The sequence below is a fragment of the Monopterus albus genome, unplaced genomic scaffold (assembly GCF_001952655.1).
Source record: "Monopterus albus unplaced genomic scaffold, M_albus_1.0 scaffold125.1, whole genome shotgun sequence".
In the NCBI taxonomy this organism is placed as follows: domain Eukaryota; kingdom Metazoa; phylum Chordata; class Actinopteri; order Synbranchiformes; family Synbranchidae; genus Monopterus; species Monopterus albus.
In genome coordinates, this window is record NW_018128005.1 from 967,930 (window position 1) to 1,070,720 (window position 102,791).

Sequence of the window (102,791 nt, forward strand, 5' to 3'; positions counted from 1 at the left end):
GTGGCAACACGTGACCAGAAGAGTGCTGCTGCTCTGAACTGGAAAGTATGCATTTACACTGGGGGGTTCCCCACTGAAATGAGCTGCTGGGTTGTCATTATCAGTTACATGTTCAAGAAAAATCTGACTGCATGACACCGAGTTGCACTTTCTTAGGAGGCTGCTCTTACAGTTTTGTAAACTGTACCACTTTTAAACATTGACAGTGATGCAAGCCATAAATAAATCTTTTATCACATAAAATGACATTTTTTATGCAGATAGAATTCATACAAAAAAAAACTTTAGAGCTTATAACCAAAAGATCTAATGTACTCTCGGTTTCAGCTCTTACATCAGCAAGAGACATTCATGGTGAACACCTGAGGGGTGTTCACCATGAATCCTGTCCAAATCCTGTCCAGGTTTGGACATGGTGAACACCTCAGGGGTGTTCACCAAACTCAGGCTTGGACATGATTAACAACCCAAGAACATGTGAGGAATCAAATGCTCCTTGGTGACTAAAATGCATCGTAGACAGAATTTTAGGCATGGTCACAAGACAGGAAACTTTTCATAAAGCATAGCCATTAGTTTTAGAAAAGACAAATTACCAAGACCGAATTTTAACCTGTACAAGTCCATCTCATGAGCCTGCTGGGTTGTTCTCTTGTAATGGTTTATCTTTATGCTTTTGTTTTATTGAAACCCAAAGAAGACTAAACAGTATCTTGGTGTTATTGAGCTGTCATGTGCCGGGTTAGAATGTTTGGTTGGCAACCTCAAACTGTGCGTTAAAGGTAGAGTTGCCGTTCCTGGAAAAACCAGCAAGAGGAAGCTTGATTTTGAAAGTTGCCAACTGAAGAAGTCCCGCCCTTTCTTTCAACCGAAAGCTGCTGTGGTAGCTTCTCTGCCACAGCTCTCTAGCTTTTGCTATAACAACAGAGCATAAACACGTCTGCCTGCATGGCCTTGTGAGGGCCTCTTGGCTCGTGCAGAGTGCAAGTGCAGAGTGGAAGTTAGGTTGACAGGCAGGTGGGCCAGACGTCTTTCAGCCCTGCTACTGCCACAGATGACAGGATTTTTTTTTATGTTGTCAGTGCATTTAATGTATTGCCATTAGGATGAAAAGAGAATTTCAAGATATGTAACAAGAAATGCCTCTGAAATGAATTTCCAACCCTACATTTAGCCGATTATAGTGGTACAAGGTCTCTGACTTAAACTATGAGAGGAACAAGAAGGTCTGAAAAGCAATAAGTATTCCAGATTATAATTAATACTGGAGTGAGTGTCGGACATCACACATTTGTGCACCAGATGGGATTAAAGTCACTGATAAATGCATGAAAAAGTCACCAGGAGAAATATGTCTTGTCTCAAAGAGGCTAAAAATTGTACTGTGTGGGCAATTTACAATTTTTTGCCTTTATCTCCTTGTGCTAAGTCCACAGGGGTGTTTTCTGATTCACTAAAAAAAATGTGAATCAAGCTGTGGTGCAAACAAGCTCTCAGAGGGAGCAGTCCATCAGCTATTAGTCTTCTTCCTCACCAACTACAAGCGCAAATTGCTTCAACTTTAAGAGCTGGCACCGTCATGCCCGGCCATTCTCGCATCTTTAGAACAAGCTAAATTCAACAGAGAGCTTGTGTGACAAAGTGTAAATGACTTAGGCAAATGGTTTGGATGGCTTCCACAGCAAATAGAAAATATGATATTGTAATGTGATTTACACATACTTTTAACATGCAAGCCTGTGATGGATATAAAGAAGATTTCTTTGTCCAATTTCTGCGTGAAATCTTTCCATAATCATTGTTACCATGACTACAAAGGTCTGGTAGAAGCAACATATTGTGGTTTTGGTTGGAAGATGTGTTGCTGTGGCTGAAACTGCAGAAAATAAAAGGATGCTTTTTTTTAGCACAGGGATCATATGTCATTTTTTTACTATGAAATACAGAGAAAAGAATCACTTCTGAAACATCAAATGTAGTTTTTTGTGGTTTTTCAGGTTATCTTACTTCTTCAACAAGCCCTGTTTCGTCTTTGTGTAGGAGTCAGGACAGGATGTGGAATACCACTGACTGGGTGGAGGATTCCCCTCGGACTGGGGAGGGGGAGGGGGCAAGATTCCAAGTCTGGGTTACAGTGGGAAGGAAGAGGTCATGTTCCTGTTTGCTCGCATTATGGAACAGCACGTATGGTCCAAGTAGCAGTGGAGATCTGGGTGGGAGTGGGTTGTGCAGGGTCCTCTGGGGTCGTTCACTCCTATCATCACATTCACAGCTGCAGGGGCTTGGCTGAGTGGGAGGATAAGGGATAAAAAACTCCCATGATGTACACTCCTCAAGCATGCTGGACTTGCAGTTGATGTTGAATGGTTACACTGAGGTGGATCCTGTTGAATATAGCTGAGTGAAGCACTGTAGTGCAGCTTCCCAGCATGAATGAGTATAAAAGAGGGAACTTCAATGCTCAGCCAAACTTTCCCTGAATAAACAAAGGTTAAAATAAAACTGCAGACCGAAGTGCTTCTCCATAACAACCAATAGAAACATAATAATAAGGGAAGTCTCTGTTGGTTGTTATAGAGAAGCAGTTCAGTCTATAACAACCAGTAGAGACAATAATAATAGAGGAAGTCTCTGTTCATACCAATGCCAAGTTTATTTTCTCTCATTTGACACAGTTTGTGAAGCTGCGGGGATTCCCAGTCTGGACTCGATAGATGTAGGGAATAAAATCTGATCTCATGGAATTTGACTGTATGCTCAAGTCAGAATTTGTCTCAGTGTTGTCTCAAAAGCAAATTCAGCTATGTTGTATCATAATTCAATAAAGACATTTATCATCATTTAAAAGAAGCCCTACAAGACAGACATAACAACACAAGAAAGGAGAGGAAAAATAACCAAGAAAAACAAGGTTCTACTGGAGAAAACAGTTTTACTATCTTGGCTGCAAGGACCTTTAAGTATTTTTCCACTCTCTCCAGCGTCTGTGCACCGCTGCCATATCCTCAGCTGCACTGTAGAATGTTTGTTTCCACTACCTGTTTTTCCTATCAATTCATGTGTGTCCTCTGCATTTCCAATTTGCAGAGATACGGCGGCTTCCTTCCTCTCATGAACAACAGGATGTGCGCTACTTGGACTTACGTGCAGGTTTTTGTAACCTACAAATCATTTTTAGCTCTCTAGTGCTGGTGACTCCATTTCCATTTGCTTCAGCCAGCTCAAGCAGATATTTGGAGCAAAGAATGATTAGCAACAACCTTCACATTTTAAATCCTGCTATGACTTTGACCCCCAGATTAACATGTTCTAATTGTAGATTTTATGGATAAGCTAAAGACTTAATACTGTAGAGACATTTACAACCTGATAATGATGAAGGTACAGTATTAAATGAAACAGATGCCTCACATGTCATTCATATAATTCTGTCATAAATGCCTGAGGTGCAGTTTAGTCCTTTGCAGTCCTGCTTTAATCTTTTTTTCTGCTTTGTCAGGTTGAGATTCTGATGATTCAACTCATTAATTCAATGCGCTGTCTAAGTGCAGCACTGATAGTGGAGATGAGGAAACAAAATTGACCCTGTCTTTGAAAACTGTGGCCCTGCACTGTGGAAATGATGTGTGCTTGGTTTCACTTGGAGACACTCACTTAGCTGGTGTTGTTAGAAGTGGCCACTGGTAGTAGAAAACAACTGAAATGACAATAGAGAGTTTTCGGCAGTGTGTGGGAGTGAAGAGAAAGCTACTAAACTGGCCACACACTGCAGACAGGCTGAGTTTTAAACCCATCCACCACCTTGATTGAGATGGAATATGTGATTTGTGTGTTTTCAGCATCAGTATAGGAAAAACATATAACTACTCCAGGTGTATTATTCAATAACAATCTGAAAAAGTGTTCACTTTTCCAACCACAAACTCAAGTTTCCCCTCAGTAATAATTGTTGATAAGTCGGTGTTTTCATTTTGTACAATAAATCACGTCTTGTGGCGTAAATGCATCAACTGATATCTCACATATATCTCACTTTGGAGCAAAGCTGCTTTCTTATTCCACCGAGGATTAGCATTCAATTTATCTCTCTCCCTCTCTGCGATTCAACAGAGGTGATAAATCTCCAGAGCTAAAGCAAAGTAAAGCAACTGACCTCAGCATTCACTGATGATAACAGTTGTGCGCCCCTAAACTGAAATCAATACTTTATCTTTTACATTTTTTACATCACACACATTTAGCTGATGCAATGGATGGTTCACTGTCTTGTTCAAAGATGTTGGATTGTTCAGTTTCACTTTGTTCCACTAGTAAACTCTTCAGTGCTCTGGGTATATTTCTGAAAAATCAACTGAATGCAAATGATAACAAAGAATATAATCAAAAATATATAAAACAATGATAAGATTCTGTCTAGCTGAATGTAACCAAACAGACTTTTACTGAAAGACTCTTTCTTGACAGTCACATTGCCTCCTCGCAGGCATCAGACTTGTGACTCTGCATTGTTTGGCACCTCCCTCTAACCCTTTGGTCATCCTGCTGCTGTGTTAGATTTTCAACAGGAGTGCGGTATTCAGAATGGGGATGTTTTCCCCTGTGGCCCAAACCAGAGAAATTCAACAGATTGGCACACTTCACAGTTTATTGGTCAAGGTAAAGTGGAGGCTCCTGTCTCCAGGGAGCAGCCGGTCATGAGACAAAGATGACTCATAGTCAGCTGTGACTGGCCTCTCCTAAACATGACTCACTCCAGCCGATCTTGGTTATGTCAGTAAATGACTCTTTGATTACAGGTATACACAGAGGTGGAGGTACACCCATGCGCAGACGAGCAGTTGTGTCTATTTATATAAAATGTATGTATGGTTGCATATAAAGTACACCTCTATTGAAATACTTTATGAGTAGCAGCCCCATCACAGATCTTCTAAAACACGTGAAACACAGGAGTATATGACATACACAGCTGAAGTTACATGCAATACAGTATAATCAATCGGTACTAGGTGCTTGGTGAATTTTGGAAAGTTTTGGGTGGCTCTGTAAAAATACTTTACTCATCATGCTTATGTACTAGTCAGCATAATCCAGATTATGAAATGCATTCACAGTTTTAAAAAGATTCTGTGATTATAAAACTTGATTTATGGTTCTGTGTTGAATTTATGCAGGCTACACAAGTGAGTCAAGCTGTTGTGAGCATTTAATACTTACTATACTAGATACTACATATACTAGTATGTCTGTGTCGCCCTGCAGTTACACCACCCAAACACTAGCGGGTGGTCTGGTGGCTCTGCCACTGTGTTGCATTTCTTCACCACTTACTAACAATGGTGACCAAAACTGAGCAGGTCATGTTGTGGTTTAATAGATTTTGAACAGCAGTTAGTTTTACTGAAATTACCACAGTGCAGATAAGAGAGGAGCTGCTGTGTATGACCACTGAACTGATTTTTTTGTGCTTGTCCCACCAATGAGGGACATGAACGAGGAAATGCAATGCAACACAGTTGTTGAGGTCTGCATTGCAATGATGTATTTCTGGAGAGGTGCATGTCAGGCTACGGCGTAGGCTACAAGGCTACGCATTACCTACATTGTACCTACAGCACAGATTCGACACAGAACCATAAATCAAGCTTCAGTCATTTTTTTGGCCTGAATGTCAACTGTCAAGCTTATCACTTTCTCTTAGACTACATACAAACACTGCTTCTCTCACTGAGAATGGCAAGCACCAAAAAATAAAAATAAAATACATTTTTAAAACCCCTGATCATTTGAGATAAATCATTATGCTGGTGTGGAGTCAGGGTGCTATCAGGCTGTGGGTTTTTGCAAAATGTGTGAGGTAATTCTGGTTTTTAATAAAAGTTCATCTTGGACCTTTTACTTAACCAACTCACTATATTGGTTAGTAAAGTGCTTGCGAGTACACATAACATGCAAAATGATCATCTTCCTTTGCTACTTTATGTAACAGCAGTTCACCTCCCACTGCCACTAGTATTAACAATGAATGTCAGTCCATTATATCAACTACACCATTAAATGTATTGGGTTTATGGTGTTGTGCTAAATTATTAAGTATCATAATGAAATTACACAACTAATCTGTATCATCATCTTGCTTCTGTTGCATGTTGTGTTATGTTAATGTTATATCATAAAGCATCTCACTTCAAAGTCAAATTATGCACAGACATCAGCCATCAGTAAGACACATTTGTGCTACTGCATTGCCAACACAGGATGGCTGCCAGGGGGCACATGCGACTCACCCTTTTGTTAAAAGTAGCTACTGGCTACTCAAAAAGTCAGAAGAGGTTGCCAGATGACATCACACATTAGCACATCAATACATTTTCTGCACCACTTCTGTTTTTCCCAAGCTTGTAGCAAGCACAGTGTGAAGCACTTCATCAGACAAGAAAGACATTCAGTTCAGGATCAGCTCTGCCAGGTGTTCAAATGTTCTGGGGCTCCACATGTAAGCATTTTCCCAATGGTTGGGAAAGTTTTTCATGTTGTCACTTGCTGCGTTTAAGAAATGATGTCATCAGCAACAAATGTACTAACACTGCATGGTGCGCCACTTAAAAGCTTCCTATATATGCCAAGTGAAACATACACTCAGTGTTCCCTTTCTCTTACCAGCTCTCATTTCCTCTCTCATTGCTTTAGTGCTCCAGGCGGACACTCAAACCCAGAAAGCAAAGTTCTAGCAAACGGTTAACATACTGTACTCAGTCAGGCCATGTGAACCTGCACCCCCATCAACACAACTAGAAAAGTGGGGAGTTTGTTCAGCTATCCAAGTCCATCCATGATCTATACCACTTATTCCTGAATAGGGTAGTGGGGGGCTGGAACCAATCCTGGCTGACACTGGGCGAGAGGCGGGGTCCACCCTGGACAGGCCGCCAGTCTATCACAGGGCTGACACCCACACTCACTCCTACGGGCAATTTAGAGTCACCAGTCAACCTAAGCTGCATGTCTTTGAACTGTGACAGGAAGCTAGAGTACCTGAAGAGAACCCACGCAGGGACATGGAGAACATGCAAACTCCACACAGAAATGCCCTGGGTCAGGCCTGGGCTTGAACCTGTAACCTTCTTCTGCTGTGCCGCCCCAACTATCAAAGTGTAACATAAAATTTTTCACTTCACATACAACTCACACTTATGTGTGTGAATTATGTAACACTGAACGTGATGCAATAGTGGCCAGAATATTAGTACTGTATCAATATTACTGGGAAAAAACATTCCACTGTATAATCTGCATGTTTTACTGCAGATACATGCACTATAAACAACATTAGGTAATCGTATGCATATCTCTAAAATGTAAACATTTATTTGACACTGTGTCTCTACATTGGCACTGAAAGCCACGGGCTCTATGGGCTCTATATTCCATATACGTTAGTTCTGGAGCTGGTTATTACTGCTGTGCTACCCGACTGCCACAACCGGTTCCAGCTGTCGTGACCTCATGTGACCTAGTTTCACAGACAGGGCAGGACGCGTAAAGAGGAGCAGAGGGAGAAGAGGAGGGGATAGAAAGATAGAGTTTGTTTTGGCTCTCACTTCACCCTTATCAGTCCAGAATTAGAGGAAGAAGTTAGTTAATGCAGCTTTAAACTGTTTTAAATGCACTTATGTGTTATAGCACACTGTGTAAGAATTTTATTAGGCATCATGATTGTATTTTTTTCTCCAAAAAATATTTGTATAAAAATGTTGTTCTATGCACATTCTGTTTACATTTATCCCTGTTCCCACATGGAAAGCCCTGTCACTGTGGGTCATTGTCTGTATTATTTATTATTTATTATATTGGGTATATTATAGATTATGAACTCTGTTGATTTGCACTGTAAAGGCTATTTGTGTGAATTTGCTCTGCCCTCAAAAATCTGTCACCATCCATCTTATAAACACAGATCCATCTCATAACCGCTATTTCCATCTCCCATCTTCCCTTTCTATAACCAGATTTATATACTTGTGTGTCATGGTATACAGAGATCCCACCATAGATAATGGCAAAATTGATTTAAAGCACAACACTAGAAAGATGCCTTATACTGTATATTGTCAGGCTGCACTTTTTATAGGTCTCAGAATACATGTAGTTTCTTCCAGTTAGTTTGTGATAGTGCAACAGTGGGAAAGTAGGCCTTCTATAGCAAAAGTTACTGAAAAGTGTGCAGTTGTTAACAGCCAAAGTCTTTATATGGTTTGTATTTGTGTTAGAGAGTGACAATCATGCAAAGCAGAAAGCTTACAGTGGAAAAAATTACTCAGCCTTTCATTAGCTTACTTTATGTTGTCTTTACTATCAACAATCACCCACAGTGGAAACTTCCAGGAGAAAACACAAGGAGTCTCACTGACCAATTACAGATCTTCACACACAGTGTTGACAGATTGGCAATAATTATTTGTTTGTGTGGGTACAAATGGCTCTGAGGTCAACTTCTGATCATTTTGACTACATTTTGGGGCATCTCTTTAAATAGCACTCTTACTGTATGGTCACGGGAGGAATTGCAACAATCCCTCAAAAATTAATGACAACGTGAATCATGCTACCAAGCTTTACAGACCTTTGTTGTCATGGAAATAGCATAAACACATGCTAGCTTACAGCAAGCTACTGGAACTTGGTCCCTAAATATGATGTTACAGTTATAAACCTCTCATGGTTTCATTATGTTTTGCCACACAAAACACTTGGTTATGTTTAGGAACAAACATTTATTGGTTCAGTTTAGGCACAAAAGCTCTTGACAACACAAGCCACACACTGGACTCGACACACTGAGGGAAAGTCCTGTGTTGTGTGTACCTAGCCATCCACCCCTTCCTAACATGGACTTTGTGCCTCTATATACATACTCCTTTCTGCATGTCATAATAGGGTCGCTATGTTGCCAAACTATAACATGTAACATTTGGTTGCAGTAACCTGCTGGCACACACTACGAGTACTGTCATGTTTTTTACAGGAGGGCAGTCTCTGCTGAAGTCCATTACAGTGGATAGTTAAGTTGATTTGAGCATCTGATTATAGGAACGCCAGTTTTGGTGTAGCCTACAGTGACAACATGACGTCATTGCTATGTATAAATAGAGAAGATCTTATTTTAGGACACGTAGTTTAACTTTAACTCGATAAAAATAGAAGTGGTAACTAGATGGTAAAAATCTTCTGTGTTTATTTGTATATGTTTTGAGTAATGCTGTAGTCACAGGCACCAAGGCTTTTATTTTCAGGCAACCATGTAAACATCACTTAGGAACGTTGCTGATTCCTCTAACAGATATTACTCATCCAGCAAAAGTGAACTGAGTCTGCTTCCTCATAATCAGCTCTCAGCTTCACATTCACTCAGGCCATCCACTATAACTGCCTTGTGCTGCTGGGACTTGAAAACCTTGTTCAAAAGCACTTTAAGAGCAACTGTTGAAGAAGAGGAGAATTTAAAGCAACATTCCTGTCTCATGTTTGCTCCTCTAAACACTGGTGGACAGGAATCTGTTACCTTCAGTGACTGAGGTCTTATGATTCATAATCAGTGCATAAAAACCCAAGATCACTTAGACATGTGATAAACCAGTAACATTACTCTGTTTGTTTCTGCTGCAGTGTCACTCCACAGACTCTTGCTGTACACTCTTACATACTGTACTTTACTTCACTCTGAATATCTTTGCATTTTGATTAAAGTCAGTGACAAACAGTTGAGGTGTCCTACACAGAATACGCTAGCATGTGAAATAGTCAATAAAAAACATAGACCCAGCAACATGCACAGCTTTGTCATTGTTGTTATCTGGCATTTCTATTGTAATGGTAAAAACAAAACTTTTTAGCCTGACTGCAACTGTGGGTTTCTAATCAGCTACCAGACACAGTTTGCAAATTAAGAACTGGCCATTATCTGCTGTGCAAAGAATTTTAGGACAGCTAATTAAAAGTGAGTGACTATTTTTTGGCAAGCTTTCCAAATGCGGGATTTTAAACTGTGTGTTGGATGAAAAGCAGCAATGGTGTGTTTTCTCTGCTTAATCCCTGACATTGTCTGTGCACCAAAAGAAATGACATTGTGGCCCATGTATGCAGTATAAATATATGCAAAATTTGAACCTAAAGATTCTTAATCTTAATCAGTAAAAGCATGCATATAAAATAATGTTTAGAAATATATGATCATCTATACTGTGTTGCTTCCACATGTTGTAAGATGCACATTTCTGCACCATGTGATCACACAAACAGTGTGCAGTGCATGTGTTAACAATTACGCACATACACAAGGCCTGACCGCTACAGAGAAATGCTGTTTATCTGTAGGCTGTTTATGCTCATTATTTTGTTGCTATGGATTCATCCTGTCACAGACCAGCATCTCACATGTATCACCACCAACACCAGTCACTGCTTCACAGCGACTGCACTGTCATATGACTCATGCTATGTTTGCATCAGTATCAGGATGACCTCAACTACCACGAACAAGAAATGTACAGTAATTAGATTTGATGACATTAGTGCAGAGATGCTAAATGCAGAAGGAAGCAGAAATGTTATTTATTAACAGCAGAACAAATCTGTGTTACTTTAAAAATATTAGCTGTGTTCTAGAGGTGACACTAGTGTAGAAAGGTTAACAGCCTGTGTTGATGTTTAGGCCATAGCATATGAATTGATATAGCAAATAAATATGAAGCAAAATAAAACCAGGCATTAATGTCCCTGAATTACAATATAGCTAACGTGATCTGAGTCCCACTTCCATGCTACATGTGAATTCTAAGCACTGCTAGAATTAAGTATACTAAAAAATAGTATATGTACAAAATCTAAAACATATAGTAGTAATGAAATCGGTCCCAGCTGCTTAAGTGATTGCTTCATGTCCACTATCACTCAACATACGGTAGCTAAAGGGTTGCCATTATGCCCTATGTAAACATTATGCCTCTATCTAATAATATATGCTAACATGTTAGCATTATGCCTACCAAATTAGGCTGTGTTCAGACTGAGTTTGAAAGTTGTAAGAAAATAAATAAAATAAAATAAAATGCAGCCCTCCCCATTCATTCCTATGGGGGACTGTGTTCACTGCAGCCAGCACCAGCACTGCAGGGGGCTCTGGCAAAATGACGCAGCCTCGTGCAGCAGCAAAAAAAGTTGGATCTTGTTGAACTTTTGCCACCTCAGACTGGGACATTATCTCTCAAAGGCATTGCATTGACCAGTAACGTATGTATGGGGGGATGATTGGAATGTGGATGCCCACAGGAATGAGCATTCATTACTATTCACTCTCAAATTTGGGCTACAGTTAAAAACGTACCATAACGGCATGCCATGCGTTTTTGTTAGTTAGCGTACTGGATATTAAACAGTGTTTTTTATTTATCAGTGCTGACACTGGTGGTAGAATTTGATGCAACATAGAGTTGGCTACATTAGCAGCATGGCTAACCAAAACACAACAAAAACCGGCAGGCTGAAAACATGAATGAAGCCACTCACTTTGACTCATCACAACATGGCCCTATCATGCCTGCAACACCACCCCCCAACCAGTGCAGCCCCTTGCGTTTTACTGCACTCAGTCTGAATGTCCACTTACACAGCACATGCTAATATGGAAGCCTACGAGTGTTAAATTTATGAGCTGCCAACATGCCAGGGGAGACTGAGGTTTTTGGCATATATTTTATCAACACTCAGTAGTTAAATTAATGCACAGACCAGTTCCCCACACCTGTTGCATATACAGAGAAGTATTTAATATTGAAGGTACATCGAGTATGCGCTTTGATGTAAATACTCTATTGTCCCTCTACACTGCCTAAAGGTCAACAATGAATCACTGATGCTGTAGAGAAGCATGACTCTTCCCTACCTATCCAGTGTGTCACGAGAGAGGTCCCGTCCATGTGCTCTCTGTCCCCGAACCCTGTACACTCATGATAAAATGTGATACTGCTGAGTGCTTCAAATGTGCCCACAGCAGAGATCTCAACAAAAGAGACTCCGTTGTGGAGGCGCTCGACCAGGCTGATGGGTCAAACAATGGCGCTCTGTTCCAAATATGTTGTTTGTCACATTGACTGCCTTTAACTCGTCAATGATGCTGTTGTTCCATTTAACTTTATCCCACATCTTATGCAACTAGTTATGTAGTTTTACTCACATCTACTGTGTCTGTGAGCTTAATAATGTGTTTAACAAATAAAAGCCTAATACCTTTACAGACTGGATCCTCTGTGTTTTAAAGTCATTGCATATTGAAATGAAATGTGAAATGAATGGACAGGACTTTTTACAAATGAAGTTTTTATTCTAACGTCATAATAAAGCACAAAGCAGATCACATAAATCTCTTCATATGATCAACATGTAGGCCTATTACCTCTGATTAATATGAATGCTTCTTTAATCCTACAGAGAAGGGAAGTGGAGAAGCACTGATCACAGCAGAGCACTGGCACTCTTCCAGAAATACATTTCTGGAGAAGTGCCAGTGTATATTTATAACATGTCATTCAAGAGCAGGGAGATATACTGGGGAACCTATACTAGAAACTCTCACTGTGCACCACTGGTGGCCCGCGCTTTTTTTTCTCGCCTCTCTTCATTCGTGCTTCAAGTGGAAACGAGTAAGCCAGCAATGTGGTTTCATGATGGTGATCGGAAATAGTAAACTGGCTTTGCTATGAGAGAACTAAGCTGTTTTTTGAGGAAGACAGCCACAGGTGATTGAGATTATATAACACACTCACCTCATACAAGCACACACACACACAAATATGCATCATCTTCAGCAGAAGAAAACCTGTCCCTCATGACATGCCTCAAGCTGCTGCCACTACAATAACCTGCACAATATTTTGTGAATAATCATCTTTATGCAACTCTATTATAGCTTGATAGCTTATTAAACTGTCTATATGGTCACTAGGAGACTCATAATAATCCTCATGGATCTCTGGACAGCTATGAAAACAAGAAGTCTATAAGTTTTATGTCATAGAGCAAAGAAATTGATCAGATCCTCGACAACCCCCCAGAGTTTGCAGGCAACTCGGAATATTGTCTCCAGAATTTGCGCATTACCAACAGGAGAAATGCTGAACCAGTCTGAGTCTTTCATTACAGCCACCCTGTCTTCATATTAAAGGCTTAAGCCACCAAAAGAAGGGATGTCAGCAGTGTAATTGATTGTGATTTAGAAACTGAAACATAGCTTCACAGTGGCTGCCAACAGCGAGCGCTTCTCCGGAGCAACGCAGGACAAGCTGAAACCCACATTTGAATCTGTACAAACTCAACTTCCTCGTTTTAGTAAGAGAGGAGTCTGGATTATATAGTGCTCTAAAAATAGCGCTGATTTAGCCCAATGGGAGATGGAGGCGCTTCGGACCACGGACCAATCACAGCAGACAGGATGAGTCGGCTCTGGCTCATCACTGGCCAGAAGTGGCCAGGTGGGCGGGTCCTATGCTCCCGTGAGCCCATTGGTAGACGAGCCGAAACGTAACGTAATCACATGGGGGTGGGTATGTGTGTAATTTTGAATCGGGGGGAAGTTTACAGTTCGCTGACGGACTTTTGGAGAGTTCAGTGTTTTGCGCTCTCTGTGCGTCACACGCTGAAAACCTCCACTGGAAGCGCACGACTCTCGACTATTATACATGCAAATACAGCCAGACTCCAGCTTCTGTCTGAACGCAGCGGGCTTAGTTTTCTCTACAAGCTTGAAATCGTTTCTACTTGTGGCTACATCTTAGGAGTGCAATGGATGTCATCCCTATGTGTAGCATCTTCCAGGAGCTCCAAATTGTGCACGACACGGGATACTTTTCAGCTTTACCATCTCTGGAGGAGTACTGGCAGCAGGTAACAATCTGACCACGCTATGCAAATACGCAGCCTGACAGATCACCTCACGTCTGTGTGGTTGTTTTACAGGAGCCTAAGGAATGTGCGTAACTCGCTCTCCATTGACAGCGGTGTATCGACGTACAAATGTCAAAGTTGTTTATGAAGCCCCGGGTCTTTTTTTAATGCAACAGTTAAGATCAATTTCCCTGTAAAACTCAGATTGCGAGCATTTATAGAGGAAGTGATGTAAGTTCCCTTAATGACAGATCTCTGTGACATCTCATTGAGCCCTAATAATGTTTCTGCTCCAAACGAGCTGCTTTTTAAGATACGCTGTTACACTCTATGGGTTTATTTTCATTTCCTAAAATATGACCATAATATTCTTATGAGAATTTAGAAGTAACTTGTAATTTTACTGCGTGTGTTTGGTGTCATAGTATATTTCTAGTTGCTTTTTCTCGTCAGCTGAAAATATCTTTGCAGGTTTTAGGCATGTGGGTTTGTGATTAAATAAAAAAATGTGTTGCAGATTTAGCGACTGAACCGTGCGTCTCTGCGCGTCTCTCTCTCTCTCTCTCACGAACACACACACACACCCTCCCTCTCTCTCTCTCTTCCCTGCTCTTGCTCTGTCACAAACACACACACGCGCGCGCGCGCGCGCGCGCGATAGAGTGACCGACTGACAGAAAGAGACTGATTTCTGTTCCAATTTGGCTCGACCAGGCAGTCTCTGGATGACAGAACAGTGTACAGCTAACGACGGGAGGGCGAAAGGCGCTTGTTGTTCGGGTTGGGAAATTAAATAAATTGGCAGCAGACTTCAGACTTCTTCTGTCTCTCCGTCTATCAGATCTCCTCGGGCTTCGGGCCAACTCGCCCTCCCAGGCATTTAAAGCTCGCCTGGGATTTATCCAGCTCTGCTGACGAGAAACATTTGCCTTGAATTCGTTCTCCCTCACTCCCAAGTTACTATGATGCTCCTGCAACATTCCTATTATAGAAATAATATGCATCTGTGACGTGGTAGTGCCCTTTTCATACCAAATAATCTAATATGATATTAATAAAGTCCAGCTCCATCTAATGTTTTATGGACATGATAGTCCATTGTGTTTTACTGTCAGATGTGAATAATATGCACACTTCTTCTGTTATTTAAATGTTGTTTGTATAAAAATAATCAGATTTGATTCTGCACATTTCTTTTTTTTCTAAGTCTCCAGTGATGTAGCTCTTTTGGGCACATGCTCTATGTTGCATATAACTCTGAGCAGTGAGCAGCCAAAAGGGATATCCCTTTCACTCATTTTGAATTCTTTCTAGAGACTCAAAGAGGTTCATAAACCCCTCTGGGATTTCACTAGAAAACAAGTTTAAGAAAAGTTAAAAGAAGAGTATTTATCTTGTGTTTCTTTAGACCCAGATCCCAAGCTGCTGATACTGTTGGTTTATTCGAGTCTGTTATATGGCTGTAAATTGGAATCTGCTTCATTAGGAAACTGCACAGACCTGTTAGCAGCCTTCATATCTGGCCTGTGCTCTGTGACTCAGTGACTGCAGCGGGTTGAGGAAGTGCTCTGTCACTTCCTTTTCTAAGAAAATAAACCCACAGTCCACATCGGCTCTTGCAGTATTCATGCCAGGCTTTTTATGGACCCCTGTGAACCAGACCTCCCTCCTCGCTGTCCCTGGTGTGCTATGTTATTTCTAGCGATGCCTCTGAATGCATTATTAAATCCACATTATGTTGAATAATTAAAGCATTTAAAAGATCTACAAGCACTTCCCTAACCCAATGGGGGACTCAGTAGCATATGTAAATTTCATGACCAGTCCTAACACACACGCACATAACACGCATGCATGCAAACAACTATGCATGCATTCCCGAGTAAGAGCACCTTGTTCTTGCATGCTCTCAGAAGGCAAAGTGGTGCTTGTAATCTTCCCTTGGAGGGCACCCTCAGGACGTACTTGACTGTCCTCTGCATAGGACATTGTGACTTGGCTGGTTCCTGCAGCCCATAAGGAAGCAGGGCTAGTGGCATTAGAGTGTCACAGCATTTCCCCCTCCTGCTACTAAGAAGAACTACAGTGTACAGAAGAATACCAGAGTTCACATTTTTCATAAAAATAAACCACTTCTTTGGTGTTTTAGGGCCTGTCCAGTGGAGAGAGGTTTTTAGTTACAGGCCTCAGGCTCTGTGCAACTCATTCACTCACAACTCAACTCACTGCTATCTCATCTTTCCTTCACACAGACATGCCTCGAGCTGGAGAGGTACCTCCAGAGCGAGCCCTATGTCTCAGCCACGGATCTCAAATTTGAGGGCCAGGAGGACCTGTGGAGCAAACTCATGCTTGCCTGCGGGGACAAGTCAAACGAGCCAGACCCAAAGATTCCCCACATCAAGGAGGAGGAAGACAATCAGGAGAACCAGCACCTGGACACCGGTGGCTTCAGCTCTGACGCCAGCAGCGAGGCCTCAGACAGCTCTGAGGAGCTCTCCCCTACCCTCGACTTCCCCTCCAGCTCTTTGACTGACATTCTGGGAGATGGTGGTGAAGACCTGGGTTCCACCATCATCAGCACACCGCCATCCTCACCAGAGCTGGGCAAGGAGGGCTCTGTGGCCCAGGTGTGGAGTGGGATACAAACTGTGCTGCACTCACCTGGGAAAATAAGGACTGGGGGCATGGAGAGGCTGGCCAGCGGGGAGGCGTCGCCTGATGGGAGAAGGCGGGTGCACAAGTGTGAGTTCAATGGCTGCAGGAAGGTGTACACCAAGAGCTCACACCTGAAAGCACACCAGCGCACACATACAGGTAAAGTCAGATGTTATTGATCGCTGCCATGTAAATGTCTGTTCACCAGTGCAGACTAACTGTAGCAGGAGAGGAATACTACACCGGTTATGACTTCATGTCTTTAAAACACTTTTTAAAGTAAATTTTAATCAACTAATCAAAAGAGTGAAAACCTCTCAAAAGTGTGATTGAAATGTATGTAGGTGTTGATTTCTAGCTCATAGTGCTGAGAACACTCCCACATACTTTGAATAGTTTGCTGGGAGGAATGCCCTCGACTGTGACCTAATTCACACAGAGGAATGTGACTTCATGCAGAGGGAAGGGAGACGGAGAGAGAGAGAGAGAGAGAGAGACGGGAGGGGGAGGGATGTTTTTAGTGGCTGAGTGTCACCCAGAGGATGTGGATCCTGAAAGCAAATCAACAGTTCTCAGATTTCACCATGGGAAAAGACTCAGAACCTCACCCGCCTGTATTCGCGGTAAAAAAAAAAAATTATGGGAATCTGACATTTGCAGTGCTTTGTCAGGGGTTCAGATGTGAGCAGTTTCCCCCATCACCTTTGACCTCTGCCAGGCTGTTTGCAGCTGAGCAGCCCATTAGCGGAGAAAGTCACATTCCTAGCATTCTTCACTGATCATGGCCACATGGTTAATGGCCTTTGTGATGATTAGACAGAGTCCGTTTTTTAAAGCTCTCCCCCATTACATAAGCTGTCTATCCATGCAGCTCCTGAAGCCTGTTACCACAGCTTCTGAGACCCACAAGGCACAGGGTTATTTAGCTTTGGAATGTACAGTAGTCTGCCCGGTCTGCTTAGGATCATACTCTCTATTAAATCAGCACTGTAATACACATCAAACAGTAAGAAACCAAATATTGTCTGAGAAGTTGCATTGCCAGATATTTTGATAGCTCAAAATGACTTCAATTATGGTGCTTGTCAGCGTGCACAAAGAGATGAGATTCAGTAGATATGAAGGGTTTCTTCATGCATATAGACCGGCTGCCATGCTGAAGAGTGAATTCTTCTCAAAGCCAACAAAAACATTTGTTATAGGACAAAAAATGGCTGAACATTTACAGAAATATCTGAAAAACAATACAGTGATCCTCTGATTTAAGTTAATCTTGTGATTCTTGGTTATTTTTGCAGGTGAGAAGCCGTACAGGTGTTCATGGGAGGGCTGCCAGTGGCGCTTTGCACGAAGTGATGAACTCACCAGACACTTCAGGAAGCACACTGGAGCAAAGCCATTCAAATGCAGCCACTGCGAAAGGTGAGAGCTCTGGAAAGTTAGTACATGTTCTTGATGGCTGGCACTGTCTGCATGGCAAGTACAAGTGGAAATGCATTTTTGGATTATCAACATCACACGCAGCCAAGGAGCTCAGGAGTCCCATGTCACAAACCTTACACACAGTCTTTTTTTTATTATGCTCTGAACTATTTGATTATTTGCCTCCTTTAAAGACTGTCCAGAATCCTACCTTTCAAACAGTGAAGGTATTACCCTCTTCTTTTTACCTTTGGTGCTAATCACTTGTTCATTAACAAAGACCATGAGACCTAAGAGTGCAAATGATTTTATCAAGTGACACATTAGGTGGAGTTATGAATTAGGGTCAAGGATGGACTGATGGAATGGGGTTGAGGTTGAGGGCTGAACAGAAAGACAGTTTGCACAGAAGGATGAGCAAAGGGTCAAACGGCTGAAGTGTGGGGACCCGGGGCGCAGGGTGTGAGATGGCAACATCTCATTGAGCCGAACACAAATGTAAAAGTATATCTGCATATATAAAACTGTTGTATTTAAATATCTTCAGTCCAACAGCTGAATCCTTTCTCTTCTTCCTCTCTCAGGTGTTTCTCCCGTTCTGACCACCTGGCGCTGCACATGAAGAGGCACATCTAAGATGGCCTCAGTGGCGACAGTTGTGAGGGATGATTCTGGTTGATTGTCCTGACCTGTGGGGGATCAGCGAGGCCGGTGTATCCTGGGAGTGTTAACAGGAGCGCCGCCATGTTCCAGGCAGTGGAAAAACATGAAGTAACGCAGGCTATTATTTGCACCATACTTAGTGCCTCCAATACCTCGCTGTGGAGATTGCTCTTGAAAGGCCTTTACAGAGGAGCGGGAGGGCGGGGACAGACTTTAGAAAATGGGAAAAATCTGGACTGGAGAAGATGGGAAGAGACTCTTCTGTATGGTGTTCAATGCTTTTATTCCCCGGAGGACTATGACACTCCTGCGGGTTGCCGTCCCTCCAGTGACAGTGTGTTTGCCTGTGCGCATGGGGACTGTGAGTGCCTGTGACTGGATGCCTGTGCTGGCTTTGTGGAGTGGATGGAGCTTGCGTTATGGAACTGCGAGTGAATGACATGAAGGGGGTGATGTTATGTGAGGGAGGTTTTTTTTTTCGGGGGGCGGGGGGTATGTGTTGTCTCACTGAGAATGAATGCAAGCGAAACATGGTTCTGTCTGTGCTGTTTGAGTCTGTTGGCTGTAGCGAGGAACAGGGCGTTGTTTGGTAGAGCTGATCTGCTGGTGAGTGCCCCCTTTGTCACCGGAGGTGGAACTACAGCTCCCGATTAAAAAGTGGGAGGTCGTTTTGTTTAGTGCAGCTACTAAATGTGCAATGTATTATGTAGCCTGTCTCAAAACATACACGCTATAAGGCTCATTTTGTCGTCCATTGTGTAAGCTCTGTATCTTTAGAGGAAAAAAAAAAATGCGGTTGTACACAAACAATTATTGTCATTATAACAGAAGTTGCATGGGATCTGGGGATGTGTTGCTCACCTGTTTGCTTATAGGACAACAAAATTCCATTTGAGAGCAGCTACCTTCATATTACTCAGTATCATAGTATTGTACAAAAACACATAAGGCACTCATTTTATTAGTTTTTTTTAATTTTCTTGATAAGTTGGGGATACCACTGTTGCTTGGACACTGTCTTGATTATGGGATTTTTGTTCCTTTTTCTTCATTTTCACTCTTCGGTTTTGTTCTATCTGTAAATGCACTGTTGACCTTACTGATGCCTTATGTAAGTGGCCTTGTCCTGTTAAATAGATCACTCTCTCACATACACACACACACACACACACACAACAAATGGGGGTTGCGAATGCAGTACTGCATTACTGAATAGCTTTATATAGGCTCTGATCCATGCAGTCGCACCTTTACCCTTTTGTTTTATGACAAGTTTCCTTGAAACTCTTGAATATTAACAAAAATATCTATTTCAGCTTCATATTAACTGCCATTTTTACATTTCTGCATTCTTAGTTAAATATATTAAAACTCTATCAGAAGTTTTCACCAGAGTGACACAGATGTGCGACCGAATTGTGGAGTCCTTGGAAAAGCAATTCAGTTTTGTAATGGTTTACTACTATGTAGTATAATATGGTGTGGATGCATTTCAAATGGACTGAAACTTGCCGACTAAGGTACAGAGTCTTGGAAATACATTCTCGTGAATTGTGGCATGTTTGGCCACCAAGGTGGTGACAAATTAGGACAGTGGGGACATTTATGCCAGATGATGTGCCAAAAGCATACACAGTCTTAACAGAAAATGGATGTGCCCTTCAGAGAAATGATAACATTCTCAATCATGAGCTTGTTTTGATGGTGTATGTTTAAGTAAGTATCGCCCTCAGATCTTTACTCAGTCCTGGTTTACATAACTCATGATCTGATTAAATGGTACCTGAACCGGTCTGACCAGTTTGACTGAGCTGTGCTGCAGGTAGAGCGGTTTCTGTCTGTTTCTGCAGGCGAAAGGGGATGCAACTCAAGTATGAGACAAGGACCAGATGTCTGTCTGTACCAACTTCATTATATGCATGTTTTAACTTCAGTTACATGACTTCAGCACACTCCTCTGTGGGTTGATATGATTCTCTGACCTCTTGGATTTATTGCAATCCCTTCTGTTCGTTAATGATTGAACTCCATCATCATTTTCCCTAATTCTGGAGCCACATTGTCAATGTTTTTTCTAAATGTAGGCAGGAGAGTTGAAACAGAGCTTGTTTGCTATGAAGGGTATGGCTGGTTTAAGCGGTCATAAAACCTGATGTCTGTCACTCAGTAGTCAACATCACAGGTAGCCTTGTTACAATTCAACTTTACAGGTGAACCTGGGCAACAATAAAGAAAGTCAGTAGGGTGATTTTTTTTTTTTTTTTTTTTTTTTTTTTTTTTTTAACCTTAAAAAAAAAAAAAAATAAAGATTATGTACATTGTAAACTAAAAGAATTTTGTAAGGAAGCTTATATTTTGAAAGGGTATGGGACCAAAAACAAGTGCAGTGTTGTTTGAGGATGAACCAATAAAGACGAGGATTGGGGAATTACTGTAAAATAGACACACTCCATTCTCCTTCATTTGCTTCTGTAACATCTTTGTTTTGGTTTGATTGGAGAAAGCTAGCGCAAATGTACATTTTAAAAAGGCATCAATAGCACCTATAACTGTGGCCTATCATTGAGAAAGGAAAAACAAAAAAATAAAGACCAAAAAAATCCCCCCAACTTTTCAGACGTGAATTGTTATGGACACTTGAATTGTCATGCATTTTGGTGCCCGCTAAGTATTGTTTCTTTTTTTTGTTTGTTTTGTTTTGTTTGTTTTTTTTGCCATGTGATTTTTTTGTTTATGTTCCAACTCTACAAAGACCTGCAAAGGCACCCTATCTTTAGCTATTGAATCTTTATTGGATAAACATGGAGATAAAATGAGGCTCTATTTTTGTTTGTTTTATGGCATAACAAGATTTTTTCATTTGAAATTGTTTTGTAAAATAGTTTCTGTATGAATGTATTTTTTATTGGAAAATCGATAAAAAGAATTTATTGGATCTACATGTGGTTTTTGTTTTTATTTCTCCTGTAGTCCTCTTATGAAATGGTCAACCAGGAAGAGGTTGTTTATGGGATAGTCAGTATTTCCAAAGGAGCAATCATCCTTGTCACCCCCTTTTCCCATAGAGGTCAAAGGTCAGGGTCTGCTATAGAACTGCACTGCACCAGCAGTTTAAACCTGTCACCTCTAGTCGTTTGTATTACATTTCATCATAGGGATGTCATCATGTTTCCAGGGCTTTGTTGAGTACAGTGCCATCATGACTGATAGAAATTATGTCAAAGCTGTGAAAATAAAGCCCAAAGTTCTGATAAACTGGAATTATCCTTTAAATACAAAACCCCTTATGGAAGAAGGTGGGATACATGTGCAAATTAATATGTAAAAATACAGCAAAAATGAGAATATTCCATTTATTCTTGGACACATTCATGGTTAGGTTGTTTATATGGAGAGCTTAGCTGAATTTCAACATGAAAACAATGTGAACCGTGCCCCCTGCTCCAGCCAAGAATGCAGTTTTCATCTTAGCCTCCAAGAAATGTATGCAAATTAAGTTGTGCCGCAAACAAATCCCAGATAAGGGTTCTGCACACTTCACATACAAATAGCCTCTTCATCTCCGATTGCAAGCACAAAGTGATTTAGCTTTAACACTGCTCCACCGAGCCAGCCACGCTTCGTGCCCCAAAGCCCCTAAATAATTGAACCACTCAATTTTTTTTCAAAGATATATTTATTAGTATTTTCACTCAAGTTACCAGAACTAAAAAAAGAACTGTGCAAAAATAGTAAAACAAAGAAAGAGAGGAAATAATACTGTGTAAAAGGAAACATAACATTAAATAAAGAACCCTCTTATGTTTTCAACCTGATATTCCTGATAGGGACAGGATGCCAACATTTGTATTATGTCTCTCAAAGGATCACATGCCCTGAAATAAGATGGTAGATACTGTAAGTATTTGGGTAATTGGGCATGATCTTGGTTTGCACTATCAATTGTTGTGTGGTATGTTAATTGAAGGCTAGAGTTAAAAACTGTGACTTGATTTTGGTAAACCATACCATCAGCACAACACAACTGACTTCATAACGCACGGTTCAAACATTAAACTTCGCTCACTTGCAATCCAATCAAATACACAGACGTCCCGCCCTCCTCTAACACCAAATGATTATTTGCCAGCCACCTGTCAATCAAATGAGTTTGGCTGCTGTCATGTTTGTTCAGGTCATATACGCCCTCCAGTGATGTTCTGATCTCTTTTGGATAACCTTGCGTTAAATGAACGGGTTTAAAGTAAACATTCACAAGTAATCGGCCATTCTTTAAGTTATGCTGTGGCTTTCAATAGGAGGACGCTTTGTGTAGAGAATGTGAAGGTACGTCAGGCCGTGTTGAATGATGGGACGGGAGCGCCATTTTGGGAGATACGTACTGTATTTACCTGCATAAAGTTACATTTTTAACCTTAGCTGACTGTAGCTAACTCGCAGCGGACCCGGAGATCCCATGGACGAGTGCGACAGATTGATAAATAACTGCGCCCTGATCTCAGTTCTCAGCTCGGGAGCTAACGGTAGCTAGCAAGCTGTCGGCAGGTGACACAAACACTGCAGATGAATCCAGAACAATGAAGTGGACGTTTAAACGTAGTTGGAACATCCGCTACAGTATGTATTACTACAGGATGGTAATTAGTTTTTAAATTAACTTATGGATGTATGTAATGTATATCTTTATGATGGGTAATGGGCGTGATCTTCCAAAAATGGCGCATTTACCCAAAATTCAACACAGCCTGACAACAATTTCACATTCTCTCTCTTATTTATTTATTTATTTATTTTTACAGTTTCTAAGCATCTTTGTGGCCGTGTATTTCCAGTGGACATTTGACATAATGACATTTCTGAAAGTGTAAGTAACACTGAATCAGAAATGTGCATCATTTCTGTGTGTTCTGATTTGAATGGGTTCAGATAGTGTGTAAACATTCTGCTTTCTGTGCAGGCTGTCTGATGAGTGGAGCACCTTGTGGTCCTTGCCTCTCCTTCCTGGTTGGTCTTTTGATGATGGGCTCTTTGGGTCTCTGGACTTGTAGCATGTGTACAGTAAGTTGTGCTGCTGCCATCATCAGCCCTTTGACTAAAACATCCACTTTTATTTAGTGTCACTTTTTGAACGTGAAACCAATTTGCTCATTTTGCACCTGTAGTTTATTTATTTGTCAATGTATGTGCGGTTTTTCTGTGAATGGCACTACTAGTTAAATATGCATGACCATGACCGTGATGCGTCAAATTGGCCTTATTTTCTTCCTCCAGAGCTATTAGGCTTCCCACTGGGTGTACAATTAGAGACGTGGTACTTTGGTTTGGTCAATTTAGTGCGGAGAGTGGATCCCTACAGAGAACTTTGAGTAGAGATGTTTACTGGGAAGGCTACATGACAAGTGTAAGTGAGGGAATACACCCCAACACACTTACTTATGTTTCTATACTTGTTAAAGTTTAATAAGAAGCTGTTGTATTGGGCAGCTTTGTCAGGATACACCTTTTAAATAGTCAATAGATACATTGTATTTTTATCAGATTAATAACTGTAGTCACGTAGGGCAGTACATTGCACAAATTGGAAAAGCCTTGCAGGTGTCAGAGTTAAATTTGTCGTCATTTCTGTCCATAAATTATATATTTGACCCCCCAAGTGTATTCACTAGAGATTTAAATTGTTAATGTATAACAGTGTTTATTGAAATAGTCAGTAGAGAAAGACTTGGATCAATAGACATGTAGCATTTTCATCAAATGTAAGTCCATGATGATCGGTGGTAGGATCGGTGGTGGGACAGGTTCCCCTGGCCAGCAGGTAGATGATGGAATAACTTGGCTGAATGACCCAGAAAAATCTGAATATCTTGGTAGCTGTGAAGAGGAGGTGGGATGTGCAATAATAGGCTTGAATGACATAATTGCAGAGTTATTTATAAAGCAAGATCCAGTAGCTGCTTGTTTCATGTAGCACGGACAGAAAGAGAATTTGCTGGATAAGATGATGTAACAATTTGAGCATGAGAATCTCTGACAACACAGGATAACAAAAGTGATTGAGGAGGTCAGAGAAAACAGCAGAAATTCACCAATAGGGAAACAACAAATCAGAACATACCGGATAGTTTTTTTTCCATAGAATATATTTAAGGGATGAGAACAGCAAAAACCTGAAATTCACTCACATGCTTCTGTCCAATAAACTTATTAAAACCTCTGAGATTGCCCATGACCAAGAACCTGGCTGCACTACATTACAAAGTTGTATATGCACCAGGCAGTAAAAGACTATTCAAACATTACTCAAGCATAAAAAATTGCTGTATTATACTGGGGCGCTTCTTCCAGGGCCACAGGCAGGATTTTTAATGCTGGTGATGTCAGGAGTGGAGCTTCTCCCAGTGCAACCCTAAAGAAATCCACTGGAATGATCACCAAAAATGTGTAAAATTATCTGGTTATTTATATTCTTTTTAAATATTAAGTGATGGTCCCCAGGCATTCTGCACACTGTTCTGTAGGAAAGGCACTCTGATGGAGAAATACTAAACCTTTTTATTTTAAGTCACTCTTCTTGTTTTCATCTATAAACAATCAAAATTAAAGATATTACATCTCAAATCTGAATTAGCCACAGATTCTTCTTGGTGCGTATTTGTAGATTGTAACTCCTCCCTAAGTCATTTAAAATCCTGCCTTCTCAAAAGCAACTCAGGATATGCCCTTGGTGTGGAACAGCCCTGACTAGTTACAGGAGAACATTGATTTCTTTCATTTGTAGGTGCAAATTCCCAAACATTTCCCCTCGATACCTTCTGGGGTTTCTATGGACAAGCAGTGCCTACAAGGTTCTCATCTAGCAGATTTTTTTTTCTCCAGTATCAAATGAAAGCACCTGAATTATATGTAGGTACAGTTCTAATGGATCAGGTGCAGCAGGTTATAAACCCCCAACCTTGACAGGGTTGCTGCTTTGTTCTTCCTGTTTTCCTCTTCCTTTCTTGTTGAAGGAGACTGTCTTCCCTGATAATACGACCCTACAGGTCATCTACACAATCAGCTTGTTATGCCCCATAATTACGTTTCATTGTTAGGCAAACTCTAGTGGCTGTAGTAGTTCTGACAGGAGCCGAGAATGACCAGATAGGGAGCATGTTGTGTTGACACAGATGACCGCTGTTTGTTTCCCATTTAAACCTGATTGTCATTGCTTCTCTTGTTTTTGTTTTTGTGCCTAAACCAATCCGAGACAATGAAAGTCCTATACGCTGTGTATACACCACATGTTATTGTAACCATAACAACAAAGGTCTGGTATGCCTGCTGTCTTAGGGGCACTACAGTATTTCATGGTTGTTTAGGTTGGAGGACTTGTTGGGTTGAAGCTTAGAGTATTCCGAGCTATCAGTTAGATAAGTGAGAACATTCAAGGTTGACTAGGAGAACAGGATCTTCCCCAGAGCAAGGTTTCATCACATGCACATATGCATACATAGACACACACACACCTCCCCCTCCTCAGAGCTCATATATCCTGTGGTCCCAAAGGGGGTTACTTGATAAACCAGAAGGCCAGTCGAGTTCAGCGACCCAACATGGGGTAGTTCGTCAACATCTTGTCGCTTTGAAACCTTCCGGCTGGTTTTGCTCATATCTGTATCATATACTGGAAATGTTACTGGTCTCCATTGGTCTCCATTCACATATGAGTTTTCATCTGATGCTCTGTCCAGAGTCATTTACATTAATGGCCTAAAACAATATAAGTAACCATGAATTTTCCATAAATCCATTCTATTAATGTACTTTACACCTTATCTGGTAGGTTTTACCCAGACAAAGTAAAATTGATTGAAGTGTTTGTCAGAGCATATGCATGCACACCACAGAAAGGAAAAGACCCAGGACTCACAAGGCCAGCAACTAAGTATGGCAAAAAAGTTTGGAAAAGAGAAAGATAAGTTCTCCAAAAATACATCAAGACATGAGGACATGTTTTTATTACCACCTCTTTTCCCTAATATTGTTTGGGGAAACATTTTTTTTAGGTAAAGCACAGAAAACCCGCAAGTAAACCCGTTTTGTTTTATGGACTCCTAAATTAAAGAGATGACATTGGCAAAAGGGCTGTGCTGTTCTGTGCTGCTCATTTAGTGACAACATCCATCCTATAGAAGTGTCCTTAAGCAACAGCTCTCCCAGCTGCAAGTGATGTGTAGGAGGAGGCCAGGCTCTATATGATTCAGCCCCATGACAGCTCCCAGTATGAAACTATTCTTAACTTAATGTATATTAGAAAAATAACTCCTACATTCCAGTTTCACAGAGTGATGCAGCTTTAACTTTTTCAGCGTTAATGTTTTTGTTCTACTTACACAGACTTGAAACCTTTGTGTAGACATCTGTAAAGCACTAATCATATGTGCTTGTGTGTCATTTTTATGACTCATACCAGTGTTTTCTGATCTGTCATCTCCATGATTAGCTGCATGGTTGGTTGGTGACGGCTGGGTGTGACCTGCTCTGTATTTTCTGTGGAAGAATTTACTGCATATGGTCTATGTTTATAGAAAATATTTTATGTGTTTTATCTAGCATTTTTATGGCTCTCAGGTTAGAATGGATTATTTATGCTTCTGAAGGCAGAAATGAACAAAGGTTGTTAATGTTTCACTTGGTCCTCAGGTAAATTACAGACGATGTTACAGTTGGACACCAACTGCAGGAATCAGTTGGTGTCCACCTGGAGTCAGGACACAATCTGTAGTGTTTGGTGTCAAAGTCTGATGCTTTCTAGACACAACAAAGCCCACATAGAGATTTTTAAAAAGATATTATTTTGGTTGGATGAAATCCTTCTGTGACTGCACTGGGGGCTTCATTCTTCTGCATATGTTATAGCTTTTCCAGCCCCGCTGTACGCAGACAATGATGAAGAGGTCTGGAGGTCTGAGGGGGCTGGGGCTCTGGACAGACTCTGGGTACAGCACCTGATGGATGGCCATTCCTCAGCCTTCCTCCCCCTCTGACCGCTCACTCATCCCTCCCTGTCCCCCTACTATCCCCTCCCCTGGGTGATGAACAAGCTCATTACCAAGGCACGGTAATAAAAGTAGGCCATTATCTTTTCAGAGTGCACTTTGAACTCTGACAAAAGAACCCGATCCTCTTCATCTCTGGCTTCTGGTTATGTAATGCCATAATGGAACAGTGAAATAGGTGGATCACTGCCAGTAATTTTACTGAAAAGCTGGACTCTTCTCCTACAAGCTTCCACAGACGCATACACAGAATTCTAGCTCGTCAATGAACCACACCTATTTTCCGTTTCTCTCCTGGATGAACACCAGATCACCGGTCATCATCAGTCATCAGGTCAGCCAGCAAGTTCACGCAGATGTACATTCCTATGCAGTTAGCTGTAAGGGCTACCCCACATGTTTATATCTTGTAGCTGCTTTCCTTCTGACTCAGAGATAAATATGTCATAACTGACATATATTATAGTTTTTGTCACCAAGTGTCAGTTCACTATCAAGAGCACTGTCTGGTGCTGCATTATCTGTGACTGATGTTCAGTAGTGTCATTTAAGGAGAATATTAAAGGGGGTTATTCCAGTGATTTAGTATTGCACTTCCAAAAAGCTGTGGGACTCATAAGAGGCACATTAAAATTGAAGCAGCAAAGGTCAGAATACCCTGAATTTTAGCTCCAGGAACATGAGATCCTGCAATTTTGTGATCTGTTAAAAATGTGAAGTCTCAAACCTAAGTAGGGGAATGCACACATATTATACATCTGTTTCTACAGACTGACTAGTACTCTCTGTGGTGAGTAAATGGAAAATCAGTGCAATGCCTGTTTTACAATCATTATCACCTGTAAATCAACAGTTGAATTTGTGGATTGTTTTTTTTTTCTTTTTCTTCAAACATACCAAGGAGGGCGCATTATTCAGCCCTCACTAGTGTCTGCACAACTTCCTGGCAGCCTGCATATGGATGCAGAAAGCTCCACATATGATTAAGGCAGGTGGTATCCACCCTGAGAGGCAAAGCCAAGGGTAAAAAAGTACGCTGCTGCTCATAATATTTCTGTTTGCGCAGTAACAACTGAAGACAACACAGGTCTACATGTATACTAACTTTGAGCTTAGCGATTGCTCCAACTTTAAAACTGTAAAAGTGGGGAACAATGGACGTTTTGACAATTAAGGACGATCTCAACACCTCAGCTGAAAATTCACTTTACATTTGACTGTAGCAAAATTGAAACACCCTGTAGGCCTTCATCAAGGTCACAGCAACTTTCTTCTCCTCTTTCACAAAAACATTCCCTAAACACCCCCTAAACTACCGTCACCACCTCCTCCCACACACACACACGAAGGAAAAACTCACTCGCACCTCTCTCCCTGAAGGTTTGCGAAGCCCTGTTTGAATTCACCTATCACCATGACAACTACTCTCTCTTTACCGACTGTGCCCGTGGGAGGTTTTCGCCCAGCCTTTTCTAATTTCACACTGTGTGGATATCTCCATTCTGTAATTACAATCCCATCCATTCTCATTTTCCCTGTCCAGACAATGTGCCCTGGATATACACAAAAAATATCTTGCCTTTGTACACACATACAGTATTCACAGACTAACCTCACACAAACACACAAGTGGAGACCCCCTGTGTTCACAGACACATGGAGAAACAGAGACAGTGTGCGAGTGTGAGACAGCTGTGAAGTGTCACAACTCCAACTTTACCAATGCACACAATCACAGACACGTCGACTTCAAAATCCAATTACTAGCTGAGCTCCACTTTGTAAAGTTGGGCTCGCTGTGAAAAAAGTTAATAACTGCAAAATAAAAGCACCTCAAATCACTAGGATTTGTCTTGCAAATAGGTAGCAACTAATAACCAGTAAGAGTAGATACATGAATAAGTAGAAATATGTCATTTGGATGCTTGACCTGAGGCAAGACAGTGTTTCCTCTGCTGAATATACGTACAGGAAGACCTTGGAGTTCTCCTAGAAAAGGTTGTTTTAATGTTCATCAGTTTTAAGTCCTATCATTAGGTTAGCTGTACCAGTGAAATTAACTGTGACTATACAGTGGTAGGAAGGGTGCGTATTCCTGTTGTTACCTGCATTTATCCACCTATCTGGAATTTGGTACTTTCACTCTTTCTTCTCTCTATATGACAGGTCTGGTGATGTCGCCTAATGCAAGTCAAATGACGTTATACTCTGCAACGTGGTCAGCATGTGTTGCACTTACAGTAGCTCTTGTATCTGGGGTTCAAAATCACAGTGGGATTTATTGTAGATGTGCATGGTTTTCAGTAAACAGCAGCCCATCGACTCTGTCAGAGTTATCAGCTTCGTTCCCTCTAGCCTCTATGGAACTATCACTAGCATGCTGCTTCAGTGTGTGTATGTGTGTGTGTGTACAGAGGAAATGTTCCTGCCTTGAACAAATACAAAAACATCCCAGAAAAGTAAAACAATAACCAGAAGCACTATCCAGCACAGCTGCCATTTCGTAGAAAGTCCTGTTTAAATTAACACAAATGATCAAGATCACTGCCAGTTGAAAATATAACCCACAATACATGTCCTGTAATGTGTATTGATATTTTCAAAATCATGCCTGAGCAGAACACCACTCAAATGCTGAACCTGTATTAAAAGCTTCATTGTCTAATACCAGGTAGATTCAACACATTGATGGCAATTTAAATGAAGACATTACTGCACATCTAAAGGGCCAGAAAACATTCTACATGAAAAGGAGATAACGAGAAAAGTTTGTAAAATCTTTTTTTTTCAAGTCCATCTTTTCATCATTTGCAAACATTAGAGCACATGAGACACTTGGTTGTATGATGGGATTAGAACATTGTAATGTCATTGTTTTTCACCAGTGGGTCTTGCAGGCCTAAACCCCTCTTCCCACCAACAACGGTTCTTAATAACAGTTTGTATCTTTTTTATTTTGTCCCTGTATCTGTTATGCTCTATATTCATGGTGATAAATACAGTCTACTCTTATATTTGGCATGGCTATCCCTCTTTTTATTTAAACAGTCATATTTAAATACTGACTCATTATTGGACCAACGAGCCATATTGCTCATTCTGAACAACAATAGGGAGACAAATGTGACTTTTTCAGCTTATTTTCTCAAGATCCTCTCACTTGTTGTTTACAGCTCAGCTTGCCTGTTCTCAGGACTCCCAGGGGAGTCGTGTTGCAACAGACCGCTGTGCTGCATGTAAACACTGGCCCGGCTCTTTTGGGTCATCGTTTGTTCCCCACGTCGGCTGCTTAAGCAGATATCAACAGTGATAGCAGGGATGGGCGATGAATTTCAAATATTTGAATAGTCATTAAATTAAAAAAATCAAACATGTCATGACACTATGGTTTTGTCTTTAAAATCAAAGAGCCACTATTTTCTGGTGCCTGGAAATAACGCGGTAACAAGGTCAGTCTATTTTATTACAGCGCCAAATACAAACAGCAGAAACATGCAGAGACTCCACCAACTGTTTTCTGATTAAGGGGCGTGTCACTTCATAAAAGACTTCCGCGAACGATGGTCTTGGGTATCCACGCTCATGGCTCCTCCAGTAGCCTCCTCAGTCTTCAATCCTCGGTTTAGAGACGATATAAGAGACCTGGAGACTGGGGGTACGTGGTACGATCCTATGGTGCTGTGGCGTAATGATTAGCTGAAGTTTGTCCCTTATTTCCTCCCTTTCACTTTTAAGAATGGAGGTTTTGAAAAAAGAACAATGAACAGCTGTCAGCTTATTGGCAAAAGGAGGGGGGCATTAAGGAGGAATATAAAAAACTACAAAGTGACTCCACAATTGAAATATATAAAGCTGCACTGTAAGCATATAGAATATAGAAAGGTTTTGAGGGCATCCCTCTGCTGAAGAACAGTCCCTTGTCGACTGCCTTTATGCTCTCATTGTTAATTTTTTTCCTCCTGCACAACACTGATAGAAACTGCGTTAATGCTGCAGTAAGTCTCCTTCTGAAAAGGTAACTTGAAACGAGGGCAGGTTGTAGCTGACAGCATCGAGCCAGACCTGACTCCAACAGCAGCTGCAAATCATTTTTATGGTTCTTTGTTTAAAATGCTGAACGAGAGGTGAGGTTGGTCATTCATATACTCTCGGGTAACTTGTCTGTCACAGCAATAACAAGTACTAATGCTGAGAAGCGCAATATTAGACAATACAATATGTCTATCTATATATCCAGATTGTACACTTGGTTGATGAAGCCTATAGTGGGTTGTTATCTCTGGTCCATCAGAGTTGGAAGGTGCCAGCCCAGCATAATGGGGAAAATGTAGTCACTTTGTCTCAGAGTGAAGTCAAGAGACATAAGTTTGTAATCAAAACTAATATCTAGGGTGTTTTTTTTTTTGGCAGTGATATCAGCAGAATGTTCTTCACACATTTGAGTGGTCACATTATATCTTTTGTATTGATTAGAGATTCAGTGGCAGTGTAAACCCTGAAATCGGAGTTCAGACCCATTAAACAGTTCAGTGAACGGTGGTGGTGCTGTTTTGAAAGAAATTCAAGCCATCACAACCATAGGCAGGCATGCCACTTCGCAAGCCCGAGAGTCAACTGTCACTGGAGGCTAGTGCTCACTTGTTTCAGTACAGTTCACCATTTTGTAGAGTCCTCTAGGATGAAATAAAATGGGACGGCTACTCAAAAAACTGTTGGATGTCAGGAGATTTTGCTTGAAACACAAATATCAAGATGTTAGAGAAATCGTGTCAGATGATACAGCTGTATTTACTGACAGGTGATCAGTATAAATCAGTCGGCATTTATGTGGCTTTTGAAAAAATTAAATTTTTTCATCCTATTCCCTGCACCCTAAAAGAGTATTAGTTTCTATCTCATGCTGGCTTTATGTGGTTGGAGTCTCATATTTGCAGACAAACCTACACACATGGGCCTACGCATTCGTGCACCAGCGTTCAAACGCATAAATTACACATCAGTAGAACATAAGGAAAAACAGGAAAAAAGCTCTTCCACATTGTTCCTTTCTTGCATCAAATGACACGAGCCATCACATTGTGGAGGACACATTTGCTCTCTTCCGCCGTGCTAATAATATGCTATCATTGGGCCGAGTCACAAATGCACCGTTCATGGCCATAATCTTGTTGTCAGCTGTCTCACACTGTGGATGACGTGCAGACACTCAAAGCCATTTGGCATGTAGGGCTGAGATCCCACAGCCCCAACTTAATTGGATTTTGAAATGTGGTGTGTTGTGTGTGTGTGTGTGTGTGTGTGTGTGTGTGTGTGTCTGTGGGTGTATGCACATATTGTATTGGTATTTAGCCTGTCTGAGTGTTTTCATATCTACATGTGTATGTGCACTTGTATCTGACACACAAAACAATAAACTATCAGGTCAAAACCTAAATTAAATTTTGTCAGGATTGGAGAAAAACAGCCTTGATCCTAAACAGCTTATGTTTTGAATACCTGGTTTCAAAGGGGGTTCATCAGCCAAGGCCTCTCACTACACTTCGTCCAAAGTGAAAGAAGCACCAGACCCTTTACTTGAATAAAAGAAGTAATTATTGAAAAATGGGGGCAGGGCATTCACTGAACTCTTTTACAAACTCTTCTACTGATACATGATACGAACTGAGTTTACATTGGTAAATAGTGCCTCCAGGAAATAGCCATATGCTGCATTCCAGAGTCTGACATGACAAAAGCTTTCACCTTCCTCCACCTACTCCGCTTTTATATGGTACCAATTGAATTGCCAGCTGTGTAAATGGAAGCACTGACAACCTAAAATAGTGTTGTACTGTGTGACAAACCTTAGCTTGCTTTAAGCAATGCAGGTGGGGACTGATGGAATCAGGTTTCCCCTCGGGGCTTTACCGCAGCCGTGTGCTGGACAAACTGTACAAACCTTTATACTCGACTCGGCTATACCGAATACCAGCGCTCGTTCAGATGCGCTGCCCTCGACACTTCCTGACACCGTTTGAACTGTAGCCCAGATGCCGAAGAGTGCAGGGGAGGCTGCTTGGGAGTCTTGAGGCTCAACAGTGTACCAGAGTCACAGTAGATCCACTGCTCGTTAGCCTGCTAGCCCGGGAATGTTACTCCTTCTTGCTGCTGCCTGCAGATTCTGATGAGACTCAAAGCTACAGTTTAGTTGACTTGCCCTTTATGCCTGTTAGTGATAACTGTCTTTAAAACTGTTTAAGTGCTTTTGTGTCATCTGTAGCTTCATATTTTGAGAGAATGTTTTAAAATGTAAAATTAAAAAAACCTAAACTGCAGTCAAGGGCAGTACTTTGGAGTAAAGACATTGAATCATCTAAAGTGAAAGAGGTTACCACAACACAGCAATGTGTGTTTTCACTTTTCCATTCGCTGCGTGCATGTGTTCACTCTTGCATGCATGTGAGTTCATAAACCCTAAAGTGAAAGCTATGAGATAGCTGGGTGGAGGCTTGCCAGTGTGTGAGATGGAATTGAACGCTCTGCTGCCTCTCGGAGAGACAAGGGAGCCGGCGTCTTGTCTGTATTCCCCCAAACAGCCGTGCCCAGCCTCTCTGGAATTCACCATCCCCTGTTGACTCCAGACAGAAAAGTGCACAAGGAAACCTGTGGCAGGAGCCAAATAGACGGCAGGTTTTCAAACGGTGATTATTTAAAATGTGAGGCAGATTCCTGGTGCTGTTTGAGGGAAGATTGAATAGCCTGTGAAAAATTGAGGCGTGACTAGACAAGAGAAGTCATCCACCGCTTATTAAGAGAAGGAAATGCATTTTTAAACTGAGGAGAACCATCAGACATCAGTAAATGTCAGAGAAAAGGGAAGCAGATCCATTGTGGCCTCTACAGTTTTTCAATATGCAAGCTCGCAGAAATAAAGATGGTGTATTTAAATTTAAAAATAACAATATGAAAAACAGAAGCGGTTGTTTCAATAGAACAGGCTGTGGGAGGTGTCAGAGTGGCTGGCGATGTGAAAATTAATTCACCACATAATTTCTCTCCAAACTAAAGAACAAATGGAGATGAACAAAACAGGAAATTCCCACAGACCTCGTAAGAGACTGACGTTTTACACAGTAGCAGAGACACAGCTGAAAAGTTTTATTTCAAGCTGGTGAATTTCACAACAAAAGCCAAAAATGTACATTTACTGTTGACAACACAGGGGTAATAGTGGTGACGGCAGTTGTTTGTTGAGTAATGCTGTGTCTATACCGAAAGTGTTTCAGGTGCCCAGTGCTGTAGTGCTCACAAGGTCCCCGCTGGCGAGGGGGCTCGGTATTTAGCTCACCAGCTTCAGTAGTTTACTAACTAGCCCTAACGGTAGTCTCTGAGTCACCAAGGTTCTTAAACCACATACTCTGAAAAGGCACAGAGGTGATTTTGTTGTGTCACTTTCTATTTTGGCCAGGCCTGTTTGAAGGCTGCCAAGTTGGGTTAGGGTGAATAAAGTGCTTGAGTTTGATAGACCACACTTGGAGCTCTCTCCCACCGTCGCTCATCGTTGGTTTCTTTTAACCATGAAACAGTTTTCATTAGTTTTAGCCACCCCGACTTAATCAGACCACACTTATATTTGTCCCATCCCCCCTCGAAGCACATAAATATATTGATAGATTTTTTTCTTCTACCATCTGAAGTTATCAAGATCTCTGAAAGCTTTATCCAAGACAGATCTTAAAAACCAGCACCCTCTTCCTGTGTTGTGCTTTAGAGTGATCCAGCAGACCCCCTGTGAAACAACTGATTGTAGTTAATAGAATAATACATTAGAAACTAATAAAGTTTAGAAGCTTTTTCCTCCAGATTCAATCTGCAGAGAAAGCACTGAAAGAGAGGAAGTGGCAGAGATGGGGCTGACAGACTTTTCCTGACTTTCTCGGAAGCCATCTGTCGTTTGTTTGAAAAGTATGACTGCTGTCAGGTTGCTGTGATAGAGACGTAAACAAACAGGAGGATCACAGCTCCTTATCTCTGCTCACTTCTTCTACCTAACAAGACAAACACCGGCAATCCTGTCATGTTGACTGTGAGCGCTTGTTGGGGCGGGGGCTGTGTATGTGGGCTCTGTCTGTGTTACTGTGGGCAGCCACAGGAAAGCTGGACCTGGGAGCCGCAAATCCAGAGAAATGCAGCTACAGTCGCAAGAAAAAGTAATGGCACAGTTTGCAATTTCCTGGTCTTCTGCATAAATTGCCCATGAAATGTGATCTGATCTTCACTGAAGTCACAAATATCAACAAACACAATAAATATCTTTAAGCTGATAAAACACACACAGTCTTTCATTCATTTATTGAACACACCCATTAAACATAGTGATGGTGGAAAAAGTAATGATAACACCAGGCTTCTGATGTCACTAAACGTCACACATCATGATGTGGGGCTGCTTTGCTGCCTCTGGACCTGTACCGCTTGCCACTGTGGAGGGGAAAATGAATTCCCAAGTTTATCAAGGTAAACAAGATAATGTCAGGGTGGCTGTTGGCAAGCTGAAGCTCAGAACAAGCTGGGTAATGCCTCGGGACAATGACCCTAAACATCGAAGTAAATCTATTACAGAATGGCTTCGGAGACACAAAATCTGCCTTTTGAAGTGGCCCAGTCAGGGCCCAGACCTGAAACCCAATAGAGATGCTGTGGAATGACCTCAAGATGTTTACACCAGATGTCCTAAGAGCTACAGGTTGTTGCTGCCAAAGGTGGTTTAGCCTGTTATTAAAACACTGTTGCCATGACTTTTTCCACCATCACTTTGTTGAACCCACCCATTAAACATACAAAGACATGAAAGATCATGTGTGTTTTATCAGCTTAGAGATATTGTTTTGTTGATATTTCGTGAAGATCAGATCACATTTCATGACCAATTTAGGCAGAAAACCAGGAAACTGCAAAAAGTGCCATTACTTTTTCTTGTGTACGAGTCCTGCAGGTGTAGGCACTGCTGGAAAGAAATGTTTTTCTGTGAAAACATCACTGTAGCATTGTGACCAGCTTAAGTGGTTTAGACAGACTAGAGGTCAACCAAGCATATTTTCTGGAACTGGCATTTCTTAAATGTGTCTTCCAGTAATTACAAATTCATATTTCTAAACAGAAAAGGAGAGTCCACATTTGTGATTAGGATGTGGCACAGTTTTTTTTTTTTTTTTTTTTTTTTTGGTAAAACAGTAGGAAATGTAGTTGTTGTGGCCAGTTAGGAAGCAGTTAGGCGATGGCTAGAAGTGAAAAAAAGATGTACTGTATATTACAGTTTGTTGTCCTCTAGTGGCCATAGTAATTATGACATAAGCAGAAGAGGAAGTCAGCTGACTTAGCATATAGAGCCATAATGTTTACATGTTCGGTGGCAGGTGGTTGGTACAGAGGTATGTGGGCTTCATCTCCTGTCTGTAATATGTCTACTTCACCTAACCAAGTAGATTTTGTTCCTGAACCTTTATAAGTTGTTTGTATAACTAAACATAATGAAGCTGAGAATTGTAACGGCATGTTTACGACTGTTTCCATGACTGCAATGGTTTGTAAAGCTTGCCAGCACCATGTACGTTATTGTTAATGTTGGTGGATCTTTTGCAGTTCCACCTGCCAATGTAGGAATGCTATTTCAACAGAGGGAAGGGACAAATGACCATATGTGTCCTATAGTTTGGAGGACTTGTTGCGAGATGTATTTTGGCATTGAGGTGTGTGCGAACATTATATTGATTCATACTAATACTGGTAGGTTATTACTTTGAATACCTTTGTCCTTGGCCCCTCAGCACTATTTTTACTACCCAGCAGTCGTGATGCTAGATTCCATGCTGTTACTGCAGTAACCCCAAGCGAAGCTGAGGTTCAACATAAGCACAGTGCTACTGTGCAGCATAGCAGAGTAACACACTGTCCATATCAAGCTTTATTACAGATGTGTGTATATGCATGTAAACGCCTGAGTTTACCGAGTCAAATATAATGAGACCTCACTCAGGCTCAGGTCTGCTCACTCACTGTAAAAGCACACTGAGAGATGCCTTCATCTGCAATTCAAATAAGCAATTCACCGATGAGTTATCAGAGGCACAAGGTCTTAATACAGTCAAGTAATGAATGAAATGCGATTTCCATTGAATCAATTTTTTGTAAAGCAAGGGACAGCTGGAACATTGTGAAACTACTCTCGTATGCAAACACACACATATGTTTTGCTCTGAATGTGAGATAATTGGTGAGATATGGAGGAAAAATGTCGTTGCTGCTGAGCCTAATTAGGGAGAGAACATTTTCCTTGCTGCCAAACAAGAGGCGACAAACCAAAGGTGCCCTATAAAGAATCTGCATTTTCATTACAATATGACAACACAGAGTTCATCTGTTGCTCTGGAAGAGGAGCAGCTGTGACGTCCCTGACAGTCAAAGATCAGGAACACTAATGGAAAAGATCTTTTACAGATGAAAACTTGTAAATGTGTACAAACGGTCTCTGTTGAAGGCAACTCAGAGGAGTTTTGATAAAGCACCTGAGGTCAGAGGTCACTGTTGGCATTGATCGCCAATAGCTGAAGATCATCCAGAAGCCTACCCTGCTAGATCAATGATAAATTTAAATAAAAATGAGTTATGGGTGACATTAGTCTTACAGCTACACCCCTCTTATTGCAAAATGACTGGTTGTGGTGGGAGCAGGCAGTCAGAACAGAGAAAGACAGAATGAAAATGCCAGAAATTTTCTTAAAGAACCACAATATCACGATTATCATCCTCTTGTCTAAAGTGGGAAAAAAAATATCAATAATAGATGAAGTTGCTGGAAACAGATTTTTAAAGTGCAACTTGACTTTGTGGCACCTGTTGTGCTTCTGATCTAGACAATCTTTCATGTCAAGTTGTGTCCACTCCAACAGAAAGAATAAAACAATTGGAGGTTTACTTAGCAACTGCATCCCTAGTTCCAATTGAGGGGAGATGTGGATCAAAAGAGACAAGCTCATTCCATAAGAGACAAATACCATCTTAGCTGTGAAGAAGAAATAAAACAACAAAACGTATCAGTTATTGGTGCATGATTAATTATGTAATTCTGTCACGGCATCAGATATATTTCTTTAAGGTTATTGATAGAAATAAACACCGATTGACATTTAATGTTGCTGAATTTTAAGAAAAGTGCTCCAAACCTGAAGTGTTGCACTTTGTAGACGGCCTTGAATTTAAAAGTGCCCTATGTCTGAATGACAGAAAACTGTCACTTTAACAGACTGATGAAGCAGCAATGTTGCGTATCTCATTTCTGAAAAGGGCTGTACTGTAGAAACACGTGTTGCAGCACGATCTCAGCTGAGAACTAAGTTGTAAGCTCCATTCAACCCGGTGAATATTCGCATATTCGCTGATTATTGCTACTTAAGCTCCGAAGCCCAAAGATTGTTTCCATTCAGGACAGCCCCAGTATGTTACTAGTTAAGTATAAGTTGGATGAATTTTTAGCAGTAGCCTATTTAAGGAGAAACTTAAACAAATTCAGGCAAATTAGGTTTTCAGCTAGGCCACAAACCAAGTAAAACATAAGACCGTGTATAGTTTTCTCTTTAAAGTAAAACTTCTTTTAGTCTTTTGAACATGCACAGTTATTTTCACATGAACAAGCGCACTAACTTCAATAAAGAAAAACTGGCACATTCATTGACCATACTGTGGCACAGATCTGGATCCAGGGGCGCATGATAAAAATCTACAATCTTTCTTTTAAAACAATAAATATGAGGTAATGTGTTTTCTGGATCTGTTTACAGGAGTCCTGTCAAAAATGTGATTAGACTGCAGCCAACATTTTACAGTATTTAAGAGGGTAATCCCACCGAGATCAGGCATGTGAAACATTTCCTTAGCAACAGCAGCAGATGTACTGGCAGACACAAGAAGCATCAATACGTTTTATAATGAGGAAAGACAATTAAAAAGTCAGAGCCGGAAGAGGTGCAGCTGCAGAGAAATTAGAACAGAACAACATGCATTATTCACTTTTCCACAGAACATGGAGCACTGCTTCAGGTGCAGCAACGAGCTTCACATTGAATGTTTTTTATACTTATAACAGTGAGCAATGATAAAAGTGCATTACTCAGATGGATCCCTCCTCAAAATGAAGATTAATTAGACAAAGAAATGCTGCTGGAGATGAACATGCTCTTGATGGAGTAGCTTTTGGTGTTTTTTCCCTCGGCCTACTTAAAATTCAACGTCAAACAGGGCTGCTATCGGCCTATAATTACAACATCAGTCATTATTGATCATTGTCACTTTAATAAACAGCTCTCAACATTTTGAAGAATTTGCCTAAGATAAAACACCAGGCAACAAAGCTGGTCTCAACACATTTATCTCGAGGACATGCGATGAACAGAACAGGCCAATACAAGGAAGTGTGCGATCCAGAAAGCCCCAGAATCAACATTCACATGATGTTTTTGGAAATAGGGAGAGCTCAGCCTCAAGGTGGTGCTTCAAGGATACACTGCTTTTGTTTGCATTATTTGGTTGATGTGTGTGTGTGTGTGAAATAGCTGGGGGAAATGTCAGTGTCATTCTATTATGTATCAAGGCAAAACACAGAAGGGTATGAATTCCAGTGTGTGTGTGTGCTGTTCTAAGTGCCTACACTCATGTTTTAAAACGCACAGAGCAGTGTGTGTTTCAAGGCAAAGGATTTTTCTTTACTTCTCTTTTTTGTCTGTCTGTAATTATTGTATCAGGACAGAAGAGCACACAGCAACAGCCAACAGCATGAGCATGCGTTAGCACATTTCTACAAAAACTGAATGCATTTGTTGAGAGATGTGTGCTGACAGTGGCGAGGTCCTGATGTCCCGGTGCTGTGGTTACCGTGAAACTGCTTGTAAAGAGTGGCCAATTGTTGCATTGGCTCACATCAGCTTTGTCTGGGCCCGTTGGGTTGGCAAGTGAACACAGTGCACAGATGACAGCCGACGGCCAACTAGCATGTACGTTCTGTGCCTGCGTAACTGATATAACTCCCCCTATTTGCAGTTGGCGGTATCTGTATTCACCTTCAGAAAAGGAGAGAATAAGAAATACAAGCTGTAAACAAAGTAACTCTTATTCAACATAGCTGCTGTTAAAGCCGCTCCTGATCAAGAATATGTGTGGTAAGAACTGGCACTGGCCTTCTGTGCCCTGTGTCATTTGGTTGTGGAGGTGAAAAACAAGAGAAACTGCACTAAATGTGTGAAATCATGGTTACTACAGCGACAGGCTGAATGGGGCTTTCCTGAACCGATTTAGGTTAGGTGACAATGTTTAAAGGAGCTCCTTGGCGTTCTTGACCACAAGTGATGCCGTCAAACATTTTGATGCACACATTTTTAATGTTATTGCTCTAGTAAATGCCCATTATCAGCTGTTATCAGTAGAGACAGACTGCTGTGGGTCAGAAGGTGCATTGATACATGTTATAATTGCACAACCTTTATTTCTGAGTGTAAACTTGCAATTTTATTACCTGGTAAACTGATATTTCCACGACATACAGTGTCAGCAGGTTGAAGATGATGCAGAAATGTGCAGACTCCAGTTTGTAGTCACTCTGAGTCCAGCCCTCTCCTACTGTATCTGTCCTCCAAGGCTCTGCTACGTAACAGGCTCCTTAGGACCTGATTAGAAAAACAGACTCGCTGCTGTGAGCAGAGAGTGGAGAGACATTGGCAAGAGGTTTCTCTTTACGGACGTAATTGGCAATAAGCCATCAATTAGACTAAGACATATATCCTGCGGTCTCTGGGCCAGTAGAGGAAGAGCAATGAGGCAGCATTGGAGACAGACACAGGAGGAGCAGATGGAGACTAACAAAACACAGGATGTCTGATTATGCAGCAGCTTTTTTAGAGAAAGGGCTGCTAGTGAAAAGCTGCTGCTGATTTTTGAGAAACATTTTGTGTTTTGACAATGCAGTTTCACATGGTTCAATAATTTCTTCAGACATCCATGTCTTAAAGTCTTAATTTATTCTGGTATTCTGAAGGTTAATCAAAAAGTACACATCATTTTTTGTTTACAAGACACTTTTAATTTTTAATTGTCAACAGTCTACTAACTAAACAAGATAATTGTGATTGAACTGTGCTATTTAGCTGTGATCTGTCAAAGCCTCTGTATTGCTGTCCATATTTCAGATTTAGTTGTGTGATTCAGAAGGGTGTCGTGTCAGACAGTAAGTGCCTGAGCAGTAAAGGAAGCGCTCATCCCAATCTGTATGACACCTTGAACATACAGTTCTCTAATACCTGCACTGTCACATCAATCAACAGTTCGGGCCTTTAATAATATCATTTTCAACAATTGCTAGCTGTGATTTATTTATTTTTTCTTGTTTTGCATGTTCTGGATCCCTAAGCCAGCCACCATCTCCAACAGTGATACATTCCTCTAAGCAATATGCACATTCAATGGAAAGTGATATTTTTAAGAGTTAATACATCACTGACTGACCCAGGCCGGCCCACCTGCGTGTCTATAAATCTTCCCTTGTGGTGCCTGTAGCTGAATTGAGTGGAATAATTTTGCACTTGAGGTAGCAGCTTGCTTGTGCTCGGGACTTTTTTATGGCCCAGCAAATGTTTATTACTTCAATTGATACTCTAAAAATATGGCATCGAGCTAACTGGGCAAATCCTGAACCTGTTTCAAGCAGAAAAATAATCCTACCCTTGAGACGTTTTATGTTTTATATCACCCTATGAATGATGTCACTCAGAGTACAGCAGGTGATTCTGCCTCTGACCAACAGGAGCACAGATGGCTCTTCTGTTCACCGCATTTTTGGCATATTGAATTGAACATATTCATTAGTTCTCGGCAGTTCTCGTTAGTATAGTGGTCAGTATCTCCTCCTGTCACGCGGAAGACCGGGTCTGATTCTCTGATTCTCTGACGGGAAGTCCTGTTGTTAATCCTTTACAGGAGTGACTGTGGTTCAGGGGGTCGAGTGGTCGTTTCCCGACCTGAAGGTTGTAGGTTCAAGTCACGGTGCCTGCAGTCTACACATTGAAGTGTCCTTGGGCAAGACACTGAACCCCCAAGTTGCCCCCGATGGTTAGAGCCATCAGTGTGAGTTGGCGCCACAGATGGCTGCCTCGGTTCTGTACCTGAAACAAATTCCTTGTGTGTGTAACATACTTGGCCAAATAAAGTGATCATCATACATATCATAGCTAACGTTAGCATAGAGACTTTCACAGTCAGCCTTGAGAAGTGGCTAGTTTTGGTTTTACTTAAAACACTTATTTTTAACTGCTACTTCAAGTTATCTGTGAAGGAGAGAGACCACATGCTGCTGTGCTCTTCGTGCAACCCACAGACAGGTTCGTGGTTGCCCCCACCCTTTTTAATGCTTTTCCAAACACAAGCAGCCAGTATGACACACACTTTCCTTCTGGTCCCTGACATGAACAACATCAGGCTGTGATCTGTCGGGTACCAATGTATAGTCTGTCATATCCCTCGTCCAAGAATTTATGACTATAACTGTGTAATCTGACATAGTGACCATCGCATCGGACAAAAAAAGTAGCGTGGTCTGAACCAGGCATTACACATGAAACAATATTCAGTGTTTTTCAAATGTGTGTTTTATTTTATCTCTGTCTCTCAAAAGTGAGATGAACTGAAATGTTGGGCTGAATCTTTGCTCCATTATTAGAGGACCCAGAAAACAAGTCAGTATTCATGTACTGGAAAAATCTGGACTGTGTGCAAATTCTTTCTATTAGTATTTCAAATTGTATTCTCATGAGTATTTTAACTAATCTTCCATAACTTGCAATATTTCTTTAGCTGTACTTGGTCATAATGTATAAATCATGATTGCTGTGTTTTTTTTCCCAAGTGTTTTCCTTCTTGTAGAAAGCAACATGAGATAGCAACAGCTATGCACAGAGTAAATGGAAATAGATTGTTACACAGTATGAGCAGGCCAATAACGGCATCATTATCCTCCACAACAAATATAGAAAACATCATTTGAGCTCGGGCTCGTTTGAATTCCTTCCAAGCAGCAAAGTGCTTTGAGGCCTGAGATGTGATCCCCCAGCACCATCCCTGCTCTTCAGTTTACAGAAATGCAAGCAGTCCCTTTGAAATTTACAGAGGCTGTGCACTGTGCTGCAAATACAAACACGCACTGTTGACAAAAGCGTTTCCTTTTTAGAATAAGATGGTGCTTCAGGTGAAAAAGCTCACAGGGAGTGTATGTGTGTGCTTGTGTCAGCTATGTAACAGAGTGTTTTTTTGCTGTGTGTGTTTGCTTCTAAGACTGACACTCAGGCCAACAGTACGTTCCAAACAAAATCAAATATCATGTGTTCTGAAAGACTGTCACATTGTTGCTGAATATACAGTACAGCGGTGAGCAAATGCCACTAGTGTCAGTGCAATGACGAGTGCCATAGTATCACAGTGGGAAACATGCATGTCAAAGAAAAGAAGTATGACATTGCTGTCTTACTGTAGGTGATGCAGTAGAAGTGGAGTGCATGGCAGCATGAGAGGTAGATTCATCTGGCCCACCTGGGCACACTGTGAGAATTAGTTGAATTTGTAAAAAAGATGCCGTCAGTCTGTGAGTGTGGTATGTTGCAGTTTGTTTTGTGATATACAGTGAGCTTCCTTGTAGTGGCAGCACTGCTTTGGACACACAAAGGGGGACATGTTCTATGGTGTTGTGGCTAATTTATTGGTGCTAAGCAGTAGAGATGTCCCAATCCTATACTAAGTATCTGTATCTGTGTCAGTCCCGGCATATTTCAGTATCGTCCACAATGAAGCTGATCCAGTTATGATCCACAGCCCTGTATTTGAGTGGTCGCATTTTTGAGAAGCGTCACACAACCACTAATCTGCTCTATTAATCAGTCCAACAGCCAAAACAATGAAAGCTCACTAGAACCAAACAGAACTCCACCAGAATGGAGAAATACTGTATATCAAATAAAAACTGTTAAAACACAAGATCTGTCATCTGTTAAGTCAGCCCTACTGAACATGGCAGTTCTGTGTGTTACCGGATGGATCCACCCTACTCTACATCAAGGTGTAGCCAGTACTTCCCTCACTGTCCACTGTTTTGGACCGTAGTTTTTCCTTTTCCAATGTGCTTCTATAGCCTCTTCTGTGTTTTTTGTACACCAAGTGCTTCTTATGCACGACACACTCCTGGTATAGACATGAGCGCGAGCCTCCTATGATGTGCACATCCATGCTGCTTTCAGTGTAGACACAGTAAGTTTTATGCTTTTGTCCAGTGGTGCTACGACAGTTGTCATCTAAACTGGACTGGTTACACAAACTGTGTTCACATATGGATACGGAGTAGTAGTTAGCATCTGCGCTGTACTACTAAATTAAATATTTTGGAACCGGGATCTGGTCTATTATTTGGATCAAAAAGCTCTTGACAAATATAGTCAGATGAATTACAATTTCAATATGTCATATATTTACTGTTTAAGGGCTCCTATGGACAGGGCAATTATTGGTATGCAACCACCTCACCTGAATTAGGGAGCAGGCCCCCCTCCTGGAGTCGGGCCTGGGAGGACTCAGCAGCTCTTGGTGGCCAGACCATGTGGTTGTAGTTTGAAGAGAGAGATGGATGGAGACAGGGCTATGTCATGCTGAATCCTGCCTTGACAGCAGACAGTAAATGCTAGTATGGATATTTTGAACTTATAAAGTCACCTGAGATGGATTAGCATTGATAAATTTCTGTTATCTCCATGTGCACTGTGTTTTAAAAAAATATGAGCTTGCCATTTCCACAAAATGAAAAACCTCCACTCATGACATTTATGCGCCTACAAAGCAGCTCCCTGGCCGTTATTTTATGGTGTTATTGTCTTTATCAGATAGACAGTGGAGAATGGTAGGAATTATGTGGTGAAAAACCTCAGTCTGTGACAGTCATGTGAATGTGTTGACAGTTAAGTCACTGTTCTCAGACCTGCTGCTGAACAAACACCTTGTGGCGACAGGTGAGTTGCACACAGATATTTGTTTTCACGTGGCAGCACTGTCAGTCCACAAAACATCGATTAGTTTGTCTTGTGACCTTTGTGATTTTACAGCCAAAAGACAGTCGAGTGTACACACTGTATTTACTCACGAATCTTGGACATTAGGGCTTTACCAGGTTGGTCGCCTCTCAGGGATTCACACATAAAAGACGGTGTCGAACTTGTTACTCTTTTTGTGATAAGAAAAAGAAAAATGTCAGTGGTTGCATAGCAGCTTCATGGTGAGCCAGATGCTCTTCAGAGTGTAATGTCTACTGTAATGACAGAAGGAAGTTGTTCTGTCTGTCTGGAGCAGTGGTTGTTTTCGGCCACATGCCAGTAAGGGGTTTTACACACATCTGGATAGGCAGCTGAATGACAAGGGATTTACTGAACTTCAAGTTGTGGAGAATTTTAAATCCAGTTTAAGGACTTTTATTTAGCAAAACCCTAGTGATCACTTTTCATCAAACAGCAAGTGAATGCCCATGAGTAATACTTTTATATTTTCAGTTATATTAGTATCTTAAACTTAACTTTCTTTTTTTTGCTAAAAATCATTAACATTAGAAAGATAAGAATTAGTTTTTGATTTGTTGTCTACAAGTATTACTGCTACCTCAAGCACTAATTGTACTAATCAGTAATGTGCACGCACACATTTTAATGTACAGTGATTATAGAACTTTGGTAAACATACATTTATTTACAATTAAATAAATTACAGATGGGACCTATAAAAAAAACTCCCATAATACATGTGACAGTGATTTAAAACTGCAATTATTACATCTTTGGCCACCTGAGGACAGTGCAGCAAACTGTAAACACAATATTAGCATGTTGTTTAGCAAAGACTTTAGCAAAAACTTGCCTATTTACACATTCAGTACATCACACACCTTTGGGTTTGTGAATATAAGTTCAATATTTGCTCTCCTTTTACTTCTATTTTGTTGTCTGCTAGCTCCGGTTCTTTGGCTGCTAAATGTTCTCACAGGTTTGCCGCCTATTTGCTAACTTTGTGTCTCTGTTGTTTGGTCCTGGATGGGTATCATGCACTGGGTATATCAGAGGTGTCAACAGCTGTCTTCTGCTGGAAACAGACACAAGATGTGCCATAGATCTCAAATGAACTGTACAGTTGGGTGAATACTCTCTGGGGGTTTATCACTATGAGCAGCCTCTTAACATTTCACATAGGAGTTTGACTTATTGCTAATGTGAAAAAAAAGTGATGAGCGCAGCTTTAAGAGAACACAGTGACTAGCTAGTCCTCAGTCTCGGTGCCATGTAGGCTAATTAATTAAGAATCAATTAAGAATAAAACTGACATAACCTTTCTGAAAAGATTTAAACAACAGTTTATATCCTAATTCCAGCATCACAAAGCAAAGAGTGACTTAACAAGTGCTCTTAACTCATTCACTGAAGTTAATTATGTATTTCGACTGGAGTGCGGCATAGATGGGATCAGCCACACAGTTGAATAAACTAATTACAAGTTGTTCAGGGAAGAATGAAAAACATCTTTTTATAAACATACATAGAAAGAAGAAGCTTCTACCTTCATCCTTAACTAAAAATATTACATTTTGTTAGGTCATTAAGAAAGTGACAGCAATATATTAAATTCAGTTCAAAGTGATGTCAACGTTTTCAGCTAGGTATCAGGCTGTTCTGCATTCCTCTTGCTTTCTCTTGGCTCCACTCTGCCCACAGCTCCACACCCCCCAGGTAGAACTCTCATAGCTTTCTGGCAGATATCACCCCTCGAGCCTTGCGCAACACCCGGCTCTGGCTCCGTTCCAGATACACTCCCTCACATTGCCGTGATTCATCACTGAGCCCTCCTTGATCCCTATCGCAAATAGGCCCTTATCAGTCAAGAACCCTCTGAGAAATCCATCCTTTTTCATACGCAGCACTCGGTCGTAAAGGAATTCCAATAAGACGGCGTAAATCAAGGCTAACGCGCCCCTGTTCTCAAGGCTCCGGCAGAGTCAACATGAGCCTGGCAGTGGGCATGAAAGCAGGACCATGTTGTGAAGCAGCGCTTGTAAAAGGAGTTATTTGATTTGGCTGGCTAAGCACAACCTGTATGGTTATGTTCAACATTCTTTAGCTAATGGTCCATGTTACAGCTACTCTGCACTCGGGGGAGATTAGGAGGGAGCGGATCAAAAAATGGCAACACTCTGAAACGGTGCTATTCTGCTGTATAAACCTGTGTGTTGACCTGTGAAAAATCTAGTACAATATGGACACAAGAACACTGAGTGAGTGCACTGAATGTGATGTCTCGCCACAGGGAGTGCGACTGTATAAGCACGGTGTTACTCAGCGCATCATTAAGTTTTAGATACAGATTTAATACACTCTCCAAAAGAGCCAAATCTGAAAATGTCTGAATAAAAACACACTGCTCCCTATTGAATGGGCTTTCTCTTTTAGTTGTTTCTGGTTTTCCCCATTATGCCATTTTCTGTTTTCATAAATGTAACTTTCAGAGCGGAGGTCGTTGGTTCAGTTGTCAGATGGATATATAAATCAGAGCTGCTCCACCTGCTGTGAACTGGGCAGCTTCCAGGTGTGAGAGAGTGCGACCAGGGCGTTCCTGAAAAACTCAACATTGGTCTTTTAGATAAAGGTTTAAATAAAGGTTAAAAATTGTTTGACTTTGACTTATTTGAAGATAATAAAAGTAAATAGAAGATTGCAAACACCCAGTCTCAATTTATAGCTCAGTTTGTCAAGGATAAACACGCAAACCAGAAAAAAGGAAACAGTAAGATGATAGATCTTCAAATCTGACACCACAGTTCCACCTTTTTCACCTTCCCCTTTTTGTTCCCTTATGTAACTTCAGTAACTTTTAAAAGCACTGTATTCCACTCTGCTGGTATAGGATTCTGTATCAGCTTGTTTTAGCTCTTTGAGTGAAACAGTCAAACCTGTGACTATGATTTTATGGCTTCTCCATTCCATCAAATCTAAACATTCAAGATCTTTTGTGCATTTTAGTTTCACCTCCACCAAAATACTCCACTCTGTGCTGTTTCTCCTTCTGTCAGATCATTGTTGACAACAGTCTATATAAACATACTTTTGCATACATTAGGAGAGTTTCCCTGGCTGCATCATTATGACGATCTCAGAAATAGTAATAACTGCATTTAGAGAGATTTAGATTAATTTGAATGCTTCTTAGAATTGTTTTCACATCAATCTGCAAGCATCTTCAGTGTTTTCATCTGGTCAAACATTAGCACAGCAGACATCTCTAATTGCTTCAGCAGCAGCTACAGAGGACTGTCTAGCCACTGAAGTCATCCACTGTTGATTCAGTTGACAACTTGCAGCCTCTGATGCTTTGATGGCCTCAAAAACAACCATCACTCCAGCCTGTTTCTTAATGCAGTACGTCTGCCAACAGCAATCTGACTTGTGTCGCTTTCAGACATCATCTGTTCCAGCTGCAGGACTTTGGCAGAGGCAGTGTTAGACAGATTCCCTGTATTCCACACTGACAGCCAGAATGCTAGTGTTGGTGGCTGGCCAGCATTGCTCACTGAAAGTAAAGGTTTGTGAAACACGCCCTTGCTTCTCTCACTTGTAGTTTGCTCACAGCTGTCGTCCATCACGCAGACAATTCTTTCAGCTCTGGCTGGTGCACCAGCAGGTCAGGCAGAAGTCAGAAAATGGGGCTCTCACTCGACTGGCTGATGCACTCTCAAACACACTGAGCTGATCTAATAACGGTATTTGAGCAACTCCCAAATAAAATGTCAAGTGCTTTCAGTAAGCACAGTGGAGGTTCCACTGAGCAAAGTCCTTACCCTGCTCTATTGACAATGCCCAGCGGCCACAGTGGATGACACTGGTGTTAATGGGCAAGCATGTTCATGTCAAAGATTGGCACTATCCTTAGATCAATAAAGTTAATTTAAATAAAACATAAAAACAAACTCAGTCCAGAAATAACTGGAAAGAAAAAGCTATTGTACTGTGGCCATAAATATTTTTCTTCAGCACAAAAGTACTAATTCAGGAACTCGGCAGATGTAAAGGGTTTAAGAGAAAAGGAGAGAAGTCAGTTTTACAATAGGTGCTTGTAGCAGGTGCTGACTTGCTGCTGCCCAGAACCCAGGGGTTGCTCTCAGTCTTGTTAAAGAGCCACATGAGTGATGTGATGTGTTATCAGTCAACGCCACGGCTGCAGTGGATCCTGCAAATGAAACCTGTAAAGAAACATAACAGCACCATAGTGCCAACAAAGTTTTGTTGTACCATCGGTATAACGCAAGTAATGCACGTTTGTTTACCCTAACCCTAACCCTAACCCCAACTTTATTTTTAGGCTACTGCAGTCTAGACTGTAGACAGAATTATTGTTGTTTTTATTGTTTTCCATATTTTAGTCCACTACATTTATTTGCTTTGTTCTGAAACAGTGACCCACAACCTCTTTGTCTTATGACCACTTTTAGAAGAAAGGTTGACTTGTCATATTTCAGATCTCACCAATAATTCATTTCTCCCATCTTTGATAGTTTTATTTAAATAACTGTTTAGAGACCTAATGGCCCAGTCATTCACACTAAAAAGAAAATACAACTTTGCAATGCAGAACCTTCATGCTTCTTTCCTGTTCAAGTATTTGTCAAAAACATATAAATAGCTACAAGTAAAATGCTATGTATCCATATAACCAATCCAGTCTCACAGCAAAATGTATGTATACAGTGGAACCTCGGTTTTCATGATTAATCTGTTCGAAAAAGTCCGATGAAAACCGAATGTATGAAAACTGAAGCAATGAGTGGCCTAGTCACACGGGCAGGCGGATGAGTTTGGTACGGACTAGTGATGCTGAATTGACCAATCAACTGTACGAAAACTGAGCGGATGTAGGAAAACTGGGACAAGATTTCGACAAAAGAAGTCGTCGAAAACCGAATCGTACGAAAGAAAGAAGTCGTCGAAAACCGAATCGTATGAAAAGTAGGGCATACGAAAACCGAGGTTCCACTGTAATTGCTACGTTGGTCCACAATGCAAAACATACTAGTCTCACAATAACAAAACAACACTGTAGCATCTTTCTGGATCACAATCTGTGACATGGCAACATTTTTCTGGGATCAGAAACAAAAGTTAATGACATTCTTTATCCCTGGTTTAGTTTAGGCACAGCAGCTACATAGTTAGGATTAAGGAATGCCCCTGGGTTTGGTTAAAATATTGTCAAACATCAAACAGGATCTCTGTTTGTCTGTGTGAAAGCCAGGTGGTTGCTGGATTCACCCATGTACCTCAGCCAAGGTTTTCCTATTGTTTTTAAGGCTCGTTAATTCATAACCATAGTGCACCTTCAATGGACACTAAATGTTAGCGTCCCAGGCCACACTCCAGTCCAGTTGGTGGCGGTAATGCACCACTTCACTGTTTGACAACCACCGTAAAACACCAAGGAGAGGAACATGAAGAAGGACCCTGGGATGCAGCGTAAAAAAATGCTGGCATGTCACAGTTTTACAGCTGTTATTGTGACACTACTGCATTTTACACCATGGGCCAGTTCTACATTTTCTTGTGAGGTGCCTGGTATAATACCTTTCAGTGTAAAGTTGGCTGGTCCACCAAATAAGTACTTTAAAAATTGAATTTGTAATGATCAGTCAAAGATGATAGTTATGTCAAACCTTTTTACTGACTTGTTAATGCTTTCAGACACTATACTGGTTCATAGTCAGCCTAGAGATAAAGACAGAGAGAGACTTGGCTTTGTTTCGTTGCAGATTAAAAGCACTATCGCATCACAGCCAGCTAGAAATTGAATGTGGCCTACTAATTTTAACACATGTATTTGCACCTTTCAGTGAGAGGAAGCAAGGGAGAGAGAGCTGGCTCTCAGCTGAATCAGTGTACACAGGTCACACATTAAAAAAATCACTGGTTCAGGAATTATGCAGACATACTTATCTTGTTGCCAGCACTCATGTATCTTTGAGATAGAAGAGGGTTTTAAATTTCTTTCACAAACTCAAGGGTCATGAAACTCACTCAGCACATTAACCAGCACATTTCCTTTCATTAACACAGAGGTTTGATTCAAATCTTGATAACAGCGAGCATCTGTCCTTCTCAAGTGTCCTTGAACACAGCAGTCACTAACCGCAAAGAGATTTCTCCCTCAGGTAAATGTGGAGTGTTATGAAGGAGAGAAAAACACTAATAAGAGCAGATAAGGAATGTTTTCAAACCAAAGACGACATATATATAGAATCTCAACTTGACATTTGGTTAATCCATGTGTACCCTAGTCCTGTGAAACTTAACAGTAAGGTTCGTAGCCTGTGGATTTTGTTTATCTTTTGAAATATAACTCAGGGAAATAGAGTTTAGCATTTTACTGTAAAGGTGAATGCAGCCATCTTAGATCTCCTTTCTCCCATTTTATCATGAAATCTCCACTGATTTCCTTCTTTCTCACACTCATTTTGTCAGCTTCTAAAACTAGTGATTCAGCTTGTTAGATTCTAAAGTGTTACATTTATTACTTTAGAATTATCTTCACTATTTAGAGTGTGTTCATATTTTTAATTAAAGCACAAAGTGTTTTTACTTCTGGTCACTTTCCAACAACTCTGTGTCTTTGTAGTCTCAAAATAATAAATCGTACAAACAGGGATAAGGGCACACTTTCAGACGGTCTGTCCTTGAAGGCGTGCATGGTGTTGCAATCACTGTCCATGCAAAAAGTGATGAAAGTAGCTGTGTGAAGAACAAAAAGATGATCTCAACAGAGAGTTTCAAACCCTGCCTTTTTGCCCCCCAACTTAAAATCATCACCTAAAATGGGAATGATTTGTCTGCCTCTAATTTACAAAAACCATTTTGTCACTGGGAAGAGGGTTCCAGATGCTCTCAGTCCAACAAGCAATTTCTTTTACTGAGACATTCACACCCTGTGGTGTCACTTTCCACATGCTTTGAATGCATCTTATAAATATGAAGGAGGCATATTCAAGCTACAATTACATATAAATTTATATGTATTCATATATATTTCTGGCATTATCTGTAAGGAACATCTCAATGTTAAAGAAGTTGAGTTCTTCCTACATATTTTCTGGCCTTTACCAAAGCAGTGTATTAGTGTAGCCATTGGCAACCACTGTCCAAATATTGCATGATGGCACTGAGTTGCTAAAACCGCCTTTGAGTGACTTGTGAAAGGGGTCGAGCTCAGTTCGAATGAATTTCCTCATGACACTTTGGATGTTGCTGTTTGACTGATGACATTTTTCAACTCTGTGAGGACCAGGAAATTGCAACACATAGTGTGTGAATGGAGTTGTCGTGACGACGGGTGTCTTATCTGTGCCTTCGGTGTGCCGTCTTTTGTTTGTGTGTGTGGGTGTGTGTAGGTGGGTTTGCAAGTGCACACTGCCACTCCAATGTACACGCTTGTCAATGTGTGTGAGCTCGACTTCAGTGTGCTTTTGTTAGCATGCATATGTGTCTTCGTGAATGTGTGTAGGATTGGATATGCCTGTGTGAATGCCCCTGATTATATGTTCCACTGTACTGTGCGTATGCTGGAAGGGGGTTTGGGTTAGAAATGGGTCATGCCTAATCAAGGGGGAAGACGTCTCTATCAACGTCTGCTCTCGACAGATGATAACCTAAGAAGTGAGCTCGCTTGACATCTTCTCATTCATTCACGATGCGGTTTGTTCACTGACTGAAGTGGGGGAATGTGGATCGGATCTAGAGATAAATCACACAGCAGATAGTTAATTTTGCAGTGTTTTCTCCTGGGTGAAGTTCCCACGTGTGTCATAAACACCCCAAAGGCGTTTTACATTAGCATTTCAGGGATTTAGCTGATGCGTTTATTAGCTGCCAGTGAGTGAGTACTTGGTTAGAATTAATGTAAATTTGCAGTCATTTGAAGGAGCAAATGGTCAGGTGAAAGGGTCAGAGACTCGGCATGCAGGGAACAGAGGCAACAGATGATTAGAGAATAATCTGGTGGGATAGAGGAGGAAATGAGAGCCAGGATGAAAATGTAAAGGATGTTTTGAACAATGCAGGAGCAAAATTAGTTGCAAGCAGTAGGAGATACCAGAGCAGAGGGTGTGATGAGGGAATCAAGTCTGAGATCTGCTCTCCGTCTCAGATACTATCAATCTGCAATGTTCGCTGTCATTATAGGTAAACAGTGTGATTTCTAGAGGAAGCCTCTGTGCATTTGTTGAGCTGTTGTTGTTATGTGTCAGTGATTGGCTCAGCGGTTTCAGAGAGATGACACCAATGTAACTGACTAAGAATGACGTTATTAATCAACGCACACACTAACTGATATTCCTCGTCACCTGACCCTTTTGCACTTTGTACTGCTGCACCTACATAAACCAGATTAGTAGCTAAGCCTGGGGACTGCACAGTCTGTGCACAAAGCAGTGCACTGCTTTGTGCGTCACTGCGCTTGCTTGGTAAAATTAAAGTCCTCAGTAGAGATGCAGCAAATGAGCAACGGAGATCGGAAATGATCTGTTGACCGTGACATTTTGTCACCGGTCAAGGCCAATTGTGGCCTTGACCGGTGACCGACCAATCACTCTAACATTTCCGATGCTGAGCTGATCAGATTTAGAGGCACAACAGTTCATGTTGGCTGATTCCTTTTTTAAAAGTCTTTTTCTTGTTGTCCCTGTGCCTGCATGGGTTCTCTGGCTTCCTCCCACAGTCCAGTAAATTGCTATCAGTGCATCTCTGGTCCTTAGTGTTTAACGTTGGAACCCTCCCACAGGGAAAAAAGCAAAACATGTTTAAAAAAAAAGTTTTCATTCAATCATCTTTAAGAGACCTTAAAGACACAGAGTCACATAGAGTATCAAGAGATGATAAACTAAAGTTCAGGACATATTGCTACTGTGGTCCTTTATGTAAAGCTGTGAATGTAGTTGACTGTTATACAGTCATCTATTTTATATATGAATCATACCATTTGGAGTGGCTATGTTTATCCTAGATCATTTTTTAAACCAACATACACAGTAAGCGACACAAAGGAGCGTGCCATCAGAATTCCTTTGCACTTAATCTATCAGGTGGACAGCGAATGTCCAGTCTTGCACCGAACAGATCAGCACTTTCCTCCCCAGTCCTGACATTCTGGGTGTCGTGTCAGCAAAACACTGCCAACTGTGTCAGGGATTAAACACTGCAGGTTGCTGCCCAACACCAAACACTTGAATGTCAACTATTAGACCGCCATTATAGTGGGCCTTGAACCCCTTCCCCATCTCATCTGAACCCCCCCCACACACACACAGCTCCCCAGGCAAGGCAGCAGCACTATTTTTGGCCTGTGGGCCCAAATGTTTGACATACTAATTATATAACAGCAATGCGAGCTCAGTTTTTGCTGCTCCATTTCTTTTCTGTGCCATAGTTTAGTGTTGCTCTCACTCTTTCTTCCTTGACACATGGCCCCGCAGAGCTCTGTGTGGAGATGGGAATGTACACATGCTGTCTGTTGCGTGCTGGATGGATGTAGAGCTCTGCGTTGTTTCACCCATAGAGACACACCTCCTGTATCAGAGACCCAGGTCGTTATATAAAACAATATACTCATTATAGGCTCATTGTTTTTGAAACTCAGTGACACCTTGTGCATTCAAAATGGCAACTTTCTCTTCTTATAACTAAAGAATCAGATTTAGGCTGGGGCGGCACAGTGGAACAGTGGTTAGTGCTGCCACCTTACAGCAAGAAGGTTCCAGGTTCAATCCCTGGCTGACCTGGGACCTGTCTGTGTGGAGACTGCATGTTCTCCCTGTGCCTGCATGGGTTCTCTTCAGCTACTCAGGCTTCCTCTCACAGTCCAAAGACATGCAGCTTAGGATGACTGGTGACTCTAAATTACCCGTAGGAGTGAGTGTGTGTGGTTGTCTACATGTCAGCCCTGCTTACTTACTGGCGACCTGTCCAGGGTGGACCCTGCCTCTCGCCCAGTGTCAGCTGGGATTGGCTCCAGCCCTCCCTCAACCCCGTTCAGGAATAAGTGTTATAGATGATGGATGGATCTTAAAGGCTGTTCCTTTAGGTGTTAATTTGACATCCAAATACAGATGCTGTGAATACATAAAACACCTGCAGATCAGCAGCTCATCACATAAAAATATGTAGCACCTTTGTATATTTATTAGACAAACACATTGTCTAGTAAAGCCAATGGACTGATGGGTTTCAGTAACAGCCATGATGTGATAAGTACAAAATTGGGCCATTTTGCTCTTGGAGGGAGATTTGGCAAGAAAATTGCAGCACTTCTATCACTTGAGGTAAATGTGTGCATGTGTTTCTGTGTCCAGAAGCTAGCAAGAGATGATGTATGTTTGCATGCTGTAGCGTTTTGTAAGAACGTGCCCTTGCTTTACATCCAGAATATGCATTGGATTGTGTGCCCATGCTTATCACTTTACAAAATACTGTATTTACTGACCACAGTTGATTTTGTCAGTTGCCCTGTTTCTCCTATTTACCAGCTATAAAATCAAAACACTTTTTCAGAGTTTTGTTAAAAGTAATTAATTTTCTGTTATTAGCAGTTTCTCCAAGACTGAACATTGGTGTGAATTGACAACAAAATATAATGTTAATTATTTGTTAGTGTGAAAAATCCACTCATCTGTCATAATACTCTTATGCCTAATCCATTTCCATTCCCAGATCACACTGGACTAACAGTACAACGTTTGTGCTTCAAGCCTTTAAATCTCACGAAGTACCATTTTTAAAGAACAATCTACATATATGGCAAATTTGTTTACACAGTCACACTGAGGGGACTCTGCCATTATAGGGACAAGTCCCCAAACTGTAAATCATTCCATTTTAGAGTGATGACTTGGTTTAGAGTTAGGATGAGGTTAGGTTAAATTGTGATTGTAATGGTATTATGTGGTTTTGTTATATTCAGCTGACTATTGGATCCATGTTTTGCTCACTTATTTTCCTTGCGTCTTAGTCCCGCCCATGTAAGATGCAAAGAGAAACTGCAAGGAGAGAGGAACCAAGGAAACACCTTTTAACTGACATGAGATGTCCTTTCCTCCGATTCATGTGAAGCATCCAATCACCAACTGATTTCTGATGAAGGGGTGTGTCAGTTTGTAACAGACATCTGTGAAGGATGCACTTGTGTATCCTCAGTTAGAGCTCCATCAGGCAGCCTCCTCGCTCCTCAGAGCACAAATAAGAGTTCTGGGAGGTCCTTCATCATGACGGACCAGAACGACTTCTGGGTTGAGCGAGGGCCGATAAAATAAGGGAATTGGGGTTCACCAACTGTGTTTGCTAATGCTGCCATTTTGGCCCAGTGTCCCTTGTAAAAGAGATTTGTAATCTCAATCGGACTTCCCTGTTAAATAAAGGTTAATTAAGGTTAGTAGCTGTAATGGTTATGTTAGGGTAAGTCACCAGGAAATGAATGTAAGTCAATGTAATGTCCCCTGAAGTGATGGAAACACAATATGCATGTGTGTGTGAGAAAATATGTGCAGCCAACAAGCGAGACAACAGCTGACAGAAAACATTATTCAAATCATGCTTATTACTCTCCGACTGCCAAAACCTGACATAAAGCTGCAACATGAGCTGTGGCTACACACAGCAACACACATGCTCCCACAGAGGGTTTAGGCCACTTTTTGCGTTTTCATTCCCACAAGCCCCTGTGGAATTCGATGCCAGGCCATTGCAAGATGTTGTTATTGTTCTTCTTATTAATCAAATATTTAATTTGAGCCAATGCCAGGTTATTGGCAGTGAGAATGAAAAGAGGCACATTTCTGTGGAGCTTCCTGTCAAGGAGTGTCCTCTGTCCTTCCTCTGTGTATTCTGTTTTTACTTCTGGGACAGCACTCAAGGATTTTGGAGTGTTTGCTGAGCACCCTCACACCCCCTCTACCCCATGTCCCTGCTTTCACCAGCAGAGCTACAAGGACAATGAATTCAAAATGAAGCAAAATTGAAGCAGTAGTTAAGATCAGTTCCGTGGGGATTATTCTGTGTGTGTGAGATGCCTGTTTACTGCTGGGTCCCTTGAAATTTTATAAAATGAGCGTGATGTTTTAGAATGTAAATACAGTCTCTGTGCATGAAAATTGAGATTTTCAACCGAACCGTAACCCTGGGATTCTACTGTGACACCAACGCCGAGTCAAATCACCGTGAAGCTACTTCACTTAAAAGATACAAAACACATTCTGCATGAGCGTGTCCCAGTGTTTTACTGAAGCTTCCTTATATCACACTTAAACACTGAACATCATTTTCAAAGCCAAGATGCCAATTTTATGACTGCACCATTATGACAAATGGAAACTGGAGACTGTTGTGTGCATCATTTTTTGCGCAATTTCCTACAAATCAGCCTGATATATTTGCAGTGTTTATAAACTTGGACAGTCTCATTAAAGTTTGCCTGTGAAACTTAAAGTGGGACAATAAATTAAAGGAAAACCCCTGAATAAAACATAAATGCAGATCTATACAGGGCAAGAGGGGTCACTGAGCGGTTTGATGAGTGTGAAAGGGACATCAATCATTTATCCTGTGTCGAATAACCTTATTCATTTTGCAGGAAAGTCATCTTTATTAATTTATGATCACAACATGGAATTCCAGAGTTTTACTTTTGTCACGAGGCTATATAAAGATTATATATGATATGGTGGAGTATGTTGAAATGCTGATACTGCACATGTATCGCTTTGTGCTGCCAGGCTGCAGAAACTGTGCGTCCTCTAATAATAGCTGTAGCAGCAATAGATGTTTTTTTAAAATAGTGATTAAATGTTTTAGTGTGGGTTTTTCTTGCAATGAATGAATGTGATGAATGTAGGCTAGATGGCAGATGATGACAGATGAAGCTGCGCAGAGGGGGCTGGACCGGGGTTGGACCAAACTGAAGAATGTACCTGATGACACAATTACAGCGTTTATATGAAGTATGATTTCCATTTCAGATTTATTTGATGTTGTGATGCTGCGCAGTGTTATCTGGCATCTCCTATTCACACTGGGAAAACTGGCTTTGTTCTGCAGCGGATTCAGAAATCGTGTCTATGACAAGACCACACGCGGCTGCTGATGTTGTGCTCACCGCTGTTCAATACCAGTGAAGAATGTTATCTGCTCTTATCTATTCATAACTGAAAAGGTGCCTGGTCAAGGTTGAGAGGACTCCCCCTCCCTTTTCATATGCACTGTGGAGCAGGCTAAAACAAAAGACTGTGGTTGTAAACAGACTGCAAGCAGCTGAGTGTGAGGAATGGTTTTGTGTATGTGTGCGTCCTTTTCAATGAATGAAAGTGAAAATAGACTGTGTTTTTCTATGTACTCATGCGAGAGGGCAAATAATTGATTTTTACAGAAATGGAGACAGCTTGACACTGTTTGAATGCAGATGGTGTATACAATACACTGTGTCCACAAGTCGCCTGCATCTATACTGTTTTTTAATTGGTTATACAGAGGAACCAGTTGGAAATGCTCCAAAACGTTCACTGATCAGCCATAACATTATGACCAATGACAGATGAAGTAAATAACTGATTATTTTGTTATGATGGCACCTGTCAGTGTGAGGAATATATTGGGCAGCAAGTGAACATTCAGTCCTCGAAGATGATATATTGGAAGCAGAAAAAACAGACAAGCATAAGGATCTCAGTGATTTCGACAAGGGCCAAACTGTGATGGTTGACGACTGGATCAGAGCGTCTCCCAGACTGCAGGTCCTGTTGGGTGTTCCTGGTCTGCAGTGGTTGGCACCAACCAACAGTGTCTAAGGAAGGACAAGCAGTGAACTGACGATAGGGTTATGGGCGCCACATTAATGTGCATGGGGAGTGACGGCTAGCCCATGTTGTCCGATCCCACAGAAGACCTACTGTAGCACAAATTGCTGGAAAACCTCATGCCGGTACTGACAAAATCACCTACAATGGGCACGTGAGCATCAGAAGGTGCAGGACCATGGTGTAGTGGAAGAAGGCGGCCTGGTCTGATGAATAATGTTTTCTTTTAATCATGTGACTGGGTGTGTGTGTGCGTCACTTGCCCGGGGAAGACATGGCACCAGGATGCACTATGGGAAGAAGGTGAGCCGGCGGAGGCAGTGTGATGCTTTTGGGCAATGTTCTGCTGGGAAACCTTGAGTCCTGCCATTCATGTGGATGTTTCTTTGACGTACCACCAACCTAAACATTGTTGCAGTCCAAATACACCCCTTCATCACAGCAGTATGCATTGGTGGTTCAGTGGTAGAATTCTCGCCTACCACACAAAAGGCCCACATTCAGTTCCCAGCCAATGGGATTTTTGGTGGTTCAGTTCCCCTTCTCCCCAGTGCACATGTTGAAGTGTCCTTGGTGCCAGACACTGAACCCCAAGTTGCTCCCAAGGGCCAAAATAATGGCTTGTGGGGACAGTGCCACCATTAGTGTGTGTGAATTGGCACCGCACACACACAGGGCCGGCGAAAGGAGGACCTATACAATATGAGGCAGGACGTCATAATGTTATGGCTAATCAGTGTATGTTTGTGCGGTGATAAGCTAAAAAAAATCTTTTTTGCCAAAAATTCTGTCACCTGGCAATATAGTAGATACATGTCTGCTGGTGTCAAATACTGATGCTTTGGCAGGTTCCTTCTGGCGTCTGTATGAGATGCCAAACTGGCTGAGCAGGTGCCAGGCGTATTTGCCAAAGCATCAATATTTGACAACCTGTGAATGAGAACAGGTTTCATGGTTATAATTATACACACAGGCCATATTTGCTTTACACACCAAAGCTGTGTGGTTATATTTAGGAACAAACTGTGGTCCAGGTTAAAGGGTTGTTCCTGCTCTGACGAGCAAGGAAGACATGTAGGAGCCATGAGTGAGGATACACAAGAGAGCAACCTTCACAGCCTTTTATGGGCTCCGATAAATTGGAAATCAGTTGGTGTTTGGATGTTTTCTATGAGGGATCAGAGAAAATGACATTTCATGTCTGTATAAACATGTTTCCTTGATTCTACTTGCATCTGACATAGGCAGGACTAAGAAACAAGGGAAAGACTAAGAAACAACGGAAAGATGCAAGTGAGGGAAACATGGGTGCAATTAAGGGAATTGGGATTCACCCTATGTCACCTCGGGTCATAATTACTGTGGCCACTAGAGGTCACCTCATATCACATCTATCGATACTGGGAGGTGCAGCCTGTTTAAAGGGTGTGATAATCACTGACAATAGCCATTGAATGGTGTGACAACATTCCAGTCAGCCGTAAATGACATACCTGTATGTTTGGGGCCATCCTTTGTACAACAACAGTACGCTGAAAAACACCTCAGGCTCTGAGAAATGATAATGGGCATTTTTCGCTATTTTTGGCTGTTTTGATTAAAAACTCAGCTAATTGAATAAATAGTGACTAGTTTTAAAACTTGATAGTTTGTTCAACTTCTATATAAAATTGGAATAGGGTACAAATAAATAAATTTATTTACAATTTGACAGTAATAGTAGGCACACACAGAGTACGTACATATGCCATAATGTCATGTATCTAGGTCATGTTTGCATGTGTGCACATGAGTCAGTGACCAAGAGAAACGGTGCACATGCAAATGGCAAAGAATGAGAGGATGCCAGTGTTTGGTGTGTGTGTGTGTGTGTGTGTGTGTGTGTGTGTGTCCGGGCTTGAATTAGAGAGCAGCAGCCACTCAGCAGATCTGCTCCTCCCTGGCTTTGTTCCACTGCCACACCATGTTCCATTCAGAAACCTCAAGGGTTTACAGTGTTCACAGTCAATATTGACATCTCAACGGAACCACAGGTTGACCTGAGCTGCAGAAAGTTTCCTCCCATTGTCACCGACACACTCCTTGTAAGGGAAGTTCAGACACTGGACCAGCCTCTGAAATCACCATTTCATTTTGAACACATCTGGAAAATATCAGCAGAAAATAATTAGCAAGATCTCAACTCGTAGCCTATAGTACGTAACAACAAACTGCAGTGTAGAAATGACAAAAAAAAAGGCTTGAGGTAGTGTAAATTCATTCATATTTATCCACTAAAGAGCATTGATAGGTTTATTTTTAACTGTAAAATCTGCACTTGACTTCGGTATGGGCCCGAAACCCTACTACTAATGGGGTGCTATTATTCCTTGAATGGTCAATGTTAAGTCCATTAGAACAAGTGGAAGCAAAAGTCTACCAGCTGAGTGAGTTCATTACACTTTAGATTAGGTTTTAACACCTTTGGAGCGATTCACTTGTAGCTACTCTTGGTTTAATAACTGTTGGAAAAATCTCAGAGTTGGCCAAAGTATAACGTTTTAATTGATGTTATTAAATGCTACAGTGTCTGTGAGAGTGCAACAGAGCAGAAACACAAGCAACACAAGAAATGAAATTAGAAGAGAATGCAAATGGCTCAGCTGGGCGTTTGTTTACAACATGTGATCTCAAATGTTCTTGTAATAATAATACATCTGTGCATGCTGTGTGTACAGTTTCTGAATTAAATCTTACACTGAACTTTCGAGCTGGGTCACAGACAGACTCAACAATACTGTAAATGCTGTTTGTCATTAATCAAACTGCGTCATATCCATCACAATCAGGGCTGACAACAAAGACTGAACTCAGTGTGATTTTTAATAAAAGGTCAGTAGTATCCTCCTGACCCTGTGTCAGGTGCACAAATGCCTCAGGGGCTCTTGATTTAAAGCCTGCAGGATGAGCCTAAGTGGACAAATGACTGCCAGATCAAGCAGCGCTCTGTCTTCTCACTTCACTGATACCTTTCTCCGTCTACTGGACTCCTGTCCGTCCTTATCTCCCTCTCCTCCTTCCACTCTGTCACTGTCCGTCTTCTTCCATCTCCCTTTCAGTTTCTTTTCTGTGTATGCTTGCTCTCTCTTTATTGCTCCCTCTTTCCACCCAGTCTTTTCTATTTATCTTCTCCTCACAGCCAGTTTCCATTCATCCTGATTCACCGCCTAAGTGCAGTGTAAAAGGACAACAAAATAAATGTTAAAAAAAAAATCAGAACAGCATGAAAACAAGTGGCATCACGCTGCCTCTCCAGATGATATCAGCTTTTATCTGTGAAGGGAAACATTAAGTCTACTAACTCCACTCCACTCGCCCCCACCCCAAGCCTTTGTCTCAAAAATTTCAGTTTCTATTATAAGACTTTCATTTTCACAATGAGCAAGAAGTAGTCACCTATCATATTTCCTGCTTGTATTCTTCACCCCCAGCGTATTTTAAGCTGCTTTGCCTGCTGCCGTCTCTGATCTCATTTATACTTTTCCATTACTTTGTTGACGTGACTGTTAAACTGAAACTGTCAAACCACTCTGTAAGATGTATGGTTTAAAACAAACAGGCAACAGCATCCAGGAAAATTATTTTAAATAGGTGATTAGTTGTTTGTTTCAAACGTCAAAAAACGAGCTTCAACAGAAAAGCCTGTGCTGCCCGTTGTTCTCCTAATGCTGTTACTGCTGATACTGTGTGCCTGTGAAAAGCCACACTCATTTATATAGACTGTACTGTATGCATCACAATTTAGCTTAAGATTTTTACAAATTTTTACAAATACAAGGATATGACAATGACAGTTCAGGCTGGCACTGCCTGAGACTTCACCAACAACAAAGTCCTTATCAGTTCAAGGTGGCAGAAAGTTTCAGCAAAGAACTGCAGTGATTGGTAAAAAATTGACAAGCAGAGCAATACATTGTGAAAGTAAGCAGAGTTGTAAACAAAGCAGCATGGAAGCTAGTGAAGATGGTCAGTGTTATTTCTTCGGATTTACTTTTGTTCATCCTCCAAAGTATAGAAATTTGGTGTAGACTGAACCATGTTAGAACACTGATTGAACGAAGACGGATAGAATTTATGGCTGAGACGGCTGATGACGTACGTCATTGCGTACGTTTGCGGGTTTAGCTGAGTTTGGCTTCTATTGGATCCAAGCTGAGGAAAACCGGATAATGACCTGTGTCGAATACAGCGACGTTTATCGGGGTTCATTTGTCCCAGTAATTGAATTCCCACATCCTTCAAAAGCAGAGGTGTGTCGAGTTTACACAGATGTTTTGGGCAGTGGGAAAGAGGCTTTAGATTTTATTTCAAACTGAGGAGCTTCCCCTCCTGTACATCGCCAACAATTCGCCAACATGGCAAGACAAAATCCACTCCTGGTCTTATATAAGACAGTGTGTTTATGTCAGGAGTGTGTGCTGTAGGTATTAGAGCCAGGGGAAGCACCTGCTCAGCTGGGGGCCTACAGATGTCCCAGGGGTGCAGAAACACTATAGCTTAACTTTATCAGTCCAGGAAATCTTTCGGCTTTAATGCCAGCAGTAAAATGCATCTATACTCAGCAGGCTGTTGATTTTGCTGGAACCATTCACGTATAATTATAGTAATGCGTGTCCTGAATGTCAGCACCACAGCTACAGCAGTGAGCTGTGTGACACTCCGCTCTGGCCTGTGTCACCTGAGCCTCAGATAGCAGCTACACCGGACAGCCGCCGGCCAGCAACTCAATAGAAAGTTCATGTTGCAGTGTTCATCAACACAGCTGCAACACTGAGCGCAAAAGCTGTGCTACCACTTATTTCTGTCTCGGAGGTACATTTGTTATATAGTTTGTATGGGCAGTCAGCAAACAGGTAACTCCTTTAAACAGTAAGTGGCAAGTTAATACTGCACATCCACGTATTCTGTGGTATGGTTAATATATTTTAGTTGATTAAATTCTTATTGATAATACAACAGGCAACACCACCAACAACCTAGACAATCACCGATCAAATCACTGTCTCGGTTTCTACCTGTCACCTATTCAATACATGATGAAGCTGTTGCTCCCTTGGAGGATGGACCAGTGACGAGCCCTTGGTTGACGAGGAGCCTCTTTGGCCTGTTGCTGCCTGCCATAACAGAATAGAAAATGGGGGTGGCACACAGTGCAGTAAACGATAAACTGGAGCCAATTACTATGTTTGTTTCTTCGCCCCAGGGTCCCCTTCAGGCCTGTCCAACCCAGGAGCCATGATGAGCAAGGGGTGGTGCATGTGGCTGTATGGTGATGTGTATGTGTTGGTCAAGGAAGGAGTTGTTGGGGTGCACAGAGCAGCAAATCAAACGCCACTGGGAGAAAGAAATCTGTGCAGTGCTCCAGTCACCATAAAAACATCATGAAGCAGGCTCTGCCTGCTCTTTTTCTGTGTTTTCCATAAGAGCAAGCTGGCTATTAACTATTAGGAGGCCAATTGGCAGAGCTGATTGTTGCCATAGAAACCAGTAATAAAGAAGTCTGGGAGAATGAGTCCTTTGGGGGCAAGTGCAAGTGAGGTTGCACTCAAGGTCATGTTTGTGCTGACCCTCTCGGCCTTGTTACAATATATATGATCAATTTATGTCTCCATCCACTGTTGTGTCTGACCTTGGTGTTTACGAGACCGCGGCGGCAGAAAAGACCATCATACAACTGGCCTGATTCATGTGACATGTCGGCTAAACAACAGGCTTGTTACCTCCACCTCACTCCCCTCGCTACCTCGTATTGGTTGCTATATATCTGCTCGCTAAGATATATTAGCTCTGAGCTCAAGGCGTTACTTTGACAGGTATAGATTTAGTTAGCTGTTAGGATCAATACGAGTAGCTGTACCAGCTAACAGATGCAGTGCGTCATATATGTGGGTGACATTTTCCAAAAGGACATTATAGATTTTATGGAGCTCAAGCTCCATTATCAAAGTTTTTCATATTAACGGGCTATTAAATCAACAGAAAATATGATAAATCATAACTCAGGTTTTATCTGTGGCCCTTTTTTGATGCCTTTTCCTTTTCCTCGGTGCCTTAGTGATATCAGAGGCATTTTGTTGCCTATAAACCATTTCCTGTGACCTGCAGTTCGCTGGCTGTGCAGCAAGCAAGCAGGAGATGAAAGGCCAAATGTTCAAAAACAGTAAACATCAGTGCTGCCTTTTGTCATGGCAGATCGTTGGGGTTCAGCATCTGCTTTCTCTACGCCTGTGGAGGCTCTACAGATGCCGGTTACCTCAGCCTCGGGCAGGATGACAGCTCATCAAGATGACTGACAAGTGTGCGAGAGTGTGGGACTTACGATAGATGCACTTCTTATCTGAAGCAGGAAAGTTGAATGTTGTAGTTTAAAAAGTAAGAGACTCTTCATGCTGCTGTGCAAGAGTGACTCTGCTAGATTTGTTATTTTTGTTTTAATTAAAAGTTTCATATTGTGTACAACCAACCTCTGCGCCCTTGAGAAGAAGGCGTCAGTGAGCAAACCTTCATTCCTCTCCTCATTCTAAAATGAATTTCATGAAGTTTTTATTTGTTCTGGAAAAGCAAGACTAACGTTGCACCTCATGAACTAGGAGTGTGGTTCTAGCTCATCTCATTTTCCATTCTAATCATTACCGAGCATGTTGTCCAGCACAGCTTGCACTGTTAAAAATGGTTTAGCTTCCTGCATAGCTTATATGAATAATGAGTGCAGAACTATAGTTTAGGCGCAAAATCATGTTGATTAAGTTCAGGAGGGAGTGTAACCATAAACAAAAACAAACTGATTTTGACTTAGTAGGAGACTGTGCTCTGCTTTCTAAGATATTATGATACCAATTTTAACTGTTGTGTGGAGCTGCATTACAATGACATGCAAAGTGGATGCGAAGGTATAGTTGTAGCTAATTCTTTGGTAGTTGTTTGTCAGTGGCACTATGTTCCTTAGTGTTAGTTGATCCATAAATGTCTGTGCATCAATCTAAATTGTTATCAAACAGTGTGGCTGTGTCCTACTTCCATACTGTGTAGTATTTCTAAGCAGAGAATTAGTAAAACAACCTACTGCAGTACTGTATGTACAAACAGCTTTTATTTTGCTATTGTGTGACACTGCAGTGAACAAAAGAACTGTACAGTAGTAGTCTGGACAACAGCACATAAAGTATTAGTTGTTGGAAATATTAGGAAAAATATTTAGCTTTCAATTTGTGAACATTAATTCAGTGTCAGTGCAAAGTTGGCTAAACTCACGATTGTGTTTTGTCAGTCTGCAAAACATAGATCCCATTACCCAGTTTAGATTAGTTGATTTCAGTCATTCCTCAATGGAACTGTAAACTTAAAGTCCTAGATATAAATGAAACCCTTCTCAGATGTAAATGTTTTTATCCTATAATCACAAAATTACACAAGTATTATTTTCCAAAGTGCTGCGAGTCCCATTTAAACACTATTTACTTTTGTCAGAAATTTGTGGGAATGTTTTAAGGTTCATACTAAGATTTTGAATGTCCTCATAAAACTGGTTTTAGGAGCAGAAATATTCCCTGCAATATGAGATGCTTGATATTGAAGGAATATTTCTGCCACTGATGGGGACACAGTAGTTTACTGCGCTCTGTCGGTGATAAAACTGGTGAAAACGGTTGCTTGAACATCGCAGGAAAGTAGTTTTGATTCAACGTTTGCTTGACAGGTTTTAGAACATCTTTCCTCAGTAGCTTGCCACATAAATTCTCGCTCTTCCCATTTTCATATGGCTCTGTCTTAGAACACACACAGACAAACGCATCCTCCCACACATTTTCTGACTTCAGTTTCTCCATCGTCCTTGCTTTTTCCCAAGTTTCTTAAATTTATTTCTTCATTTTGTCTATTTATCTATCTGTCTGTCTATCTACAAGGCTTCTTATTTTTTCTTTGTTGAAATTTACAGTTGCTTCTATGTATCTATGATTTTCCACCATTCAAATAAACTAATGAAAACCAGACCCATCATAAAAACCAACAAATAACAAAGCTGCGTCCTCATAAGTTCAGCCGTGGCAGTTGATTCAACACTATTATTCTCCCGTTCGCCTCCCTCTGCCCCTGACCCTCCGCTGCACTTTGCCAGCATCCCCCCCAAGCAGCATGGGTCCCAGCTGGATGGAAGCAAGCCTGAGTGCATCTCTCTGTTGCCATCACAACCTTATAAGCCACAGGCATCTCTGGGTGTTGAGCATGAGGATATATGTTGTGTTTACAAAGAGATAGTGCAATGTGGTGACTAAAAAAAAAACAAAACACATACACAGATAGATGGCGCAGAAGATGACAGAGCTTAATTTAGAAATTCAACATCAGCATTCAGAGCCAGGAGATGTCGGAGCCCGGTGTCATTTTGTATGAATAATTCCTTTTATTTGATTATGCACCTTCAAAAGTTGGCTCTTTTGATCAAAACAGTGTCAGGCTGTTCAACGGTGCAGCACACTATTTCATGAGATGCTGTGTTTGAAGAGTTCTGTTCCAAAATGCTTTAAATTCTCACCGAGGAAACATAAATAAAAGTTATCATGCAATATGTCTAAAACATGGGGAATCTGGTATGTAAAAGTTGTAGAACTGCCATGGTCACACACCTCTATAAACAAGTTAGTTTTTATCTTGCACCTTTAGTTGTAAAATCTCAATGACTGTCAAGTTCAGGATCAGAAAAATCATCACATATCAAGTGAAGGACAAACCCTAACTTATCAAGCTGTCAACGTGCAGGAGGTCCTCCAACCTAAACGACCATATGGGTTGTTTGTCCCCACCCTCTGATACAACCCATTCAAGCGTACAATGAAAACAATACAGCAGCACATTATTATCACCTTATCAATTGTATTTTTTGTTTAAAATAAACACTCATTTCAATTCTGATGCTGCAACACATTCCAAAAATAAGTTTAAAAGTACCTGAATTGCCTTGTGCCATAAAACCACTGCTGCAGCTTCAGTAACTGGTGTCCTATAGTTTTTTTTAAACTAACTGCATGAGAATATTTCTCTTAACGAATAAGACACTAATTGTATAAAACCAACATTAATTCCAGTTTAGACATCACTAACATTGACTTGACTGAGGTGTCATGTAATTCCTCCATTTCATTTGTAAAATGAATCGGCTGAAGAGACATTATCACTAAAATCTCATGCATCACAATATTAATATTCTCACCATGCTCTGTATTGAAAACAGCAGTTGGATCCAGATATTGTGCAGCTTTTTGTTTTTACCTTGTGCTTCAACATCCTGCTTAGCAAGTGATAAAGTCCTTATAGATGAGTAAATTCTAAACAGTTATGCACAGATGATTTAATAAGCAATAAAGCCACTGTAAAGACAAATATTATTCTTGGAGCTCATGGAAATCTTACGTATTCGTCCCACAGTCTCATTGGAGTCAGTGTATTCTTATCAGCACAAACTGAAGAAAGAAAGTGAACACACTGCAATTATCAGACGATGAGCATGTTGATGATAAGCTACTTAGCAATCAGGGCCTCTTAATAAGTATTTATTGGAGGCTAATAGGCTGTGGGCTCATGAATATGCAACCATTAGCAGGTAATTGCTAATTAATTAGCATTGCACACTCATCCAATTAGAGGAATATGAGGCCATTAAGGAATAACCGATCGGTCGTTAGTGTCAAATGTGCAAACAAATGTTTACTCATTAGGAGGACATCTATTCAAGGGAATCTCGGGGTAGTGTCAGGAGTTTTTGTCCAGCTTGGCAGGGGGAGTAAATGATTTGATTGCTTTCAAGCCAAAACAAAACTATAAGTATCTATTTTGAAGATATTTTTGCTTCTTGAAGGCATTAGTTAGCTTTATTATTTACTGCTCAGTAAAAATCTATTCCACAGCTAATTGTTAACTCCTGACTCCCAGTAATCATTAATCTTTTTTAATTGCATGACACTGCTTTTGTTTTCTTTTCTTTTCTTTCAGGCATGGATATCTCAATTTACAATGCAACTCTTCATCTGCACTCACAAGCAGCTTTGGTTGCCATGTAAGGTGCCAGTGAACATTTAACTAAACCTGAACAGGGATGGCTCCTTTATTCAGCATGAGCTGAGACAAAAATACTACTGAGCGCTGACTGCTGGAGGAGTCACAGTGAGAGAGGTAAAAGCAGAGCTTGGTTCAGTGGAAATGTGACAGGAGATGACAGACAGAGAAGTTTTGTTTCAGTGAACTACTTCCATACAGTCTTCAGACTCTGCAGCAGCAGACATTTTATGTGTCGTGTTGTCTGGATCTGAAAAATGGCACAAAGGTAACAATGTAATTCTCTTCTCATACTTTTCTAGATAATAGGTCCAATAACCCATATAAAGTAGGGGTGTAAGCGTACACAGAAATCACAGTTCAGTGCTGTGCGTACCACGGTTTAGAAGTCAAGGTTCAGTTCATTTTCCGTACAGTAAGGGAAAAATATACAAGTCATAAAATCGCTTGTCTTTTATTATGAAACTTTGTAAACATCGACAATTTATAAATGTTCTTAATTTTTAAGTAAAGCACAAGTAAAATATGTAAAAATAAAATAGAATACAGCTGCAAACTGTTGCTACTAAGTGCTCCATTTTCCAGGGAAAGGCAGTTTAAATGATGAAGGAAGCAGTGTTTGTACTATGCTTGTTTGTCTTTGCAGCCATGATATTCATGTTCAGGTGGTGCCATTTATAATAAGGTAGCCAGTTTGTCATGTTGCTAAAAACGTATCCGATTACCGCTGAACGAACAAATCAAATGTCTTGTATTTCCCTGGGAAGACCTCACCGCTAAGGCAGGGTCTTCTAGCTCTGGCTTCTCGTTTGCACTGGCTAAGATGTTTGCTAGCCAGAGGCTTGGCTAAGCTAAGCCTGCTGTTTGTTTTGTGTGCTCTGCTCTGCCACTTAATATGTTTTTGCTGAAATGTGGATTTGAAAATAATGTTCCACATGCAGAACTAGCCTATTCTAAACTACTACTAAGGATTGAATTCGGTACACGTCTACAACAAACCAGAAGTCTTGTACCAGAACAGTTCAGTTTCAAGATGTGTACCTTTACACCAGTAAAATAAAGTTTTATCACCAGGAAAATATAACTAAATAATCAATAATAATGCGATTTTAAAGAAAGAGCCCAAATTCTTCATAATTGGATGTTTGTATTATATCGATTTTTTTTTTTTGCACTAAAATCACATTATGAGTCCCAAACAACAGGCTAAAGGCAGCCGCATTTTACTGGTTATACTGGCCCCTTAGAGGTACTTAAACTGATACAAAGGTACTGGGTGGTTGATAATCGTTAATAAATAACCCACAAGAGTGAAATAAAGGTAATATGAGGCAGAAAACCCTTTTCAACATCAAAATATTAGCTTTAATCACTTTTTGGCAAAGAGAAGAGCCTGTTCTCTATGGAGGCAGTAAGAAGGCATGGAACATTAGTGTACCAGTAATTAAATAATTTAGTTTTGACATTTAATTATGTATTTATCACCAAATGTTTTGCTCTAATTAAGTAAATTACAGCATCTGCTTTATGTAGGATCTTTTCATTTCTTTATTATTTCTTGTCTGCTCTGAATAAAAGTCGTTCTTTACCACTGAGGTTTTCTTCCTGCTACAAGATGAAACCTTAATAAATGTGCGCACTTGAATGTCCCGAGCTCCCCCAGGTGTAGGTAACCTGGACTCTTTATATTTCTTTTATGTTTTATATTTCTGAGCCCCACTAGTAATATTAACTCTAGTCTGAATATAATTTGGTAGATTAATTCAGCGTTTAAAGACTAAATGAAAACTGTCTTATTCTTAACTGGCTTGACATCTTGTTTTGTTTCAGTCTTTCTATTATCAAGGTGGTTTTTACCAAGCGGTGGTTAGAACTGCTGATTCAGTAGCTTTGTCCGTGGTTAGGGTACCTATGGCAATGCACTGTGTATATAGTACAATGGTAGTATTCACTGTACCAGTTTGGTAAAGCTATTGGTTAGCTTTATGCAAGCGCTTAGATTTTCAGCTTTAGCAAGGTTTTGACTATGTTGGATAGAAATTGATTAAATGTTTAAACACAATCATTACACACTTAACCAAAACACTGGAAGTTAAAAAAAATGTTTCTTTGTGTATTTTAAAACAAATTCATTAAATGCAAAAGACCCGACTATTCAGCACAGCCAGTAAGGTGATTCAAACAATGTTCATTGATCAAGTTGACCTGTAACAAAGTCGCCTCCAGGTGTAGGTCAGTCACATGGTGCCTAATATAAATGCCAATGAAAGTTGTGGTCTCAAGGCGAAACTCAGCATACAGACACGGCTTTATAGCTGCTATTCATGTTTACACAGTTGAAAGACAAAAGGACAATGACAGACTTGTCTAAAGAATGCTGAGTGTGTGTGTGTGTGTGTGTGTGTGTGTGTGAGGGGGGGGCAATAGACAATAGAGACATTTTCATCACTTGTGAGCATGAGGAATTAAAATCATGGTACAGTAACATTTAGGCTGAGCTGTAAATTTATTTTAACAGATTTAATGACAACTCGTGATGATGACTGGAAAAGTAAATAAAATTAAATTCAACTGTTATGATTACAGTTGTGCAGCTGATCAGAATCAGACTCATATTGCTGACAGTGTGCAGCCTGTCATTGCTGTCATGTGTAAAAATAAAAGATGTGTCAGGTTTGAGGCCAGATGGCACCGCTGTGAGTTGGCAGGAACTCGACTGCATAAAAATTTTAAAAAATTTGGAACTGTCCTGTAAAAAAAAATGTCCATATGTCATTTTGCCAGCACGTTATTACAACTAACATATACATGATTTTGTTGCGCGACTTCTTTTGAGACCACTTTGTGAAACGTTATTTACCCATCTTAACCCTGTTTATTATTGTAACCATGATGATGAATGTTATCTTAAGCTAATCCATGATCTTTTTCCAAACCTAACCAAATAGTTTTTGTGCATAAATCTAATGAAACACAACCATATGTTTATGATCTGATATGAATGGAGGAGGAAAGGTCTTATGGAGTGTATGATTGTTACCATGATGACAAAGATCTGGTAAGCGCACTGCAGCAGGGGTCCTATGTGACGTATTCTGAAGTAGGGACGACATATATTGTTGTTTACGTCTTTCCCAAACTTTTCTCTTCTCATGCACTGATTTGCTAAGCTGAACAGCCAATCAGAGTGGTCTCTCTCACCAACAGGGTCCGCCGTTGACTCAGCATGGTGAATCAGCTGAAAAGCCACCAACAGCTGATCATCAGCTTGGTTTGTCACGGGCCTAAGACTTGGCTCCAGTCTGTAACATTAAGGCCGCGTGTGGGCCAAGCTGTCTGGAGGCTTCACTGTTTTCTGTCACAGTGAACTTGTCTATTACAGTTTTACATGCATGCATCCAAATTAAAACTATCATTCATGCCTTATCGCTGTCACATTTTTGCATTTTTCCTTTGTTTATTAGTTAATAATTAATTAAGATCAAAGATATAACAAACAAAGATGTGTCAGGTTTAGCCAGAAGGCTATTTTTAATCCTTAAGTCCCCAGGCAGGATGATGTTATACAATAAAAGCAAGTACAAAAATAGATTTATGTAAATTACTATAAGGCAAAGTACAAACAAATACATAAATACACAAGTTGATGTCCAAAATAATTTAGACAACAGTGACAAAAAGATTAAGATTTCATTAGAAACTAGATGATGCTTGTGAAACTTAGTGTGGTCTGTTGTAAGTGTTGCTTTCAGTTTATTTTTCCTACAGCCTAGTCAGGTGTTGGCATTGGAAATTTTAGCTAAACATATTGCACTCAAGCACCTCAATTAAAATCGAGAGAGAGCTTTCAAATCAGTGATGTTTTCACATAATCCATCCAGAACATGAAGCTGCTATTCATGTTAGGCTTTGCTGCTGAGCTCTGATTAGTGACTGCATTTGTCTGCACAGAGCGACAACAGGACACACCATTAGCCTCCACACACCAGCAAAGCTTCAAACCCGGCTCTAAATGAACCGCGGTGTTTCAATGTGACCTGAAAATAAAACAGTCATTTGGTATATTTTCTGCTTTTCCCAGTGTTTTCAGTTTTTGGGTAAGGAACAGAGGAAGGAGAAGGAGAAGAGAAGGAGAAATGAAGACGCTTTTGTCCCACTGATGCACATAAAAACCAAATAAATGTATTCTTTCATCAAAGCAATATGTAAATGACAGCACTCTCAGGATAGGGTTCCTTGAGGACTTACTACAGTAGCACAGCTGAGTCGCTGAGGGTTTGCAGTTTATTTCTTTTTTTCATCACTGCAGTCTTCATAGAGGCTCAGCTGAGGCAAACAAAACGAACGCCCCATACTTCTGTCGTGGAAAAAAAGCAGGAGGAGAAATTTATGCTCTTAATTAAGAAAGTTGCGTGGCCTTGGAGGGATGTTACTCTGTTCGAGTCACCCCGGGAGCCAGCAAGTTGTGCTCCGTGTGTGTGGGCTGATGTGTGTTGGTTGGTTCGAGTATGTTCATTGTGGTCTTGGGTGTTTTTCTAGGAAGAAGGAAATGACAGATAAAACAAAGGAAAATGCTGTAAACTGCCTTGGAAATGTTGTTTCTCATGAGTTGGGATGCCAATGCAGCAAGTGGGAGCAAGACCAGCAGAAGGAGAGAGATTTGGGGAAAAGAGTTACGTGAGAAAGAGATAAAAGTCACCCTGAGAAAGACAACGTAATAAGAAAGAGACGATAGTAAAAAAAATAGATGAGGAGAGGCGCGGACAAAGACAAATAAAAGTCAGACACAGGTGAAGGAGAGAACGAGCTCGACAAGAGAAACTCAAAATGAAAAAAATAAATTCCAGATTCACTGTAAGCTGCAACAGCAGAGTTGATGCTCAGTATTAAAGTAATAATCTGCAGTATTGACTCAAATATTTGCTACTCTCTCAATATAATCATGATTCAGCCTGCCGCTGGAATTTTTCTGTTTGCTGCTCTAAACAGAAAATAAAACCTTCTGCTGAAAAGGTAGCGTTTAAGATTTTGTCATATTCTTTTTAACCACTTCAGAGCAGAATAACCCCTGGAAAAGCGCACAGCTCTGACAAGTTACCTGCTAGTTGTTAGTAAGAATCTGCATTAATATTGGTTTTGGGTGATATTTGTGTCCAACTGATGAATGTATGTTCCATATTGTCTTCTTTTTGCTCTGGTTTGTACTCAACAAACATCTGGTTCTTTAGCTGCTAAGACTGGGCCCACACTAGAGGATTTTATAACTGGTTTTAAAAATGTGAGAGACCAAAGACATAACGACAGCTTTAACAGGTTTTTTTCACATTTTAATCTCACACACTAGGTGATTCAGTCAAGAGCCAGTACTGCACACTTGCCATTTTTACTGAATGATGCCGATTCTGGGGACCAGGGATCTTCACGACTTCAGAACAAAATAAACATGGAGGTGGACATTAATCGTCAAGCAGTAGTTTTCCGCAGGGAAAAAATAGTGGATGAAGACGAAATTGACACGGCTTACACAATTTGCAGAGTGAGCTGGAGATTAGTTGGAAATAAGGAAACAAGGAGGCTAGCGCAAGCTAATGCTACAAGCGGCCGTGATGTTTCCTGGCCAGTTTGCTTTCATTGGCTGTTGCGGGTGTCTGGTCAGGATTCATTCGGATTCCAACAGGATTCCAAGTCATAAATCTCAAACATGCTTGCTACTTCTGTCCTGTTAGAGGTGTAACAACTGGGTCATGTAACGCCTCACACTACAGGTCCAAGAATTGCTTCCTCAGCGTCAGTGAGCGGCCTCACATTGGGGAACACCCCCACGATTGGGAAGGAAAAATCAGGCCCCTTGTAGCGTGGGGCCGGCTTAACTTTGTCTGTCTGTTGTTTGGTGCAGGTATCAGTGGATTTCAAACCTTATTTGCTGGATACAGGTTTAAAAATCTCTGTAAAGCCATTTAGAACCTCTTGTTCTAGCAGTATGTGTAGCACAGCAGTATGTTTTTAGCTTTTGGTCAATGAATATTCAAGCTGAAAACTCACTCTGCTGCACTCTGAAAGAGAACTGCAAGAAATATTCAGATGTCTCCTTTATATTTGATTTCATGTCACGTTGTCTTTATTTTTTTGTGGTGTTTGTTCATTTTTGTTGTGTTTATGTATCTGACATCAGCAGAACTGCATTAAAGTAGATGTCAATAGAGGTGTTCAAACTGAAGCGACAGAGAGAACAAGACAAACAGGAGGGAGACTGCAAAGGTGTGTAAATGTATTTACTATTTTGTCTCTCATTGTGTCTAAAAGTTCTGTTTCAAAGGAAAAAAGATGTATATGTGAAATCATATGAATAATAATATGAAATAATTTGTTTGTACATTTTATTCTATGTATGTTTGCCACAGAAACAGGCACAGAGAGAGACAAAAACAGAGACATGATGATCTCATCAGGAATGAGCTCATCCATGAAGAGACTTGGTGCATGTGTGTGTCAGACTGACTGGGTGACTCCTGGGGGGAGTTAGGGAGGGTAAGCTGAACATGGTGCAGGGGTTTGCCCTCTTTCCTGTCTCTCCCTCTGCAGCTCAGCCCCCTCCACACTGAGCTTTTGTGTTTGACTTTGATCCGGCACTGTTGCCCACATCAAAAAGTCCTCTGTCACCGGGAGCGACACAGTGTAGGCTCAAAGAAAAGGTGTGTGTGGTAGCATTAGTGCTCACGGCAGGAATGGTGGGGGTAGCATGGGTATTTCACGGGGCAGAAATTAATTTGATCTTTGTGCAAGTAAGCAATTTATAGTGAAAAGAATGACATCGAATTTATAAGAAGAGGAACAGAGACGGAGAAGGCAAATCAAAGTAGCAGTTTATCATCTGAAGGATAACTCCATTTAATGTGTATCTTATCTTTGTAGTCTTGACCATTATTTCTTTCCAACAACTCCTCCAAATCACACAGAATAAGCTGTTGTCTACCTAGAACAACACATACAGGTAGAAGCACTTTCTGATCTGACGCCACTGTCGATATTTTTGCCTCCCAAAACTGTCACAAATCAGTGTTGGAACGTGAATGTTTTATATGACAGCAGTCTCCTGCATGAAACTCAGATGTGCTACACTGATTGCTGGTATCGGATATGATTATAGATGCAGTTTGTAGGCATGCAGGCCTGTTTTTGCTGCTCCCAATCGAGGGCATGATGGAAACCGTGTAGGAAAACCAAAGCTGGAAGGTGTTCCTGTTATTCTGTCCACTCCCTGTAGCTCTCCTCTCAGTGGATTGCAGAGTGCTTTGTATAAAGTCAGTAATTTGTTATATGGCTTTTTCACAGCATGGTGATGAAACACAAGAATGAAAATGTGTGGAGAGAGACATCAAATTTTGTTTAGGACCAAAAGAATGTTTTATTACCATGAATGATAGAAAAGGGAAAGGAGTTTGTTCCATGCTGCTGAAGGAGAGGAGGAGGGTAAACTCCTTAAACAATAGGCTTGTTTCAAGGCAGAAAACCCATAATTGCATGATTTTATTGATTCTGCTCAACATAATGAGCTATGATGAAACTAAGACTTAACACCGTGAGGTTTCATTTGACACAGCAGCCAAGGAATTCTGCTTCACAGAGATTGCTCGGCTGTTTCAAGCGAGAAGACAATTATGATTTTATTGCTTTTACATGATGTAATAGGACTAACAGTCTTCACAGAGTTGTTTTTGTGATGACAGCGGAGCCCAGGAATACCCAGAAACAATCTCCTTTCTGTCTCGAGCAGTGGCGTTTAGACATCGGCGCCCGCAACAGCGAGACGAGAGAGATTTTCTGTCCTGTTCTGTGCATCAGTGCAGAGAGAAAATCAAGGATGTTTCTCTGGATCCTTTTTCTGTCAGTTGTGTGAACAGTTGACGATGAGTCACATCAACACAAAGAGATAAGACTCTTTAAACATTCAGTCCTGATTAGACCAGTGAAATGCAGAGAAAATGAGGAGCCCCACTAACCTTTCATCTGGGAATTAGACGTAGGCCTACTCAAATATGTGTGACGGTGATCAATACATATGATAAAAAGTGAGATTAATTTCAGTATAGTGGACCACAGCATTTAGCTTCATGCTGGTCTGGATTAGTTTTTCTTCCCCAGCTGATCTGTCGTGTTTAGCTTGGAACAGATGTGAAGATTAATAAAACCTACAAAGCTGTGATTAAATAAAACATAATGACTGATTTCCACCCACATGCACAGATATTTTTAATCTTGACAGCTAGAAAGAAGCAATTACTGAACAAATGACTAAATTCAGTGTTTTCATTGAATGAAGGACCCTGATGAGTCTGGAGCGCCAAGAAAAATGGAAGTTGTGTGTCTAAACCATTAGTAATCATGAATAACCGGGACTGTCTCACAGTTAAAATGAGACTCCTCATCATGATGAAAAAATGTTGCCGAAACCAGCCAATTAATTACATCTGGCCGTTAATGCTTCTTAATAACTTAAGGTTAACAGGAGTCATTTACCAATATCTTCCTAAGATTTATCTTAAATTCGATCATAAAAGACAAGGTGCTGTGAAACGTCTACTGTACGCCTGAATCATGAACATGTTTTTAATCCGTAGAATTGTTGACGCCTGTGTTCTTACAGTGATGGATCCCATTGTCTTCCTAAGTTGACAGCGTGCACCATTTGTTCATATTTAGCTAAGGTTAATGCCTGTAAAAGGGCATGAGACTGCAGGGCCGTGTGCACACAGGAGTCTCACACAAAAATGGAAAAGAAAAGTTGGGGGCAAAAAAACAAAAACAGAAGAGAGAGGCTGACCAGCGGATGAGGACGGGCTGGGCCAGAGCTATCCGAGTTGGACCAGCATCGGGGCTGTACACGGCTCTCAGGTGTGCCATCAACTGAGCAAACGCTACCTCCATGTATGCAGCCAGTCCCAGCCCCATATCTGATCTGAGATGTGATGCTGGTGGCTAAAAAGGAGTTTGTTAGAGTAGCTGTAAGGAAACCGTGTTTCTCAGCAGTAAAACATCCTCATGTGAATTAAGTCGTCAAGTTAAAGGCAAATTTTTGAACTAATCCACCCCACATTTTCTACTTCTCTTGCAGATGTACCATTGCAGAGCATATCAGGACATTCAGACTGTATGTACTGTACAATAGGATCACAATTGAGGAATTACTGTGAAAGTATTTGACAGGCCATAAAATAAGATTGTGGCAACATGTTCACTTCTTGTCAGTGGCTCCTTGTAAATATTTGATCGTTTGATTCCTCGCACTGTGCCCAGGGTGAGAAATATAGTTCAGGAAATTGTGTGGGGCTCAAAGAAGGAAAACAGCCAGAAGGCAAGGGCAAGGCAGGACAAGTTGATTTGTGCAGCACCTTTCAACAACAAGTCAATTCAGAGTGCTGTACATAAGGCACAGAAGGCATAAAGACAAGATGTAAAAGAAACACAGGACATTTTGAAAATGCAACACATCCATGGGTTGAGGATAATGTCTTGACCAGCTTGTTGCCAGTTTCCACCAGTAGAAAGTAAGTTCTGTCTAATCTTTGTGGCACAATTTGATTTTTTCTGTATGTCATTATTCAATTATGTCTTTAGAGCCCGGTGCACTGGGGGCAAAATGCCCTTGAAAGTCATAAATATAAATGTAGAAGTGAGTGGAAAGAGGGTCAGTGCACACAGTCTACCTACTGCAGGCTGAGTCGACACAGCTGTGTGTGTGTGTGTGTTCGTGTGGTTAGAGTAGTGAATGAGATCAATAGCAGTGCACACCTTACCTCCCTACAGCTAAGCCTTGTGTCACAGTGCCCTGTGCTGTTACACAATGCCAAATGAGTGACTGCAGTTATTCCACTAGTCCACGAGGGATGTGCAGGACTGATGGCTTGTTTTTCTGAATATCCCAGTGCTTACAGTGTGTTTCTCCTTGATGTATGTTCATGCTGTGGGCGATATGACGGGGCAGTCACCAGAAACAAGGCAGTGTTATGGACCACAAAAAGTTATAGTGAATAAAAACAAAAATATATCCATGAAAAAGCAAAGGCCCGGTGAACAGTTCCTTTTGAGAAAGTTGTAGCTGCATCAACGGAGAAGTTTTGGTTCCAACTGTTTGGCAGGTGTCTATTACAGTTCTACAGCATAAAGTTCTACTAAACCTCTCATTGAAAGGATAATTGAATTTCACATTTTTCCTCCAAATGTGATCAGTCATAAAGATTTCCTATACACAGTTCAGCTTGAAGGTTTGATACTGAATGCCACCATATTTTAATTTGATTTAAAACATGAAAATGTGATTTTCACCAAACAGAATTTGTATCTGCTGTACCTTCTGGAAGCTATCCTCCCCAAATCATAATGTTGTTCATTTGTTTATAGTACGTGCTGACTGAAGTTACAGTAGTAACAGCATCTCACTTTAAGCTCAGTAAAAAAGTTAATTCCCTCCTGCTTTCACCAGTCCAAAGTCAGATATCTGCTGGACTGAAAACATCATTGACAAAGTATAAAGAAACCCCAATTTGAAGTGAAGAAAGTGGGGGAGGGCTGACAAACTTCAAGGCTGTCTTAGCTTCTCCATTGACTCCCCCTGGCAGCTAACAGCCTGGAGTAATTGGGATGTGGATAAGACAGTGATCAAACGAAGCCTTCACACCTCCATCACACTTAATGAAAGCTCAACAAGGAAATGCGGAACTGCCAAATGCTTTGTAGTTCTTTGCCTGCAAGAGTATGTGTTTGAATGTGTCTGTATTTGTCAGTATACATGTGTTTGTATGTGTATGTCTGAGTGTGTGCATGTGTGGCTGCACATCCGCTGCGATCGCTTGTGATATTTTTAAGGCAATTATTTTGGTTTTTGGCAGCATCAGTCAATCCGGCATTATCCAGACTGACATGGAGCGCATTCAGATAAATCGTCTAATGGCACAGATATAATAAGTCAACACTGAGACAAATTTTTAGATTTCTCCCTGTCTGTGTATTTGCTCATATGGCTTAGTGTTTTTTTTGATACAGTGTAATACCTCTGGGGTATTGAATTTAATTATCTACAAAATTATGGAGGAAAATAACGTTCACAATGTGTGGATTTCATGGAAAAGAAATTATTTTGTCTCTTGGGAGTTTAGATAAAGAACAGGTTCCTCAGCGGCGCTCTAACACTGCTGCTGTGTTTGCCGGTGTGTCTGAAGAATCTGGAAGTAGATGTAGGGAATGGGTTTGAAAACACTGTTGACAGTGGATTATCGTAGCCCCGGTTTATGCCTGTCTCATTGTTTTGTTTTTAGACTTGAGACACTTGAATTTATTAGTGCATTCGAGCTTTTTTTGTCTGTGAGAGTGAAAGAGAAAGGCAGCTGTCGCTCTCAGTTATATTGTATATGTCAGTTACGACATGAAAATCCTGACAACAGATTTTAAACACAGTTTGCGTTCCAGTTTTCATTTTTATGGATCAAATGACTACATTCGATGTAACAAGAGCTTGTTCCTAATCACGTAACCAAAGTCCCACCCAGTGAGTTGCTGTTATTCTAAACGGGACATGATTTTGGAAACAGGGAATTGTGAGGTTTAATGGCACCTTTAAGTGCTGTCAAACAGTTTGCTGGTTTCTTAAAGTTTGGCTTCATTTTGACAAACCTTGGCTTGTAGCTGTGACGTGAATAAAATCATCACTTCAAAAAGGCACAAAGTGGGACCAGATTATCTCCGCTTAATGTGTTCCATACATTGTGGTTCTTGACTCATTTCACCCGCATCTCTTGACAGCCCAGCTCCATCAGTGCTGCTCCAGAGGGACTAAAGACAGTAATAACCAGTGTGATGTCGCAGCTGTCGCACACTGTGTGTGCATGTCTGTATAAGCGCACACTTGCTTGTTTGTGTGTTTTCTGTATGTAATCATTTGTATGTTTGTCTCTCCATGCCTGGACCCACACTTAGGCGACACAGAGAGACACTTTTGTCACACTCAGTTCAGGCATTAACTCTTTCCTGCTGCACCGCTCAGCCATCTGTGCTTCAGGGTAGGAAAACATAACCAAATACAGAAACAAGCTGAAAATACAGAAAACAGGAAGATGTCCTCTAATAAAACAACCCAGCAACCTAGCTGATGTCCATAGGGATGGTTTACAACTTATGTGAACATTAAGGGAAACATGTCAGGAAAATAACTATTAACATTTTGAACTACGTTGTCACTTTATCCATTGCCTGTTTGGAAATTAGCTCTGATGTTTTCAGAGGTATAAAGATCCATCAGGTGGTCATCTTAGCAGTCCAGACCAGCCGGTCAGTTGTAGGTGGAGCACTTTAATATTTGTGAGCTTTGCTATTTTACTACCGTGTTGTCTGTAGCATTTTGAAATATGGTCAAATTCTTTTGGAAGGTAACGTGGGGTCAGTGCTGAAATATAATATTTGTTGCTGCCAGTCTTTTGAAGATGGTGCATGTTCTGTTGGACAGTTTAACAGCACTCCCTCCGTGATCTTTGGGGCTCTGATACTTTATGCACAGATATGTCACCACTTTTCAATAAAATTAAATATATATCTATATGGATTGAAAACATGTTCATAATTATATTTTTTTCCAGTGTTTAATATTCATTACAGATTGGATAATCCATCTCCTTTTCTACGAATCAGAATCAGCTCTACATATAAACAAATGGTTTATTTTTGCATGTGTTTTCACTGTTTTTATGGGGTTTTGAATTTGTTGCATTTCTGGACTTGGAGCACATTTACTTTAATATTTGTGCTTTTACTCGTGTATGTGTCACCGCACAGGAACCATTCATTTAAGTGGTACCAAAGTATCGAATGGCCTCTATCGTGTGATATTCTAGAAAGGAGTCCATACAGGACTGACACAGGATACACAGAGGATGCAGGTGTGTGTGTGTGTGTGTGTGTGTGTGTGTGTGTGTGTGTGTGTGTGTGTGGATGCTACCTCCTGAGAGTTTCCCTCCCCACTCAGCAGTAATGAGCTGTGCAGGCAACATTTTGCGTATAGGCCCATAAACAACGCACTTATTAGGATGGAAGTTGCCGCGGGCAACCAAGGCTAATTTGGATACATATTGTATGCGTGAAGTGAGTGCTAACAGAGGAGTGTGTGTGTAGAAGCGGGGGGCAGGGTCTGAGTCAGTCATGCTGTAAACTCAGGGAGAGGGATGATAGACACAAAAGACTGGCAAGGATTTGCACCCATATTTGGTGCGACTACAGAATACAGAGAGAGACTAAAGGAGACAAATACTGAAGAGGGTAATGTTTAGAGAGTGAAAGCAGCAAAAATGATGCACTGAACGAGAGAGCAACAGAAGGAGGACAAGAAAAAAAGAGTAGAGTGAGTCAGACAGAAGGAGAGAGAATGAAAACTCAGGCAAAGAAAGAGCTGGACACAGACAGAAGGAGACTGGGAAAGTAGGCACAGACAGCGCTTAAAATGGAGAGTGAGTGAGTCAGGAATGGAAAGAGACAGAGGGAACAAGTGAGTCACAAAGATATGGCGAGGGAGAGCATATGGAGAAGGAGTTAAACAGAGAGAGAAGGTGAAAGAGAAAAAGACCGTGGGAGAGCAAGACAACAAATGAGCAGAGGAGAGGGAGACAAAAGTAATCAGACTAAAAGAAAGACAGAGACACCATTATAGTAAGAGAGAAAGGAAAAGTAAGGATGGTAGGCAAAGAGAGAGAGAGGGAGGGGGAGAGAGAATGTGGGATAAATGGTGAGAAGTCCAGGAGTTGTGCTTTTACAAAGGTTCCTCTTTCTCTTTTAAACTGTGAAAATGAAAGAAATAATAATGGATAGAGATAGAGGAAAAATAGACGAGAGGACATAGACATACCAGGAATGGGAGAGAGGGAACTGATTGGGAACAGCAAGTGAAAATGGCGATGAAGAGTGGGACAGAGGCAGTAGTAAGGAAGACAGAATGACTGTTTACGTGCGTACTTGCATCCCTCAGTTACATGTTTGTGCATAATAACTTTAACATCCTGGTTTCAAACCCCTGGCTAAGCCCTTATCCTAGTTGTGACAACTTATCCTGTAGTTGGAGCAATTCAGTAGAAACTCTGACACTGTGGAATGTAAACACCCTGTCCAGGTCTCTGATCGCTGTCTGCCAAGTGTGCATGTGCGTCTACAATAGTGATGATGTAATGATAGTCTGCGTGCTGAAATGAAAGTGAGAGTCTGACAAGCTAAATCTAGCAGAGTGGTACATAAAGCAAAGTTCAGTCAGAAGTCAAAACCATTCATCCATTATCTACACCGCTTATCCTGACAAGGGTCGCGGGGGGCTGGAGCCAATCCCAGCTGACAGTGGGCAAGAGGCGGGGTCCACCCTGGACAGGAAGTCAAAACCAGTAAAGGCTAAACTAGACAGATAGCTGCATAACAACGCAGTGAGTGTGAGAAACAATTAAGAGATGGGCCCGATCAGATCCTATATGGCACATGTGCCAAACTCAAGGCCCGCGGGCCACATCCGGCCCGGTATACAATTACATCCGGCCCACGAGTTCATTTTATATAACTTTTTTTAATGGCCCAGCAATATGAAGCGCCGATAACACACAAACTACAAATCCCATAATGCAGCTCAACAGCTGCCTTACCGAACAACAGGCTACCTGCGATCATTCCCGCGTCAATTACGTCAGATCAATCAAGCGTCTGTTGATGTATACAACTCTTATTTGTGGAGCTAATGTGGCTGTAATTAAGGAATATAACCTAAGACGGCACTAGAGACAAAACATCAGGACAAGCTGAAAAACGTGAATGAAGAGCAGAAGCTACAGAAGGTAGAGGAGTTGAAGAGGAATCTGACATCACAGCAGACGTTTTCACCAAAGTGAAATCACAGTGAAGCTGCTGTGAAAGCAAGTTTTATTGTGGCGGAGGAGAAAATGAGCCCGGACATTTACCGAGGGAGAGTTTCTGAAGAGCTGCATGATGAAAGTGTGTGACGTCTTGTGTCCAGACAAAAAGCAGGAGTTTGTAAATGTAAGCCTTAGCAGAAATACGGCTGCTGATTTTAAGTTCAAGTTTATTTATTTTGGAGTAATATTGTATCCTGTCTGTTTCGATTCATATTTATGTTCAAAAAACATTTGGGTTTTAGTCTTCAATAAATTCTTATCCTGTTCGGCCCGCGACCTAAAGTGTGCTTTGAGTTTTGGCCCCCTGTGCGATTGAGTTTGACACCCCTGTTATATGGGTATTGGTATAGTACTTGTGATGTGGGTAAAGCCACCGTGCCAAGGGGTGGAAGTATAGTGGCATTGTACAACAAAGCACAAAAACTACAACAAAGCACAAATGACAAACAGAAATCAGTACAATACCCAGTTTCACTGCTCAGTGTAGTCTACTGAGTCACATAGCTAGCAGTGCTAATAAGCTTATAGCTATGTTAACTCTGACAAAATCACATCACCTCGAGCAAGCAAAAGTACAGTACAGGAACAGTTTCTGCTCATAGCATGTAAAGGACAACAGAGACAACAATGCTCACGGATGAATAGTGTCCAAGGCACAATGTTGAGCAGTAATATAAAAACAAAAAAGCAGTTACTTTGGCTACCATGCCTGATTTAACTTTAGCCATTTCCTCCCTTAAATTACTGCTTCTGTATAACCACTGCAGCACAAAACAGAGGGCAGAACAACCAGGATCACGTTTATGTCGTCACGTTAACACAACTCTAACTGAATTAAGCTTAAACAATAATTTTGGAAAACATCCAAACACATAGCAAAAAACGGAGTTTTAAGTGTACTTTTATTTTTATGTATGGAAATCCATGTTATTTCCATACAAATGTTATTTTAAACATTCACATGCACAACCTTATGGGTGCACATATTCCAGGCAGGTCCCCTACTGAAAATACGTTCTCGTACACATGGGCAAAAATCACACTTTTATCAGTTTCAAATTAAATTTACAACACAGTGAAGTGTGCAAAAAGTGAAGGGGTCTGAGTACTTTCTGTACTTGGAGTGGACATTAATAAATGATGCCACAGAGATCAAAGCAGCCACAAATAGAAATGTATGTACAAGTCCTCTGATTGGCCTCAAGCCCCCAACCAGCCTCTGTTCTTTTTTCTCTCTCCCTCAAAGCACCGCTCGACTGAAGTTAATGGTGTTAGTGTATGTGTTTGCATTTGTGTGTGTATGTGTTGATGGAGTGTTAGAACGCCTGTCCGGCAGAGTCGGATGAAAACTCTCTTTTTAGCGCTGAAATGTCACAGGAGAGTAATTTGCGTCTAGTGGGGGAGATAGCGCAGAATGCTGGCGACAACTCGGCGCAACAAAAAAAGGACATAAATGTGTGTGTGTGTGTGTGTGTGTGTGTGTGTCTGAGGAGGATGTGGATCACCAGTTCTCAGAACAGGATCAAGTAGATGTGTTTGTTCATCTTCAAACTAGTTGTTTACTTTTCTTCTTGGCATGTTTACTCATCACACCGCTTCTACGCACATGCACATTAATACACACTATTATATATGCATTAATCAGGCAGGCATGCACACACACATAGAGAAGAATATACTTGTACAGAAACGCAAGCTCTCTCTCTCTTATACAGTGCATACAAATGATTACACACACACTTGAACACATACTGATGGAAACACATAAATAAACATTCTGTCATGCACCCACACACTCAAAAATATGAAAATTCATATTCCCACTGTGTTTTTCTTTCATAAGTACACAAACCTTCACACAAACACACAGTAACACATTAGCAAACAGCCACACCTATGGGAACATACAGTACATTAATAACTGCGGTCAGATAAAGACAAACACTCCTGTACATTTGCTTACTTGCATAAAAATAATTTCATATCCAAACACATGCAACGGCAGTCACACATACATTGTCTCACACACACAAGCTCATACTGTATGCGACACATATACACATGACAGCATTACTTTGCTGCTATATGCAGAAAGTAGACAAACACACACACATGTATATTGACACTCCTTCACATGCTGGTGCTGCCATATGCTTTCTCTCTTTCACACACACACACACACACACACACTCTGACAGACCTTCCTTTCTCCAACACATTCACATGTGCAGTTGCCAAGCTTGTTTCCATGGAAACCTGCGGGACAAGGTGTTAATGAAATACTGTGATTGTGTAACCATCACGAAATGTTCACCTGTGCCACCATTCACAGCAGCAGGATGAACATGAAGACGTGTTTGTTACACACCTACTGTCATGAGATGCATCAACTGTTGTTAACCAGCTGAATCCCTACTTATCTCTTTAGCACAGAGCAATCAGGAATCCATCAGGAGCTGTTCTAAAGCTGTGCTGTGCGAGTCCTTAAGTCTTCAACAATATCAACCAACCATGGTGTGTCGTAGCGATGATGTGTTTCTGGAGGCTAGCCCAGATGTTAGCATCACCCTGTTTCCTTCAACAAAAAGCCAGTGGGATTTTTCCATAAGATTTTTGATTATTTTAGAAAATAAGCTCTGTGATTCAGAGTTTATGATACCTGCATGTTTTATTCAGCAAGATACTCCTCACAGGTGAACATCACTTTTATGATTTTTGAGCCCAAATACAATCACCAGAAGTAAAAAGCTATAAACAAACCACCATAGTCCCATGACTTCAGTGTCAGCACCGCGACCTCCAACTTGTAATTTGATTTAGCGCGCTGACCTCTTTTACAGAATCCTTTCCTCTTAGCGTGACCTGTTCTAGCTGGTGATCATTGCTACGTTAGTTAGAATAGTTTGCAAGCATGCAAGTTTAAACACAGTGAGTTTGCCCAGTGAGTGTCCGTGTTTGGCGTGATGACGTTTAGTAACCCACACAGCCACTTGTTAGCCACCTCCTTCATGAGCGGGGTATTTGATGATGTACAACAAAATGTGAAAATGTATTGGCCTAGTGTGAACCACAGATCTTATTTCAGGAGTCTCACCAAAAACCCACTGGTTTCTGTGCGAGGAACCGCAAGTGTAAAAATGCAAACTCGTTTCTGGGTTTTAGGGCTCACTACAGTGGCACTTTATAAGAAGGGGCAATGCTGTATGCTCCCTTTTTTTAACATGCAAGGCCAGCAATTATTCCTACAACATCTGCACACATGATTAGGGAAATGGCAAATAACGTGTGGTTATGGTAGGATTGGGTGATTTGGGTTAAACAACCAAAAAAAAAGGTTAAGTTTAAATAAAAACATAAATGTTAATGACAGACCTGTGTCAAGAGGCACTCTCCACTCACTCTGACCTTACTTTCCCTCCTGTGACAAACAGGGCACTCCACTTGCTGCACTACCACTGAAGGTCGGCCCTGGACATAAAACATGAGGTGCGGATTCATCAGATTCATGTTTTAGGCTCCCCTTAGGGAAAAAAATTAATTCAGCTTCTATACAGTGAAAGTGTTTTACAGCACATGATTTACAATTTTATCTTTTGGAGTAGAGAGAGGCTTGGCATAATACTGTATTTCTCTTTTTTTAAGAAGAAGAAAATTTCACTTTATCTTTCCCCCATGACGTTTTATAATTTAAGGATTTTGGATTTTCCAAATCGAGTAGTTATTTGTAATAACTATATTTACTCTTATTCGGTGTATCTCCTATCTGCCTTCTCTCACAGGAACACGGCTTGGTGTTCAGACTTCATTCCCAATGAAGCAAACTTTTGAAATGGACATGTTTTTCCAGCATGAATTTCAGTTCTGGAGGAAGATGCATGGTGAAGTCATGAACCCCTTCAACCTCTTCTGTTCTTTTTTCTGTTTTCCAGGTGAGTGAGCGTCAGGGGAGATAAGCCTGTCATAGTTTCCCTCTAGACTGAAGTTCAGGGAGCACATCTGAGACAGCAGGACGACTGGCCAACAGCGATAGCCAGCCAACATCTCCATGAGACAGGTGAGACGAGAGAGGAGGGGGGGAAGCAGCTTGAAAAGCCTGGCATACTCTCACAGGAACCGAGGAACTGAGGCAGACCTATCCATGACCGAGCCGGAGTAATTGTTTTGCTTCCAAACCAAAATGATGATTGATGGAACTAAGTGGTGAGTGATGATGCATTTGAATGAGACGTTCAGAGCAAGCTGGAGGTTGAATTTCCCCATTAACAGCCATTTGTACTCCCTGTGTAAGGGCTTGTTGAGCAGACACTCAGATCGTAGAAATGAGCACAACCACACGTTGTTTATCTCTTCACCAGGCATAAACGCTGCCTTCATACTACTACAAACCACAGTAAATGACAGGACAGAGTCATCTATTATCCAGAACCTATCAAAGTTTCATGACACTCAAGCTTGTTAATGATTTGTTTTTGTGATTGGAAGACATAATGAGATGTGCTGACACACTGGCACAGACATTTTGATAAATATTTATATTTATTATTAGTTTAAACCAAAACAAAACTAAGCACATAATGAATACATCAATATTCCACCAGTGTTGAAGTACAGTTTGTGCTGGTAGGTGTGGTTTCACACCAGTCTCTAGCCACTTTTACCCTGCCCATTAGATGTGGGAGTTTTTAGCCTGGTACAGCTACAGAGCAGGCATGGGAGGCTGAAGTTGACCCTCCAAAATTCCACAACGGTAGGCAGCATTTTTGCCCCACTGCCTGTATAAACAGGACAAGCCAGAATGGGGGTTGGAGGTCTCCCTGGGGTGAGAGAGAGAGAGAGAGAGAGGGAGCTAGAGAGTGCATGAAGAGAGAGTGCAGCGTCAGTGAGAACAAAGTGTATCAGAGAATTCAAACTTTATTTTGTTATTGTTGTTACAGCCACACTTCTGCACAGCCCTGTGGGGAGGAGTTTGTGTGAATGCAGCCCAATTGTAGCCTTCTGTCTGTTTTGAGGCGAGATGCACCTTGTGTGTGTAGCCCTGCCCTCAGACAGACACAAAGACCTGATATGGGATCCACGTTGTAGGCTACTGTAATTCCTGAATTCCATTTATAGCCTAAATATAGTAAGTCAGATAAGATTTGCAATCGGGCCAGTCTGTTTTGACTGAGGTGGTTATGATGCATTTTTTTGGTTGGGATTGGGTTACTGTTCAGATTATTAGTGGAAAAGGGTCCAGGGTAAATGCAGCTATTGACTTTTATTTTCTGAAGATGTGCTCACTTCTCAAGAATTTCCTCATATCCAAATATGTCCTACATGTACCTTTGACAACAATGTTTTCCCAGTCTAAAAATCTCCTCAGTTTTCCATTCTCTTAATTTAGAAAAAATCCACAGAGTCAGTACTTTCCAAAAACATCCTCCGTTTCCAGAAATGTCCTCACTTTTCAAACATGTCCTCCCGTTCCAGGCCTCAGATTGTCCTTGCTAACGGTACAAGAATGCTCACACATGCCCCCTGCCTTCTGTTTTATACTCAAACACACATGCACACTTCAGATGTCTCCCTTCCTACACAGTTCACATTTCTCCACACACCTCCACAACATGTGTACTGGGCTGTCGGGTCTAATAAACGTTCTCAGGGTTAATTACGCGTGCTGCCCATTACAAGGCGTCCAAGTCACAGCTGACATGTGTGATTTCCCAAATGTTTATGAATGGAAGCCAACAGCCCACCAGAGGCTCATAGGAAGCAGGTGGCTGCTGGACACCAGCTTTCCACCGGGTGACGGGGGCCTTGTCCAGCCGTTTGGAAACGGTCAGGTGCCGCAACCAGGAGCTTCATCTCCAGATGACACACCTGAACTCTGGAGAAGAAGGGCACTTTCTCAAATGTCACTTTTCAGAGGAGAAAAAAAAAGCGAGTGTTGAAGTGTTCCAGAGTTAAAATCTCCTGTATTTGCATGACTTTTCAGATTTCTCAAATTACAAGCACAGCTGGTACAGTGTATGCTCTGAGTGAACCACTTTGGCTGGTAACCACTTGTCATTTCACCATTACTCTGTTCAGCAGCATATGAAAAGGGTCATTTCCTGCCTTGTTATTTAAAAAGTGGTGTGTGTGATCTGCTCTTGGCTAACCCTGGCCTGCACACTCTGTGGAAGGAAGAAATGTCACATATGGCAGAACTTTTAAATGTCAGTGTTAATTGGATTTGAATTGTAGCAAATAGAAACTCCATACTGTACCTCGCAAACAGAGTGGGAAATGTGTCCCAGGCCCAGTAACACCAGTCACAAATAAGGCACAAGGGGCTTTACAGACAGTACAGCATACACCCTGTGTCCAAACAGATAAAGGACAAACTCCCTCCAAAAGACAAAGTCAAGATTTTCTGTATATCTGCCCTTTGAGCAACTTTACTTGAAATAAAGGGTGCACATAGGCGTAGACTGCATGTGTCAGTGAGCTGTCAGGCATCACATACCTCTAATTTTCTGCAGTGTTAGTACTAGTTTGCCAATGTTTTAGGTTTTTATTCTCAGTTGCATAAATCACTTGCAACCTTTTATCCAAAACCTGACATTTATTACTTCCCTTTCATGATAGGATAATTGAAAAACTTGCAGTCTTTCAATTTCACTTAAAGTTGCTCAACAGGCTGATTCTCCAAAAGCGTCAGAGTCTGTCGGTAGCTGACCTCCTCCTGAAACCTCACACACATCAATGCGACAAAAGTCAAGATTTTTCTGACCTAATGGCTTAAATCATTATAATATAGTTATTTTAGTGTTTGTGTCACTCCAACAGATGTTTTTACAGTAATGTTTATAAATGGGAAAAACACTTTTTAGTTAAGTTGCTGTCATGAGACAGTCCTGTGGCCACTATACCAACCTCCCCTCACTGTGCCATAGATTTTCACTTGACCCCTGATTTGAAACACAGCTACAGTATGCCTATTGTTATTAGTATTTGTGTTTGAATTCTCCTAATTCTGACTGTGTGGTAATCATTTTACCTGCTTTGGGTGGCACCTTTGCTCGTTTTTCCATGAATTAAGTTCAGTTGTCTTCTGACCTACAGTGTAACACAAGGAAGCACGTGGTCAGATATTACATGAATCACTTTCCACATCTCTTACAAGTATTTACAGGTTTTATTTTTAGCACTTGTTGCACTTTTTACAGGAAAACACTGCTTGTAAACTCAGGTATGTGTTGTAAATATGTTTAAAGCAACCAAAAACACAAATGCTCTAAATAAAAAATGCTGTAGAGATATTGTAACATGATAACTCAGTATAGTACTGTAATTTATTATCTCGGTAGCAACACTATATATGAAAACACAGTAACAATACTGTAAACACTTCCACAGTAACCTGCTGGTAGTGGCAGCTGGATACCACCAACACCTCCCCTCTTTCCTGTCTTCATGCATGTACTCTGAAGAGCATGCAATTAAAAATTTCCACAAGGGAAAGAAGCGCAAGAGTAAGGAAGAAGTTGTGTGTTTGTCGCCTCTCCCCAAAGTGCTGGGGTTGTTGAGAGGTTGGAGGGGGGGGATAAAAACACACTCTGCAGTGTATTTAGAGGCGCCGCTGTGGATGGGATGCCTCACCAACGCATCACCCATTTACACCCATCAGAAAGCTGAGAAGGCAGCAGTGAGTGCTGTTGAGTACAACTGAGGCAGTGAAGGAATCCAGAGGGTGTGTGTTACTGTGTGTAGTTGAGGGAAGCTTTGGGTTTTGACTTGGGAAGCTTTTTCTTTTTGAACCACACTGTTTGGTCTTCCAAAGAGGTGCACAGTGGCAGAATTACTGCATATTGCCTATGACAGCGATAACGACTCACCGCATATTGGGATTATACTGCTGTGTGAAGTCTTGGCACCCAGCCTATTAAATATGCATGAATGTTTGAAATGAATTTTGGAGGATTTCCCCCCTCTTCAGCCCCCTCCTCCTCATTGTTAAACTATATAATCATATTCCTGTCTATTAAAATTCAGATGAATAATTTAAACGCATGACAACAGCCCAGCTCTGAAAGAGGAGGTTTCTGTTAGCAGCTGGCAGACCAGGTTGCTTTTGATGAGTGATGCAGGCTAAATTGACATTGTTGTGGTGGAAAAAAAGGCAAAGCAAAGCAAGAGAATGAAAAACAATCCACCAAAAATGTCACCTCTGTGAAATTTACACCATGACTTCGGAAGTGTGACACAGAAACATATCGGCAGATATAAAATATTCAGCAAGGTTACCGTGAGGCTGCAGCTGGTGGAGACGCCGTTGTGCTGGCAAACGCCTGCCAATCTGTGGTTGTTTCATACAATTTAATTTGAGTCAAAGATTGTAGCAGCATGGCAGTTGTTCAGAAATAAATCCGGAATGTAGGCTGCATCTGAACAAACAGAAAAACAATTCACAGGTTCAAACCAAACATCTGTGATAGTGTTGTGTACATGTGGTGTCTGACAGTTACGGCAGATGAAATAATTACACCTGAACTGAGAGTATCGTCAGTGTCTGAAAACCTGCACCAGAACAACAGGAAAAAAGAACTAAACATATAAATCTAAAGAGAAAGAATGCGACATATATATTACACATACTGTACATATTGAGACTGAATTAAAAAACCTACAGGAAAACCACAGCAACGTTTAGGAGCATGTAAAGTTGCTGCTGACGTTAGCAAACAGCTGGAAGAGGCTAAAACGCTGCACAGAGATGCTGAGCTGGGGCAAAATGTCAGCACACAATAAAACGAGTGACTCCTCTCTCACATTGTACACGCTTTCATCAGTAGATTTGCTTGAAATAAGAGCAAGTGCCTCATCTCAACATTCAAGATCCTAATACTAATTTGTAAAAAAAAAAAAAACAATGACAAACGCAGAGGAATTTATTTGAATTAACATGGTGACGTAAAAGAACTGTAAGGCGAGATACATTAGTGAAATGACACTCCAGTGTATGTATGTTGCCATAACAGACGAAAGCTAGACTGTACACACTCGTGTGAAGGACCAGACTGAATTGTATATATACAGATATTGAGGAGACTGTGTGCACATACAAAGATGTAGCGATAGACTGTGCATGTGTGAGAGAGAAATCTGAGGGACTAGGAGAGTGCAAACTTGAAAGTGAATGCAGAAATTGGAGATATACTGTAGCTGTGGGTGGAGGGCAAACTAACTTTGAACATTCATTGCAATGAAGTTATTATCCATCCTCTCTAGAGTTCACAGCCAAGGCTGCTGGGAAGGCTCTTCAAACAGGAGAAAGCTCCCACACACTGAACTCACAGAGCACGATAGGAGGCTTTACCTCCAGACCTCAGAGGAAATGTTCAATAGGTTCATACGTATTTACATGGATGGATAGATAGATAGAGAGATAGATTGATTGATTGCCTGAATTGGAAATCACAAATCAATCAATCAATTTCAAAATTGACCTCTGTATTTTCAGCTACTTTTTCTAGTAAATTTAAGTTTTAAGCTCTGGCTGTTCTTTCTGTTGGCTATGATAATGCTGTTATTTCTGAACACTACGTCATCCCAAAAGGTGCCGCATTGCCAGACTAGCCATCACTTGTGGAACCTAAACATCTTTAATGTCTGTCATTACACAGGAAAATGTGAGTAAGCACAGCTGGAACAAGGTGTGGGGGACAACGTTGAGATAGCTGCTGAAAGTACAGTTACACATTCCCATATATCATCAATTGCTTTGGTGAATACAGCTGTAGGTTATTATAGAACCGGTGGCTGGATGTGTGGGGAAAAAATAACAACAATGAACTTGTAATAAACAGAGTTTACCTTTTTTTAAATATATTTTTGGGCACATTTGTCCCTTCATTAGTTAGTGGGTGGGCAGCACAGCTACACACTGGTTAACAAAAAGGTTCCAGGTTCGAGCCCCAGCTGACCCGGGGCCTTTCTGTGCGGAGTCTGCGTGTTCTCCCTGTGCCTGAGTGGGTTCTCTCCAGGTGCTCCGGCTTCCTCCCACAGTCCAAAGACATGCAGCTTAGGTTGACTGGTGACTACACTGACCATAGGAGTGAGTGTGTGTTTATCTACATGTCAGCCTTGTGACAGAATGGCGACCTGTCCAGGGTGGATCCTGTTTCTCACCCGTGATTTGAGAGTTCAGTGTTACATAACTCACAGAAGAAAAACACAATTTATGCACAATTCAGAGAAATATGTGTATAAATAAATATAGTTTGTATCCATTTAGCTGAGCAACTAAAGGATTTTCTTCTGCAGTGACTACCACTCTTATGGCATGCCAGCTAGATATATTTAATTAGCTTGTTTACAGTCACTGTTATTTTTTTTCTAGTTTTTCTGGACGGATTGTCTGAACGGACGCTCACCCTTGTTCTGAAAACAAGTTCTTTTTAGCTTTTGTTCACAGAATGAAAATCCTGTGTAAAATTGATTTAATCTCTATTGATTTGATCTTATTGAGTGACTCTCTCTGCTTCAGTGTCATTCTTGATAGGCCCACCAACATGGGCCAAAATTACACATTCAAATCCTACACCTAGTGGCTTTAATGAGACACATTGGTGCTTTGACAAACTACATGCAAACAATGCAGAATTTTTTAAAAAGTGTAATTTCTTTTAATACGACTGAAACCAGTGCACAAAGCATTCCGCTCTGCCAGAGGTGAAGTGAAGGGAAGGGGAGATTGTGCATATTTACCTTCCATCCTCCCTCAGGTTTTACTTTGGCTCTGCAGCACAGACTTTACAATAGTCAATATCTGACATCTGACATGCATTAGAAATTCATATTTGACAAACATCAATGCGTTTGCTGTTCAGCATGATGTACTACATTATGTTTGGCAGAATCCTGAGCTGTTTTATTTTAATATTTAAAACAACTATAGCCTCTGACTTCTGGGTGACAGTAAGTTTTTAACCTTGACCACTACTTCACATGTTTGTGTTATTTTGCAAATATTCTGGCATGAGAATGGGAATCAATGCCATTTAAAAGCAGCACGGCGCGGCGCACACACCCACTGAGGGGCTATTAGTAGCCGGCAAGAGGCTCAATACTGAACTCACAACACCTGAACGAGAGAATTCACAGCCAATAATGTTGTGAACCCAGTGGCTTTGTGTGTTATTGATTTCCCTTACTGTGTAGACGCAATGTGCGGTTCACTGGTGCTCAGACAGCTGTATTGTATGTGAGTTTGTGCCATGTTTTACCGCCTTAAATTTTACCACAGTCCAAATAAAAACAGCAAAGCCTGAGGCTGTGTGTCAGGGGAGCCATCTGAGTCTCAGGTATGAGGGTGAGCGTCCGTTCAGACAATCCGTCCAGATTAGTGTTCATCCACACTCGATCAGCGCTCCGGATTTAACCGGGCAGATGTAGGTGGCCGGCTGTCTGTGGTGTGTGTATCTTTTTTTTTTTTTTTTTGAGCTCCTAAACTATTATTGTTCTTTGGCTTGTCTGTGCTCTTTTCTTTCATTTTTGTCTTAGGGAGGGTTAGTTTGAGTTTTAGACCTTGAGAGTGAGGACATTTTAGGAAATTGTTTGCTTTGAGGGTTAAGTCCTGGTCTTGGGGATAGGTTTAGAATAAGGTTTAGGTAAAAGAGGTACATTAAAATATCAAATAGAAGCCACATGCACAAGAAGGTCTGAAAAGTTTAGCCCTTCGTAAAAGACAGTAGCTGCAGTCAGCTGAGCAAACTGCATCTGCTGAGGATGACCATGAGATGTAGCTCAGGCAAAGCTAGTAAGTCAACCTTGAGTTCAAATTTGTTTCTCAAACTACTGTTTGTAAGGTTACAAGGTCATGAATGAACTTTAAAGGCCATTTTAAAATCTCCTAACATACAAAGCCCTTAATGACAAGGCTCCATCGTATCTTAAAGACCTCGTAGAGCCTTATCATCCTAACAGAGCACTTCGCTCTCAGAGTGCAGGTTTACTTGTGGTTCCTAGAGTCCACAGAAGCAGAATGGGAGGCAGAGCCTTTAGCTATCAAACTCCTCTCCTATGGAACCAACTCCCAGTCTCAGTTCGGGAGGCGGACACCCTCTCTACCTTTAAGATTAGACTTAAGACGTTCCTTTTTGATAAAGCTTATAGTTAGGGCTGGATCAGGTGACCATGAGCCTTCCCTTAGTTATGCTGCTATAGGCCTAGGCTGCTGGGGGGCTCCATGATGCTCTGAGCCCCTCCCCTCCACTCCCCTCCCCTCTCCCTCCATCCATCTATATGCCACCACTACACGTCATTAACAGTGTCTCCTCTTTTCCGTAGTGTGTCCTCTCTCTTGATCAGTTGTGAAATTGTGTTGCGTGAAATGTTTGAGAAGTTTTTATGGACATTTTCGGTTGTTTTTCTGGTAGAGGCGTGAGTATGTGCTGTTTGAAAGATTGGTCGAGTGTTCCTGTGAAGGAAACTTTTGGTTCTTTTTATAGTTTTGGACATAAACAAAAAACAGAACAAGAAGCTTGAGTCTGACATGGGGTTGTTTTACAACCCGGTTGACTGTCTGGCTGCTCCTTTTCCCACTTCCTGAATTCTTTTAGCAATGGTGACAGAATTTTATTAGAAAGTCACTTTCGGTTTTTCCCATTTAGGGGTCGCCACAGCGAATCGTCACGCTGACGACGCGCATGTTGACATTTGGGACATGCTTTACGCCGGATGCCCTTCCTGATGCAAGCTTGACTCAAACCCGGGCCACAGCGGCGAGAGCGTTGTGCCTTAACCACTAGCCTACCAGGGACGGCAGGTGACAGAATTTTATTATTACTGATAAAAATGAGAGCTTTAATAAACTAAAATTATACGGTTTGGGTAAGGGTTTGGTCTGGGCATGATGTCATGGTTATGGTTTGCTAGTCTGTTAATGGTCTTCACAGGCATAGAAGTACAAAAGCTTGTGCATGTACAGTGCTATATTTGTAATCGTGTACAAGGTACCTTGACTTTTTGTCCTCATTCTGTCTCTTAAAGAAAAGGGAGTGGAGAAGATAGCACTTTATATGTTTAGAATGTTTACACTGTATGCATTTTCTTTGTGTATGTGTGCACGCAGGGTCTCAGCACACTCAGCGCACAGCGTTCCTCTGGAGTCTCCACTCAATAAGTTGGCAACAAATGCAAAACCTGCGAGATCAAAGGGAGCATCATGCTGCTAATTCAACTTCAGATCAGAGAGAGATCTTCAAATTAAGCACGAGGGTTTGAAGTAAACTCTGTTTTGCCACTGCGTTTCATTTATTTTCAGCTCCAGTGCTCTAATTGGCCCCAGAGGTGAGGAGCAAAGTGGATGGGATGGGAGCACAGACCCAGGGCCAACTATCCATCTAAAATGTGCACTAATGGAAAGGTCTGGGGAGAAACTGACATTTCAGTGCAAAGAGAACAAAGTCATGTCCGATTGGCTAGTGGCCAAAGAGCCCTGTGGGATTAGTGCTCTGATGGCATATTTCATGTCATCTAGGTATTAATTATACACTGCATAACAGATTTTAACACCTTTTATCACAAAATATGGCCAGACACAGAATTCAACCTTCAGTGTTTGTAGAAGACTTTTCATGCTGTCGAATCACCTGCTGATGCCCGCACAGATCTTGAGATGCAACAGGCATCGGCTTGAACCTTTAAATTCCTTGTTACCGTTTCTGGTCTCGGTGCATTTGCATTAATTGTTTTACAGTCTGGCTTCATTCCAACACATTCTCCAAATCAGTCAAAATTCAGGAAGACAAAAATGTTGCTGAACATTGTTCAGTATTATAAAAACTACAGCTCATTTCATTCTGTGAAATATATTTCACATACAAACATCTCTACCTGCTCACTGCTTATTACCTGGTGCAAAAGAAGGCTTGGCAGTGATATGGCTGGACTGAGGGAGTCAACATGACTCTGCCCTCTCGAGATGGCCTGGGCTTAAAGTAAACAGCCCGTGATAATTTATTTTATCAACTTGCCTGTGTGAGTGGAGGGAGAAAGGCATGGTGACAGCATTTTGTGATAAACCTCACCGCTAATACAGCAGTATCGGTGCGAGACCAGCGCAAGCCAAAATGCCACCACGTCTGATAGCAGCTGTTGCTGCAGAACTCGGAATGTCAGACACACAGGAATGTAATGACTTTCACATTATTTCAATAATAAAGCACTGGGATTTACTGTTAGAATAGCAAGAGTTTTGTTACCTTTACTGGTGTATTTTTTTGCCCTGCTAATACTGTCAACCGGTCTAGTTGTTCAGCTGCTTTATTTTGAATTGCATTTCTAAAAATCAATCCAATTATTTGCAATAAAATTTAATACAGTTATTCGTATTCCACCCTGAACTTTAGTGAGTCCCTGACTTTTTCTTTTGTTTTTTTGTGCGGTCAGGTTTTCATTTTGGCCAATACTTTGGTTGTAACCAAAAACCTGTTACTGTTTGATGCTAACTATCAAACGTTAGCATGTTAGCTCATTAAATTCAGATGGTTACAGTGGAAAACATTCCTGATTAAAAGTTAGTGTGTTAGCATTGTCATTAGCATTTAGTTCAAAGCACCGCCTTGCATAAGTAGCAAGTCATCTATGGATGGATGAAGGAGAGACAGACACCACATCCACAGATGGTAACAACTTTAGTCTATGAAACTATGAAAGTCACTGCCTTTTGTGCATAATCCAAAAAGCATTCACCAGTTTCCCCACAGTTGTCACCACCAGTCACTGACACACGTGACAATAGTACATGTACTACATGGAAAACTGAATGAATGTTCCATTATTTTTGGGAAAGTATACTTGTATTGCATATGAGGATTTGTGGCTCATGTGCCACGATGTCAAATCTAAATGTATCCACTTTCTTTTTTGTAGCAAAGCACCATGTAGTTATTTTATTTAAATAAGGGCAATAAGAGCAGTGAGGCTGTAAAGTTTACTCAGCTCTAAAGAGGCGTATGTAATCCTTCAGTTGACCTTAAAGTCACCATGAAATAAAAAATGACTAATTCTCTACTACAGTACAATCCTATATACGAATAAATTGCAAAATATGTGCATACTTTTATTTTCTGTTTTTATGTCAAACAACAAAAGAACATGTCGTTTTCGGTCCTCCTCTGCCTGTAAACAGCAGTGAGCTCATCATGTGCCAAATGTGTGGAAATAAAAACCCCAGGAAATAAAACTGTTTTTGAAATCATATAATTTTATACTTTTGATTCATCATCCCTGCATTATGCCGTGCTTCAAGAGGAGCACATCAAATTAACGAGGCAAGATGCATTCTGCCAAAATGTTTCTTCTGTCTACCTTTAAAATATAAAAATCACCTCTTATAGATTGAAATTACGTGGTTTGCACATGACGGCATTATATGGAATTATAAAAGAAAAAAGAGAAAGAATAGCTACTTATGAGCATAGTGTTATGAGATCACTGAAACCATGCTCATTGTTTTATTGTGAATTTTAAAAAGCCTTGAAACAAGTTAAATTTCAATGAATTTATGTCAGCTCATGGCCACACTTTGCTTTTCATGTACAACCTCAAATCAGACAAAGTTGGGCCGGTGTGTAAAATCAAAATTAACCCTGAAAATAGTGATGTGTAAATCATCTTTGTCCTGTATCACATTGAAAACAATACAGCAGCACATTATTTGATGTGAGACCTCATCAACTTTATTCTTTGCTCAGAATAAACGCTCACTTTAATCCTGATGCTGCAAGACATTGTAAAACACGTTGGGACAGTAAAACATGTACCACAGTGTGATGCTGCCGTTCCTTTACACAACATTTAGAAGACGTTTAGGGACTGAGGACACCAAGTGATTCAGTGTGTCACGTGTCATTTTGTCCGATTCTTCCTGTAAATAAGTCTTAAGGTGCACAACAGTCCTGGGTCTATGTCAACACAATTTACATTTCAAAATGTGCCACACTTTCTCTGGACAGATGGGGACTGCAGGCAGGCCAGTCCAGCACTCAGCCAGTTTTCCTCCACAGCCAGGCCTTGGTAATGTGGCAGTATGAGGTTTGCATTGTCTTGTTGAAATCTGCATGTGTGTCCCGGGAAAAGACGTCATCTTGAAGGTAGCATATGTTGCTCCAACATCTCTCTGTATTGGTCAACATTAATGGAGCCATCACAGACGTGTAAGTTACCTTGTTACTGACACAACCCCAGACCATGACAGACCCTGGTTTTTATACTTGTTGCTGCTAACAGTCTGGATGGTCTTTTTTGTCTTTGGTCCGGAGCGCACGACATCCGTTCCTTCCAAAACACTGATTCATCTGACCATAGTGCACCTTTCCACTGTGTGACGGTCCATCCCAGATGCCTCTGAGACCAGAGCAGTTGACTTCTGGACACTGTTGACATAGAGCTTCCTTTTGGCACAGCAGCATTTATGGATGCAACTGTGTATTGTTGTGCCTGACACAGGTGTGCCAAAGTCATCCTGAGCCCATGTGGTTATATCACTTATAGCAGAGTGATGATTCTTTATGCTGTGCCATCTGAAGGATCGGAGAGCTCGGTCATCCAGCTTAGGCTTGGCCCTACAGCCTTATAATGATGTTCTGCACCGTAGAGGGTGATATATCCAAATCCCTTTCTATCTTTCTTTGAAGAACATTGTTTTTAAACATTTCAATAATTTTCTCACACATATGTTGGCAATCTGGTGGTCCTCGGCCCATCTTTGCTCCTAAATGGCTCGGCTTATCCTGGATGCCACTTTTGTACCAGATCATGATGCAGTCACCTGTTGACATCACCTGTTTCACATGGAATCATCATTTCATTGTTTTACCTCATTACTGGCCCTGAAACGCAACCGACCCAACTTTTATTGGAATGTGTTGCAGCATCACAATTGAAGTGAGTGTTTGCTTTGAACAAAGAATAAAATTGATGAGGTGTCACATCAAATAATGTGCTGTTGTATTGTTTTCTATGTAATACAGGACACAGGTGATTTACACATCACTATTTTCAGTTTTAATTTTGATTTTGCATACTGTCCCGTCTTATTCTGACTTGAGGTTGTACATGTTATGTCTTTCAGATGAATATTTTTGCACCCCGTCTGTTTCACCCTGCTTTATGTGATCAAGGTTTTTGTTGATAATGAACATACAGTGGCAGTCTGGCGCCAGCTACCGTGTTAGAGGATGCTCCTGCTCTGTCAGAAGCCCTCATACCTCCTCGCCAAGGCCTCCTATTCATGCTGCTGGAACGTCTCCCACATACTGTCAGTGGAAACACAAGGGATGACCGTGGGTGACTCAAAAGATATTTAAAAAAAAAAAAAAGTATAAAAAGCAGTCTATTTTGCTGTCAATGCAGGCAGTGATTTTTGCAAGGATGAAAGCTGTTTCACATAGTGCTATAGAATCTGATGGGAAATGACTGTACTGTTCCTATTCTAATCCCAAAGGGTCTTATTGTGAGTCTGCAATGCTGTGTGGTAGGTTTGTAGCAAACACGCTGTGATTTTTAGTAACTATATTGTACCTTTATAACATTTCTATAATGTTCTTTTAGGTTATTCAACAAAGCTGCATTTCTTGCCTTTTAGACCCCGTTGTGACTTGGAGACTGCAAAGGAAGTGGTCTCTGAAAAAGGACGTCTCTAATATATTTCAATTATTCCAACCACCTGCTTTTGTAATTAAATTAACTGGTTGATTTCCAGTGATGGATTTGTTTCCATAATAGTAATAAGATCAGTGTTATATAACTGAGCTTTGTTCAAACTCTCAACATTGTTTTAAATTGTTTATTATATCCCAATGTTTGCAGTAACACCAAGGTTGCCAGAACGAAGTACAAGGCAGCAGGTGTAAAATGATGCAAAATTGGTTGTATTAAGCACAGGTAGTAAGAACATAGAGAATGTGTACAATACATAGGCATCACTTAATTTAATGAAGAACAGACTAAAGAAATATTTCAGAGCCTACAGAGACCTCACACTTGGATTAAAGTTCAAGATCTCTTTGCATGTCAAAAGTATGCAGACTATGCATAAATAATGAATTGGTCATT

The 102,791-nt window shown here is 41.0% G+C and overlaps 1 protein-coding gene and 1 long non-coding RNA gene across 8 annotated transcripts; both read left to right on the forward strand.

Moving 5' to 3' along the window:
• Nucleotides 1–13,584: 13,584 nt before the first annotated feature.
• On the forward strand, nt 13,585–20,961 carry LOC109967095 (Krueppel-like factor 6). The gene is made up of 4 exons (XM_020612450.1): nt 13,585–13,938; nt 16,191–16,755; nt 17,895–18,018; nt 18,603–20,961. The coding sequence occupies exons 1-4, from the start codon at nt 13,837–13,839 to the stop codon at nt 18,652–18,654; spliced, it is 843 nt and encodes a 280-aa protein (XP_020468106.1). The 5' UTR covers nt 13,585–13,836; the 3' UTR covers nt 18,655–20,961.
• Nucleotides 20,962–22,841: 1,880 nt separating this feature from the next.
• LOC109967088 (uncharacterized) lies at nt 22,842–97,382 on the forward strand. 7 transcript variants are annotated; one of them, XR_002275883.1, is made up of 7 exons: nt 22,842–23,298; nt 23,481–23,545; nt 23,639–23,739; nt 69,715–70,045; nt 88,136–88,190; nt 88,634–88,758; nt 97,343–97,382. It is a non-coding gene; the product is annotated as an uncharacterized LOC109967088 (long non-coding RNA). The 7 variants fall into 7 exon arrangements; XR_002275878.1 differs by having other exon boundaries at nt 88,634–88,904; nt 97,343–97,378; XR_002275882.1 differs by lacking the exon at nt 97,343–97,382 and having other exon boundaries at nt 22,842–23,007; nt 23,101–23,298; nt 88,634–94,697.
• Nucleotides 97,383–102,791: the final 5,409 nt, after the last annotated feature.

Coding starts and splice junctions, on each gene's coding strand:
- LOC109967095 (XM_020612450.1), top strand. CDS start 13,837: ATGGATGTCATCCCTATGTGTAGCATCTTCCAGGAGCTCCAAATTGTG. Junction 13,939..16,190: donor TGGAGGAGTACTGGCAGCAG/GTAACAATCTGA, acceptor TCCTTCACACAG/ACATGCCTCGAGCTGGAGAG. Junction 18,019..18,602: donor AAATGCAGCCACTGCGAAAG/GTGAGAGCTCTG, acceptor TTCCTCTCTCAG/GTGTTTCTCCCGTTCTGACC.